This window comes from Amphiura filiformis, chromosome 4 (genome assembly GCF_039555335.1).
Source record: "Amphiura filiformis chromosome 4, Afil_fr2py, whole genome shotgun sequence".
Lineage (NCBI taxonomy): Eukaryota > Metazoa > Echinodermata > Ophiuroidea > Amphilepidida > Amphiuridae > Amphiura > Amphiura filiformis.
In genome coordinates, this window is record NC_092631.1 from 26,882,732 (window position 1) to 27,026,910 (window position 144,179).

Genomic DNA, 144,179 nt, shown 5'->3' on the forward strand with positions numbered 1-144,179 from the left:
AGAGCCAAAAAGGATAATAAGCGCTAGCAAACTAATTAAAGCCATAATGTGTGATTTGCTCCACAGCAATGCCCTAATGTTCTTTTAAATTTCTACTTTTTGCACCATTGTAACTAATGGCCAGTGTACATAAATGCCCTGTGAAAGACTAAGCCTGGCTGAAGTGCTTTAATTACAGTAAAATTTAACATTTATAATAAACCTGTATGTGTATATTGAATCATTGAATAAACTGTATGCATCGCTATTCGGAATTTGTAGTACGTCTTGTTTGTACATCCCATCAGCTGTGTGTAGCTCCGCCAATAATCATGATAAATAATATGATTGGCGAGATTATACACGTATTGTAGTTGCTGTACGTCGACTTGACGCATAAACTGATATCGCTACGTCGTCTTATACGTCTTGTTTGTACATTTAAATAGGAATCTATTTTTTGTGCAAATCACACATTATTGCTTTAAAGAACATTTTTCAAACATTTTTGAGAATTGTCCGCCCTTTTTCCTTCAATAACTGATTTTTTTTTTAATAACTGTCTTTGTCGTCCCTTCTTCTTCTGCCACTCCTTCCTTTTTGCCACCTCGCTTTTACCCCCCGGGCTGGCGCCCCAAAGCCCACCCCAAATATGTGCATGTATATGTACACATTATCACTTCCTTCATGTATGCCGGGTGCTTAGTGGTAGGGCCTACTACAGGGTGTATCAAAATGATTGGTACCCATCAGTTTCCAGTTATTCTGGGCAAGACCACCACAACAAAATGCAACCCGGGAATGCAACATAGGAGCTACCTTACTTATAGATCTATTAATGTTATGAAAGGGCATAAAACTACCCAAGGCATTTCAAGAGGCTCAACTGTTGCATATTAAAGAAGCAGGTTTGTCAACAAACACCAAAAAACGATGGGTAGGCCCACCAATTTCCTGTAGTACTGAGTGATAGTAGGCCTAATGAATTTTTTTTTATGTATAAATGTATGTACTTTGCTACAGCACTGAAGGCAACCATGGGAAATTCCTCGGTTACTGAATTCAATCAAATATAAACATCCCCTTTTGATTGAAAATAAATCAAGGCGCAGACAGTATGGATAGATCTACCGGTCATGCCGGTATTCACTCAGTGAGTAACTGTCTTGATTATACTAAAATGCAGAAAACCTTAGACGAGCGCGTATTGTAAGGATACATCGCGTATATACTGCGTTGCACACACTTGTCTCTGATTGGCTGCTAAGGCGATATATTGTTGCTGAGTGGAAATTTATGAATGAACTGTGCGCCGTACGCGTTGTTAGCGCCGAATTTGCAACATCACGGTAGTCGCGCTCGTAAAAGGTTTGCTGCATTTTAGTATAAGCTTACCGCAGCTCTCAGGCTGTGGTGTTACCCATGAAATAAACATATAAAAGTGCACTAACCTTTCCTTAATCTTTATAAAATTGAAAACACAAATATAAATCTTGCTATTTTGTTTTTAAAATGATACACAAAATGCTATGCGGCTGCCTAGTCTGCCGTACACCATGGCATCGGTGACAAAGTACACGGTCTATTTTGTAAACAAAGTTAAAGACCCCGCGAAACTCTGTGTTGGATATGACGTCATTTGTTCTGGTGCTGCCACTTCCGGGTTTAATTCTTTAACGCAGGAAGAACATGCCTTTTGCGCGCCATCTGCGATTGCGAAAAGAAACAAAGTTCAGATCACACACCAGTTCATGAGTTTGCATTTCAATTCAGCTTGATTTTGTCGAATTTCTGGATTTTTCAGCATCAAAATGGACCAACCAAAGCCACGAGTCAACGGTTCAATGTTGCCAAAATATCAAGGACAGTGTGTGTGCTTGTTAGGCACAGTGAAAAATGTAAGTAAGCTTAAAGTTAAACATCCGGCATCCATGATGCAGTACGATCATAAGGCTATACTAAAATGCAGCAAACCTTTTACGAGCGCGACTACCGTGATGTTGCAAATTCGGCGCTAACAACGCGTACGGCGCACAGTTCATTCATAAATTTCCACTCAGCAACAATATATCGCCTTAGCAGCCAATCAGAGACAAGTGCGTGTAACGCAGTATATACGAGATGCAGGCTTCCCGTTAGTGTGCGTCATTGCGTCCAGACGCGTATTTTACAAATTTGGACGCAAATTCACATGGCTAATCATATTTTGCGTCCATGTGGACGCAGACAAAACTTCAAATTTAATCATTAATTGATGATAAAAATAAGAAATTTTTTATTTTTACGATAATAAAAGCCCCAAAATATAATGTTGACCAACCTGCTAAGTCTAAGAATTGAAGTAAATTCTGCAATATTTGTAAATGCAACGTCAGGAAATCGTGCACTTTTTGCATGCTTTCCGTCGCGATCGCTGTTTGATGGGGAAAGTCCCCATTGATGCAATTTTTTGTATACAAAGCATGCTGAACTGACGACGTGCAGTTAATGTTTATTTAGTTATTTATCACAACCTGACAATATTCAGTTTTTAATATTTTAAGTTTATTTTTTCATAAATAATCTACGCTTCCTTTATTAGTATTATTGTTACGATGAATAAAAGCAATTTTAAAGACAAAATCCAAATGATAACCTTTTTTTGTATTATTTGTGGCAGCGCGTGTTTTAGCTTTTATAGCATCATCAACAACACGTGGATCAAGTAAAAGTAAAACCCGGAAGTAAAAGTACGAAAATTTGCTAAAGATTGGCAGACTTTGCGCAGCTGTTTCTGACCATGTTTCGGACAATGATGCAGAAATGAGAAAAATTATCATTGCGACTGGAGGTGGAATATCACGGCGAAAAGTTTATTTTAACAATCAACATTTGATGAGGTAGACCCGGGGTACGTGTGTTAGCAACGACTTGAACGAGGGGTTGCCGTTGCGTTTCCCGGTATGATTGATCGTGAATTTCAGATGGACGCACACAAATCTGTCTGGACGCAAGTTTTTTCAATCTTGTCAGCAAACTTGCGTCACACATGACGCATATTTTAAAACCCTTACAATACGCGCTCGTCTAAGGTTTTCTGCATTTTAGTATAGCTGCTCAACACATGAACAAAGTAGCATAATTTGCTGAAAACTGAATCAATTCCCATCGGGTTTTCTTTCAGTGGGCGCCATGATGCTTATTAATATTCTGACGTAAAAAGGTCATAGGATGTGTATTTGCATAATTCGGAAAACTCCGGAAACTCTGCTGCTAAATTTCGGAAGTCGGAAGCTTTTTCCGACCGATTATGGTGGTGACGTCATCTAAAAATGAGCCATCTGCGCTTGCGCCGAGTGAAAATAACAGCGGTCATTGACACACTGCGAATGCATACTTCGATATGTCCTCTCATGGTAGTTTTCACGTTACAACGGGACTTCCTTCAATCACCGGACTCGGGGCCGGATTTACCTTTTTGGGGGCCCTGGGCCAGGCCAAAATTTGGATTAGAGGCCCCACCTAGGGTTTCATTATCATTGAGGTATAGGACTTTTTATTTTTTCGGAGAAGAGCAGGTAGGGCAACTACTTGATTATATGTCTACATGTTCATACTACATACTCTGAAAATTTTAGAAAATTCGCACAAGTCCCGTTTTTTTTAAATCACATTTTTGTTCCTAAATGGGGTTATAAGCGCCTCAACGGGCACTCTCTCCATAGGGCTACATGTAAAGACCAGTTATAGACAAATGGCCCTAAAATAACACGGACTCGTGCGAATTTCCTCAAATTTTGCATATGATGTAGATTTAACATCTGGAATGTAATGCAAGTGATGTCGTTGCTGCTCTCCTAAATTCATTTTTAAAATATCCGCCCCAGACCAAGGTGCGCCCCCAAACGCACCGTCAGGAAGGCATAATACATTAGGCCGTGTAAAATTAATATTTTGGTTCTCGCCCCTCCTCCTCAATTTCTGGGATTTGTCAGATTTTTTTTTTTTTTTAGATTTTTAGATTTTTTTAGACTTTGGAATGATTTATGAAATCTTCATATAAATAAGTTTATTAGAGAACAAGCATCACTTCCAAGTCTTTTTGTGGTACTCTAGGGGGTTTATCCCTCAGAATCTCACATTTGAAAAAAAAAAAAGGGCCTCATCGCTTCCTCGAGCACTGTTGGAGAAGACCGAAAACTACTGACAATGCTAATTTTACATTGAAAAAAAAAAAAAAAAAAAACACCTCCTCCCTCATCAATTCATGAAAATCCTCTGGACGAGAACCAAAACATTAATTTTATACGGCCTTATTATTATTATTACTGAAGTGGCCAAGTTTTTATATTATTTCTAGGACATTTGCGCGCTTAAACAATCAAAAGTTGACAACCATGAGAGTTACCAAATCTTTGAAAGGCCCCCTTTGCAATGATTTTTCATCAAATTTACCCCCCTTTTTCATGCAAAATCGAGGACAAAATTTGGCCAAAACAACCCCTTTTCCATGCAATTTGGCATGTTGGTAACTCACATCATGGTTGTCAACTTTTGTGTTGAGTCGGGGGGCAGGGCTTAAGGCAGCTTATAATTATATTTATAATCTGCAGCAGGTCCATATGCATGATATTACATTGTATTGTGCTACTGGAAGTGTAACTTGCGTGTAACTGAGCATCCTACTCATGTACTGCACATGTATACACAATTTCCTATACACACGGTAACCGGGTACCATACCCGAAATTGCAAAAAAAATGCATTGAATTTGAATGCATTTTGATATCATTAATTAATAGAGTATGACATTAAAAACACAAAACATCGCACCCGGGCAGAGTATTTTTTTGCCCGGGTAATGTAATCTCGGGCGGGTACCCGCGAGCCCACCCGAAAATCCCTGGCTTAATGGGTATAGCACCCGCAGTTGCTCAAATGACACATGGGTGAATTGTTTAGCATGGTTGATTTTTGATCTCTTACAAATTTGCAAACTTTGCTCTGAAGATAAAGATAAGTCATCAAAATAAATTTTGGTACCGTAACATTAAACTTCACAAAGAATTGTTTTAATACGTTTGAAAATTTGCGACAATTGCAGACCTGAAACTGTTCCTCTTTTCAGCGGATTTCCTCTTTTTTATTCTTGAAAATTCTGTGTTTTCTTTTATTTTCAGCCCAATTTGAGCCAATTTACTCCAATTTTACGCTGTTTTTCAGAGTTTTTTGACAGCTAAAAAAAACTCTGCCTTTTTTTACCAACATTTCAAAATTTGGATTGGTCATGATTAGTAATGTTAACCGGTACTGCAAGTGTACCACAGATGGGAGAGATTGAATAATTTTAATGATTTTAAGCAGCCTTTTCTTTGACAGAAATACTGACATGATTTTGCATGTAAAATAGGCAATTTGAGGGCCAGTCAACCATCATAGCTGTCCGTTAAAACTGAGTCGCTCCTGTGAAGAAAAAATGATGTTTGCTTGGGGCAAATTTAGCACATGATATCAGTATGGGACTCTGATTTGGTGGTGTGAGATCTAAACACTGCCGTCCACTTTCTTTCATTTTGAGCTCTAAGATACTAAGTTTTTATTAAGATTGTGACCAACAAATAGTCATTGTAGAGTATGTAGACTCATAGCCATGACCCGGGGGGGGGGGTCACTCCCATTGTGGCATGTACACCATCCGCGATAATCAACTTTTGAAAAGCACCCTAAACAAGGATTTAACCCTAAACAGGTAACACGCGCCTGTTTTCACACCCTAAACAGGGATTTTATTCCTTGCATACCTTAAATTTCATTTCCGCGTATTAGCAATTGCAATCTCGTAGCCATGGCTATCTGTTGTAGCCATTCAACCCTGAAGTTATGAAATTTGCAAACCTATAAAAAAGTATATTTATTTGTTTTTTCAGATTGATGGCAATGGTCAGTCTTTTGTCATGACTCTCAGCGATGGCGTAGATGTAGACGTATTTGTTCAGGACCCAGTAAGTTAACTAGTTAACAACATTAACTCAACTAAAAAAAGCATTCAACCTACCTATGCATCATTATTATTATGTTTTGATGAATCCAAGTGTGAATGGATCCAAAACATTGATCAAAGCGGATGCTTGACGCCCAATATTTATTGGTAGCTAGAAAATATTGGACTAAAATACAATGTATGTCTTGTCCAATATCTAAAACTTCTATAGCTCGACCAGTAAATATTGTATGCGGCTCAAAATAAGCTAAGGTGTCATAAAAGTGTAACACACAATTATTTTTCCAGCTCTTTTCTTTTGGTCTCCAACCAGGTTTAAATTATAGTATGCACATATATTGTTCATAATACACTAAAAGAAAGATAAGTTATAGACCATTTACTTCACAAATTTAATTTTCTAGCCCTTGCGTACGTTATATTTGACAGACACAATTTTGATGATTTTCTGCAATCAAATAAAAATTTATAAAGTATTACATAAGGTATTTTGTGGTTATTTAGGTGTAGGACCTACAGCAACTGATTGTGGAAAAAAATGTGTCCAAATATTACAATAAGGAGGATAAATTGTTATAAATAAAATATGTGTGTCTGTCAAGCCATAACATACACAAGATGTCTGTCAAATGTAACATACAGAATAATAATTTGGCAAAAACAGTAGTTCAAGATGGGAAATTGAATAAAGATCACATGCAGTTTATAAATCACATGTTTTAAAACACTTTTATAAACTCTAAACTATCATCATAATGTGAACATCAAGTGATTTTTAATTTTTTAAACGTATTATGATATGTTACTTTTGACAGACACATACAAATCTTGCGTATGATACTGGCGTATAAATGTTTGACAGACAACACTTAACAATGGATTGTGTCATCAAAAAAGCTTCTCCTCACAAAGTGATAGTGCCACAAAGCTAGGTGGAGCTAAATGCTATGTCATGTAGCATAATTAGCTGTATCATCCTAGTTTTATAGCAGGAATTACAGCACCGTCTTGCGTATGTTACTATTTGACAGACATTTCAAGAAAATTGTTATATGTTCAAAAAAGATGGCAGCCACTTACAAATTGAATATAATATGGAGAAATGAAGTTATTTACAATAGATTTACCCTTTAGTTTATGCTTCAAGTCTTTGTTTATAAAAAACTGAGGGACTTCAAAATCAATCAAAAGTTTGACAGACAATAGTAACATACGCAAGGCAAACTTTTAAATCCTTTTTTTGATCTGTTAACTTATAATTCATAATGCCTCTTTCTGTTTTTTTGATTGGTTTACTGCACCATTTTGGGAAACAGGTCACATGAATTTCTATAAGGATCCATAAAAAAATTAAAAGCTGTTGAAAAAAGGCGTCTCTTGGCATGTTACAAATAAAAGTGTAAAAATAGGCATTTTTACAGCTATTTTTTTTTTTTTTATTATTTAGAGTGAAAGGATTTTACTTAAATTGTGTATGCTATGTCTTTACTACCTAAACTTGCCACTAACCTAGCAAATATTCCATTTCTATAATTATTATTTTTTTAAAAAGATGTCAAAATATATGGCTATAATATGACACCTTAGCATATTTTGAGCTATATTGAGTTGTACATCATTATAAAATGAGGTACGGTATTTAAAATGAGGGTTTATACCAATTATTATATTGCTGTCTTTGGTGCATACTTAGAGAATAAAGGTATTGTTTTTAGCCGCTGGAGTGCATCTATCGTCTCATATAACACGGGCGACATCATTATTTTAACTTTTAAGTAAAACAACGAGGCGGAGCCGAGTTGTTTTACGCTAAAAATAATGATGTCGCCTCGTGTTATATGAGACGATAGATGCACGACAGCTGCTAAAAACAATACCTTTATTCTCATTCTTAAAACTTCCATTCAAAATAATAAAAAGTATTACATATTTTAATCAAATTAAAGGCTTAAAATCGATCAGTCCCGTTGTTGCAGTGCGCCTCGCATTGGTTCAAAAAGCGAGTACGCGTATCGCGTCGATGCACACACGTGTCATATCACACGGGTAAGAACCAATAAGATTGCAGGAACATTCTCAAGTGTTTAAGAATGCATGTTACACATGTACATTGTGGAATCTGAACCCTCCCCCTTTGAATCTAGATGGTATTGCCAAGTTGACTATCCCCTCCCGGTTGGTATACCACTGATGTGCTCAAGAGATAAGACTTTCTTGGATTGGTTCATAATCATCAATACTATGCTATTTTTATTGTTGCAGCTACAAGATATGATTGAAGGTTTAACAGAGGTAGTTGGTGAAGTGGGTGCTGATGCAAGACAAATTCAATGTCAGCATTATATTAACCATGGAACAGTAGACTTTGGTAGGTACACTAGTACTCAGGGACAGGGTTCGGTTTTTGCCAGAAAAAAAAACCTGTTTTTGCCTGGTTACTTATAATTACAAAATCTGGCCTTGTTACACTCAGGAAATGATTTTTGTAACTTAATAATTTCTTTTGAGATGAATAAACTGAACTATAAATCACTTTTTTAGTTTTTGCCATTTTTGCCGGCAAAAACTGGCAAAAATTGTTTTTGCCAAGCGGTTAAAACCGCGGTTTTTTCCACCTGCGGCAAAAACCTGCGAACCCTACTCAGGGACCATGTATGAAAGGACAGGACATGGCTTCCACTCATTGTTGCTGGTTTACAAATTATCGACAGCAGCTTTGGAATTAAGAATTTTTTATGCATCTAGCAAAATAATCTGCTGTCAAAATATCTCTTGGTATATTTCACACATTTCAGTGTGTTAATCTATGACATAATAATGCTATTCATTTCCAAGATTGTGTAGCAAATTTATAAAATTGCAATTCCAATGCTAAATTCAACAGTTGAACAAGCACTTATAAAACTTTGATTAATAGACCCTGGTACCAATCCCAGCACAGTTACAACACATCATGTGACTTGTCTTGTACAATGGGAAAGGAGTCTACATGTTTACCTCTTATAAAATACTCTAGAAATGCCAACATAAATCATCAAAGAACAATATTATATCAGTATCAAAATCAGTAGGAACAGAAAGCATATGGTGTACACATTCCAGGAAAATGTTTATTAATTTGCTTGTTTATACTTGACCGATTTAGGTAAAAGGAAGGATTATGCAAATTCATCAGGAACTAGTATCCAGCAAATTCCTTCAGAGGTGCCTATCTGTTCTTTTTGATTATCGCGTAAAAAGAATTAAGTTACCATTGAATGGGGTGCCGATGTGATGATGCCAATCAGAACCCCACGCCATAAACAGCACCAAATCGATAGACTGCTGAAGAACCTTACTGGAAACTATAGGAACTTAATCCTCGCAAAGATATTAGTAAATTTGGGAATTTTTTTTATTCTTGTGAAGATGGTGAATATTCTACTTTAATTAGTGGGATATCAACAAAATTGCTGCAACTTCCAAAATTTGTTTTGCTTGATTAAAATGAGCAAGGAACGCATAAATATTTTACTGAAGACAATTTCTTCTTTTCATTTCAGACTTGAATTTATATGATGAAGCTTGCAAGATGACACAGGAGTTTCCAGATTTCTACAAAGTAGGGGTGACTGCACCTCCAGCACAATAAGGAAAACAATATTCTTTTGTATCTTGAAAAGAACAAAAACAAGAACTCTTTTGAGTACTAACTTACTGTCCGCATTGAAAGATAAAGCCAAAAGGTGCTTCACTTAAAATAAGGACTGTATTTGTCAGAGATTTAATCCTTTGGAAATTTCAGGAATTCCGGAAATGGGGCCATAAAAAATATTCTGGAAATGTTAAAACAAATCACCCCTTTAATCCCTGCCATATACACTAGTCGAGCCCCTATACATGTTTAATGCTGACAAGCAAACCCTCAGTCACCTGGCTAAGGGCCAGATTAGGAAATCTGTTGCCCATAATTTACATCCCTGAGATAACTTTAGGTCTCTGACAATAATTATACACTTATATTTGCAAAAGTCTTCACTTCACCAGATGAGGGGTGATTGCGATCGCTCCAGGAAGTGCAAGTATACTTGCTATCTTTTGTATTAAAGTGCAGTCAGTACTTGCTCTTTATATGCATACTGCACTTTGTTACTTATATCAATGACAAAAACAGCTGTGAACAAAGAAACACAAGGACTTGTAGTGTGACTTATGTCTACATGTAGTTGATATGAACTTACAGACAGCACAATTGTAGTGCCGGCTAATTTTAGTAGCTGAGAGTGTATAAGGAGAGAGATTAAGAGATGAATTTGTCTGTGAAGAAAGATTAAGAGATGGATTTGCCCGTGGTGTAGCTGTTCTCCCTCCTTACACACAGCTACACCACGGACAAATTCATATTAATCTTCCCCACACTGACTAATTCATCTTTTGCTGTTCTCTCATGTAAAAAACACAACATCTTGGTTGTAACTTGTGTATTTTCTGTGATTCAAAGGGTTTTTTGTGCTGGTCGGTGACCAATATATTTCAGGTTAGTGCCGGTCGGAAAGACTTGAACATTTTCAGTGTTCAGTATTTGCTCATTTGACAATTTTTGCTTTCTATGTTGTACACAGCTATTACAGATATGCCTTGCACTAACTGCTCGATATGCAAATATACAAACAGTCGGGCCAGGGATACTCCTCACCTACATTTTGTCCCATCTGGAGTTGAAGGTGAAGCTAGGTGTGCTGACAAACCGCTATTGTACAGAAGTACAATAATTATTGAATACCTGAGTGGAAGAAGGGCCCAACTCCAATTTTTTACAAAAATGAGTTAAGACTCAGCATTTTATTGCCAGCAAATTGTTCTTCCTTGTGTGTGAAAGATGAGCCAAAATCCACTCTCTAAATAGTCTTCCATGTACACTTAATCATGGTTTTCATGGAAGAAAGGCCCAACTCCATGGAGTTGGGCCCTTCTTCCACAAATATTGGGTTAAAGAGGAATTTTGTTCATCCATGAAATCTGCTTTTCACTGCAATAAACTTTCGTGCTAACATATTACATGCTTCTACTTGTGCAATTAATGGATACTTACCAACTTTCTGTAGCTATTTATAACACATCTGCTTACAGAACTGGCACTTGCATTATATTAGTGGAAGAAGGGCCCAACTCCAACCTGTACCGTTGCCATGGAAACATATAATTTCGAATGTATGTAATATTGTATGTTCATGTATTAACCCTAACATGGTATCGGAAGTCAGAGAAGATCCGAATTTTTCAAGAAGAAGAAGAATTTTTGACTTGGCACCCCCCGGGATTCGAACCTTTGACCCCTCGCATGCCAAGCGAACTATCGCGGACCGGTAGCTGCTCGGGTTATTTCTGCCCGGCCAGCAATTCTGTGAGCATATCACACTTCGGGTGATTGCGTCATCGCAGACCCTGGGATGCATGCATCTTATGAATTTTTCATCGTGGTATTTTGTGGTTTTTACTGGTGTTAGGGGTAAAGGTCCCCTGAAGATGAAAACTTTCTGCCTATAAAACTTGTCCAAATATTAAGTTTTTTCTTAATATCTCAAAAACAGTTTTGATGGAGTTGGGCCCTTGTTCCACTCAGGTATTCAATTATCCTATCTTCGCTACAGTGGGCGGTGGTGGACGGCAGAGCCCACCATTTGGCTTTGGAGCCCACCACTCAGCTGCAATTTTTGCATTGGAGCCCACCACTCAATAGTCCAAAATTGCACAATGAATTAGTCAAGAATTTGATTTTTTGATAACAAAGTGCCAAATATGCAAGATTTTCATCAAATGCCACCCAGCACTAAAAATGTCCTGGCTACAACCCTGTATTCAATTAAAGCCAGGGTGCATGCTTTCGATACTACAACTAGAGAAATATGCACATCAACTTTAACTCCCAGTGGGTTACCTTGAAATTCCATCTACAAGCATATTTACCTTTAAACAAAGGATTTTTTATGAAAGACGAATGGCAGACACCCACAAAAATATTACAATAGATTGGTCTTATAATAATACATGTTTGTACAGCCGCCTGTATCGGTAATGTTTTTATGCAGGCTGTCTGCCTTTCATCTCTTGCATTAAAAAAAAAAAAACTATTTTAGAGGGATATTATGCATGTAGACGGAATTCCATGGTATGTGATGTATTTAGAATTTATAGAAACTTGTGCACTGGAAAACGATTTGATTAAATACAGAGCATAGTTGACAATCACCTTGCCTTGTCCGTTTCTAAAAGTTAGAAATGTAACTACAAAATAACGGGAGTAAGTCATATATATCTTTCACATGTTATATTTTATTAGATACATTATTATGATATGTATAAGAAGTATTAAATCTGTGTAACGGCACAAAATACAGAGTGCATTGATAGTCTTATTAAAGTAGTTGCTGGGTGAAAGCACCTGTACAAAACTCGGATTGATTCATGATACAGGATTAAATACAAAAATTTGCACTATAGTTTCATCAGCTCATAATCGGCGGGCCTTATAACATTGCGGATTAATATATCAATATATTTTATTTTGAGAATTGTCTTGTGAAAGAAGATCACAAATTATTTTTTAACAGACAGAATATAGACCGGACAAGTTGCCTTTATTACTCCGAACATGGGTCTACTTTTAGGCGTAATGATAACAGGCTAACAATTCCCGCCAATTACGAGCTGATCAAACTACAATGTATAGTAAATAAATGATTTACCCTCACGTAGGGAACAAACTAAAAGAATTATTGAAGTCGGGAACCTTGGAAATGAAAGTAGTTTAGGGGGGTTAAAAATTTTGATTCTGTTTCTCCAGTCATTTTTGGGCAGGAAAAACCCACATGTCATTGGCCCCTGAACATGTTTAAAGCAAAACCTAAGTAACCTGTTGGCAGTTTCGTTTTAAACATGTTCAGGGGCCACAAGCACAGAATTTTCCTGCCCAACGATGTTAAAGGCATGTTATTTTGACCCACTTCTGGTTTCATTTCATATGGGAAGGGTCAGAGGTCAGCTGTGGAATGAAACAAGTTATATTTATAGGGCTTCCTCTGGTTTGTTCCCTTTTTATAAATTGTTTCATTGTTTTGGATACACGATTAGAAATTAAAACAGACACATACTGCGCACAAAAAGTGACTGTACACTAAAAAAATTAAACATAAATTATCAAATAAAGTAATTAATAAGTAGAGAATTTTGATGTACCTCGTTCGGCAAAATGTGATTTTATTTCCCCAACTTGTACCAATTTGAATGAAAAAGAGCATTTCATAAGTGACAAATTTTACTTTCAAAACATGCCAATTTTGAGTACAGCGAGTGACTGTTGATTTATCATGGTGTAATGAACCTGTTACATCAGTCCGGTGGGAATCGTTCTGAAGGAGGAAATGTCTAAATGTGTCACTTTTGAAAAGCTCCTTTTTTCATTCAAATTGGTATAATTTTGAGGAATAAAATCACAAACTGCCGAATTAGGTATCAAAATATGCAGAACAAAATTTGCCATCCATTGATTACTTTATTTGGCAAGTTAGGTCTAGTGTCTGCTCTGGTTTTAAGTGTACACATACTCTTTGTGCACAGTATTATGTAGAATACGATTTGAGAACTTAGTGATTGTAAGGGAAGAAACCCAAAGGTACGATTTGAGAACTTAGTGATTGTAAGGGAAGAAACCCAAAGGTCAATAAAGCTGTGAATAAAACTTGTTTCACTCATGTTTCATAAATTATTTCCACTAAAAACAAAATAAAAATGTTATTCTGACCAATTTGTTACAGTTCAGCTTTGTAAAAAAACCTTGTTTATAGGGGTTCATCAATCTTTTGGTTTATTCCCTAAGTTGAGGGAAATCTACACCACACAGGGTGGTGTAGATTTCAAATGGAGTCGCTCTTTCAGATAAACCATTTGAAATTCACACTCCCTGTGTGGAAGATAGGTTGTGTCCTTAATATAGGGGGTGTATGAATATCAACTGGGAAAGCCCAATGGTTACTTTTGCAGCCAAATATGTCCTAGCTGTACTGTTACAAAATATCTGGGAAATAGGCAGAATATTGACATGAATTACGCACAAAAGATATGTATCAAAGCTGCCGCCCACATATGTCTTGGAGAAATTGGCCAATTAAATTTTTTGTTTCCCATTTTTCAAAGAAAAAACAGGTTGGTAAAAATATATATTTTAAATGCATTTGTTGGAAGAATTTCATTATGTGTTGAAGATGTAAGTTTTGAAAGTTCCGAGCATCTGCATTTTTCTCAAGCTTATTTTGACCGAGTTTGAGCATAGATTATCAATAACACTTAGATAATCCATGGTTTGAGACGGAGGGGGGAAAAACCCATTTCGTAATAAATTTAAAAAATCTTTGCAAGCTTTGAAACATACATTCTTTTGGCCTTAGGCCAAAAAAATTGTTTCATTGGCGTAACCCGACCAACCCTAAATATAGGCCTCACCCTAGACTTTTTTTCTTATTTATTTGCAGAAAAAATTCAAAAATTCCAAGGCCTTTATCATACGCAATTTACAGCTTAAAATGTGTGTGAAAAAAATTGGTGACCGACCTACCATATTTTTTTTTTTAATGTTACGCCAATCAAACAATTTTTTTAGGCTTTATATGATGGATAATAAGCATCCCTTGAAAATGAGGGCAATAACTTCAAGCTACATTTGTAAGCATTAGTAAGCAATGCCATGGCAGTGCCTCATACATCTCCTATAAATAAACATTGAATATTACATGAAAATTTTACATTTCAGTTTAGAAAAATAATGCTGCTTTAATGTTTTCTACAGCAACTTATATCAATTCTATTTGCCGTCATAGTGTACGTTAGAATATGGCCGTTGCTAGGTCAACTGGATCACACTTTCTTTGTTACGAACCACAGATCGAAATGATCACAACACAAAGCCTAGATGGCATATCAAAATTCGGAACAGTTGTACGAGCCCAGGCTTGGAGCAGTTACTAACGTGCACTACGACAGCGAATTTCACACCTGTGACTTATAATCAATAAATTGATTCTTCCCAGCTACTTTCTTGAAAGGTCCGTCAATTATTTTTTCTTGAAAAAGCATGCATGCTTATTTTTTTTTCTTAAAATTTTGTAAAGCAAAATTATAATCTGATTGAAAAACCTGATATGATTTGTGAGGATTTGTTACATATAAAAATAATGATTCTAAATTCTCATAAACCGAGAATAATATTTTTTTTTCAATCTTTTTCAGTATTATGCCCTCATCAGGCTAAAGAGCCAGTGAGAATTACTGCTGGTCTGATAATCTGCAAGAGGGCAGCAAAGTCAGCCAGATAGACTCAATGGGCTATTCCATTTGAAATCCACATTACCCCTGTGGAATATTTTGGAAATATCTTCCACAGTGGGAGGATGTTTTTCAAATGTAACTGGTCAGGGTTAATCATTTTGAAACCCACACTCCCTCTGTATTATGGCTTTACCTATAGCTTCCATAACTGGAGTGAGTATTTCAAATGGAAGTTACCCCACTCTCTATTCTATTTGAAACTTATACTCCCTCTGTGGAAGACTTTAGCTAAATCTTCCACAGGGGTAGTGTGGATTTTAAATGGAATAGCCCAATGCTGACTTTAACATAAACCCTTCCCTCCTAGATGAATTTGACTTTCATTAACAATGAAGTCTCAAAAACATTTCAAATGTATGTATTATGTCTCAATGTAACAATTGAACTTAGGACCCTGAAAATTCATTAGGGCCCGCAGGTTTTAATTTCCAAAACTGATATCATCATTCTGAAATTGTGCACTAAATCTTTTTAACCTGTTCATGCACAGCACTAGCTCATTATCAACATAAAAAGTCAGATGGGGAATGTGATGCCACTTCAACAAATCGGTCATTGATAAGATGACAGACAATGAGACAATATTTGCCACATCAATCAAACATCCATATTTACATACTTGTGCTATATATCGTGACTCGTTATTGGATGAGAAAAATCTCTTATGTACTTGTGGCCCTTGAACATGTTTAAAACAAAACTGCCATGAGGTTTTTCTTTAAACATGTTCAGGGGCCAATGACACATTGGGAGGTTTTTCCTGCCTAACGACGATATAAACCAACCCATGCAACAGAACATGAAAAAAGCCATCAGACCACAACTCACATCATATAAAATGGATGAAGAATATTAAAATGCATAAATTTCAATTCAAACCATTTAAAGGGATAGTCTGTGTGTTGTTTTTTTCAATATTTCCAACTTTGGCCTGAGTGGATCAGATCAGGTCACATATTCTTATTACCAATTACATAAACCTGTAATCTGGGGCCTGTAATACAATGTATTGTACGTTCCTCAACTGTTAGGAGTAACCTTTATTTTTTGTGCAGGTATTTTTACTCGCAGGCAAGCATACACTTTGAATCAAAGTTTACCAACTCAGGCGCATGGCAATAATAATCCGAGTATAAACTATTTTGCCCTCCACGAGCCACACACAAACATGGCCGAGATTGTTCTCTTTGGATCTATCATCTCTTTGGTGGTGACCATCTTCCCCTATGGGCTTAATTAATAGCAAATAATTTCATACTGTTTCAGTTTTTGGTAGACCTTGGAGAGTTCATTGCCAAAAATAGCATTTCACCACTCTCATCACTGTACTTGGGGAGGTACCAGCCTTTTTATTTAAACATTTCCATTAAATTTTTCTCCAAATTATGACTTGGCTTGATGACTCAAAATATAAACTAGCCTTGTATCAAAATTTCAGTTTCTTTAATCAACTCAACGAGAAAATGAGGTTTGCCTGTCAATTGCTAAATTTGAACTATAATGGGTTCAAACACATAATGCTATGGCCTTCATTTTTACAAAACTGATCTACTGCCGAGTTTGATCATTATGTAAAAGCATTAATATTGTTCATCCCAGAAGTAAACTAAACTGCCTGTCCAAAAAGACAGATGCATGGGTAGCTAAAGTTTGTTTGGCTTATATAATGCGGAAAAAATTAGACTCATAACATGGTGTATTGATATAGAATGGCGTGCATGCAGTTGTCGCAGTACTTACGCTAGTTGTGCATTGTGTAATTAATGCGTGACTGGTATACGCTTATGTGAATTTACGCGAGTTTAGACTTTATTAACACGTGCAGTAACAAAAGCCGAATAATTTCCGCCTTATATAAGCCAAACAAACTTTAGCTAATAACTGCATGGCCACTACTGCCTTTCTTTCAATGCCTTGGATTGGTCAATTATATGATTTAATCATATGAGTAACCAATCAAAATAAAGCTTCTAGATCTCTCAACAATTTCAAACTTAATCCCCTTCAGTCCTACTGACCATTCTTACCATATCTCTGAATGGTTCCATACATGATATAGCCCTCTTCAAGTTGTAACCAATCAAAATAGGTCTTAGAGGTCGATAATTTGGCTATGGGTTTTATAATACCCCGTTTACATTGGGCAAAAGTCGTAATCGACTTCAGCTGTATTTTGAATTACGACAGCAGATTTTATCGTTTGGTGGGTGTTTACACTGCATCAGCTGAATTTGATTTGAAATTCGCATTCACGAATATCAAATTCGTTTGCTACCAGTGGTTATGGCAGGTAAACATGAATTCAACAACGTGTTCTTTTACATTAGCGAAAAGTCGTAATTAATGACGACTTATTCAAATTCACTTGAAATGAATGATGATACAAGTCTTCATTGGAATTATGACTTTTGAATTACGATTAATTACGACTGTACCTGTTTACACTTATGATACGAATTAAGTTGATTACGACTTTAGTGAATTCGATTACGACTTTTACCCAATATAAACAGGGTATATGACACCTTTCAGCCTCGCAGTAAATAATTCATAGTATTCATGATCTATACTTGTATTTCATTTCAATTTGCAACCTTGTGTTTCCCATGTGTCATGATGCTTGGGATGTTGGAATGCTTTCAGCTGACAACACAGTTCCGACAGAGTCCATCTGCATACAGTGACATACACAACCCGTTACCGCACATTCTCGATGATCCCTGTAAATAAAACACAACATGGATTAAAAAGTTATAAATAAACTTTTCATATAGTCACAGCCAGGGACAAGCGATTTGCGCGAAACTTTTTTCCGCGCAATCGCCGCGCAATTGGCTATTTTTTTTCCTATGGGCAGGGATACATGATTTGCACTGAAAAAAAAGTTCAGCGCAATTCCGCTTTTTTTTTTTTGCGCAAATCGCCTGTCACTGGTCACAGCTTATTATAATAATTACATATACATAATGGAATTTAGTATTATCTTTTGTTTTCGTTGAAAAATATACAAAAACAAAAGATAATGAATCACGTACTATTATAACCTGTGAAGTGTCTATACGACCATAAATGGGCTGTAATGTCAGCAATGTCATTTTCTGAGATATTCAAAATAAGCCTTACATTGGTATATTGCATGTCCCTGTTGCTTTTTTGCAAGGTAGTACAAGAGTTAGGAACTAATCCTTTGTTTTCTGTTGTCTTTTGATAAGCTCTGCCGACATTACAGCCCCATGTGTTATGGATGGTCACATATTATATTTACATATAATATGGACAGGACACAGAAATAGTGAAGAAGAATACGGCCTCTCTATATATAGATGAATCCGACGAGCCACATTCCTACACCTCACTGGTGGCCATAGCTGGGGGCCATCCATCCATTTTACGCGATGCCATGCAGTATCATAAGCGAACATTATGGCTTTAATAAAAGAAAATACAGTATACACTGTTTATACCACTCCCATGATGCAGCGCAAATGCTACGCGCTCCGATGCGCTCGCGATAGTGGGCATCTTGGATCGCGATCCAAACGAACTAAGCTATAGTTTGGCGCGGATAACCCCCAGCTATGGCCGACTTAATTCTGACCATCACCTGGCTCGGCGGATTCGTCTATACTGCACACAAGTATCCGCAAATAAGTTCATCAGGATTCTCAATAAAACAGATAATTGAAAGATTCTTGTGAACAAATCCAATATTTTGGGTTGATGTTACGTACCTCAAGAAGGTATGTAACATCAACCCAAAATATTGGATTTGTTCACAAGAATCTTTCAATTATCTGCACACAAGTACCCGAACACTTAAAAACAAAAGCATTATCTTTAAAGACACTCAACCAAGAGTGCCAAATAAAGTAATCATTACATGGATACTTTTGTTTTTGTGTATTTTGATACTTAATTATTTGGCACAACACAGCTTTATTTCCCCAAGTTACACCGAATTGAATGGAAAAGAGAGCTTTTCAAAAGTGATAAATTTGGGCTATTTCCTCCTCCAGGGTGATTCCTACTGGTTATTCTAACAGACTCATTATAGCGTGACAGATCAGCACGTACTCATAATTAGCGTGTTTCAAGAGAAAAGTCTATGTAAATTCTGTCGCTTTTGAAATGCTCTCTTTTTTCATTCAATTCGGTATAACTTCATATTTTCATATTGTGCCGAATGAGATCAAAATACGCTGAACAAAATTCTCCATCAGACTACTTCAGATAGATACATGGCTGACAAAACAATATTTAATTCTCTAAACTATGATTTGGTTCACCTCAAGTTCGGTAGTGACGTCAATGCTATTTTGCGGTTGCCCCGCAAGCATGGCGACAAACCCCTCCTGTACGCATGCGTGTACACTCGGGGCATTTAACTTAATGTGCACGATTCGATACTGCGGTGAGCAAAATATGCACGTACATCACTACCGAACTTAAAATATACTGAGATAAACCAAATTATATACTGTAAAAGTAGAAATTTTCGCAAGGTTTTTATTTTCGCGAATTTCGCGAGTGGACATAAAATCGCGAAAATAAAAACTCGCGAAAATAACCTTTTGCATTAGGTTTCTATTGTATCAATATCAAAACCGTGAAATTTAATTGACAAAATCTTCAAAATCGCGAAAATATCTTCTTGCGAAAATATTGACTTTTACAGTACCTGAACCATTCTGTAAGGTGATTAGCATGACCACCATGCCTACAAGACTGGCACCACGTGAACCATTTAGAAAAGTCTGTCTGTTTGTCGGAACTGGAAGGATCTGAAATGAAAAAAACAGGGAAGATTATGTGAGTGTTTGGTTACAATAATAATGGTACTACAAATTTGGATTTGTATAAAAGAATTTTGTATTCTCTCTAATTAACATCCCGGGGGCGTTGCATTTTTCCAAAATTGGGGCCATCGCTCTGGATGGAGACACTCTTAGGTCCTGATGGGACCAGGCTTAATTAAAAAGGTCTTTTTCACAATGATAATTCCCATTAAAAACATCACTAGTACGCTAGTAGTACGGTACCTTTATACTGTCTGGCAGTCAATTACAGTGCTCACAAACAACAGTAATTATGCAGTTTGTAAATTAGGTGGCATAACAAAGGTTTGTAAATATAAAGAATATGCAAATAAGCTCATTAATATTTATTAATATGCAAATAACCTAACACAAACCTATACAGCACAAGAGGTGATCATAATCTATCATCCTACCAAGTTTGATATAAAGTTGAACAGATTGAGCATACTACACAAATTTATCTGTTGAGCTAGAGTTTACAAAGTGCCAATATTTGAAAACTCAAGCCTGACTCAGGCATGAGAATTTTCAGTTTTAAAACTGAATTCAGTTTTTTTTAGTCAAAATTTCCACAACTTTATTTAATTTCAGCCTGTTTTGGGTACTTTTTGCCAAATTTCACATGCAAATTAATATTCAGGTGTTTTTTTAGGAAAGTGCAGGCTCATGCCTGGCTGATAAAATGATGTATCATGAGAAAAATCCATTCAATTTATCATTATTATGTTTTCAGAATAAATATGCAAATGTGGCTTCTGTCCATGTAGTGAAATAATTGGGCATATACATGTAGAAAGGTATAGGATGCAAGATTATAATATAATGAATATATAACAATGAAGTTACATATAATTAAAAGAAACAAAGGATTGAGCACTCCTTCACAGGATTGAGCACTTTTTTTCATGAAAGAAGTAATGCAACTTTATGTATAACAATGAAGGTAAGTGGTTATTGTGTGTAGGCTGCAGGGGTAATGATATTGCTTCTTCCCAGCAAAACCAACGAACCAACCGGACATTCAACCATCTACACCATAATATAAGCAACACATGTTGTTGTTGTGGAGCCAAAAAGGAATTTCTACAAATAATGTAAATATGGTCAATAATAATGGAGGTACACATATGCATACAGTGAAATCAGAGATTGCATGCTCAAAAATACTGGCACTGTATGGTAATTTCCAGCATTTATGAAACAGTTTGATTGAAAAAAAAATGGCATGGAGCATTTATTAGAGGGGAGCTTTAAAGCTGTAATGTACGGTCTTATAATATGAAATTGGTTAATTTTTTTCAAACTTGATATCCCAATTTACACCTAAATGGAATTAGCCAAATTTATTGTGTTTGTTGGTCAACAGAGCAATTTTGACATAAAGTCATGTCCCCTATAGAAGTGCAATGGCCAAAATAACCAGTGGGACTTCTTTCACTTTACCTTATTATTTCAGCTTAAAATGGACAGAAATCCTTTCCGGCAGTTATAACTAATATATTTCAGCATATTGGGTAAAGAATTACAATATTAAAATTTGAAGGAAATCGAACATTATGGCTTTAATAAAAGAAAATCAGTATGCACTGTTTATACCAAACTTTCAATTTTGATAGCGAAAAGTGTGATCGCATATACATATAAGGCTCTCAAACATGATTAATGGCTCATTATCTATTAATCCAAACTAACCTGGTTGGTGAATTTTAAATTAATTGGTTTAACGTTATAAATCAAGTATATTGGAAGGTAGCCGATATTTGACAGTTTTAATCAGTGTAACGAGACAGAATTACAAGTAGAATAACAATGGCACTGACACTTGTGGGATTTAGGAGGCATCGGTGAAGAAATCGGAGATGATATAATAAACACACATTGTGTTGATGTTGTGCCATGTCCGGTGAATTTGGTCCTGAAATCTTCTTCAAAATTAAATTGAGTTGACAAGCATATAATGTGAGCAGCGAGAGTCGCTTAAAATTGTTACCTTTATTTTAGTTAAGTGTAAGCTTCTTGAAGTTTTGCATGATGACCATAAAAGGGTGTAACTTTGACAAGTTCCACTCTATATAAATCGATCAGAAATTTATTTTCTTTCAAGCAAAATTCTTTCTTTCCAAAGTTGAAAATGTAAGGAAAAGCAATAAATAAAAATAAATAAGTGAAATTCTTTGTTACCCCATCTTTTATCAAATCCAGAAAAGTCTAAGTGAATAACATAGTGTCTGCTGTGGATGTTAACTTCAGTTTGTTTTAGTTTGTAATTAATTCAAGGGTTATATATGTGACTCTTCGTGAGCCTTATAATGATTCAAAGCTGATCGGTAGGCACAGTTTTGTCTATACCACATAGACTACGGCCGTCTTCAATACTTGAATTATAAATTATCGTTTCAAGATTGTCTCCTCTCCTTTAAACATGACCATGATGACCATAACCATAATAAAAGAAGAAAAAGGATTTTGTTGCCTGCTTTCACAATCACCATGTCAGCATGTTGACTGCAAATGACCTTTGACTTCACTATGTGACTTTGCACACCACCATTACATGAAAGTTCCTGCAGTGCAGCTATGACTCAAGTTGGTTGCAATGAGTTTGAATTGTTCATGTTAAACAATTATTTTTCAATTTCAGCCAACTTTAAAGTTGACCTCAAATGACATTTGACCTCAGTATGTGACCTTGAACACCACCAACAACAAGCAGATCTCGCCTATCTGCTAATTAAAGGTTTGGTGGCTATGTAGACAAGGGGCAGTCTTCAGTGAACGGCTCTTTTCAGAGCCACCAAACTTTTAAATGAGCAGATACTAGGTGAAATCTGCTTGTTCTCTGTTGACAAGGCGCAGTCTTCAGTGCCATCAGTAGGCAAGGGGCGGCCTACATGTCTAATTATTAAGTACTTTGTCCTGCAGAAGTCAGAGCTACTCCTGACGAAAGCTTGATCAGTTATAAACTTGTCGGACTGCGAACCCGATAAAAACCCACTAATTAATATTGATACATGTATTATTTTTAAGTTGCTTGATGTGAGAGAAATTAAGAAATTTTAAATTGCATAATTTTGACTAAATTTCATTAACAATACCAATTTCATCATGCTCTAAAATGAAATGTATTTGAGATACACAGTATGTGCGTCCCAGAAAAAATTACTGGATGTTTTAATTTTGACATTATGGCATTGATTAAAGGCACTGGAATCAAAAAACTTTAAAGAGCAGTGCATACTTCATTTCATTTTGCAAAATACACAAATTTTATTTGATTCGGTTGACTGGGTGCTAAGAAACAAGGGTTTACATAATATGTGTGTCAATGCAGTTAATTCCAAGTTTGATCAACAGACCTTTATTTCCATACTTGCTTACCCCAGCCGTAAATTTGTGTATTAAATTTATTACTCTTTATCTATTTTATAATCCAACAGTGTTCTGTTAGTCATGCTTTCACTGAACAGTTCTTCTGGGGTGAACCAAATCTGCCTGGTTATTAAATTAATCAGTGACAAGGTTATCTCTGAATTTGTGCTAATTGATGCAATAATATTAAAACATCAATCAGCACCTGTCAAATTCAGAGATAACCTTGTCACTGATTAATTTGATAACCAGGCAGGTTTGGTTCACCACAGAAGAACTGCTCTAGCAGGGCTTCCTCTTTAACATGGTTTCCTGAAATTTTATAGCTGTAATATAATCATAATGTGTGCTCAATTTACACCGACTGAAGTAAACAAATAACAAACAGACTTCAAAATCCTTGATTTATAGCTGTATATAAACATGTACTCAATTACACCGATTGGAGCATATTAAGGTTAAATACAATTGATTTTCAAGGCTTGATTCCAGAGGGGCGTAAGTTAATAATGGAAACATCCATGCAGAAAAGAATGAACTCACGCGTACAATAGTGTGTCAATCTGAACTAGGGCCACGGACAAACCGCGGCTCGTGAGTCATCCTATATGTTGCAGGGATAGGGAAGGGGCGACCATGATAGGACCATATGGGCTGATGGGGGGTGATTGTGGGCAGCCGCTTTCGCAATTTTCCTTTGGATTTTCTAAATTTTCAATTTTTAAAATTATCCTGGATGATATCTGTCGTGAAATAAATCAATGCTTCTATAGGCTATAATAGGTCTAGTATGCCTATTTATACCCTGATTATGCTATTTATAGGCCTACAACAATAACTACAACAACAGTAAAACCAACAACCAATATTTTGTTAATCTAATTTGTAAAAATATATTCATAGGCCGCGCCTATTAGACTAGTATAGTCTAAAAATTCCTGAATTATATAATGAAAAAAAAACGGACAAAAACAATCAATAGCTGCAGTCAGAAAGAAACGAACAAGAAAAAAGAAAAAAGTGAGAGAAAAATAAAATAAAAAGCTATAAAATAGATGGAATGGACCACATAGGGACTCGAACACGTACCAAAGTTTTCCAGCTCAAAACTATAGTATTATATATAGTCGAACGTGAGTCCGACGCTCTAACCGATTGAGCTACTGAGTGACCTGTGAAATCGAATGATCTCAAACTGACTATTTATATATGGAATAGTGCATACCAGGCTCTTATGATAAACAATCTCACCACCGCTGTAAATGTCGGAGGTATCGATGGCGAAAACCCTCGATTTTTGCAAAAGTAGCTTAAATTTGGAGTGAAATTCAAATGGTAAAGGGATCGACATACTTTTGAGAAATAATGTAGGCAGTTAGAAATCAAAATAAACGTTCCACAATCCAGATATCGATAATGTAACATAACAGTGTTTTGTGGTACAAGATTCTCGAAAATTGTTCCCAAAAACGGGCTAATAAAATTTAATCGGTACTGTATTTGCTTCTTCCCCATGGCAACATTATTTCTTTGGTCGATTTGTAGTACAATACAAAAAAGGAGAAAACAATCACTCTGCGTGGTTTTATACGGAGCGAATTTTTGAAAAAAACTGCATGGAACGTGTTTTTGATCTTGTGAACATGGTGCGTAAAAATGATTTAAACGAAGGATTTTCAAACGGATTCTAAAAATTTGTATAAAAACACAAAAATAATGTTAAGATACATCTATGCACCAACATTTGACTCACTGCGATATTTGATTGCTGAGAAAACGCGGTTTTAGAGAACAACTTTATACGTCTTTTATTACTTTTTTTATACGTTTCTTCGTGTAACCTTAAATATCAGAAGGCTACAAACTCCTTGATTGATAGCCAGAGTGGTTACCCTCAGAGGATCTGATTTAAATGTAAACAGGTGTTCTGACTGTAACACATGAAAATTTGGACTTTTTAGCCAGCTCAAATTCTTTATGTGATCAGTATGTTAACATTTTCTAAAGGAAGAAAGATATTTACAACTACTTATCATCATCTATCATTTTTTCACATTATTTTCACATTTGAACATAACCTAATTAAATGTTTTGCAATAAACAGATATTGCAAAAAAATACAAATTCTCTTTTGAAACATAAAAATGCAGTTTAAAACTTATTCATTTAAGGAGCAAGTTACTATATTGGTAATCTTTATTGGTAAAATCTCGGAGAGTGTGAAAAATGTTGGTTCCATACCATTCAAAAATTGACTGATCTCTGCATATCCCTTTAAGTGATAAATTGTATGTTTAGTAATAGTCCCTTTTTGAGTTGGACATTTTATTCTTCAAATTTTAGTTACTCTTAAGGGATGGGGTATGAACGTTTAGACAGTATTTATTGTGGGACATTAGAGCATATCAGACATATCGAATTGCATTCTGAATACGAAGAATGTCCTGATATAAATTTTGATTTTTTTTTAAATTCGCAATGTAATACACATTTTATGGCAAATCATTAAAAATTGATATTTTTGATATTTAACAGTACTCGAAGTAACTTTATAAATCTGATGATTTATACTTGAAGTGCATATAGGTGGGATGAAAAGTTAGCGATCAATTGAAAATTTTGACCTTTAGATAAAGATATGGATTTTTCCCCAAAACACAAAAAAAATTAGGTCTTTTGGGAAAAAAATCCATATCTTCAATATGAAAGGTCAAAATTTTCAATTGATCGTCGGCTTTTCCTCCCAGCTACATACACTTTAAGAATATATCATTAGATTTATAAAATTTACTTCAAGGACTGTTATATATCAAAAATGTGAAAAATATCAAATTTTAATAATTTGTCATAAAATAAGTATTATATCGTGAATTTCAAAAAATGAAAATTATTTGATATCAGAAAGACATGTCTGATGTGCTCTCATGTCCCACAAAAAATACTGTCAAAACGCTCATTCCAGATCCCTTAACTCCTACACAATCATGATGATGTACTTGTGCATTTACACTGACTGGAAGTACTAAATAACAAGGCGCTTCAAAATCCTTGATTAATAGCCAGATATTATTACCTTTAGAGAAACAATTTATGAAGCTAAAATTTCAGTTTGATAATTGCGAATACCCTGGGAACTCCCCTGGAAAAGCAGGATGTTTTGATTGACATAATCCTTAGTTTTCACACAACAGATATTTGTAACAGTGCCAACTTCATACATCATATTTCCCTCACACACAATATGAAATGCACACCTAATACATGGTGTATTCATTTAGATGGCAAAATGGACACTTAAATGCACACAATGTCAGAATTTCAGGCTAATTTTGACATACTCAGGTGGAACTCTGACCCCTGCTTGTCTTCAATGGTGAATGCTGAGATGGTAGATAATTCACTTGCAGAAAGAACAAGGGAAATCTGATAACTTTACTGAAAGTTGTTTGCTCAATGAAATAAAAATGAACAATAATGGTTAACAAAATAACAAAAAACAGATTTGTGCCAATAATATTGCATTATCACTTAATTTCACAATGTTTATTAAAGAGTCACAAGGCATAATTGACTAGAATTACACAAATCAAAGAGTCACTTTTTAACAGTTATGCTCAGGCAGACCATGATTAAATGGTTGTCCCGCCCACACAAGTTCTGCCAACCATTAATAAGCCCAGGCTGATCACGTACACTGGTGATCACTATCCAATTACAGGCGTTGTAGCCAAACCAATCAGGTAATTGGTTGGATGTACTGAAATATTAAACCTCTATAATATATGTGAAATTAAAGCAATCAGGACAAACTGATCATTTTGTGATATGTAACCGAGCTGTAACACACCATGGCTAAGCATGTCTGTCTCTGTCCTTGTGAACTCACAAGCTATAAAGGGATACCACTGGTGTTATACTTGCTTTTATTTGCATTTAGTGAAAGTCTGACTGTTAGCGTACAAGAGAGTGATGTGATAATTAACTGTGAAAGCGGGGGCATGTGTCAAGTTAATTGTCCATCTAACTGTACCTGCACCTTAGATAATGTCACCATAATCAGTAATTGCACTGATGAAAATGTGTCTAGAACTCAATTTTTATATCCATTTGATGAGGTGAATAGTACTCTAGACTGGCGTGGTAGTACTTTGCATAGCATAAAACCTATGGCATTTGAAATGTTTGGCAGCTCCATACGAGAACTGAATCTGAGTGGTACTGCATTGTGTGAGATACAGCCTGGTGTGTTTGAAGGACTGGCAAGTCTGGAGAGGTTATACCTGCATAGCAATGCATTGCATGAGATACAGCCTGGTGTATTTGAAGGACTGACAAGTCTGGAGACGTTATCCCTGCATAACAATACATTGCATGAGATACAGCTGGGTGTGTTTGAAGGACTGGCAAGTCTGGAGATATTAGACCTGCAACGAAATGCATTGCAAGAGATACAGCTTGGTGTGTTTGAAGAACTGACAAGTCTGGAGATGTTATATCTGGATGACAATGAATTGCAAGAGATACAGCCTGGTGTGTTTGAAGGATTGACAAATCTAACACTATTAACCCTGCATAACAATGCATTGCACATGATACATCCTGATGTGTTTGCAGGACTGGATAGTCTGGTGGCATTGGACCTGGAAAACATTTCATTCCATGAGCTAGTCATCAACACTCTTGGATCACTGAGAAACCTACAAATTCTGTGGTTAAACATTAATAAGCTAAGCTTTCTACATCCTGGCACATTTCAAAATCAAACCGGTCTCATAGATCTGAGACTTCAGCATAACCATCTTCATTATCTTCCCAAGTACATTTTTGACAGTCTCATTCACTTACAGATTCTAAACTTATCTCATAATTATTTGGATCAAATTCCAATACTGTCAAAGTGTACTTCTTTGAAAAGAGTAAACATCAGAGTTAACCCGCTGATGTGGATACACAGTGAAGTATTTTCAGGGTTGAATAATGAAACGACCTTGTTAGTCACCACAACTGCAATATGTTGTTATGCATCATCTGTCCAGTGTGTAAATGATGAGCCACCCTCTCCATTCCTAACATGTGATCGCATGTTGACGTTTAACTTCCTTCGAATTGTCATGTGGTCTATGAGTATTTGTGGCATCTTTGGAAATATGTATGCACTTTACACCAGATTTAGGCATAGGCAGGAAAGTAAAAAGGTCCAGTTTCTTCTCATCACAAACCTCTCAATATCTGATCTCACTATGTGCATATACCTTATCATTTTGCTTTCAGTAGATGCATATTATGCAGACTTTTTTCCATCTAATTCTGAAACCTGGCGTAGAAGTGTACTGTGCAGATTTGCTGGGGCCTTATCTGTATTATCTAGTGAGGCTTCAGCTTTCTTCATAACACTTATAAGCATAGATAGGTTTCTGGGCATTAAGTACCCATTCGGTGGTCGACGCTTGGGTACAGCACTAGCTCGTTTGCTAGTTGGCATGATCTGGTCACTTGCCCTCGGTTTCAGCATAGCTTCCTTTGTACTATCAGGCATAGATTCTGATTTTTACAGAAATTCAGAGGTTTGTGTTGGTCTTCCCATTTCAAAACTCAAACTTTATAATGAAAGTTTTATTGTCATTGAGGATGATTTTGAAATCAGTTCTGTTAACATTCCTAGCTCAGACCGTAAAACAAGAAATACACTAGAAAATACCAAAGTGTCCATGTACCTATCCACTGCCATGTTCACTGGACTCAACCTTGTCTGTTTTGTGGTAGTGGGCTTGTGTTACATGAACATTTTCATAACTGCTAGAAAAACTAGCAGAGATTGCGGACGTACTCGCCAATCAAAGGAAGAAATGCGCATGGCTATGAAAATGTCTCTTCTTGTCCTCACAGACCTTTGTTGCTGGGTACCAATTGGGATTGTATCCATCCTTGTCCAGGCTGGCACAGTAGAAGTAAGCCCTACTGCTTATGCCTGGATAGCAACATTTGTGCTGCCAATCAATTCTACCCTCAATCCATTTCTGTATACATTTGCAGGGCTTTTATTTAACAAAGAAAAATGTCCATGTCGTAAAAACAGAGGTCAAGAAGAGAACATCCCAATGAGGGAAATTGCTGGCTAAGAAAATTTTAAAAAGACTAGATGTGAAAATGTATAGTTTTAGGAAAATTATAGAATAGTTGTCACATGATATTTAGTGATTTCATATTGCTTGTAAACAAAATGTATAAAAAAAACTTCAATAAAAATTATCATCATTATTTATTTGCTTAAAAATGTTATTTTGTCTGCATTTCTTTAGTCTTGACTCAAGCCCGTATCCACCCAAAACCATATACTGTATTACTGCATAATGCTGCTGAAGTTATCGGTGACATATTCTCTAGATATAGACCTTTTCAAACTGAGTCATTCCGATAAAACCGAAGCATGAAATAATTTCCCCTATCGCGCACGCATAACAGTACCTCTTTAGCATCATGTACAGTGCAAAGTTCCAATGTGTAACAGGCATCATAAACTATGATGGACTTTCACCGGTCAATAATGGATGAGAGAGGTACTTCTGCCACGGATACTCTTTGTGCAATCAAGCGTGTGGTGGTATGTCTTGTGTAAGAGACTGACTTGGTTATGCATAAAAAAATGTTATGTAAAAAATATTTAACTGACGAATTATGGCGAACATTTGATCATTTCTTTTCATTAGTATCTTATTGTGAAAAACCAAGTAGCTGAGGTGTTAGCTCAATATGCTAGGAAAATATTTCTCGCGATAACCCCATGTTCACATTGGCTTAAAGAGCTGTATTTCGCGCAAAAGGGTGCTGTAATTCATCACATTTCTTGTCTGCCAGTTTGGGTACAATTTGACCCCCTACTTTACTGAATAAATGGTGCAGTTTTCCAAACTCTTCTGATCTCGATATGAAATGGTCTATTGGCGTACGTTAAAGATAACTAAACATTCACTGTTTAAAGAGGCCACTTTCTGACCACATAGGATCCCATGCATCATTTCTGGACACACCGTTCGGTGTGATTGTTTATCTGTGAAGAATTAGGACACTTTCTTTATTCTGCTCATAAAAATGAAATATACCAGCACCACACAAGACATAAACTTGTGTTTTTGCTTAGCTTATACATACCTGGTGGAGACATTGTACGATCTTTACTAATAGGAGGCAGCACATGTTTGAGACCTGACATCGTACCCATATTCATAAGGCACAGGGAACATCTCGGAAGAGCTTTACGGCATTTGAAACAGGTAGCTGGCTGAAAAGAGAAACAAAACAAGCATCCATATTACAAAAGGTAAAACTAGTCCGCAATGTAAGTACAACTTAGCACTGGCTCGGTGCCATCCGACACCCTCTGAGACAGCCCAATAGATCGACAAGAGGATGTGTTACAAGGTCACCATTCAAGGGTGTGTGGTCCAGGCAAGCTTGAGCCAGCTCTAGTGTAAATTATGACTCAATTGATTTTAAGTAAATTGAGGTCAACTTTGTGAATCTTCAATTTTGGGAATCCAGTTAACAACTAGAAGACTAATGAAGTATCCCCCAAGCTCTTAAGAATAAAATTCAAAAATTATTATTATTATTAAAATAGACCCCTTATTGGCAAAAATATTGATGATAATGATCTTTTTTTAACTTTTTTTTATTAATACAAATAATTGCATTTTAAATATTACAGTGATGCCTCCACCTTGCAGGCATTACGAGTTTCTTTTACTAAATTTTTGCACTTGGTTACTCCATCTACTATACAGTCGTTGATTGCAGTCTCATCAATATTATGTTAATTGTTTAAACATCGTAAGTACAGAAAAACTGGAGGCAATTTTTTTTTAAATTTTGTAATAAACCTTTGTATAGCAAATTACATGCATACAAATGCACCTACACTTCACATGTGATATAAAATAAAAAATTGTGTTACTCCATTACGATTTCTTTAATGTGTTATATCACTGATTCAATCAATCATGCAATTAAGATTAGTAACTTGCACGTATCTTAAAACCACACCCTTATAAATAATTTGACTGCAGCATTACACCCAAAGAGATTAGACCCAATGAGTGCCTCTGGATATTTCAGCATGCACCAGGTACACTTAGATTTCATGTGTGTGCTTGTTTGCATTGGGCTAATCCATTTAAAATCCACACTACCCCTGTGGAAGATTTGGAAATATCTTCACAGGGAAATCAAATGGAATCAACATATAAGACCGCTCCATTTGAAACTCACCTCTGTGGAAGATTCAGGTTGAATGTTTCTCAGAGGGTTGTATGAAATTAAAGTTGATGTTGGGCTTTTGCAAATAAATGCACGCAGTACTATTTTGGTCACCATGTATGACAAACCACTACGTCAGATTTACCATGGGGCCATTCTGAGTAACTTCCCTTTGGGTATAATCTCTTTTGGGTCTGATCTCTTAATTGGGATATTCAATTTGAAACCCATATACTCCCTGTGGAAGACATGACCTTAATCTCCCACACAGGGGGTGTAGATTTCAAACGGAGTCTCAATTTCAGGTAACCCCATTTGAAATTCACACTCCCTGTGTGGAAGATTAAGGTCATGTCTTCTATAGGCGGAGTATGGATTTCAACTGGAATAGCCATCAACTGCAGCTACTCCACAAGATTAGGATTAAGTTGCAAGGTTATAATTATGATTAGGTATTGAGATTAGGGTTAGGATTATGATTAGGTGCTGACCAATATTCCAAAGTGGCTCCACACATTGTTTCCTTGAGTTATAATTATTGTTACAATTTCATTAAAACTTTACAAAATGCCAGTTCAGAATGGAAAGAGATGCATCATCCATTTGTGATGATTACAGTCCATATGGCTTTCTCGAGACAATAGTGTCCGTGTGTGACACACGCACGATCGAAGGTCATGCATCTGTAGCGTGCGATGCTGCGCAAAGTGACTGCACCCAGACCCTACAGATACACAGTCTTTGATTGTGCGTGTATCTCACATGAACCCTACGGTCTCGAGAAAGCCAAATGGACTATAGTCATATTACATGCCTGTTATTTGGTAGTAGTCGAGCATATCTTTTAGTGCTAAGTGGTCATAAAATCAAAATCAAAATCAAATCAACAAAATTGAACTCAATTCAACTTAAATTCAAACTCAAAATCAAAAGCAGAGAATAAAGTGCATTGTGCCCCACTCAGAAAACATAGACAAGTGAAGGGATACTTGATTTCTGGGATTTATGTGAGGCTTTCTTGAAATTAAATCATATTCTGTGTTGATATTTGACTATTTGGATTTAGACAAATCAATTGGTTTTTCCCCTTCTCCCAATTATATCAATGAATTAACACTATCTCTTTCATCACCATCATCACAAGAAGAACTTTTAAAACATAAATGTGTATGTAGTTTTTAGGATAAGTAAAAACATATGACTACAGTGAAGGCAGCGTAACTCAATTGAAGATGATATTGTTTTCTTTTCCAAAGGGAAGCTAAAGTACCTTTGTAAGGCACCACATCTAATTTGGTCCTATACCACTACCGGAGGTGCCCGGTTAAGTACCGATGACTCTTTCTATCATACCCTGGTGATGTAATAAGTTGTATCAAGCATAATAATTAACATTTGCGTAAGTGGTATCGTTTATTATTTAAGGTGGAATCCCCCCGGTTGTGGTCAAAAAAATTAACTTTACAAATTGGAATTAAGGAAAAAAATACCTTTCTTTTGCTTTTTGTTTGACAACAATCGGAGCCTCCATTCAAAAGTTATATTCAAAAATGTAACTTCGTGAGGCAAATTTTTAAAAATTAATTCTTTTGTATTTTATTGTTTTCTCAAGCTGCGATATTTAACGTTTTTCCATTTAAAAATTCATATCTCTAAAAATAATCAAGATTTTGACCTCTAATCTTCACTATCATTTTTGATAATTCAATTGTGTCTTTTCTAAATCAAAATAAAAGTAAAACAGTGTTTCTAAAATATAAAAAATCCTAAAAACAGTGTTTCTAGACTAAAATTCACTAAATTGCTGATATCTCGAAAACTTTTTTTTTTTTTTTTTTTTCCGCACGGAACACAATATCTCAAAAAGTATTTGAGGTATGGACTTCAAATTTGAACTGAGTGTTGCTGATATGCAGGGCTATAAATTAGACTAGAAGTTTTTAATTCCAAGCTTGGGAACTATGTTGTTGCTATGGCAGCATCAAAATAGCATACAGCAATAATTATTAAATTTTGAATTTGACCTTTGACCTCCCGGTAGACCCTCAAGACATCACATGATTATCATAATTCTAGTTCAGATTCGAGTCCTGCCTATGAAGAACACATTTTCAAAATTCCATTTCTATTGATAAATTACTTTTTGAGATATCATGTTCCAAACGTCTCTACCTTTGAAATTCACCAAATCCAATATGGCGGCCATTACCATGGCAACGGGTGATATGACCAACAATCAGAGTATTGGATTTGAATAAAAATTGTTTAAGGTATACATGCCACCTAGTTTTGGGAAGTTTCATTCACTAAGTTTACCCATACAAGCTTTAGATTCCAGATCACCCAAACCGGGGGGATTCCAACTTAAATAAAAAACAAAAGCACCATGCCATTGTTCAAAGTACTGAAGAAAGAGCCGTTGGTACCTATCAGGATACCAATAGCACTATAGGACCAAATTAGATGTTGTGCCTACCCTTAGTACTAGCACAAAATGTGCTTACTCCCATTTTTGTTCAACATAATTATACCATGCCTAAACTAAACCAAACGCTCTTAAATTTTAAATATAGAAAATAAGAGATGGGATGATGCCATACAGATCAACAGGAATTCTCTAAATATCTGTGGAATTTTGATTTTTTTTTTTAATGGGGTACTACACCCCTGGCGAATTTTGTGCATATTTTTGCATTTTTCTCAAGGACTACAACTACTGCACTGAAAATTCAGCAACTTAAGGCAAGCGGTTATTGACTTATTGATCAAATATTGGTTTTTCCTCATTTTTGACTGTAACTCCACAACTGTTGTCTGTGCTGAAATAAAATTTCCAGTGCAGTAGTTGTAGTCCTTGCCCCTATAATATACATATCTTACTTGTCATCAATGCTCTATAATTAATTTTTGAAAAAATGCAAAAATAGGTACAAAATTGGGCAGGGGTATAGTACCCCCTTAAACTCATGAATATTTAAAATTATCAGAATGAATAATGAAAATTTTAACTAAAGAGCTCAAGTGCTTATTTGTGTGAGCTTCTGACACACAACTTGGTTTGTCAAATTGACATGTTTCTACTTACAATGTGGCAAAACCAAAGAGATTAGCCCCAAAGAGAACCAACTCTGCCATGTATTTGTCCATCATGGAGGGCAAAATAGTGTTCTTCTGGATAATTTTGCCATGTACACGGTACACTTTTAAAGTATTGTGTTTGTTTGTTTTCGGCATCCAATGCATTGTGCCATTAATGCCCGCTAAATAAATACATTTGTAAAGCTCAAGCTTAAAGATGCAAATAGTTCTTTGATTTTGAGTTTTGCCGATAATAGCCAAAGATCATTATTTTTTGGGCCTCCAAGCATGACAACAAACCAATATGGGGTATTTATAATTGACCTTGTCGGTAAATCCCAGAAGCCTTTGCGATTTCACCTCAGATGTCGTCATTTGACGTCAGTACGCGTCACGCTGATGTGCACATCGTTTAGCGAACATAGTAACTGCACATTGCATGTCGGCGTAATGTCAAATGACGCCATCTCAGGTGTACTCGCAAAGGCTTATGGGATTTACCGAAAAGGTCAATAGCGTTACGCATGGGATAATTTTGAGTTGGTACTCTTTGGGTCTAATCTCTTCAGTCAAAACATTAAATGACCAAAATGCATATAATTACAGATACCCATGCCATCCCACTGAGAGCACTTTTTATGGATACATTGTATGCATAGTGGTGTGCAACTGAGTAAAACCCTACTCACAGCAGGTTTGATTTCATCGTGCTGTGTCAAAAAATAACGGTATAGGCAGTTCCACTCGGCTGAATAACAAGTTAGTCACCCATGTCCCAACATTGTAAATGTGCTCAGTAGAAACATGCTATTAATGGGCTATTCCATTTACAATCCACACTACCACTGTGGAAGATTTTGGAAATACCTTCCACAGGGGGAGTATGAATTTCAAATGGAATGAACACATTAGCAGCTCCATTTGAAACTCACTCTCCCTATGTGGAAGATTCAGGTTGAATCTTTCTCAGAGGGTGTATGAAATTTAAATGGAGCTGTCTAATATGATCATTCTATTTGAAATTCATGTTCCTCCTGAGATATTTCCAAATTCTTCCACAGGGGGTAGTGTGGATTTTAAATGGAACAGCACAATAGTCTTGACAAAAGGCAATTTTTCAATCTGATAATCCATGTGGCATCACTATAAATAAAAAAATTAATAAATAAAATAATAATTAAGGGAAGAAAGAAAACTAGTACTTATGTGTTGGGTTATCGAAGCATGCTCTGCTATCAAAATAAAAGAGCACGCTTGCTACCTTGTTTACTTTTTGTCGAGACGGCCCCCTGAATTGAGCCAGATGTCTCGAGTGTGTGTTGGCTAGTACGCAAGGCGAGATTGGTGTCTGACAGAAGTTACAGTTGACAAAGATTTGCTGCGGCGTAGGGACCTTGGCTGTTCCTTGGTGGTAGAGGACATCAAACCGAGCTCTGTTAAAAAGAAGAGCAGAGACGCCATTTTATCAAAGTTGTTAATGTGAGTTTTGTACTTTGGAACAGAGTGCATTGTGGGCAAAATCTGATGGGATATCGCAATGAGATTCGCACAGTATTTCAACGAGTCTTACTGTCCCCACCAGAACTTTCTTATAATAAAGGTCATTTGAACACACCTAAGAAATGCCAGTGTAGTAAATGAAAAATAATTCCACAGGAATTTCTGATCATTCTCACGGCCATCTATGGGAGGATTGTTTCATTGTATCCTGTGTTGTCTGATATATTTTACCCACAATGCACTCTGTTCCAAATTATCAAATCAGAGCTTACTAAAGACAGATTTTGTCTACTAGACAGAATGCACATTTGTAACTGGTTGACAAGATAATTTGGTATTTTAAACTTCTGATCTCAACACAAAGCTTGCTTGGTAACAACCTTAAACATCATCACCAACAATACTTGTCACGCAATATGGAGGTCCTGAGTTCAAACATCTCTCAATTCTACTTACTGATTGATCTTTCAAACCTTTACTTCCATCACAGTTTACGTAACTCATGGGTTAACCCCCCGAGCACTACCTGCCGATCTAACATGAGTTTTGTACTTTGATTGGTCAATTACATGACATCTTCACTTTAATCACCAATCAGAATGGAGCTTTGCAAATAATTCACCCCAATTTTTTTATGTGGTGAAATTATTCTAACAATGTTGCTGATTGGTCCAATTGACAGTGAAAACTTCTTTTTGGCCAATCGACAGGTAGTTCTCATGGGGTTAAGTACTTCTTACTTCCCTGCTGCAGCAATATCAAAGTGTTGTGATGTGGATATGGCACACATCATGACCTCTTTGTGATTATGTGTACTCAAGTCCACACAAGATTTAATGCTGCTGGTGCAAAAAAAATTGACTTCCTTCTGTACCTCAAAGCAAGAACACTACAGTAAAATTAAGCATTTCTTGGCCAAACTGGAACATGCGCGTTGCATCCATGTAGCATACTAAGCGTGTACGCAATGTAAGGCACGTGTATGCTTTCTTCTGTACCGTGCTATATTTGTGTATGTTCTCGCGGAGCCACTAGCATTTATAGTATTCCAGTTTGGCCAAGAAATTCTTAATTTTACTGTAGCTTGCTGTGGAAATGGGTTATTCCATTTAAAATCCACACTTCCCCTGTGGAAGATTTTGGAAATATCTTCCACAGGGGGAGTATGAATTTCAAATGTAATTAGCACATTAGGCAGCTCCATTTTAAACTCACCCTCCCACAGGATGAATCTTTCTCATCAGAGGGTGTATGAAATTCAAATGGAGCTGCCTGATGTGATAATTCCATTTGAAATTCACACTCCCCCTGTGGAATATATTTCCAAAATCTTCCACAGAGGGAGTGTGTATTTTAAATGGAATAGCCCAATCTTCATCAGCTATTATTATTGAGACACAATTTCATGCGATTTTACAATGCTGTGCAACCATGTTTAGGCAAAAAAAAATAATGGTTTGTCTCAAAGCTCACGAGTGGTTTGAAAACAAATGCGAAATGCAATTTTTTTTTATTCCCGACTTTTTCATGGTATTTGGAGAAAATGTCCGACTTTCACGCGAATTTTTGTAATAAAAAAAATTACGCATTTCTTTTTTTTTCAAATCTCACGATTTTACAAATGCGCGTGCGAGCTTTGAGACAAACCCTTTTTTTTTTGGCCTTACCTTTGATGCCATAATGTCCATGTGTCTAATAGACTCCTGTAGCTTTCTATCCAGTGTGTAACTCTTTGGTCTTTACATAATTCCGATGGAAGACACTGTACTGCAACAAGACTGGCTGTCTGCACATCTGCTGTCTAATAAAGCAACACAAAATTGAACATCAATAAATATTGAATGTCACTCTAGTTGCACACAATCATATGCAATGACATATGTGACCATCCAGCACAACTGAGCCCTGAAGTCGCCAATCATCATTTTTGAGATATTCAACCAAAATATTCTACTTGAAATTAGCTTTACAATGATGTATATCATGTACTTGACATTTAAGTAGTGAAAAATCAATAAAACAGTCAATAAATCCTTTGTCCCCTATTGTTTAAGGTTAAGTTCAATGGAGCATATCTCAATAGTGGCACTGGCGACATCCGGGCTCAGTTGTGGTGGATGGTCACATATCGTAGTCTGCGTCACATACTGTCGTATTTCAAAACCGTATGCCAGTTTTATTAACATTGTTGTATTTCATATTATTGTTTTATATTTCAGCATGCTTCTTTTTTTATGAATGGAAATGATATTGTAATTGTGAAAATACATCAAAATGAATTCATCAAGTTAACTTTACGGTGTATCTCATCAAAAGTAGATGACGGTATAATTCGGGTATACCCTGCGCATTCTGTGTTTTAGGGATAGGGTTAGGTTAGGGTTATAATTAGGGTTAGGGTTATAATTAAGGTGGGTTAGGATTAGGGTTATAATTGGGTTGGGTAAGTATTAGGGTTAGATTTATACTTGTGCGCAGGGTATTATTCCACAATAACAATCACACAAGGCAGCCTTTTGAGATATGTGTATGACAGTAATCATGTGAAGCAAAAGACAATATGAATTGTACAAATCAAGTTACCGCATTGTCTCATAAATGCCCCGGGGTTGTGCAACTTTTCGAGAGGGGCATTAATTTTTCAGAGGCAAATTTTCAGTGAAAAAAGCTTTACAAATCGAGGCGAAAATCGAAAGTATGATCCACTTCCCGTTCGGCAAACAACTGGATGGTATTTCGAGTTAGAATAGGTTTTGTCCATGCAACTTAGTGATTGTGATAGCCAGTACTGATGCCTTACTGAATACTCATGACTAAGCTTACTGAATACTCATGATACGGTATGGAAATTTTTGTAAAATCTGTCACTTTCTTATTAAAAAATCACAAGGTTAGCATTTATTAGAGGGGAGCATTTATTGGGCTATTCCATTTAAAACCCACACTACCCCTGTGGAAGATTTAGCTAAAGACTCCCAGAGAGGGAGTATGAGTTTTGAACGCAATAGACAATTCGGTAACTTCCATTTGAATTACGCACTCCAGATGTGGAAGATAAGTAAAGACATAAATACAGAGAGAGTGGAAGATATTTCCAAAATCTTCCACAGGGGTAGTGTGGATTTCAACTGGAATAGCCCATTATGATGAGACCATATATATTGAGTTGCTTTTTAAAAATATTAAAAAATTAAAAAAATTTCTGATAATCTCACCATATCAACATAAGCTTGTAGAAGCGTGACACCATCCTTAGTGAGTCCTGATAGTAGAATGCCTTGTAAGTCACCCTCAGTAATAGCCTGATCCATTAGTTCCTCCACATAGGCATAGATCTGCATGTCGCTTAGAAACAAACAGGCGAATGCTATTCTGTCTTCTACACTTAAACCAGGTTCACGCTGTAAAATGAAGCAAAACATGCCCGTAAAATGTACATTGTTGGACAATGAGACACTGAAAATTCATAACATAGCTTACTATTTGAATATTCCTTCTTTGTGAGATATTTATAACTCTTCAGTCGGTTCCGATCAGTGTAATAAGCCTGATTGTTGGCTACACTTGCTTGTCCTATAAAAAATGCCCAACCAGCTATCTATGGCAGCCCACTCCAACAGGTCACTTCTGCCATGGACAAAATTTTCATCAGCGTTATCACCTACATTTCAGCTGTTAATGCCTAAATGTCATACGCGCACTAACTTAATATTTTTGTGATCCTCACGACCAGATAGGTAATTTAATATGCTTTCAAGTGAAATCTGAGCATGTTTAATTTTGGATGCCTGTATTATAATTATAATAACCCTATGGGTCATTTTAGGGGTCAATTTTAGGGTCATGGATACAAAGTAAAGCTTGGTAAGGCAACAGACCAAACAAGCAAATGACTCTAAAATCACCAAAATCTGTCAATAATTTTTCCTTTGGTTCTCTTGCATTTTATTCAGTCAAAATAATCTACTTTTTGCCCCAAACACCTGATTTTACATGCATACAGCAATTTCCATCAAACTGAATCAACTTTTGACCAAAAAACTGCTGATTTTATATAAACATCTGCCAAAAAGTAATTATCCCGCCCCCCCTTTATCATGAGATAATAACTCAAAATCTATGCATCAAAATTCAAAACTGAAATAGCAAATGGAAACCCAGGTTTGTTTAACAAATTTTGATGTCTCATTTATTTTAATAGAACAAAAGTTGGTGCAATATAGCGTGTTTCTATTGAGTCCCCTGCATTTTACCGGTAAAACTGTTTGCGGTCAAATAGCGGCGAAAGACGGATAACGGCCAGTTTCCATTGCACATTGTTTACCGGTAAACACTTGACGAACAGCATCGATTGACACGTCTCGAAAGTTTGCCGGTGAAAGGTTGTGCACTGGGGTCAATTCCAGGGTCAATCGCCAAGCATTGTGGATTTTAGTATTGTAGTATTTTCTTAATTGTTTGGCTAAAAATGAGGTACCAAACTCAAGAAAAGAAGACTGAATAATATGTTTTTTTTTTTTAGCGTTGTCATTCGTTCTCGTACTCCTGGCATTGGGGAATCCCCCCTCAGTTCTTTGATATCGACCGTGAGTATTCAGTATTGTTGCGCGCAAAAAAATAGGTCTTAGAATTTAATCTTTGACATTTTAATTTCAGATAATATTCTTTTTAAAATGAATAGTAATTTAACATTTACAATATAATATTAAAATCATGAAATCTTTCTAATCTTCTGAAGCACACCGCCGCGGATCCGAGTTGATTACAATCGTAAATTTCCAATTTGCGAGTGTTCTGTTTTTGGTCAGTTCTTCTTCTTTCTTTCTTCTGTCAAACTTATAACGAGCCATCGTAGCCATATGCTTTAGGCCAATGTGACCATATTTGGTCACAAGGACCATTGGGTGGGGGCACAAATGTTACATGACAACTCGGGGTCAAAGGTCATCAAAAGGTCGCTATGGCCAAAATGTGATTTTCACTAAAAATGCTTCTTCTTCCACAAATTACATAACACAATGTCATCATGTACCTGCATCGCCTCTAGCCAGTGTCTAAAAGTTGTACAAAGAATTGGGGTTAAAGGTCATTAAGGGGGTAAAATCTTACAATTGCATTATCTCAACATTCATAAGGGGTATGGGCTCAAACTCGGTGACAACAAATCTCATGACCAGGGGAACATTTTACAGGGGTCAGGTCAAAGGTCATGTAGAGGTCAAATTTAAGAAATGCATTTTCTGTACATCTGTAAGGGTACAGGACTCAAACTGTGACAACAAACTTGATGACTTATAATTTCCTTTTCTGGACATCTGTAAGGGGTATGGGGCTCAAACTCAGTGATAACAAATCTCATGACCACGGGAACATTTTGCAGGGGTCATGGGTCATTCAGAGGTCAAATTTTAGAAATGCATTTTTTGGACATCTGTAAAGGGTATGAGGCTCAAACTCAGTGACAACAAACTTGATGACCAGGGGGAATATGTTGGAACACTTTGCAGGGGTCAGGTCAAAGGTTATCTGGGTCAAATCTTATACCTCAATTTCATTTTCTGTAAGGGGTATGGGGGGATCAATTTCAGTGACAACAAACCTCGTGACCTGGAAAACATTAGGGTCAAAGGTCAGGTCAAACGGTCATTAAAGGGTTACATGCCTTGCGATTGTCTGCGCTCTGTGAGCGCAAATTATCTCTAGTTTCTATTTATTTCGCATGCACAGCTGGATTCATCCGCTGTTGTTGTTGTTTTATTTCCGGGTTTATTTTATGGCTTTTACTATAAGGTCATAAATCATAACTCATGTTAAATATTTACCATCAATTATGTATAATGCATTATGAATATTTTTCTGCCATTTTCTTTAGGCTATTAGCAAGTGAGTCAAATATTGTATGATTAGGCCTATGATTTTTTGCGAACGGGATGGTATTATAAAAACGCTAGCTCATTGATGATGCAGACAGAGGTCAATTTCGCGACTCAACTTCCGTTTTCTTCCCTGTATGCGCATTCAATCGGAACGGAGTGCGTTTCTATTAGCGTTTGCTGGTAAGCGTCCCGCTATTTTCCTTCCTCAAGAAAAAAAAAGCGTTACGGTAAAAACTTCGCCCTGTTTACGGTATATAGCGGGAAGGTCAGTTTCTATTGAGCAGAAATAATCCCTTTACCATCTTTTTACCGGTAAACGGTCCCAATAGAAACACGCTAATAGTGACCTTATTTAAAAGCTGCACCTAACATGCTAAACCCATTGAAAATGTTACCTTTGTTGCTAGAGTGCCTGGTTATCACTGGTCACCACAGGTCATCCTTGACCAGTCGAATGTAGAGAATATGTAATAGTACACTGACTTGAATACATTGTAGCTTTTTAGTGCAACTTTTGAAAATGCATCTTTTTCATTCAAGGAGTCACCATGGCTACAAATTATGATCTATCCAAAAAATGAGGTATCAAAATTTGCAGAATTAAGCTGGGTTTGTTTTTGCTAGTTCAGTTTTTTAATTCGATGCATAGATTTTGAGTTTCGTCTCGTAATAAAAGGGGGGGTGCAATTAAGGTGTTTATGTACAGCAAATTAAACAATTAAAAAAATCCAACAACAAAAAATCTGGGTTGGTCGTTTTTTGGTCGCCTAACGAACATTATTAGATTCAGCAGGTCCAAATAAGTTACCAAAAATACCCCAACCATTTCCATGACTGCACAATATAATATTTTTGTTCAGAATTTCAACATTACTCATGCATATAGTATTCCATACTATCAGTATTATACAAAATTTCACGCTACACCAAGCCCATTCAAGACCAGTGTCAAGGCTGTTCAGTATCCCAGGGGGACCATTAGACATTGACAAAGGGGTATCATCCTGAACACATAATCATTGCTCTAAAATATTGAAAGTATCATCTTTATATTACAATTAAAGTAAGAAAATTTACCTGATTTCATACAACTTTTTTCTCAAAGGACTTTTAATATTTATTGAGCAAAGAATATCCTTTTTCTCAAATATGCTGGTTTAGATATGCTTTTCACATTATGTACTGCAGTGGTTTGATCTTGAAAAAAATGACGTTTTTTAGGTGAATCTTTTTTGAAATTTTCACAGATAATACCCACTGGTGGCCCCTTGGGCTCAGCATAAAAGAACTTACAAGCTACAATATACATGTATATAACAATACTTGTTAGCTTGCCCTATTTGCGGAACTAGAATTGCAACGAGCACACAATTGGCAGCTGATGCATAACCCTGGTGCATAACATCTGAATTATCACTGTAAAATTGTACTGTTTTTATTTATTGCTGAAGCAAACTGGAAGGTGAACAGGCTACTTGAGTATCACGCTATTGGACTGTAGCACTTTGATCCAAACAGCTTGTCTTCTTGGACCTTTACTGGGGATTGTGATGTGAGATACCAAACAACCTGTAACTTGTCCAGTGAAAGGTAATTCATTTCATTCGATTTCATTCGACTGCGGATCAGGCCACTACAAAGTTTCTCCACGCACCATTATCCATAGCTAGTGAGGCATAAGACTGTCCCACACTCTCGGTTCCGTATTTGGGTAATTAAGCAATTCATACTACAAAACCTGAAGTATTGTGATCCCTGCCACAGAGTTCTAATAGTAAACTACAGGAGAACTACTGTACATGTTCATGTAACCTCCTTCAACTCATTTACATAATTTTGGATACCAGGACTATATTCCAATTTGTTTAACCTTCTAATTAGCATACTTTTGGATACCTCCATATTTGGTTTTACTTAAGGTGGTATTAGAGGCATTTTCTAGAAATTAGGAAATGCTTTGAGCATGTTTTAAACTGAATACTTGAGTAGGGTAAAGTACAGATCAATAATGCCTTTTGTTTGGAGCAAATCGAACATATGGTTTCCATAATATATCAAATTATATTTTCTTTGTATCATATTGTTTTTATCAATAAGCAATATAGTTAATGAGCTAAAAGGACTTTAAAGGCTCATTAACCCTTACTAAAAATATGACTTGATGACGCAATCAGCCTAAGTCATATATGCCCAGGGAATCGTTGGCAGGGCCAACGTCACCTGTGTGGCTACATGCTGGGGATCTTCTGCGTGTATTTGAATGGGGCTTCAATTTAATCAGTACTGCTGTTTTCTTCGCTTTTTGTTAAATTTGTCATTTTGAAAATACCAAATGACAATTTGAATGACTTATCCTTCACTTGTAAGCAATTTATAAACAATTTTATTTTTTTCACACTTGCGCTGGGATCACTGAATTGGTCTTTAAGTATAGGATAATGGCCAAGGATTAGAACGTGAGTGGGTAAGAATGACTGAGCCGCGGAGCGGCGAAGCCATTCTTACCCACTCACGCTCTAATCATGCCATTAACCGACTTAATACACACCTATGACGTCGCTATTGTTTTACCGCTCCATTATTTTTCACGAATGGAGTGTTATTGAAATAGGTTGCTCTTTACAAATTGATCAATTACTCATTGATGCCGGACAATACACTAATATAATGATCGTACTAAAGTGCAAAAATAGTCCGACTCAGCTTTATGTAAAATTTCTATAGAAATACCCATCATATCACGATCCAGGTGTTTAGTTCAAATCATCCGTAACCACCTTCTTGAATTATAAAGATTTAAAATGTTTGTTACACAAATTGAATAAACGTAGATTCGTAAAATCATTAAAGTGATTAGACCATTAATAGTTCTTTATGCCCACTTCTAATGTATTAACTGTTGAAGTAGTTGCGTCATGTTGCGTTTAGGTCTCTATTTTGCATAATAAGGAGAATTGGCAAAAAGGTCATATAGCATGTATAGGCTCATATGAAATGGTCATTACAGTTGTCAACCTCAAGAAAACTACACCTATCGCTATACCTGAGCAATGATACTCTTCTCTGTGAATCGAGTTTACGATTTTGGAACAACCATGCAATTATGGACACTATTGTTTATCTTGGATAATTTTGTGATGGAATCATTCCGAGGATATATATCGTTGATTCGCAGCAGAAGGACCAAAATCAGGTACGAAAAGGTAAGAACATTTTAAATGTACTACAACACATTTTACCTAGGCCTATTATTGTCCTTGAACTTTGTCGGCAAAAAACAAAACAAACTTACCGCCTTGACGCTTGAAATAAAAGCCACCTCAACTTCCAGTCCCCTTCCGAAATCAAATGGAGCGTCCCTAACATTGTAATATTTAATTACCGTAAAATGGGGGTAACTTCGGCAAGCGGGGTAACTTTGGTCGTTCAAATATATTTTTTTAAATGGTCATATTTCCGTACAGCAATATTGTTTTTAGTCATATTTGGTCTCAATTTGTTAAGAAATATATTTGGAAGAATTCGCTCATGTCCAATTTCTTTGAAACGTACGAAAATATTGGCATTTTTGACCAAAAATTAGCATTTTTTTACATTTTTTTCAGACAAAATAAAAATCGATATTTGTGAGCAAGGATGCGTGCTTGCTTAATTTTGCATGGGGATAAATGTCACAAAAAACAAAACCTTGCCCATATACAGCGAAGATCAATTTTTTTCATTTTCTTTTCTTCATGGAATGTAATACTCTGACCAAAGTTGCCCCAAATGCGGGGTAACTTTGGTCAGGCTATTTTCAACCCCTAGGGCACCCTTTCAAAATTATTCAAAAATCTTTTTCAACTTCAAGGTGTAGAAGGAACCCTAACGTCATAAAAAGAGATAATTAGAAATATATTTGGTTTTGTTTGGAAGCAGTGGTTTAAAAACTCTGAAAAGTGCCCAAAGTTACCCGTTTTACGGTATCGGATAGGCCTACTGATCGATGTAAGTAAATATTCAAGCATGCCAAAATACCATCAGATGAAACATCAAATATACTAATGACAAATAAAAATTATACAGAAAATAGACCTACTGTGGCTTTTATCATTATTAAACATGCCCGAAGAGAACGATTTGAAAATAAACAGATTCATAGGCCTAAATACATTGATACAGAATGTGTATTATGTATATGTAGCAATGTTGCCCAAAATATGACAAATTATATGTAGGGCCTAAGCCACTGAAAACGTATAAAAATATAAAGAAGGAAAAAAAATGTTATAAAAAACAGTAAGCGTAGAAAGAAAGGTCCAAATAAATAAAAGTAAAGGCCTACTAAGTAAAGCCTAAGTGAGGGTAAAACACATCTTGCATAATAAGTACAACGTGCTTAGCCAACAATTTAACCTGCCCGTTTTGATCTTGACTTGCTTTTCACAGATTGCATTGTAAGGGCTCGGATAGCGGCGCTTTTACGTATTTTTTGTTTGTGGCACCTAAGAGCAAATCAGACACATCCTTCTGATATCAAATAATTTAGATTTTTTTAAATTCGTAATACAATACACATTTTAAGGCAAATTATTAAAAATTGATATTTTTGAAATTTAACAGTCCTCAAAGTAAATTGTATAAATCTAACGATATGCAGTAAATAGTAGGAAGTTGGGTTGAACAGCCGTCAATCATATGAAAATTGTGACCTTCATTATTAAAGATATATAGATTTTTCCTCAAAACACTAAAAATGTAGGTCTTGTTGGAAACAAATGATTAAGTTCTATATGAAAGGTCAAATTTTCAATTGAGTCGGCTTTTCATCCCAGCTACATAGGCCTATAGTTTAATTACATATCATTAGATTTATAAAGTTTACTTGAGGACTGTTACATTTGGAAAAATATAAAAAATATGAAATTTTAATAATTTGTATTATATCGCGAACTTCACAAAATCAAATTTATTATTATTATTAGATATAGGGACAATCCTCGTATTCAGCATGCAATTCGATATGTCTGATGTGCTCTCAGGTCCCATGACAATACTGTGCAAATGTTGCTATCCGCTTCCTCAATTTATTGTATTAATGAAAATCATTTTCTTCTTGTTTTTCGTATCATTGTTTTGCATGAATGAAGTGATGATAACAATACCGCACTTTTTGCAAATACTTGCTCTTCAAAAGTGCAATTGATATTAACACTACATTCGTAAATGCCAGTACTTCCTGAAAAGTATTTGCTTTTCAGAGAAAAGAGAAAGGCATTTACTGAATGGCGTGTTATTAGTGATCATCGCTCCATTAGTGGAAAATAATGGAGCGATAAAACAATAAGCGCTGACGTCATAGGTGTGTATTAACTGTAATGATTATTGATAAAAACAATACAATACAAAGAAATTTAAAATGTGTGTATTATGAAAATCGTACGTCCGATTAGCTTCAAACAAAAGACATATTGATCAGTGTTCTCTGCCCTACTCAATTAAGGGTACACGATGTATTGTTGGTCGAAGCAGCCTAAAAATCGAAAGTCATTATCAAAATCAATATATTAATAAAAAATAACACTTTGATGTTTGCTTTTGCAAAAGTCTATTCTACAAATCATATACTTTGAAAACTTGCTTGATTTATAGTTGTTGATGAGTTATGTACATTTTACAAACGCGTTGTTGTTTCAGCCCTCTTTACAACATAACTCAAGAACCACAGGGCCTACAAAAGTATGTATGTGATATTTGAATTCTTCTACACACTCGCTATGAAATGATCAATGCAAATTTTGCCAAAGATCACTACCATTCGTAAGATGCTGTGAACTATATGTACCAAATCGCAACAGTTTAAAATAGTTGCTAACCTTTTCAAATCTGTTTAAAACATGAATAGAGCACTTCCAAAATGCCTTCAATACCACCTTAATTAATTATTACCGTATTGGTCCGAGTATAGTCCCACCCGTTTTTTAGGTGAAAATTTTTCACAATTGGGGGGTGGGATTATACTCGAATTTAAAAATAAAATAAAAATTTTAAGTTTTTTAATTTTTTTTTTTTTTTTTTTAGCGTCCCTGGACCTAGACCTACAATTCCGGAAAAAATGTGTTCGAACACCCACTGTAATTCCCATGTTCATCTTAGTATAGTGCGCGCGCTTTATGAGTCACTGGAAACTAAGATTTATAATAGAGTTCTCTCAATGTTCATCTTAAGCATATCCCCGCCCCTTTCCCCACCAATCAATGTTGGGAGAAGATATGTGAAGATAAGCATATTGGGTATGCCAACATTGTACGGGGTAGAAGGGGGACTATTTCCAATAAGGCCTTTAAAGTGTTCGAACAATATTTTCTGAGATTGTCTGAGGAATTCTAAAATCAGTGTTTGCTTTTTCACATTTGGGATCATAACTTCAGATCCAGTAGAGCGATTTAAATGAAACTTGGACATGTTAGTTTATATATAATAAGGAACACATGCAATAAATAATATTACATTACATCCACAAATATTTCAGGGATCGGTCACTTTAAACATATATTTTCATCAAATTTTGAATAATTTAAGTCGAATAAGGCGTAAAATACCTGATACATATCCCCAAACAGTTTAAAACATAGCAATTTGAATAGCTAAAAAGTTGACAATGTTTTTGGACAATCATGGACCATCTTTTATATTTGCTATAACACTAAGGGCACCGTCAATCAAACATCACATGGATGTGGGGTGCAAATTTGTCAATGCTATCTGCAGTAGATAGCAAAATAATGCAACGACATCTACCACCCTATGTCCAATGCATTGCCAAACTTCTCCTTCCAAACCAGTAATTCCTGACCCCACGAAAGTAAACTTCAAAGATTTCAAGCAAGTAAAAAGAAAATGAAGTCATTAAAGAAAAAAAAAAAAAAAAAAAAATTCAAGATGTTTTGTATTTTTAATATGAAAATTGATATTTTGTATTCATGTCATACTCTATTAATGTATCAAGATGCATTCAAATTCAATGCATTTTGATATCATTAATTAATTTCTGGAATTTTTCAAAAATGGGGGTGGGACTATACTCGGCGTGGGACTGTACTCAGGCGAATACGGTAATACCCATACATTGTTTACATAGTGACATCATTAGAGCTGGTCACTTTAATATGACTAACATCTGCACTTTTCTTTCCATTACTGTTATATTGTGAAATGCCATATAGCTGACGTGTCAGTGCAATATGTTAGGAAAATATTTCTGCCAATGATCTCATGTTGACATTGACTAAATAAGCTGTATTCTTTGCTTGAAAGGTGCCACTTCTTTGTCCGCCATTTTTTGTTTTCTCAGACAACTTGACCTTTTGAGTTCACACATGTATTGAAAAGTGAACTTCAAAATACATGGTGCGACTCAGACAACTTGACCTTTTGAGGTCATTTAGTAGACTTGCTTACCAGTCGTTTCTATTATCCTAACTACAAAAGTGAATTTCAACATACGTGGTGCGAAACTTCTTGCTGTACATTTTTTGGTTCATTAATATTCATGTTTCAGCTGGGGGATTATGTCATCAACCACACATCAGTATGCATATCACCACTTCTAGCTGTCTAGTATAATTCTATGCCCCCTTCTCAGTTCTCTCCAAAATCTGCTTCTAAATACTCAGAGCTAAAAATCACGTTACTCTTCATCACTCTACAAATAATACCCACATATCTGCACTGTACAGACCCAATCATTTTATTGATAAATAAATAATAAAATAATAGTAAATTTTTGGATTTATAAAGCATCTTTTTCCAGATCTTAGATTCAAAGCGCTGTAATTTCGCTGCCATGGTGAATTATCACAATCAGATCAGATCAACTAGGCTGGTTGCTGCCGAACCTGGCACAAACCTATCCACACTTTTTAATAAATTGTAACATCCACCAATTATCTGTGCAGCTCCCCAAATTCCATTGGGTAAAGAAAGTTTTTGATAACCAAACAACTAATTTTGTGATACAGGAGGAAACAGGAGATCCCAGTGAAAACCTGTGAGAGCGAGCATGGAATTGAGATAAACCAAGTGCACTTGAGTCCTTGGACCACGCCGGGACTTGAACCCGGGACCTCAGTGGTGCAAGGCGAGGGAACAACCACTGAGCCAACTCGCTCTCCCATTGATCGTGAAAATTTACCTGTGCCCGTGTCTGACATTCAAGGGGTCGGAGGGGGGGGTCAAAACCGTACACGCGAAAAAAAGTTTTTTCTTTTTCTTCCTTCCAAAAAGCAACTGGGGCATTGGGGTTAAGAACATCTTAATTTTCCTCCTATATGTGTATACCGTACCAAGCATCAAAAAACCTCAATTCACAAAGCATATACACGGGCAGATATCCCATGTGATGCGATTGCGTCATATGGCCATGGAAAGCTTGGCTGGCAAAGCTACACCCCCGTGGCAAGGGAGGCCTGTGCACATGTCTGGCACTCTAAGTGTTGGGGGTTAAACCGTACCCGAAAAAAATTCTCTTCTTTCTTCCTTCCTTATTTCCGTCACCTCGCCAAAAAGCAACTGATAAGGGTTAAAACTTACATCAGTGCTGATGGTCACAATAGCTAAATTGCATGGACAAAACCTATTCTAACTTAAACTTCCATCCAGCTCATTGCCAAGTTAAAGGCCTATTCAGTGATTTGCTTATCTGGAGGATCATAAAAATCATCAAAATTTGGATTTTGTCACCTTTGTTAGTGTCATAGATGTGCTAACATAGCCTGCTAGTGGTTGAACTGAAAGCTGTGCATTAAAGACAAAATGAGACATCTCCATATTAATACAATATGTCTGTGGGTTCATCTGTCTGTCTGTCGGTGAGTCTGTGTGTCGGCCCATATTATCTGAACTGACAGGTCGCATAGATGTCAAACTTGGTGGGTAGGTGTGACTTGGTCTGAGCCAGAGCAAGTTTGCATTTGTTAGTAGATGACTACCCTGGGGACCAAATCCTGGGGCCCTCTCATTTACTCCCCATAGGTTGCTATGACCAGTCTCTCTTATTAACACCAAGTAACTAACGTATATATGCTAAAAGGACAGTGGTGTTGGTGGGTGAACTAAAAGAAATGAGACAAAAAATGTCAAGGCCATTTTGGGGTAAGATGCTCCGCAAGATAGGGATGAAGTTATAAATGTAACGAAATACTTTTCCTTATCAATGAACTGGTTCGTATTGAATGACACCGCCCGAGGATGATACCAAATTTGTCCTGATTCAAACACTCATAATAATTATATTTTCTGTTTTGTGTTCAGGACATACAGCTCTCAGGATGATGGCAATCCAATCATATCAGTGCCTTGTTTTGTTTACGCTCGGGATGATCTTTGCAAAAGTTGCAACATCTGAGGTAACTCATGATACTATCAGATGTCAACAGCAAGATTTCATTCTCCGGCAGAATGACACAATTACAATTCAAACGTATGATAACGAAACTTGTAACTTTACTGTATCCTCATCCGATTACCAAGGAATAATGGTGAATGTTCTTCATTTGTCCTTGTGGTCTATTTACAACTACTTCACTCTACAGGAATCTGGAGAAAAATGCTTCAATCAATCTTTTGGCTGGATTGGATCTTCTGAAGAGCCATGCGCGATAGTTCTTAATTGCAGCGCCATGTATATCAACATGAGAGTTTCGTCTATAGTAGAAATACATAATGGCATTTCACTATCAAATGAAAATGTATTGCTTGATCCAGCTGGTCTCCACAAATCCCGAAATAGCAAGTTCCATCAGTGTAAAAATGTCCAGATCTTTGATAATATTTTCCAAATCCCATATTATTACCCATTTCCATATTTTTCACTAGAAGAGTACTACCCATCTCTCAAGATAACTTTTACAGGTGATTCAAACTTCAATCCAGATGAACTACAAGGATTTGATCTTGGCCTTCCAGATGACATACTTTTGGTTGAATTTCCGCAATGTCCGGTTGGCTGTTTTTGTTCCCTAAACTTTCAGCTCTTTCTCTCAGACTGTCCTGATATACCTGCTGCTAACAAAAACACTCTGCTAGTGTATCAACATCCTGATATGATTCTCTCAAACTCAACGGCAATAGACCTCTCCAATAGACGAGTTACTCAAGTGGAACCGAACACCTTCTTCAACCTGAAGGATGTCATCATTTTGTTGCTGAGTCAAAATAACATTAGCACCATTGGTACAGGTATTTTTCAAGGTTTACGAAACATTCATACACTGGATTTGTCATTTAACCAAATCTCAAGTATAGAATCCGGCTCATTCTTACATTTGTATACACTAAAACGGTTACTTTTAAATGTAAATAAGTTAACATATATCTCGCATAGCTGGTTAGATGCTTTAGTCCATGTACAAGTACTGTATTTAGGAAGTAATACTATCAACAAAGTAGAAGAACCAGACATATTTTCTTACATGGAAAGCTTACAAGTCTTGTCAATAACTGATTCCCATTTATCCCAAATTGAAAACCTTCAAAGTGAACTTCTTTTGTTGGACCTTTCCTCAAACAATTTCTCAAAGTTTCCTATGAATCTCCCACAGAATGTGACTCACGTGTCATTTGATAACAATAAACTTTCTCTCCTGAATCAAACAATATCTGAGAATACATCCACATTGATATCACTAATCCTATCATACAATGACATAGTGTCCATTCCAAATGACCTGTTCAGTCATCTTCATAGTTTAAAACGCCTATACTTGTATTCTAATATACTAGAGAACGTACATACTGATCTTTTCAGGAATTTGACAAAATTAGAAATGTTAGACATGGGTTACAACAGCATTGAATCATTTCCATCAGGTGTATTCAGCGACCTCTATTTATTGCAAGGTCTCTTGGTGGACGGCAACAAACTGAAGATGATTCAAATTGACCTTTTCTATGGGTTGACAAAATTACAGAAATTACATCTGGGTAACAATAGCATTGAAACATTACCATCAGGTGTATTCAGAGATCTGCGATCATTGCAACAGCTTGGTCTGAATAACAACAAACTTAAGATGATTCAAACTGGTCTTTTTTATGGGTTGACAAAGTTGGAGGTATTAGTTCTGAGCAACAACAGCATTGCATCATTGCCATCTAGTGTATTCAGAGACCTGCAATTATTGCAACTGCTTTGGCTGAACAACAACACATTGAAGATGATTCAAACTGATCTTTTCAATGGGTTGACACAGTTACAGGTATTATATCTGACCAACAATAGCATTGAATCATTACCGTCAGGTGTATTCAGAGATCTGCAATTATTGCAAGAGCTTGATCTGAATAACAACACACTGAAGATGATTCAAAGTGATTTATTCTATAACTTGACAAAGTTACAGATATTAGGTCTGAGCAACAACAGCATAGCATCATTACCATCAGGTGTATTCAGAGATCTGCAGTCATTGCAAGAGCTAGGTCTGAAAAACAACAAACTGAAGAAGATTAAAATTGACCTTTTCAATGAGTTGACAAAGTTACATATATTATCCCTTGCTTACAATAACATTGAATCATTACCATCAGGTGTATTCAGATATCTGCAATTATTGCAAGAGCTTGATCTGGGTAACAACAAACTGAAGATGATCCAAAGTGACCTATTCGATAACTTGACAAAGTTACAGATATTACGTCTGAGCAACAACAGCATTGAATCATTACCATCAGGTGTATTCAGAGATCTGCAATTATTGCAAGAGCTAGGTCTGAAAAACAACAGATTGAAGATAAATCAAACTGAAATTTTCAATGGGTTGACAAAGTTAGAAGTATTACCTTTGGCTTACAATAACATTGAATCATTACCATCAGGTGTATTCAAAGATCTGCAGTTATTGACACTACTTGGTCTGAATAACAATAAACTGAAGAGGATTCAAATTGTCCTTTTCTATGGGTTGACACAGTTACAGACATTAGATCTGAGCAACAATATCATTGAATCATTACCATCAGGTGTATTCAGAGATCTGCAATTATTGCAAGAGCTTGGTCTGAAAAACAATAAACTGAAGATGATTCAAACTGGCCTTTTCAATGGGCTAACATGGTTAGAGGTAATCGATCTGAGTAACAATAGCATTGAAGCATTACCTCCTGCCATATTTAAAGACCTCACACACTTAGAAACTCTCTCTCTTAGTTCAAACAGCTTGACTGAAATACCAGAAGATATTTTCCACTATTCTAATGGAATACCATTAGAGCTATTAACACTGAATGCAAACAACATTAGCAAACTTTATCCATATCAATTTGCAAATTTGACAGATTTAATAGTACTGGACCTTCGTGATAATAAATTGAATACAATCCACAGTAGATCCCTGTATGGTCTGACCAAACTGAAACATTTAGCCCTCGAGAAAAATGACATAGTAAGGGTTACTAAATCCTCTTTCACTGGAATGACTCTGCAGAACAACAGCTACCTTAGTTTGGACAAACCTGCCACATGTTGCTTTCTCGAATTATCAAATCAGTCTCAATGTGTTCCAAGAAATGAAAAATCTCCTTACTTGACATGTAAGCAGCTTCTTCCCTCCACTGGAGTTAAGTGGTGTACATGGATTTTTGGCTTTTCTACTTTGTTTGCAAACACATTAATTTTTATTTGGGGTTGCCAAATGATAATGCCTAAACCAACAGATGAAAAAGAAGTGAAGCAAATTGTTTTTATCACAAATTTAGCTCTAGCAGACTTACTAATGGGTCTGTATTTGTTAGCAATTGCATCAGTTGATGAATACTATAAAGAGAACTTTCCTTCGCATGCTAAACTTTGGAGAAATAGTGTGTTTTGCAAAGTAGCAGGATTTCTATCAGTCTTATCAAGTGAAGCATCCCTTCTTTTTTTAACCCTTATAGCTGTGGATAGACTTTGGGCATTTAGAAGAATCTTTATAACAAGTAAGCTTTTTGGTAAAAGGACACAAGTATTGCTGGCAACATTTGCCTGGGTTATTGCTCTTGCATTAAGCGTAATACCTGCAATCTTCCATGATAATAAATTATATCAATTTTCTGACGTATGCATTGGGTTACCATTAATAAGAAGTAAAATATACAGAAGCAATTATGAAAACATTACAATATCCTACAATTTTGATAGGCCAGATGATCTTCTCCAATTACAAATATTTACGAAAATTGGCTCACAAAGAGGAAATTATTTCTCAATTGGTCTGTTTCTTGGACTTAATTTTCTGTTATGTATGATGATTGCAATATGTTACACACTCCTTTTCATGAATATCTGGAAATCAGGATTTGCGCTGCTTAAAACTGATTTCAAAATGGCTATCAAGATGGGTGCCATCGCGTTAACTGACCTCATGTGTTGGCTTCCTATCGTCGTTTTGGGTATTCTAGCACAGACTGGAGTAAAAGAACTCCCCCCTGAATGGCTCCCATGGATAACAGCATTTGCTTTACCAGTCAATTCTGTACTAAATCCATTTCTGTATGCTACTATAGATCGTGTGTCAAAACATTATGTAGATCGGACACACCCACATTGTTACAATGACATGGAAACAATTCTGTAGTCATGTTCATTTCATTTTATGATTTTATCAATACAACTTTCCTCAAACATTGCTGTACTACATTTGATCTACATTGTGCAACTTAGTAATATTTAGTCAAGTAGAAAAGGCCCCTTTACGTAAAGTCACATATGACTAGGGGTTTCTTGGTTTAAATGATAGTCCTACGCATGTAGAAATAATATATAGGCCTAATGAAGCCCTATTGGTACCCTTGAGTGATCCCAGAATGCCAAGGTCAAAGTTTATACAGGGGTAAAAACTTAACATTGCTCAAATTTCTTAAAACCTATTCCGAAATATTCATCTTGTCACAAAGATTCAGAAAATACCTATCTATGACTTATCAGTCTAAAGTTGTAATTAAGGAAGAAGATCAACAGTCAAGATTAGGGCTATACACGGATCAAAAACAGAAAATTTCTCTTCAACATGAACATCTCTTTTCAGAGCCACCAATTCTTCAGTAGGAAAGGGGCACCTACTAAAAGGATTCTTTTCAGAACCACCAACCTTTTAAGGGGCAGTCCGCTTGAACGGCTCTTTTCAGAGCCACCAAATCTTCAGTAAGGAGCACATAGTATAACGATTCTTCAACGTGCGCCACCCTTAGGGGGTGTCAATTGACCAATTGATTCAGCATCGATTCTGCGCCCCTCCAAGCGATGAAAGTCCCTCCAAGCGATGAAAGTCAAAAGAGTGCATTTCAGCACAAAATCAATTGAAAGAACATTTTAAGACCGATATTCAACTTCTAGTAACCAAAATTAATTAATGGTAGGCCTTATTTTTCCAAAATTTTGCGCGCAATTGTTTCATGAATTGGGGTGGGGTGGGGCACCATTATGTATTTTTAGCCCTGTGTGACACAACCCCTAGCTACACCACTGCCCGCGTCTAAGATATTCTCGGGTGGGGGTAGGGCGCCAATTTTGTTTCTTGCCCCGGGCGCTACCAACCCTAGTTAAGCCACTGGTCCAACTAGACTGTCGTGACCTTTAAAATGACCTTGCTTGGGTCACTCGCCGCACAGATCAAACTTGACTGGATGGACGATGTGTATATGAATTGGGAACAAACTTCAAACTACATATTTATTGAGACTTAAATCATGATTTTTAACCATTGCAATGCATTAAGGAAATAATACACTATGTCATGGGCAACTTTAAATCTACCTAAGTTTTTGCATTAATTTGTAGTTTGGACATTGCAAAAACAGTATGCCTCGTGGTGGAGGCATAACAGGCATAAATATTGAAAATTGCAACTTAAATCCTGGTTCGTCATATATATTCACATATTTGAATGTTCCATACTAGTAAGTAGTTATATGCCTTTGTAGAGCACTATAATGCAAAGGTGTCCCACAAATGTTTGCCATAAATTTGTCTTCCCCCTTCCACCCACAAGAAACAATGCTTGCTTCTACCCCTCTCCCTTCCCTACCCAAAATGTCCCCCACCCCCTTAGTGGCATAGGAAAAATCTGTCAGATGTCACCACATCCATAGAGAATCCAGAGGTGTTTTTTAAATAGTTCATAGTATATTTTTAGATTTTGTTCCTAGGTTGAAGTTTAAACTTTCAATTTTATTAACTTTAAAATTGAGTTTTAGGTGTTTTTATTATAAAATTAAACTTGTTAAATCTATTCAACTGGACTCACGGTTTTGAGAGGCAACGGTTTCACACCTTATCCTAGGTGCATCTTCAGGCCGTCTGTTGGTCTGTCGGCAATTGGTCACTGACCAGTGGCGAGATGGTGTTGACAACTTGGCGGGGGCCTACAATTCCGTTATCAAGAACATTCCAAAGAAGTTTGGCTCTAAATCTACGACCTCTGGCAACACCATCTCGCCACTGGTCAGTGACCAATTGCCGACAGACCAACAGACGGCCTGAAGATGCACCTAGGATAAGGTGTGAAACCGTTGCCTCTCAAAACCGTGAGTCCAGTTGAATAGATTTAACAAGTTTAATTTTATATTTGATTACCTGGATGAATGACAACCTTCACAAAGGTGTTTTTATTATTTACTTTCTGAAATTCTGGAGAATCACTTACAGCCATCTGGCAGGCTGATGATGTTACCCTTTGAACTGAGAAATATTTGGCAACATTAAGTTTAAAAGATATTGACAAGACTTATTATGCAATCCATGTCTAAAATTGTGTATTTTTTCTACTCTAATTTAACTCATACAATTGAATACCTGAGTGGAAGAAGGGCCCAACTCCATCAAAACTGTTTTGAGAAAGAGGAGGGGCATTACCATGAACAGAGACGACGGGCAGTATCAACTCTCACACATTTTTGATGAGTTTCTAGAACTGGGTTCAAGAAAATCCCCAGATGGAAAATCAACTGGCAACACCAAGACCTACGCTGGAGATACACCTAGCGTCGGTTGCCAGTAGGAATCACTCATCATCAAGTGTTGACAAAGGCAACAGTGTTGCTGAAACGTACACAAAGTAAGTGCAATTTCTGGATCAGATATCAAGAACTTTGGTTAATGAGTTTACTCTACCGATCCTGATGAATTTGTTCAACCATGTTTTTGAGATATTAAAAAAAAACTTAATATTTGGACAAGTTTTATAGACAGTAGGTTTTCATCTTCAGAGGACCTTTAATACATGAACATACAATATTACATACATTTGAAATTAAATATGATGTTTCCATGGCAATGGTACAGGTCTTAATATGAGCTGGAGTTGGGCCCTACTTCCACTAATATACTGCAAGTGCCAGTTCCATAATCAGATGTGTTATAAATAGCTACAGAAATTTGATAATTATCCATTAATTGCACAGTAGAAGCATGTAATATGTTAGCTAGAAAGTTTATTGTAGTGAAATGCAGATTTCATGGATGAACACATTTCCTCTTTAACCCAATATTTGTGGAAGAAGGGCCCAACTCCATGGAGTTGGGCCTTCCATGAAAACCATGATTAAGTGTATATGGAAGACTATTTAGAGAGTGGATTTTCACTCATCTTTCACACACAAGGAAGAACAGTCTGCTGGCAATAAAATGCTGGGTCTAACTCATTTTTGTAAAAAATTGGAGTTGGGCCCTTCTTCCACTCAGGTATTCAATTCAGCGTGATTATCTCTTTATATGTGGTCTAGGAAAACCTGCCAGAAGATGCCACATCCATATAAAATACAGGCAAACAGTATTGTTATTGTTGATGAAAGAACACTTCACACTGGAGAAATTTGTTTTTTGGAGAAGTTTGCATATATTGATATCGACTAAAGTAATATTGTAATATTTTCATAAGAAATAGATTACTATTTCTTTTCCATAAATGTTAGTTTTCACTGTCAGATATGTCTCCTTTCAATTCCTCCTACAATTAATGCACTGTTGCTTGTGATTATAAAATGTCTTACTTTAGGTCAAGAAAAGAAGGTTTTCCTCAGAAGAAAATAGTTATTTTTTTATAAAATCAGTAAATGCTCCATTCATTAAAAATAAATTAATTGCATATTTCACCCACTTTTTTCTGAGGGCTTGTGGGACCTGAGAGCACATCAGACATATCGAATTGCATTTTGAAAGAGAGGAATGTCCTTCTGATATCAAATAATTTCGATTTTTTTTTTTTTAAAAATACGCGATATACCGTATTTCCACGAATAAATGCCCCGGGCGCGCTTGCATTTTCCAAACGGGGGGGCATTTATTAGAGGTCATTTTAGTACGACAATTCCGTTAAAATCATAAGGTAAGCTTAAAAGTCACGCTAAAATGACTAACTCTGAACTAGAAACACTGACTTTTGGTTCACTTCCGGGTTTCCGATGCAGATTTTCGCCAATTATTGCTGCTATTATCAACCATGTAACTTAATAAGCTTACTACACAAGATAGCATGGAAATATCAGCATTTTGGTTGAAAAAAAGTGGTGGGGCGTTTATTTGATGGGGGCGACTATTCGAGGAAATACGGTAATACAAATTTTATGGCAAATTATTAAAATTTGATATTTTTTATTTTTGATATTTAACCATCCTCAAAGCAAACTTTATCATTCTAATGATATGTATTTAAAGAGTATGTAGCTGACATGTAGACCTTTCATATTGAAGATATACATTTTTTCCCAAAAAGACCTAAAATTTGTTGATGTTTTTGGGAAAAAATCTATATCTTCAATACGAAAGGTCAAAATATCAATTTTTAATCATTTGCCATAAAATGTGTATTATATCGCGGATTTCAAAAAATCAAATTTATCAGAAGGACATTCCTCATTTTCAAAATGCAATTCGATATGTCTGATGTACTCTCAGGTCCCACAATAAATATGTGAAAACGTCGCTATCCGAGCCCTTAATAAAACAAAAACATGACAAAAAACTAATATCTTACAATTCAAATGTTAAAAGCTACATGCACAATCTTCTGAGGCAACCCTCTTTTTACATGATATAAAGATGGAAAGGGATGGAGTACTGTGCCTGAAATATGTAATAAAATAAAGCTATCAGATAATGTATAATTCCTGATTTTTACATGTAGTCCTACTTTAAATTGTCCAAAGAAATTGTGTGTGTTTGTCGTTATAATGATAATAATATTAAATAATAATAATAATAATAATAATATTTATTTGAATTACTTGCATAATACAAAAATAACAACAAATAACAGTACATATCCCTGTTTGATATCTATTTTTGTGTTGTAAATTTTTTATTGACAAATGTAAATTTCAAAAAATTTCCCCCTTGTTTAGTAGTCTTAAATCCTTTATGTAAGATTGAGTATCAAATTGCTCAAAAAAAAATGGTAAATTATCCCAGCATTTAAAAAAAAATGATGTTTTGATTTTGGAATATTTTTGGCTAATTTGGTCCTTAGCCCTGTTTGATAATCACCTTTTTGAATTCTTTTATGCATGCAATCTGAACATGCCCTCACTTTTGTGGTAGCATACTGGTATATATATAAAGTATCTTTTGCATCAATTTGTATATTTTGCTCTTGTGCATATACGTGTATTTAATCAGATGATGTTTGGTAGCATTACATAAAAAAAGAGTTACATAAAAATGACCTTGTGTGGTATTTGTGTGGCCTCTCCGTGTGATAGTTTTTATCATCATAGTGCTGCGCCGTAGCACGCCTGCGCCAAGCCGTGCGCTGACTCTTAGACTCGCCAATTTAGTTATGGGGTAGACACCAAAATGTTAAGTATGTCACGGCAAAACATGGGTGTTATGTTGATGAAAAAATGTATTCCCTATCTTAAATAGTATTTTTGAGCAACAGAATTTATGTATGAGTGATATAAAACAAATATTAACTGTCTTAAATTCATGTAATGGTCAAAATATAATCACTCGGTGAAAGATGTATTGCACTCGTCATTCCGGCTTGTGGAATGGAACAATCCATCTTTCACCTCGTGATTATATTTCGACCATCACACTCATAGACAGTTAATATTTGTATACTATTCAACAGCTCAAATCTATGCCGTTATTATATAATGGTGGATATTTACTAAGGCTGTCGGATTTAAACATTTACACATGTAAACGGCCAGCAAGCCGTTTAAACGTTTAGCGAATTCGCTAAACGTGTTAACGTATTTTTAGCCAAAAAAAAATCAAAGTCAAAAATGGTTGATAACAAAGTCTGGAACTATATTTTTACCTGGAAAATATCACTGAATTTGAAGACCAAAGTCACCAAACACAGATCCGACTCCAGCGTAGCAAACCCAAATATTAGAATCAGTGAATTTTGTAGAACACCCTACACACTCTGCACTTTAGTCAAAACAAGCTATATGAATGAAGCCCAAGACTCCTTTTTGTACTCCATGATTTTGGCCCACTATAATTTCCCATTAAAATACATATATAATGAGAATTCTATAGACTTATCCTTCATTTTTAATCTACTCCTCCAAGTTTTACATATTTTACACTTTCATCAGGATCATGAGAAGTGCTTTTAAGAAAGATGTATTCAGAACGAAAAAAACGAAAAAAAAAAAAACGCAGTAATTTATAGTGCGTTACGGACAGGCACAACGCCTAGCCGTTGATCCACAAGCCTCAGCACACTTTACAGGTTGTCGCTGACCACTACGGCCCACATCATTCCATAAACCATTTAACAACAAATCAGGGACTTTGCTGCTTCAAGAGCGCACACCCTAGACATTCCACAAATAACCATCGCAACCAGGATCAGCTCCCGAGTTTCGACGGGTTACAACGAGACAACTAGCAGTAAGTTCCTTGTCCAGGGAATTTCAAGCTAACTCAATTTTTCCACGAGAGCGCACTATATAGGCACCGCCAGAAGTTCGAACCCGCAACCTCTCGCACCATAGTCGAACGCCTTATCGATTGAGCTAACTTGACTGCAACTAGGAATGACGATTGGAATTCGAAACCCACCTTAAAAGTGTCATATGGTAAAACGAAAGTTTGGAGGCCAAATTGCACTGCCATATGGCTAATTCAATTCAATTCAATTCAATTCAATTTATTTCCATCAAAAATACAAAGAATACTTAATTAACACCAAAATGATTAAAAAACACAAGATGGAGGAGATGCAACAAAAGGCAAATGCCTGCGAAAGTGTTGCACCACCTTACAAAAAAATTAAACACACACACACATAACAACTAAACAAGACAAGTGCGGAGGCCTAACAAATAAGGATAAACAAAAATAAATAAGTCAGTGTTGTTAATTTACCGGCAAATTAAAAATGACGGTTAATCAACCGGTAAATAAGCATTAATTTACGTTCATACATACACGCTATATAACAGCGCCAGCGTGATTGGTCGTCCCGGATGTGAGATCGCCGGGTAAGGAAAATCATGTTTTTTAATAATGTATTTGTAATTTTTTTTTATATTGTTTTGATGATGTAAGAATCATAAAATATTCAGGTATGTATGAACGGGGTTCCTTCATACATCTACACGACTAATTGCAAAGTCTATAACCAAAGTATTTTGCATGTAAATTCACAACAGGCTTTTTGGTGCAGTATCCCCAACTCTAATTCTCATCAGCTTCATTCTAAAATTCCCAAGCTTGTGTTGTGACCACATGACTAATAATATTATCAATACCACTGTACAATAATGCCCCATATACTTGCCTGTCACAGCAAGTCCCCAAGGTCGCATCAGTTTTGGACCCATTTTTATACCAGAAGCCCACATTTTTGGCCAAATTAAACACAATTTTGCTAACTATTTAGAAAATTTCAAATTTGTTTTTGAAATTTTGGCTCATATTAGGTGAAATTGTGGTGTTTGTTCTTTATAACTAAACTGACCTAAAAAAGGGCGGCATTGTTTCACCCAAGGTCCTGAAAATGAGAATGTTTGCAGCATGTCCCTGTATATGGTCATTTGTACTGAGTGCTCCCCATGAGTAAGTTGTATCATGTATACTTACTAGTACTGCATCATAGCTGTTGTCACAGGTGGTAAGGAAACCAAACATCGCCCTCAGGTATGGGTTGGTGAGATTTTTACACAATGAGCTGCACATTTCACACCACAGCGCATTCTTCTCTTTGGTGAAACCTGATAATGCCATGGCGATAGCATTAAGGCTAACATTGCCATCTGCAAAAATATGAAAATAGACATTGGTAGTGCTGTTGTCGAAATGATTTTTTATGTCGACAAGTCAGAATAATTAAACTCCTGATGTCGACATATGTCAACATAAATTTGGGATCGGCAATGCGGGAGTCGTTCAAATTGGTTCACATTAATCACAATATGAAGGAAATAATTTGGTTGAATATATTTTGTATATTAACAGCTATGGCTGTCAGTTGGCAACATACCTATATCCAAATTGTTAGAGCGATCGTTAGCGATAAAATTTCTAAAAATATGATGCAGTATGCAGTCATCCTTTTTTTTTTTTGCACTTCCTATAACCCAAATTGTTTCTTTTTTTGTAGACATCTCCAAATGTCAAAATATTCATTACGTTGACATAATGTCAGCATAACGCATGTCGAGAACAGCACTAGAAATCAGAAACTTTTAGTCTACCTCTTGTTTAAGAATTAGACTGCAGAAGCCAAGACTCCAAATAGGCCAAAAATAACATACCGTATTGTCTGTAATAAACGCTCCCCCTCTAATAATCCCCCCTCCCATTTTTCAGAGACAAAAATGCAAACATTTCCATGCCATATCGTTTGAGTAAGCTTAAAACTTGAGTCATGTCATGTCAGTGACGCCTCATGGGCCTCATGGAAGAACAGAGGATACCTTAAAACATCCACTGAATGAGTAATCCAGGCAAAAGAAGAAATAAAACAAACAAACAAACAAACAAACAATCGCTAAATTGCATGGACAAAACCTACTATGACTCAACTTCCATCCATTTCATTGCCTAATTATTCACTAATTTCATCAGATTCTTGCTTGATGATGCACTTACAGGTGTAATTTTGTTGTATTTACCACGATTTTCCACGCTCGTAAATCCCTCCTTTCTACAGGAGCACCATCGGGAAATTTAACTCAATTTTAAAGTTTTTTTCACTGAAAACTCATATGTCCCCCTTTTGGAAAAATGCAACACCCCCGGGGCGTTTATTACAGACAATACGGTATTTTACTTTTTGAACACTTCCATCTATAATTAATCTATTTTCATTTTTTTTTTCATGTACTGGACAATCATCCCACATGGTCAAATAAAATATCACTTATTCTGTATAGTGAGTTGGTACCTGTTTTTTGAACCTGAGCTCCTTTATGTAGTACTTCTATTGCTTGTCTTATCTTCACCCTGAACACGGCTATGGCAGCTGCTCTCTCAAAATCACCTTCATCTTCTAACCTGAATATCAAAATTAAATGTTTAATTAGCCAGATAACTACAATGGAAATTGATGACGTTTATATGATATGTAATATGTGAACAAATATGAACAATATTTAACAACTAATGTGGGAATTAGTATTATTATTATTAATGTGGGAATTGTTTTTGCTTAGATTATTATCCTTTTCTTGTGTAATGAAGAATGGTAAGCTTAAGGTCCTGTTATCAAATTTTATAGTAGATCTTTCATCAATGGTGCTGCATGAACAAGTGGCACAGTTTGGGTGATAAATTAAAAGCAAGAACAAATATGTACATCCATATCATTAAGGATGCACTTGTCGGCAGCTGCTACATATGTCTCTTTTTACATAATTAGCTAGGAACAAATACCAGACTCAAGTGAAGTTGACTTCAAATCATCCCCAAGTTACATGCTTTGAGAATACAGCTAGAACAACTTAGCCATGTGACTTGGGATGATTTGAAGTGACCTACACTTGAGATGAGTCTGGTATTTATTCCTAGCTATTATGTAAAAAGAGATGCATGTAGCAGCCGACAAGTGCATCCTTTTGATATGGATGTACTCAAATTACATTTTATTGAGCTAAAGCAGCTAAAATTTATTTTAATATTGTAAAATCATGTAAAATTAGCGGTGTTTTGGCCAAAATGTATTGATTTTGAGAATTTTTTTGAACAAAATTCAGAACATTTTTTAAATAGTTTGCAAAATATCATTAATTTTTTGGCAGATTTTTCAAGCATTTGGTGATATTTTTGGGTCACTTTACCCGCCAGAAAATAAATCCAGACCGACCGACTGAACCTACTTGAAAAGTCTGTCCACTCTTGTCCACACGTAAAATGATGTTTTGGTTTTTACCATATTGCCTGAACATATCTTAACAAGTCATGGTTCTATGGTTGGTTTTCATTCAGGATTCAACCAAGCATAATTTTATTATTTCCTACCTAGTACCTACCTCTGTATAAATTCATTGAATTCATTCTCATCTTGAGAGATTTCCCAGCCCCAGCCACACAACTGCAAAGCAAAGTACCTGAAAAAAAGTGGTGTATATCACAATTTTAGTTATTCACTTTAAGCTTTAACATGTCATAGACAATTATATTTATCTCTCAGTTCTAACTTCATATGGAAAGGAACAGATACAAGTCTTACATTTCTACAATTACACTTTTTTGCAAGAATTTTAGTCTCCAGGAAAAAAAATCCTGGCAGACCGACCCTACTTCAAAAGTCTGTACGCCCATAAAACAGTGTGTGTTTTGGTCGTCTAAACCACATTAGACAGACTGAACAAAATCTAGGATACCTGCTACTTATTAAGTATAGGATAATGGCATGATTAGAGCGTGAGTGGGTAAGAATGGCTGAGCAGCGGAGCGCGGCCATTCTTACCACTCACGCTCTAATCCGCGCCATTAACCGACTTAATACACACCTATGACGTCGCGCTATTGTTTTACCGCTCCATTATTTTTCACGAATGGAGTGTTATTGAAATAGGTTGCTCTTTACAAATTGATCAATTACTCATTGATGCGGACAATACACTAATATAATGATCGTACTAAATTTTAGGTGCGAGTGCAAAAATAGTCCGACTCAGCTTTATGTAAAATTTCTATAGAAATACCCATCATATCACGATCCAGGTGTTTAGTTCAAATCATCCGTAACCACCTTCTTGAATTATAAAGATTTAAAATGTTTGTTACACAAATTGAATAAACGTGAGATTCGTAAAATCATTAAAGTGATTAGACCATCAATAGTTCTTTATGCCCACTTCTAATGTATTAACTGTTGAAGTAGTTGCGTTTAGGTCTCTATTTTGCATAATAAGGAAAATTGGCAAAAAGGTCATATAGCATGTATAGGCTCATATGAAATGGTCATTACAGTTGTCAACCTCAAGAAAACTACACCTATCGCTATACCTGAGCAATGATACTCTTCTCTGTGAATCGAGTTTACGATTTTGGAACAACCATGCAATTATGGACACTATTGTTTATCTTGGATAATTTTGTGATGGAATCATTCCGAGGATATATATCGTTGATTCGCAGCAGAAGGACCAAAATCAGGTACGAAAAGGTACGAAAATTTTAAATGTACTACAACACATTTTACCTAGGCCTATTATTGTCCTTGAACTTTGTCGGCAAAAAAAAAACAAACTTCGCCGCCTTGACGCGAAATAAAAGCCACCTCAACTTCCAGTCTCCTTCCGAAATCAAATGGAGCGTCCCTAACATTGTAATATTTAATTACCGTAAAATGGGGGTAACTTCGATGCGGGTAACTTTGGTCGTTCAAATATATTTTTAATGGTCATATTTCCGTACAGCAATATTGTTTTTAGTCATATTTGGTCTCAATTTGTTAAGAAATATATTTGGAAGAAGTCGCTCATGTCCAATTTCTTTGAAAGTTACGAAAATATTGGCATTTTTGACCAAAAATGAGCATTTTTTACATTTTTTCAGACAAAATAAAAATCGATATTTGTGAGCAAGGATGCGTGCTTGCTTAATTTTGCATGGGGACAAATGTAACAAAAAACAAAACCTTGCCCATATACAGCGAAGATCAATTTTTTTCATTTTCTTTTTTTCATGGAATGTAATACTCTGACCAAAGTTGCCCCAAATGCGGGGTAACTTTGGTCAGGCTATTTTCAACCCCTAGGGCACCCTTTCAAAATTATTCAAAAATCTTTTTCAACTTCAACGTGTAGAAGGGAACCCTAACGTCATAAAAAAGAGATAATTAGAAATATATTTGGTTTTGTTTGGAAGCAGTGGTTTAAAAAACTCTGAAAAGTGCCCAAAGTTACCCGTTTTACGGTATCGGATAGGCCTACTGATCGATGTAAGTAAATATTCAAGCATGCCAAAATACCATCAGATGAAACATCAGATATACTAATGACAAATAAAAATTATACAGAAAATAGACCTACTGTGGCTTTTATCATTATTAAACATGCCCGAAGAGAGCGATTTGAAAATAAACAGATTCATAGGCCTAAATACATTGATACAGAATGTGTATTATCAGAGAAGATGTAATGTAGCAATGTTGCCCAAAATATGACAAATTATATGTAGGGCCTAAGCCACTGAAAACGTATAAAAATATAAAGAAGGAAAAAAAATGTTATAAAAAACAGTAAGCGTAGAAAGAAAGGTCCAAATAAATAAAAGTAAAGGCCTCACGGTAAAGCCTAAGTGAGGGTAAAACACATCTTGCATAATAAGTACAACGTGCTTAGCCAACCAACAATTTAACCTGCCCGTTTTGATCTTGACTTACTTTTCACAGATTGCATTGTAAGGGCTCGGATAGCGACGTTTTTACGTATTTTGTTTGTGGCACCTAAGAGCAAATCAGACACATCCTTCTGATATCAAATAATTTAGATTTTTATTAAATTCGCGCTACAATACACATTTTAAGGCAAATTATTAAAATTGATATTTTTGAAATTTAACAGTCCTCAAAGTAAATTGTATAAATCTAACGATATGCAGTAAATAGTAGGAAGTTGGGTTGAACAGCCGTCAATCATATGAAAATTGTGACCTTCATTATTAAAGATATAGATTTTTTCCTCAAAACACTAAAAAATGTAGGTCTTTTTGGAAACAAATAATTTAAGTTCTATATGAAAGGTCAAATTTTCAATTGAGTCGGCTTTTCATCCCAGCTACATAGGCCTATAGTTTAATTACATATCATTAGATTTATAAAGTTTACTTCGAGGACTGTTAAATTTGGAAAAAATATAAAAAATATGAAATTTTAATAATTTGTATTATATCGCGAATTTCACAAAATCAATATTATTATTATTATTAGATATAGGGACAATCCTCGTATTCAGCATGCAATTCGATATGTCTGATGTGCTCTCAGGTCCCATGACAATACTGTGCAAATGTTGCTATCCGCTTCCTCAATTTATTGTATTAATGAAAATCATTTTCTTCTTGTTTTTTTTTTTCATTGTTTTGCATGAATGAAGTGATGATAACAATACCGCACTTTTCGCAAATACTTGCTTTTCAAAAGTGCAATTGATATTAACACTACATTTGTAAATGCCAGTACTTTTTCCCTGAAAAGTATTTGCTTTTCAGAGAAAAGAGAAAGGCATTTACGAATGGCGTGTTATTGTGATCATCGCTCCATTCGTGGAAAATAATGGAGCGGTAAAACAATAGCGCGACGTCATAGGTGTGTATTAAGGGCAAGTGAATGATGAAGTATCACAGGGTTGACACTGTACATAATGGCCCTACCAATAAAGACTACCATCACAAGTTCTGATAAGGAAACAATGTTGCTTTGATCATAGAATGTGCAGCTCAACCTTCAGAGAACACAAAAATTTCTTACCGTTCTGAACTACGAAAGACCCTAGATTCTGTGACCTCATTGATTCCCTTCTACTCCACAGTATCAATGTCACTTTTGGAGCCTTCTCCTCCGCTAGCCTCCCTGTGATTAGGGCTTTGACGCCATAGTACTTGAAACCCAGTTTACCTACCGTTCTGAACTACGAAAGACCCTAGATTCTGTGACCTCATTGATTCCTTTCCATTCCACCGTATCAATGTCACTTTTGGAGCCTTCTCCTCCGCTAGCCTCCCTGTGATTAGGGCTTTGACGCCATAGTACTTGAAACCCGGTTTACTTACCTTTCTGAACTACGAAAGACCCTAGATTCTGTGACCTCATTGATTCCTTTCCATTCCACAGTATCAATGTCACTTTTGGAGCCTTCTCCTCCGCTAGCTTCCCCTGTGATCAGCGCCTTGACCCCATAGTACTTGAAACCCGGTTTGGTCTTTTTCATCATCTTCTCTTTGTCCCTCAAAGATTTGATTCTTGGAGATGTGAGTCAAGGAAATGCATGAAATATCAACAATACTCAGGCCTGCTGGTGAGAGGGGAGAGAGTGGAGGAGGGAGGGAAGGGAAAGCTGTAATTGGAAGGAAGGGTGTAATGGAACAGGACCACACCTTCCCCTGGAGGGTGTTAGACCATTTCAATTAATTTGCCTTGCAGAGATCCACTTTGAGGTAAAAGTATTATATGGACGGAGCAATTTGGTGGGGCCACAGTGATCGGCATTAAAGGAGTGATTTGGAACCACAGTGGACAGCGTTTTTGGAGCTATTTGGGGCCACAGTGTGGTGAGGCTTTGCCACTTCATCATAACAAAAGGGGTATTCCACCATTAGTAACATGTAAACACGGCGGAATCGACTTCTTCAATTGACTGATTCAGAGCAAATCCTGTAAATACTTTACTTTCCAACATGTTTTATTACTTACTTTAAAAGGCCCATTCTAAGAAACACTTTAAGTTAATTTTCGAAATCAACCATTGGAGAGGAGAGCAGGAGCATCTGCATCAAGAGCAAAGCTCATTATCTGCAAAATTTAAGGGCTCACAAATGAAGGTTTGTGACACATACAGATACAATTTACATACAGTCTCTAAACATCAGGAAAAAAGGTCTTCTATTTCAGAAGAGAGCTGCATATAATTATTTGGAGCACTAATTCAGCTCATATGTGTAAATGAAAAAGGATATTATCCAGCCATTGCCACAGCTTCTTTAAATGTTCATCTCCTGGACCCACATACTCACAATTCTTGGACAGCGGATCACTCTGCAAAATAATATTCAAAAAAGCAGTACACATTACAACAAATGTGTCAAAGACGAAATACTATGTTTACAATTTTTAAAGATGTTTTATCTTGCAAATGATATATGTGACCCATCATATCGAAACACGGCAAATAAAGAAAATAATAAGAAATTTGAACTCAATTTATCACATAAAATCACCATTTTACATGCGACATTAATGGAAGAGGTGTCATTTTAAAGCTTAAAAGCAGTCCTCTAGCTTGGTAAAGACACCTACAAGTTCATTTTTGACAACAACTGCCGTGTTTTGATGTGATGGGTCACATATGCTTTACTTTCTCCATTTATTGTTAATGATCATTCAATTTATTCTCACAATAAAATCAAAGTACTGGTGTTAATTTCAGAGTCGATTCACTTCTTCAATAAGCTTACAAATATGTGACATGATCAAGAGGAATGAGTCACATGTCGACCCTGGTCGAAAATGAGTTTACATAGGTTCCTAAACAGGACATTTAGAGCTTTCAGAAACTGGAAATCCCATGTTGATACGACTTTCCTTTGCGAATTAACGTCAATTTACCAATCGCTGAAAACAATGTAAAACAAAAGAATTTGAACACTTTCTTTGCCAGTATCTCAAAATCAATATTAGTTGACATGCGGCTCATTTCCCTTGATCGTGTAAACAGTACCAGGTTCCATTGGAACAGTGGTTTTAAACTAAGTGCACAATGTACGAACAGATCTGATAAGAGATTACATTAGACCCCATGAGAAAGGACTCCTGAAATTGCCTGGAGAATAATGCAATGGTAAATTCGCCATATTGGTTTGTCACAGATAGAAACCAAAACAGTGTACCTCTCGCATTTATCAACAAACACCTGATATCAAACAATGATTTGCTTCTATAATCCTGAGCATTACAAAGGTTTGCGCTTGTAGTAATTAGCAAGCGTTATTGGCACAATGCAGGTTATCGGCACAACACACTCTCGCACAATGTGGACAAGCACACATTAGATGACCTAGCTAAAATGTTCCAGGTGAACGTAAAATATTTTTAAAAGTTTAACTCTTTAATTATTAACCACACACTTAAATTCACAGTTTAACAGGCGCATGGCGAGTGAAATTGAGGTAATTTCTAGAATGGTATCACCACATATAATGTATTTATAGGTTTTACTTACACAGAGACCATATCCACTCATGGCCCTCTCTTTCATTCTGGTTGATATATCGTCAACTTGCTTCCCTACATCTGGCGTACAATGAAGCAGTTTTCTACCAGATGCTAGAACACAGGTGGATAATGAGGATAATGTCTGAAAAACAGAAATAGAGAAAGTGGTAAAACACTCAAAAAGTTGTGACGCATTGTCCCGCTTTACTTGATCAGTCAAATATTAGCCTACCTCATTGAGTTAAGGCTTTCTGGTTCTCAACCCTCGAGTCATTTTTTTCTTATTCACTTGTCTTAGAATATTCACTGTAGAATACATTATCAATAAACCATTGTTTTCCTGTGGCTATATATGTGACACAATCTGGTCCATCATGGGGGCCAAAGGAGGCATTTGAGAAGGCACGAGAAGATAAGATTCACAAATGGGGACTAGTATAATATGCTCCATTTGGTGAACCTAATTTCATGCGAGAATAAACACTGTTCAGAACTGGGCTGACCAAATGAATATCCCTTTGAGGCCAAACATGACAGAGTGTCCTTTTAACACCAAATGGTAAGTGAGGACGTAAGTAAGATTTCGTCTTGTAGGCTGGACCTCGGGATTCAGCAAAAAGCTGAATCATGTTTATGTATTTTGAATGGGGAAATTTGATAACTACTTCAGAGATGCCAGTGACAGTGTTGTCAAAAAAATCCTGAAATGACAAAAACATTCCTGAAAAATTTCCCTACATTTGTACAGAATCATTGAGTAAAATTTCCTGAAATCAGGAAATTTCCTGAAGACTGGCAACACTGCTTCTTTGATTGACTTACACACGTTTAGCAACTCACCAGTGAGATGGGGTCATGGATTATGACTTCTTTGAGAGTACCTGTCGGAGTAACTGTTAACATCTGATTCTCTACTGATGGATGCCATGCAAATGTCGAAACTTGATGTGATCGGTAAGCTGAGAAAAAAAAATACTTTAATGAATCAATGCTCCTGACAAGTCAGCAATGTCAAAATTACAAGGTGAAAAATGCTGGCATCATATGTAAAGGCAACATATTGCAACATTACTTAAAAGGGGTGGTGAGGTTTTGTTCCTATTGCATTTTGTACCAGACATTGAGACCTGTACCAAAATAATCTGATTCCTAAGTTTTAGAGTTAAATTGAACTACCCATTTTAATATTAGAAGCAAAATTGTGTTTCACTACAGCCCATACATAGACCAGTATGAGTGGCAACCACCATGGGGGACCATGCTAAAACGCTTATGTAACACCCACAATGGGGGATGAGGCTATTACGTTTTTATTTAGAATTATTTTAGGCTTAACATTTACTTGAGTTTTAATTATGAGAAAAATATGAGCTTTCTTCTGATGACTAAAATTTCCATTTTGATAGCATAAAGTGGGGGATGAGGCTGTTGCTGTTGGTCACACCCCTTTAATAAACATACAATTTTCTTTCTTTAATTAATTGTAGCAGTTGCAAGACAAATAGTAGTCCTTGTTTGTCAGCAGTGTTCCTGATCAGCGCTTCGTAGAATTAACAAGGCTCCAAAAATACAATTTTTTTACCAGGGACCTATGGCAGGCCACTGGACTCTCTGGGCCAAAAATTTCATTCACAGCTGAAATTGGCCCCACAAAATAAATCGAGGGGAAAAATGTCTCCCAGCATTCTTTTCTGCCAATACTAATAAATCCAGAACTATGCAGATTCTTTACTGTCAAGGTTGATATACTTACGATGTATAAGCCTTTCTGTATATTCTACTTCACCAGCTGTGAAAAACAAGAAATAATGAAAACGTTTTAGAAAAAACCAATTGTGTTTCTTCATTCATTCTTTACATTAGTGGAGATCATTCTTTACATTAGTGGAGACTCTTTACTTTAATGGAGAGCATTCTTTACAATAGTGGAGATCATTCTTTACTTTAGTGCAGATCATTCTTTACTTTAGTGGAGATAATTCTTTACTTTAGTGCAGATCATTCTTTATTTTAGTGGAGATCATTCTTTACTTTAGTGGAGATCATTCTTTACTTTAGTGGAGATCATTCTTTACTTAAGTGGAGATCACTCTTTACATTAGTGGAGATCATTCTTTACATTAGTGGAGATCATTCTTTACTTTAGTGGAGATCATTCTTTACTTTAGTGCAGATCATTCTTTACTTTAGTGGAGATCATTCTTTACTTTAGTGCAGATCATTCTTTATTTTAGTGGAGATCATTCTTTACTTTAGTGGAGATCATTCTTTACTTTAGTGGAGATCATTCTTTACTTAAGTGGAGATCACTCTTTACATTAGTGGAGATCATTCTTTACATTAGTGGAGATCATTCTTTACTTTAGTGGAGATCATTCTTTACTTTAGTGGAGATCATTCTTTACTTTAGTGGAGATCATTCTTTACATTAGTAGAGATCATTCTTTACTTTAGTGGGGATCATTCTTTACTTTAGTGGAGATCATTCTTTACTTTAGTGGAGATCATTCTTTACTTTAGTGGAGATCATTCTTTACTTTAGTGGAGATCATTCTTTACTTTAGTGGAGATCATTCTTTACTTTAGTGGAGATCATTCTTTACTTTAGTGGAGATCATTCTTTACTTTAGTGGAGATCATTCTTTACTTTAGTGGAGATCATTCTTTACTTTAGTGGAGATCACTCTTTACTTTAGTGGAGATCACTCTTTACTTTAGTGGAGATCATTCTTTACATTAGTGGAGATCATTCTTTAATTACTTTAGTGGAGATCACTCTTTATTTTAGTGGAGATCATTCTTTACTTTAGTGGAGATCACTCTACTTTAGTGGAGATCATTCTTTACATTAGTGGAGATCACTCTTTACATTAGTGGAGATCATTCTTTACATTAGTAGAGATCATTCTTTACATTAGTAGAGATCATTCTTTACATTAGTGGAGATCATTCTTTACTTTAGTGGAAATCATTCTTTACTTTAGTGGAGATCATTCTTTACTTTAGTGGAGAGCATTCTTTACTTTAGTGGAGATCATTCTTCACTTTAGTGGAGATCATTCTTTACATTAGTGGAGATCACTCTACTTTAGTGGAGATCACTCTACTTTAGTGGAGATCACTCTACTTTAGTGGAGAGCATTCTTTACATTAGTGGAGATCACTCTACTTTAGTGGAGATCATTCTTTACTTTAGTGGAGAGCATTCTTTACATTAGTGGAGATCATTCTTTACATTAGTGGAGATCACTCTTTACTTTAGTGGAGATCATTCTTTACTTTAGTGGAGATCATTCTTTACATTAGTGGAGATCATTCTTTACATTAGTGGAGATCATTCTGTACATTAGTGGAGATCACTCTTTACTTTAGTGGAGATCATTCTTTACTTTAGTGGAGATCATTCTTTACATTAGTGGAGATCATTCTTTACTTTAGTGGAGATCATTCTTTACATTAGTGGAGATCATTCTTTAATTACTTTAGTGGCAATCATTCTTTACTTTAGTGGAGATCATTCTTTACTTTAGTGGAGATCATTCTTTAATTACTTTAGTGGCAATCATTCTTTACATTAGTGGAGATCATTCTTTACTTAAGGGGAGATCATTCTTTAATTACTTTAATGGCAATCATTCTTTACATTAGTGGAGATCAATACATTAGTGGTGTGGAGATCACAGATTCTTTACTCTCTTTGACAGTTTTTGTAATCAGTACTTCCTAGTTTCTGTTCAGTAACCATGGCTACTTACAAACATGTTGTACATTGTAGAGTTTAACCACAGAGCTATCTTTACAAAATGCACCTAGCACACCAATCTGTGTGGACTCCATGCCAGTTTTATGGCTACTTACAAACATGTTGTACATTGTAGAGCTTAACCACAGAGCTATCTTTACAAAGGGCGCCTAGCACACCATATCTATGTGGACTCCATGCCAGTTTTACTACGGATCTAGCCTCGGTGATGGTTAACACGTATGTATATGAATTAAGGAAAAAAGTTCATTAATCTCTCTAGTTTTGATTGATATATCACCATCATCTGATATACTGAAGTGATACTTAATCTGTCCATGTTGACATTGGCTAAACTAAACCATCATAATAGAATTCCAGCAGTTTTACTGATTTGTTGAAGGTGATTTTAATCAAATATAAGTTGTGTTTTCAGAGCCACCACACCTTTTTACATTAACAGATAGGCGAGGTCTGCTTATGCTCTGTTGACATAGGGCAATCTTCAGTGAACAGCTCTTTTCAGAGCTACCACTTATTTACTTTTCTGTTGACAAAGGGTGGTCTTCAGTGAACAACTAACAGATAGGCGAGGCGAGGTCTACTTGTTCACTGCTCAAAAGGGGCAGTCTTCAGTGAACGGCTCTTTTCAGAGCCATCAGTACGCAAGGGGTGGCCTACATCTCTTATACTTAGGTATTTTGTCCTGAAGAAGACAGAGCTACTCCTGTTGAAAGCTAGATATTTCTAAACTTGTCCGACGGTGAACCCGCTAAAAACTTACTAATAGTATAAGTTGTGTAGCAACAAAATACTGCAAAAGTATCAGATATCATCAAGTTCTTGTCACAGCCTAGTTTCAAACACTGAATGATTTTTCTTTTAAATAATTATGCATATGCATGCACACATTTTTGTCATCATTTCTCATTAATGAAATCAGTTAAGTTTCAAAAACAGTCATTATTTTATCATCTGGATAGTATCTTGTTCAGTTGAAGATTTGGGTATAATCCCACCCCAAATTCTCACTTTTTAAAAGGTGGAACTAAACCTAAATTGCCCAGGTATACTTCGACACACAAGAAACAGCGCACATACATGTGTGTAACAGCACTGCCATTACTGTCTCAAGGACGACAAAAGCCCAACCTGCTCTATTATAGAGGAACATAGCTGTGTAATTTTTTGAAACCAACTAAAAAAGGATATAGGTTTGTCAAAATTCCTGCTGTCCCAAATAGTCACCACTCCTTCAAAGAATGACGCCAACCTATTCTCTCCAAGAGGGTCTATTGTGATGCCAAATACTGCTTTGGTAGTGGTTGCCTTCTTATAGCTTGCTAAATCTGTTGTTCAAAAACAGGAAAAACATTCTATTAAGAGAAACTGCAAAAGTAATAGATAGTAATAACTAGAATGTTGGTAGGTTTTTATTACTGCATAATTTTCACAAGATGCCCTCAAAATATGGTGTTGACACATTTGTAATGTATTTAAAAATGAACTAAAATACACTGCAAAAAAAAGCCTAAATATGCTGTATTTGTGTTAAAATATGAAATTTTGTAATCAGATTCTTTGATACACGATAAATGCGCTGGAATGAAATCATGGTTTCTTTCACTCTAAATAAAAAGACGCACATTATGTTACAGTGAAAACTAAAAAAACATCCGGGCAAATAAACAATTTTTCCAGAAATCTTACAATATTTCCATACAACAGTTTTTACGTTCATAACTTGATTACACTGATGCCTATAAATGAGCCGTTTGGTTCATAGAAATCATTTGTTAAAATAAAATGCTTTGTCAAAATGCACCTAAAAAAACAAAACAAAAAAACCATTGTTCTTTTGAAGAAAATACATCAGCCACTTTTCCTTGTTGTCATGGCTCTCCAAGCAATGTCTTTGTTTCTCCTCATCCCCGGTGCATAACTCTATTTCCTGCTTTTATAATGAATCAAGTTATTTATCTTCAAAATAGAATGGGCTATTCCATTTAAAATCTACACTACCCCTGTGGAAAATTTGGGAAATATCTTCCATAGGGAGAGTATGAATTTCAAATGGAATGAACACATTAGGCAGCTCTATTTGAATTTCATACACTCCCTGAGAAAGATTTAACCTGAATCTTCCACTGAGGGAGAGTGAGTTTCAAATAGAGCTGCCTAATGTGTTAATTCCATTTTAAATTCATACTCCCCCTCAGGAAGATATTTCCCACATCTTCCAGAGGGTGGTGTGGATTTTAAATGGAATAGCCCGATTATGATGTGACTTACCTCGTATGTCATATATTCTAATAGTCTTATTGCTTACGCCAGCAAACAAACAATGTGGACTGTGTGGGAGCCATGCTACAGAATTTAACATCTCTCCTTGAACTGGTTATAGAAAGGAAAAAAAGGTAAAGATAAAATATGTTGCAGTCAATCAAATTTGATGCCCAGATTGTTTTTGTGATTCAATTATGAATTTTGACCCAATATCATGTGAAAATGGTATAGTGAAAGGGGGGCGTTTAAATAAATGAAAGTTAGAAAAGTTCTCAGGGGTGCTACTTTGGGAGGAGTTATAAGTATGTTGAAAATGGTAGGCAATTAATAATGCACCAGCCAGTCATCCGAAGTACAAACTTTAAAAGATAATTATAAACTTAACATAAAGTCTCTGAACTTGCTTTTAACAGCCTCGTCATATCAGGCAAAAATTCCAGATCATCATCCTCAAATTTTGGCCAGATTTGACGATGTCGATCAGGAAACTTTGCCTGATATTATGAGGCTATTAAAAGCAAGTGTTGAGCTACTTACTTAACATTGCATTTACAACTACCTTAAGATTACAACTAAAACATCAACCTGATGCTACAAAACTACATCTTAAGGGGGTACTACACCCCTGTCCAATTTTGTGCCTATTTTTGCATTTTTCTCAAAAATTATAGCGCGTTGGTGACAAGTGAGATATGTATATTATAGGGGCAAGGATTACAACTACTGTACTGAAAATTCAGCAACTCAAAGCAAGTACTTAGTTATTGATTTATTGATCAAATATTGGTTTTCCCTCATTTTTGACTGTAACTCCCAAAACTGTTGTCTGTGCTGAAATAAAATTTCCAGTGCAGTAGTTGTAGTCCTTGTCCCTATAATATACATATCTTACTTGTCCCCAATACGCTATCATTTTTGAGAAAAATGCAAAAATGGGCACAAAATTGGGCAGGGGTGTAGTACCCCCTTAAAGTGCTTGACCAAATTGAAACCCTCATTCCCCACTTTACAGTGTACTCCATCAAAATGATACACATCTATGCTTCTACAATTTAAGAGCAATTGAACTCAAAATCTGGAATAAGAATGTTTGGATGGTGGGCCTCGATGTGACGTAGAAAACACAATGTGTTACAATGGGACCACAATCTAGTCATGCATCTTTAATACTAACAAATTGGGCTATTCCATTTAAAATCCACACTACCCCTGTGGAAGATTTTGAAAACATCTTCCACAGGGGGAATATGAATTTCAAATGGAATGAACACATTAGGCAGCTCCATATGAATTTCATACCCCTCTGAAAAGATTCAACCTGAATTTTCCATTGATGAAGGGCAAGTTTCAAATGGAGCTGCTAATGTGTTCATTCCATTTGAAATTCATACCCCTCCCCCCTGTGGAAGATATTTCCAAAATCTTCCACAAGGGTAGTGTGGATCTTAAATGGAATAGCTCATTGAGGGTTGAGTACCAGAAAGCCTTAACTCACAATGACTTGCTCTCACAAAATGAGCATAAATTCAATCATTTCTCCGTTACCAACCAGTACTGGTGTTTTTAAATCAAGATTCTATCCAAAATAGTAGGTTTATTAATTTCTCTTGCCACCAAACATTGGTTTAAAATCTAGGCTCTTTTGTTGAGTATTTTTAAATAATAGGCATTGCAATGATTGTTACAGGATCAACTTTTGCCAAATTTCTTTTGTTTAAATTTTTTGCTGTTTGATTATTGTGTTCTATCCTACATTTTGTAGCCACTAAGTTTTTATCCATTTCCTTTGATTATTTGAATGTAGTTTGTTGTATTTTGAAATCCTGATTTTAAATTATTATGCTGGCATGTAATGTTTTATCATTTTAAAATTTAAATTCTCATAGTGCAATAAGAAATAATAATAATATTAATTTTGTCAATGTATTTGAAAATGTAGTCTAATGCAATATAGTGTGTGCTATGTATTATTTTTTACCTATCTTTTAATATTATTGTTGTACCCAATTAATTTTGGTAATTCATGTAATTTAAGTTAATATAGTAAATTATTCTTAAGTGTTTTGTAATTATTTATTTGTATTTTTAGTATGTAATAACTGGGCCATATGGAAGAACAGGGGAATACTTAAATTTTCCCCTGAATATGGACCCAGTATAAAGAAGAAATAAACAAACAAACAAACAAAATAACTTTCCGAGATATTCCAGATTTGAAATCCTTATTCAATACGGTACCCTTTAAAATCATACCAAACATGTATTGTTAGGATGACTCCTTGCATTGATCTTCAAATATCAATACTCAATAATTTCTTTTGTTTTCTATTGAATTTTGTCATGTTTAATAAACTGTATCTTTTATAGTGCCCTGGTGACTTTATGCTCATTGTGTGGGAGCACATCATTGTGAGTTCGTTCTCGACCCTCGAAATATTCAAACCAACAAATAGGAGTGAAGAAATTGTGATGGAAAGAGATCAAAAGATTTGAATTAGAAATAAATTTGAGGAAATTATTTGATTCCTGCAATTCAACTTCTGTGTACTACAAAAGTTTGCGCGAATCAACCTTGATTCATGCAATTCTGTTTACTAGAATCTTTGCAAGAATTGATTCTTAGATTCTAGCTGAAATTCTGACCCTGATACTAGTATGAATAGGAAGAGAGTACACCACACCAGGAAGCCAAGACTAAAAAGCTTTTTATTCACCCATTTCTGCCATAGGTCTGCTTCCAGGTGCTGAGCCGCCATGGCCAAGGGAGTAATTATAATACCGTTGATGTGTGGAGGCTACTTCAGTAACTGCAACATGATCAACACAAAATAGTATTTACATCAAATTATGAATGTATAATATCACTGTTGATCAATATTTGGACCATTGGAGATAGAGAAGAGAGCATGGTGGCCTAGCAGAATGGGCTCCAACCCATAATCGGAAGGTTGCGGGTTTGAGCCCCGGTGACGCCACCGTGTTGTGCCCTTGAGTAAGGAACTTTATCTCGATCACTCCTCTCCACCCACGTTTATAAATGGGTACAGGCATTCTTAAATGCTAGAAAGGTAACAGATTTGCTGTGGAGGAGACCTGGCGATCCCCCCACAGCAACATTTCATGGTCAAGTCTGACCTAATCGCAAACAAAACTGTAAAACTCCTTTAGTGTGATATAGTGTGATAATTGTTTAGTGATTACATGTATAGAGTACACAATCATCAATTTTTCCAAGTTTAAAATCAAATTCAACTACTACACTGATGAAAATATATATCACATATGTATGTCCAGTTATAATTCCATCCCATATTTTCAGAAAAAATCATCCCAAATTGCTGTAAATCCATTTTTGAAGAGCCCACCCCCAACTTTTGTCACCGTCTTTCAAAAAGATGAGATCTGGATAGTCAAATCAGTATTGGCTATTGGTGGTTTTGCTGATTGGTTAAAGGGGATCCATTCTGATCGAACATGAAGTAACAAAACATTACAATTGCAAATAGTATCAGCATTACCCATATATCACATCACTCTTACTTCTGCCACCGTCTGATCAAACGAAATAATTACATTGTAAACTTACCATTTTTGGCTGTAATATCAAATATGGCCAGACAGTGATCTGTACGATATCTATCATATCCAACTGCAATCTAAAAAAAATGAAGAAAAAAAATATGAGATAACACTGTACCTAAATATCACCATAGCAACACAACAATACAAAAAGACTTCTGTCAAATTTCTCGTCCAGTTGAGTCTCTCTTACAACATGTCAGAGCGGTGCCTGAGCTAGCGGTGTTTGGGCTCAAATACTGAAAAACATAAAACCACACACACAGGGAAACGTACATGTTCAATATGTGAGATCTCAAAGGGTCATTGTAACGGGTGTTATTTTTCCCCATGTTCATGATTTGAGGGTGGAAATAGCAAAAACTTTTGTTTTGACCTAAAATTTGTTATAACTCAATAACTGCAATATAAATCTGACCAGTGGCTTCCTCAACACATTTACTATCGATCAATGTATTACTCTGCATAAATAAACTGTATTATTTCAGCAAAATAAAAATAACTGGAAAAATATGACCTGAAGGTTCCAAATGGCATCTACATGAAAAAATTCACCGAATGAGTCTTTGATAACCTCACCAAACACTTACGTATGTATATGAAGAGCTTATTTCCAAACCGTGTTAAGTCCACCCACCTTCAAAATTGAGATTTTGATGAAAATGGGTAGTGCGTAACTAGGGCTATCCAGCAATGTGTTTGTTTTTTCCCAAAATTAGTCAAGTTCAAATATTGACACACAAAGTATCGAATTTTTTCCAAAACGTGTTAAGTCCAATCCAGTTTTGTAGCAAACTGTGTTAAGTCCACGAACACTGCCCTTGTGGGCAGCTTGTAGGCACGTAGCACGGCATAGGGCTTCCAATAGTTAATCGCCAACGCTCTTGTTTGGTCCTGAGACTATACATGAATTTGTTCTGCATAAAAAGTTGTTGTTGTTGTTGTTGTTTTATATTAGTAGGCTTAGTTTGTATGGGATTTCTGAAATATTTGATAGATACCTCCGGAAAGTCATGAATAGGGTGGGAAGAGGGAGAGGCTGTGATGGTAGAATTAATGTTAGAGGATGGTGGTAGAGTTAGTTTTTGATATTATTATTTTGTATGATTATCAAAATGTGCTACTAAATTCAAGGTATAATTTTAAAGTTAAAGGTATAAAAAATAATAAAACTTAGGACTTAAAACTTACGACTGTCAATATGAGATTAGGGTAGCAGCATGGGGAGGGGAAATATTTGTGATAATGTGTTAAAACAAGTGGATATTTCAGGTCATCACTTATTGTCAGTGAAATGATGTTTATTTAATTCTGAGAAATGCAATTCAACTAAGTTTTGAATTTTGAACTATTTTAAACGTTGAATTTTGGTAAAAAATGGGCAGCAGGAGGGGGTTCGAGATGCAAGGTGTTTTGTGGCAAAATTGTGTTTTATAGTAGCGAGAATCAGATTTTGTATGTTTCTAATAAATTTGTTATCTTTTAAGACTAGTTTGAGAAAAATATGGTTAGTTCTGTGTTACAGATACTATGTTTTGTGTCAAAATGTGTTAAGTCCATGCCAGAAATTGCGCTTTGTGTCAAAACGTGTTAAGTCCATGCTATTTTTAAAACAAATTAATTCATTAAAAAAAATCAAAAGTCTCTAGATTTTAACTTAACATGTTTTTATGGTCTTATATATAAACTTTTATTCATTGCCATAAAGAAAATTCCTGATTTTCTTCAAAGTGAATCTTGTGGACTTAACACGGTTTGGAAAAGCTCTTCATATACTGAATTTTGTAAAACACTAGAACTACTTTACCGTGTTTTTGGAAGACATTCTGCTCCCACATACATGTAACCACTTTGATCAGGTCTGAAGGCCATCACACAACAGAGCAATCTTAGCCTCTGGATTCCATGCTAAACTGGAGCACATTTGCTAATTGCTATCTATATTTTGGAAGAAATTCTGCTCCAATAAATTCACTTTGATCCAGGCTAGGATCAGTGTTGAGGGCTGACAGAACCACTTTGCCACTTACCAATCTATTATCAGCTGGGTTCCATGCTAAACTGGAGCACATCTTGCTATGTTTTGGAAGAAATTCTGCTCCAACAAAACCACTTTGATCCAGGCTAGGATCGGTATTGAAGGCTGACAGAACCACTTTGTTATTGGATAATCCCAGAGCCAGCAAATTCTCTGGGATTGGTTTGGGATAGCAGGCAAAACACTGTTGAAGAAAAAAAATTGCACAGAAATTAAAGTTTAATTAAAATTTTGTTTCATTCAAAAACAAATCTTGTAATACCAGTATGACTTTGAAAGATGGAAAGTATTATAAGTGGTGTTACTACCAATGTCAAATTCTGCAGATGTAATCATATTAATAGGGCATGATCTTAAAATCTTTAAAAAAAATTGAGCTACTTGCGAGTCATTCACCGCAACCTGCCGAGCCAATTCGCTGCGCCATGGCACTGACAAAAGTATTGGCAACACTGAATTTCCTTAGTTTAATTTACCTTGATTAGACTAAGATCTGACTTAGTCTGAATGTACAGATCCAACTTAGAAGCCTGCAACTTGACCGCTCTTTCCTTAGATATATGTTGACCTTGTGACTTGGCATCGGAGTCCTCAGCAACCGCCTCCACTGTGTACAGGTTCAGATCAGTGCGGTCAGCCCCATAGGTCAGGAACACATCTGACTGAGTAGGTGACCACTGGATGTCCCACTTCATGTTGGTTGTCATGACTACTTACATGTATAATGATAAGTCACCTGTTATAAAAAGGATAACCGAATAGGGTGCAACTTGTTAGACTTGATGAGTCCAGTCCTCATTTATGGAGTTAAGGGTTAGGGTTTAGGGTTGGGGTAGGGCAATCTTGTAATAAGACTAGTAAAGTTGCACCCTCCCGGCTCCAACCAGGCACTTTCCAAGAAGGGCTGCGTATGTGTCAGTGTCACAGTGCATGCGCAGTTTAGTGTACATTCACATGCATTCTTAGCCGTCGGAATGAAGAAATCTTTGCTCTTGTGATGTGCCCTGAGTAATACGTTTAATGTGCATTCACATACACACTTAGCCGTCGGTACAAAGAAATCGTTGCTCCAAAAATGTTTGCAAATTACACATTTGTAATCATTTTAACCACAAAATATGATATGAAAACACACATGAGCAATGTATGATGATAGAGGTCAAACTGGTTGTTAATTAAATTATTTTCAAATTTAATATTTTGCGACATTTAATAATGAAAACAATTTTAAACACTGAAGACACACTATAGATGGAACCTGCTACAACTTGAGAACAAGTCCTCAAACGTTCGAAATTGTAGTTACTACAACTGGTTAACATTGCTCGAGATACTCTAGCTAAAATACAGGTTTACCGGTACTATATTTACTATCTTACATTATCTTGCTGTATTTCAGCTCGAGCGCCATAGGTAGACAACCTGGGGTTTTACTGAGAACAATACAAACACGTAATCTAGTGACGCGGCCTCGAATGGCTCAATCATGGCCATCATTTTTATTCACCGTCCATGTCCATTGAAGTGAGAAAGAATTGAATTGATGCGTGTTCGTCACAACAGAAATGAACACAATAGAAATTAGCATGTCATGAATGCGCAACCAATCTATAGAAATAAGAAAACCCACTTTTAGACGGGATGGGCTCGTGTCTGGCCCAACATCAGACGTGGTCTAATTCTACATAAAACTGGGCCACGCATTCAAATTGCATTGTATTGCATCGTAATTTCATTTGTGTCCATGCTAATTATGTTTACATTGTACACAACATGAACTCACATGTTTTCAAGCAAATTCGCCGATAATAGGATAATAGGTGATCAAAAGCGATCGGAATGTTACAAAAGTACAGATCGCATTCAGCTTACTTCATATGAGATGATCTTTGGAAAAATACGGCATAATTTGTCATGGTGCTTGCGGAATGCCATGCAGTAAAATACTAAAACGCTATGGCAATTCATGATTGACAACTAAAATTGGCGTGTCGCTCAGATCCTCCGCTATCAATTTCTTATCCACTCACTATTCCTCACAAAAGCTTTGTGTTGATTACGTAATGTGTGGAGGCAAATTGCAATAAGTACAATGAAATAATGAGTAGGGCGGGCTCCGGGGCGGGTTTCTTCTTCGTCTTTAATACGTAACAGTATTGTTCTCCAAAAAAAACCCGAAGCGCAACATATGGCTCTCTAGCTGAAATACAGCAAGATAATGTAAGATAGTATATGTAAACCTGTATTTTAAAGTATTTCGAGCTACCCAACATGCCAGCGAATATGATGAATGTTATTGGTGGAAAGGTTGCTGAATTCTGCGCTTTTCCGGGTTTGTAAAATTCTACAGTCGCAGTGAAGATTTAATACGCGACTCAAATTTTCATTGAAATAAGCAATATTAACTTTAAATCCCTTTTATCACCTTGGGCTGTTCAGATTTCTTATAAAATGTTTGTATAAGTTAAAAATCTCACTTACATTTGAAAGACGAAATGTCATCAATCCTGCCGAATTTTACTACTTTCAAAGTGGTGGCGCTCTTCAAAAAAAAAAAAAAAAAGTATGGGGTGTCCGGAGGGGCAGCGGGCGCGGCGCGGATTACAAAAAACTGAAGTAATAGGTTGAATGTTTAGTGGAAAGTTCAACTTGTTATTAAGAAATTTAAAAAACTTGTTAAAAAAAACAAATATTTTTTCTAGTTTTCTTGAATAAACCTAATCAAACCTGACTGCTTTTGTACACCCTGTATCTTGCATCAAACCCCGGGCATGGGCATACAAACATGACAAACTTCCCGATCACGCAATGGCAGTGTCACGCAATGCACTAGCATCCTGCCCTATCACGCAGTTAAGCACCGTCATCCAGATGTAAGGCAAGAACTGCCCTTTACGGTAAGCATACTATTAAATAATAAATATTTATATTCTTGATAATAAAATAGCTACGGTTTGTTATGATGCTGTTCAGTTTTTGCTGATGATAGAAATCTAGAAGCTGTTTATATCTTGAGCTAGGCCGAGGCCCCACACCAGTGATCCGTGAGCAATATAGGCCTAGGCCTATTGTCAAAAACAATAAAAGAATCTAAGCTAATCTAACCCAATGCTGGTATTTCATTTAATGAAGTCATTGTTTGTTTGTTTGTTTATTGGTTGGTTTGTTTGTAGGCCTGTTTACCCTGAGGACGGGCGTGAGGGACACATGCTACTAAGTTGGCTTAGGAAGATTTTAAACATTTGGGGGGCTCAAAATGTAGGTCACCCTCTTCACCGGCACCTAGATCATTATTTGGGGCTGAGGTACCCGGGGGGCCGGGGCACATCGAAAAATTTTGGTGGGTATGCTCCCCCGGAATTTTGAGGTGGTGGATCTTTGGGAGCTGACGGCGTACAGATAAAAGGGGGTCTTTTGGTGCTGCGAACAAGTAAAATGGGGACTTTTGGAGCTGCGAACAGTCTAAATCAAGGGTCTTTCTTGGCTTTCTGGGTGAAAATCGCCTCAAGTGAAAAAACCTTTCAGAGCTGAAATTATCCAAATCAAGGGTCTTTCGTAGCTCTATTTTGGTCAAATGTAGGGGGTCTTTCGGACCTGCAAAATCCCAAAAGGGGGGTCTTTCCGGGGAGCATACACGTATGGTCATTTGTGTTGAGTGCCCCCCGGAAAGGTATTCCATCCCGCACTGCAAAATTATTGAGGGTGCCGAGCCCCCCCCCAGCTCAGTGGTGGCACCAGGATTTTTTTCGGTGGGCATTGGGGACAAAGTGAATTTCACGGGGGGAAAATCAACAAATTTTGCTCAAAATTGCTGCAAAAAGTGGACATTTACATAATTTTAGGGGTTTTGTTCCAAGCTCATACAAAGCCTGGATAGCTAATAAGATGCATGCTGGCCAAGAAAAAAATGGAAGAAAATAGCAAGGAAAAGGAGAGAAGGCCACCCCCAAACACAATCTTAGCCCTTAGGCCTACTTCGTGAGAAAGGAACCTGTAATTCCAATCTCAATCCCCGATGCAATCATCTACATTGTATCCTTTCTCCCACCCTTTCTGCATAGACAGTCAACACAAACTGCAGAGGTCCTGGGTTCAACTGATTGCTAAATCATCAATTTAGGCTATGTCTCCCAGGGGAGTCATGCAGTGGCGGCACCAGGATTTGTTTTGGGGGCATTGGAGGAAGTGAAGTCAGGGGCGGGAAAATCAACAAATTTGCCCAAAATTGCCGCAAAATTGAAAATGTGTGTAATTTGGGGTTTTTGCCTTGAAAGTAGGGGGGCAAGAGAAATATCCCCCCCCCCCAGTGTGCTAGTGCCTCTACTGGAATCACGCCATCGATGTCAAAGAATCACTCCGTCGGTGCCTCAGTGCCGGCAGCCCTCAGTGCCGGCAGCCCCAGTCTGCTTCCCAGACACCCGATGTTGGTGAATCAATGAAAAAGCTAGTTTCTGCTGGAGTGTCGGACCCCTGGGGCTTTTCCTTTTGGGTTCGGCCCTAACACACACTTCCAAATCTGAAAATCGGTTTCACTTTGCAAGGTTTTGCAGAGTTACCAGCTGAACATTGTATACATACTGAGAATGAGATAGTGCAAACTGTTCTTTATTTAAATTGTTATATAATAAAAGCAAACATTTTGACCTCTTTGATGTTTTTGACCACATGGTGCCAAAACTGTGACCTATGACCTTTTTTGTCATTAAAATAAAGAATGGTACACCTATACATAGTTCAAACTATACATTTTCTGAATCATAATCTTGGAGTCATGAATAAGATTTTTAAGATCATTTAATGGTGTACTACACCCCTGTGGTAAATTTGTGACTATTTTTGCATTTTTCTCAAAAATAATAACACAATGGTAACAAAATTTATGTATATTATTGGGGCAAGGAATCCAATTACTACACTGAAATTTCAGTGACCCAAGACAAGCGGTTCAGTATATATGATAGGAAATGAGGTACATCCTAGCGGTACCCTATTTCTTATCATAAATAACGAACCGCTTGTCTTGGGTGACTGGAATTCCAGTGTAGTAATTGGATTCCTTGCCCCAATAATATACATAACTTTTGATACCACTGTGTTATTAGTTTTTAAGAAAAATGCAAAAATAGACACAAATTTATCGAGGGGTGTAGTACCCCCTTAAACAAGTTTGATAATTTGACTCTGTACAAAATTCAACAACAAATTGATGATGGGGTGGGGGTTGGCAGAGGGAGCTCAAAAGGAAAATCTCCCCTTTCAATTAAAAAATTTTCAAAATGGGTAATTTTGCATCAAAAAAAATAGTATGAAGTGGATGATGGTGGGTCATGGGCAGGGACAGGCGATTTGCACAGAAAAAAATAGCAAATTGCGCGGAGTTGCGCGGAACTTTTTTTCAGTGCAAATCATGTATCCCTGCCCATAGGAAAAAAAATAGCCAATTGCGCGGAAAAAAAGTTCTGCGCAAATCGCCTGTCCCTGGTCATGGGCAAAAAACAATATTGCAAGGAGTCATTAGGTGGAAAGGGTGGGTCCTTGTTTATGATATTTGTCAAGAAATTCTTGTGTTGTTCAATATGCATTATTTGCAGTCTATTTGCCCATTGGTTCTGTCATCATCATCCGTTGACTAATTGTCCTGGTAGCATAGTGGAGGGGCAGGCCTGCTTTAGTGTATGACAGTCTTTCACCCCTCTTGCCCTACCTATCCCTCCCGTGGGATGCTGATCGCTGTGATTTTGGAGATTTTTAGGCATTTTTTTGCCCATTTTTTGTCTAATCTTGCCCCTGAAAGTCTCCTTCTCCCTGGAAAATCCTGGCTGCACCAACTCCTCCTCGACTCTATATCATTTGTTTGTTAAGGTATGATCTAAACTGCTTTTGTCATTTTTCACATAGAAAAGTTCTTTGCTGTATCATTTTACTGGCTGGCACAAAACCGATTTGACATAATGGATGTAAAGAGAGGTCACTGCTGGCGCTGTGAGGAAATATTACCAGGAGATTCCAGTGAAGTATGTAGCCACTGCAAGATAGCTATTTACTGCAGTGACAGGTGTCGTGAAGATGATCAGTACAGACACAAGCCAGAATGTGAGATATGGGGTCCTAAAAAATGCAACAATCCAAGCTGCTCTATAACAGAAGGACTGAAGGAGGTTAGTAAAGCCATGTGTGTCAACTTCAATGCATCTTCTACTCTTCCCTAGAAAAATCATTATAATACCAAATCTACACACCATGGAATTCACCATATCACGTCCAAGTTCACATTGGGCGCCACATTCCTTTTTTAAAGGAATTTTTATTTATTCTGGAAGGACAGAGGATGTGCCCTCCTCCACCTTCACTTTTTGGCACAATGACCCATTGTTTTGTTCTTTTCAGCCAATTTTGTCAATTCAGTTTGTGTGCCCCCCCCACACACACACATGCACACACACTCTTCAAGATGGCACCACTATATCTTAGGGTTAAGACTCACTAGTGCAGCACTTTAGGGTTAGGCTTAAGGTAGCAGGTATGGTAGCAGTACAATTTTTTTTTTTTTTTTTTTGGGGGGTTACAAGGCAACTTTTAATGGGTGGCAAAAATGGTCCAAAATGGGCTAAAAATACAAAAAGCCTTAAATATCAGGGCGGCCAGCATCCCACAGGGAGGAAAGAGGGATGGGGAGGGGGGAGACTTCTCACAGGGGGAAGCTACCCCCATTAGCATGCACATATATTGGGGGGCTTTTGGGGTGTGAGCCCCTTGAAGTAAAAGCAGGGGGTGAGCCAAAAAGAAAAGAAGGGGCAGCAAAAATTATTGTTAAAAGGAAACAAGCTTTTAAAAAATTATGAAAAATGTATTAAAAAAATTGTGAAATGCTTTCCAGATCCATTTCAGATCAAAATGATTCATTCCATATCAAATTTGAGTAGAATTACCAGATCTGTAATCAGGATAAGCCTTATTTGATTCTGATTCAGATCAAATTTGATCTGGGCTTTCTAAGAGTGTAGAGTTAGGGTTAACATGCTCATTAAAAGCCAGCACTTGGTTGGGGTCTGGGCTGTTCAGCCAAATGATAAAATCCATTTCTCTTTGTTCCTCCATTGCAGTGTTCATGTTGTAATGATGCTTGGTATTGCAGCCAATCATGTCAGCTTAAAGACAGAAGTAATCACAGGGTACTTTGTCAAAAACGAGTGAAAGGTGTCAAAGAGGCTGCAGTGAAGAAGCGTGACTACTTCCAAAAGCGATCAGGAGGACCACTTAGCCGACCGTATTACGTGGGAAACAATCTAGCTGTTGATATGCTGAACCTTCAAGAAAATGAATGTGATGAGAAGCTGGATGCAAACGAAAGAGTCGCCAACTTGAAGAGCGATTTTAGCATTCTACAAGCTGGGTGCGGTAATCTGCGGAATACTATTCTAACCGTTGCATCTCTTCCAGTTGACTTTACGGGGAAAGTTTCGATGGTACTCAATGACTATGATCCATTTATCCAAGCAAGGAATGTTCTTTTCTTGTGCATGATGATAGTGTTTGCAACAAAACCTGGTATCGCCGAGCTCATAACGACAATCTGGTATTCGGTACATCTAACAAACAGCCAGTACACTTTTTTGCGGGAATGTCTGACAAAACTCACTGCTTTCACTGGAGCTGCTCTAGCGAGCGTTACCCATGGACTTGTGAACATTCCTGAAGAACACATGCGACAATTGCGAGAGGTCTGGCGTGGATGGCTTGAGCTTCAATGTGACAAAAGTCATGCAAAATACATTGATTTAAAAAAGCAAGATCGTGACCTACGTGCTATGGATACAGACCCCAATAACACTTTTCAAAAATGGGAATTTTTACTCAAAAAGCATGTCCCAAAAGAATGTGTGAAATCGGTGGAAAAATGGCTTAAAGATGGAGATTTCCAAACATCTACCGAGACACTCAAATATGACAACCCAACTTTGACCGGATATAATTTGATGAATTTCAGATTCTACACCCTCACAGAAGCACTTGAAATTCTGAAATCACCACGACACCACAAGTTCATATACTGCATAGCGGGAAACTTGTCTGTATTTGGAGAATGGGATCAGCTGCTTGTTCAAAGACACAATTTGAACAAGTCTTTGGTGTTCAGATACCATGTATACATCACAAGTCTTGTTGATAAAACTGTCGCTTTTCTCAAAGACAAACGGTTGTTGATTAAGGTGCGTGTATGTAATGGTTTGCAACTATCATCACAATTACCACCCGGTGTTCAGTTTGACCGCATTTTCACCTCCAACATAGCGGATTATGTTGGTACTAAAACTCTACTGAAGACATTTAAACCTCTTCTGAAAACCAGCAACAAGGAGGCCGTTCTTGTCACTCAATATCTTTATTGGTGTAAAAATACATTTCTTGAAGCTGAAGTTGAAAGCAATCATGAACTCGCTGTCGATGGAACATACAAAGCATTGTTATTGGCTGCAAGACAAGATACTGGGAGAGAAGATATCGATGAGATGTTGAAGTACGCCGGTATGGGCAAAGGAAATACAAATTTCTTCATGTTGGACAATGCTTCTGGAGTTGATCCACAGGCAATGATTAATGCCATGAGCAAAATGGGAGTTGACGAGTTCCTCACCCAAGAATACTTCAACAACATGGTGTATTTCATCAGTCTTCTAAGAGCTGATCTGATGGCATGTGATCAGAGCTTACCAATGAGTAAAGCTGTACCTTTCCAAAAGGTAACGTGCATGGAAGGATTCAAGATGCAAGATTTTAGGCGAGAACTGAACAGAGTGGTGCCATTTACATATCGGCGTAATGCTAGACCAGTCAACTTGCTGAAAGCAATGGAGCGGATGGTTGAATGGCGCTTATCTGCTGAGTAATGTCCAGGTGTGTAGAAGGGGGAACATTACCCCCTTGCAAAAACACTTTCAGTTGAGGAGAGACAAAATAAAAATCAGTTCAATCAGCTCCTTTTCCATTCCTTCTCCTAGTTACTTACCTGGTATTATCACAATGTACATGTAGATATATTTCACAATATTGGTTGTTTGTTTGTTAGTTTGTTGTTAAAGTACACAAGTTGTTTCTTTCATTATTTAAAGCACTTTATGCTGTGGTAAATTGGTAATTGCAATCAAAAGTTATGTAACTTATGCCTATATGTTAACTTATGTTAATATACAAGCATAGTGTAAAAACAACAAAATGTAATATTGTTATTGTTTACTGGGATATATAGTGACAAAGTGTATATAGTTAAATGTGGTCAGTGTTAGATGGCGATAAAATATAATATTCTTTGAACAAGTTTGTTAGGAATGTTGATTTTAACTGTAAATTTTGTTCATTTTGAACAATTCCTACAAAAAACAAAGTTTTTAACTCATGTTTTAGTGATGTTTCACCACTACACTAGTGGCTTCATCAGACTGACAACTCATCACATCTGACTGTTTCCTTTTATGGGTAACAGGAGGCACCATAGAGGGCGTGATGAGTTGGTCAAAGATGTTGTTGAGTTCATACAACCCAACTCATCACACCCTCTGCGGTGTAGTGGTGAAAACACAAGTTAAAAACTTCATTTTTTGTAGGAATTGTTCAAATTGAACAAAATTTACAGTTAAAATGTAATATTGTTATGTGAAGTAATATTGTTATAATGTTGTATAGATAGCAACAAAATGTAGTATATTTATAGTATAGGAAAAGAGTTACTATAGCTAAAATAATAGTTTCTCGATCATGAGAGTATGAATGCACTGCGTAATGTCGCAAGTTTAGTGGAATGACACGATAGCGCGATCGATTGTGCACGCACAGGAAATGCAGCGCTTACCCAAAGCGTCTTTGGTAAGCGTTGTACGCCGACGCAATTGTCATTGCGTGCCTATTGAGTATTGAGCTCTCATGATCGAGAAATTATTATTTTAGCTATAGGGGTAGATAGCAACAAAATGTAATATAGCTAAGTGCTATCAGGAGTAGATAGCAACACAATGTAATATAGTTAAGTGCAATCAGGAGTAGATAGCAATAAAATGTAATATAGTTAAGCGCTATCAGGAGTAGATAGCAACAAACTGTAATATAGTCAAGTGCTATCAGGAGTAGATAGCAACACAATGTAATATAGTTAACGCGGCTGTGTACTCTAGACATTGTTTCTTTCGCGAAATTGAGCTTTTTTGAAATGTATATACTTTGTTATGTTTTTTATCAATACAAGGAAAGAAAATCCAGATTTGTTAACTCTAACTGCTCTATTTTATGGATTTTATTTCACTATTTCACTCGTATCCGCAATTTAAAAGGAAAGAAAATCTTTGTTGTACCAGCAGAGTACACGCGCGCAACATCGCATCGCGTTGCGTATCGCGCAATTTGTTAACGCACAAATACGCGACGCATACGCGACTCTTATCTGCATGCGTGGCGCATCTTATGGAAACACCGCGGAAGCACTGAGCTCACAAAAAATGGCTCCGTTTTAGCTGATAAAATGTGGGTTTTTTCAAGTTCCCCGATTTAAATTTCAAGTTATGAATGGATTTCGCTCAAACTTCTCAAGGGGCTGTGGATTTACCCGATGTTCACGTAATATAAGGTACAAAACAAAACTGCCGCATTCTCCTGTGAGATTCGATGAAATTGCATAATGTGACCACTTTAAACTTCACCGCCATTATTTCAATGTTCATTTTCTCGGTAAAATGACGATTTAGGTACACGATAACTCAATAAATACAGCATCTATAGGTAAGCAAATATGATCATCGTAAAAAGCATGATCGACTCAAGAAACGGTTTTCTCATTTTTTTATATTTTGGTCTATTTCGATTTTAGGCATCATTTTGTGCAAATAGGCGTTTGTGAATTTTAAAAGTTCAATTTGATGCCTTATATGGTCAATATCTGAAAAAATAAGGCCAATATCAAAAAAATTTAAAAAAAACGTTTTTGGAATGGAGCCTCAAGATTGACCTAAAAACAAAATAAAATATTTTGGAAAGAGTGTTTTTTTTTTTTGTTGTACCTAACAAATATTGCCAAAAACTCCCTTTTTGTGATTTTCTTCATAATTGTTGTTTTTACCCCAAATCTGTATTTATATTAAGATTTATTGATGTCTTGCCTTCATAAAAATGTATACTTTTATATGTCTTGCGTGAATAATTACAAAGTTATGGCCCTTTTACTACATGCATGTCTGAGAGTACACAGCTGCCTTAAGCGCTATCAGGAGTAGATAGCAAACAATATAACAAAGGATACCCCTATGACCTTTTAAAAGAACTCAAAAATTTTCTTACAAAACTAATAATTTTAAATAATTATTTTGTTTTACACACCTGGTCCAATTTATGTCACATATTGTTGCATTCAGTCAAAATGTCATGTCATATAAAAAGTTTAACCTAAGTCTTATCATATCTCACAAAGAATGCAGAATGTAATCTACAGCAGGCCTACTGCATTGTTTGAAAGTTGAATGGACCAAAGTACAACTTTCAAAAGTACATCTTTTCTTACATAATGAGACATTGTGAATGTGACCAAATACAACAATGTGTGACAGTGTAAATTGGAACAGTGTAAATTGGAACATAATGTGCTATCAATTAGTTTTACATTTTAATTTTGTAAAAACACTTTTCAAAATACATTGTATTCTAAAAAGTCTTAGGTGAACTTAGAACTTGTAAACCGTTTAGTTAAGTGCTTTCAGAGGTAGATAGCAACCAAATATAATATAGTTGAGTCGCATCAGGGTGGATTGCAACAAGCCGTAATTCTGTCAAATTTTAATTTTCATATTCTATCACGAAGATGATAGCATAATTTTAGTCATCGCCGAACGTTTTCAATCCATTTTAAGCCGAAATTATGGGATTAAACAAAAGAAAACTTACTGACTTGACTGTTCAACCATGTGGCTCCATGGGGCACTTATTATCTGAATTCAGACCAGATAATAAATCTAAATTGCCAATTCTTACGAACACCACAAATGTGGCCGATTCTGATTAGGTCAAACTTGGAGGTTGGAACATGCATAAGCATTAATTGTGCAGACAATATCAGGTTGTAAAAACAATAAAATTGATTTTAAAAGGTCATACTAATTATGGTTTTACTAAGTGATATTTTGTCACCTGTACATTAACGAAATGTAATAAAAGACTGTTCAAACATAAATAAAAACCAACAAATTTAAGTATATTTTTTCTCTAAAAATTGATTTATTAAATTCTGCAACAAACGGTTTCAATATAAGTTAACATCTGGCCTATTTCTATACATGTTTGGATATAAACTTGAAAATATTTCAAGCTAAACATCAGTGGTGATGAAATCAAGTAAAAGTTGTTTTCTGTAAGTGGCAAGTACGTGATTGTCAGTCACTGTCAAACTTCTCATAATTATTGTCAATGCCATACATGTGACCTGTTCCCACAAAATGAGCGTGCGGCCAGTCTTGACATATCAAAAGAACTGACATGACTCATGTTCAAATGAGTGGCTTGCATTGGTGACATATGCGCTGGTATTAAAAAGTGATTTTCTTTGTATTGCCTCATCTGTTTGGGCCAAAACTAAGAGGACATATCTGGCAGTGAAAACTAACATTATATACCAAAACAATACAATTCTATTTTTATGGAAATGCTATAATATGGCTTTAAGCCGAAATAATGAGATGAAACAAAAGATCATTGGGCACTTATTATCTGAATTCAGATCAGCTAATAAATCCAAGTTGCCATGTTCTTAAGAACACTGTGAATTTGGCCAAATCTGATTAGGTGGAACTTGGATATAGGAACATGTGTAGGTTGGAACATGTGTAAGCATTAATAGTGAAAACAATTAATACAATTGAGGTCATACTAATTATGGCTTTACTAAGTGATAATCGATTTATCAAATTCTGCAACAAACATTTTCAATATAAGTTAACATCTGGCCTATTTCTATACATGTTTGGATATAAACTTGAAAATATTTCAAGCTAAACATCAGTGGTGATGAAATCAAGTGAAACTTGTTTTCTGTAAGTGGCAATTACGTGATTGTCAGTCACTGTCAAACTTCTCATAATTATTGTCAATGCCATACATGTGACCTGTTCGCACAAAATGAGCATGAAGTCGAAAGTTAGTGGTTTCGAGACCTTTCAATTGTTGTGTTGCTGTTCTGTGTTTGAAGACACCTGTATAGTCAGTGCAGTGGTATGTCCTTTGTGATCGGGTACATAATATGCTGTACTCTGTATTCAATTCCGTCTCCATTCACAAAGGACATACCAATGCCAATACAGGTGTCTAATTAATTTAAACAAAGAACATCACCTCAACAGTTGGAATGTCACAAAACTCGCCGAGGTGTCACCGTAGCTGGAATGTATTATAAATGTGATGCGTTATGATGAAAAGTACCTTATGAACTGTGATATAAACATCATTTCCAATACTGTCATCAACAAACACCAGACAATCAGAACAGATGGGATTCAAATACTTTTTAGCTGCCTTAAAACAATGTGTATGTCATAGGGGGAAAAGTACCTTTCGTTGTAAGCATGTCCAAATTTAAGATATCTTTACAGTCTACTGTATGTACATAACATATTGACATCGTAACAACTGTCTAAAAACACATCAGACCAAACAAAAACTATATTCTGTGAGAGTAAGGTTATCTCAAATTGCACTAGCATGTTCATATTAAAATACATTTAAATGCATTAAACTGCTTATGCATGTATGTTGCTAACAGGTGCTTTGTTCATTTGTGTACTTTCATTATATGATGTATACAGCAGAAGGTAGCTATAATTGGCAATATTAGTTTTGAGATAGTACACCTCATTTCACATCTTCACAACCAAACTGCAAATTTTTAAAACTGGTATCATTTTAAACCTTAATTTCAAAAAATACTTATCACATATCTTTCAGTGTACCACATCACATAATTAAAGGCCTATTCAGTGATCCCAGGGAAAGTGTATGAAAATTAAAATTATGTATAAATTATCTAAGTGAAATGAAATTTGTCATTAGGTACTTTTGAAATGAAACATTTGGCAAAAAACAACAACAAGGAAAACAACAGTATTGACCAAGTCGCAGCCTCATTGAAGTACATGTCGCTAATTTCTCTACATAAGTAGAGATAAAAATGTCTTATTTTTCTTTAATACACAGCTTTCAGATTAACCACTAGCGGGCTATGTACGCAGATCTCTGACACTAACAAAGGTGCCAAAATCTGAATTTTGATGATTTTTACGATCCTCCGGATGAGCAAATCACTGAATAGGCCTTAGCAATCCCACCCCAAGTTTAAGTCATGTACATTGGGTGACACATAAAAAGTACAAACAAAATAGTCATTTTTCAAGGTGATATTTGGTAAATTCCCATTAAATAGATTTAGGCACAAAATAAATTAAGAATTGTCCATCTACACAACACAAGCATATCCAACAGATCTATGGAATGTTCAGTTATTTACCAGAAAATCAGAGTGCCTCGTAAGTACTAGACCTGTGACTCTCTTCAGCAAGTAGTGCATTTTCAAGGTTATATGTAGCAAATCCCAATTTTAAAAATGGATTTAGGCACAAAATAAGTTCAGCGTACCGCTTACTATACACAAAATATCTAATTCTCGATCATGAGAGCCAACTTGGGTACGCACAGGGATTTGCGTCTAGCGTACTACACAAAGACCGGTGTTTATACTGCACAAACACAGCTTTTGAGAATTGGCCAATCACACGGTAGTTGCTAGGCAAGGTAAAGGTTCGTTCATGTAGTTTGTGTGATCGTGTTATTAAAAGTACGCTGACACAGAAGGTACATCCTCTTATGATCGTGAATTAGTTATTTTGCCTATAAGACCTGGGAATCTGTTCAACTGAGTTTTTTTACATCATTATTTTCACCATCACACCATAATAAAACACTCTCTGTCAAAAAAAAATCTGAACAGGTGCAAACCACACAATTGGGCTATGCCATTTAAAATCCATACACCACCTTATGGAAGACATGCCTTAATCTATACACGGGGGGTGGAGATTTCAAATGGAGCCACCCATTCAGGTAATCCCTTTTGAAACTCACACTCCCTGTGTGGAAGATTAAGGTCATGTCTTCATAGGAGTGTTAGGATTTCAACTAGAAAATCCCAATGCAGTATCACAGGCATGCAAATTTCAAGTACCCTGCCCAGTTGAAGCACAGGTGGAAAGTGACCTGAAAGCACTGTGTAAATAAATAGCACACACAAACACACACACAAACTATAACTAAGTGGTCCTCATAATATTGGTTCGGATCCATTCCAATCCACTACAGCATCATTCCATCTGCAAATAACAACATGATTAAGATGTGTATCAGCAAAAAAGAAGAAAAAAACAGGAAAAAGGGCATAGATAAGTTTGTCTTAGAAACTTTTAGCTTTCTTTTTACACAGGATTTCTTTTTTACTGCATTTTGTACCACTTTTTATAACACTTCACAACTAAAACTTTATGATGCACTAAAAATATTGATCTTTGGTGTGCAGAATAGTCTTGATGCAACATTTCTCCATGTCCTCCCTATATTTAGATCTTGAACATCAATCTCTATACTGTCTCATCTCAAGTTGAGAGTAACGCCATGTTGGATTTCGCAGTGGCTGATTGTGTCACCAACGAACAGACAAATTGCCCTTCTACATGTGTGTGTGCGCCCCGCAGGATTAGATTAGTATGCATGATTTGAATATGTCACTGCGAAATCCAACATGGCGTTACTCTCAACTAGAGATGAGACAGACTGACACTATATGATATACTTTTTTGCATTTCTCAATAATAATATGCAATCGGATCACCCCGATATTTTGAATAACTTACTTTGTTCTTATGCAGTGTTCTAGCGGAGGAACAAGATCATCCTCATCATGAGATGGACATGACTGGGTTGTGTCTGGTAATAAGACAAATAAAAACAATAATAAAAATGTCATCAATAAATTCAAATTTTTTTGTTAATCGGTATCCAGTTATGATGTACTGTGATTTGTGACAAATAATTCTAGCCTAGATTCAGCTCAAAATCACGTCACAAATCAGTAGTCTGGACTTATCTATCAAACATAATCCATCTACTGTAAAGAAGATGTGGTAAGAATTCTCTGTTAACCCTATTCTATTACCCCCTATCAATTTCGTGCCATATGGCACAAAATGGCTTAATATGCATGTAAAAAAATTATTTACACAAATAAGGTCTTATCTTTGGAATAGTTTTGATAATTTATCACTTCTCTATCAACAAAACACCTTTTTTCCTAATACAACTACCATTAGCACATCATAAAATGGTTTAAACTGTTGGAAACCTGCATATTTTGACCATTTTTAGGCCAAATTATGCCCTAAAAATAGCCCAAAAATGTCCATAAACTTTTTAAATATGGTCCAAAGTAACTCGGATTTCTTTTTATTATATGTAGAAACACGGCAGTGTATTCAAAACTGCATAAAAATGCCACATTGATGTACTCATACACTTCAAAATTGTAAATGAAAATAACTTTTTGATCATATTTGGCTATGAGCTCATTAATTATTCATGAGCTAATTTGCATAATATTTACATAATTAAATATTAAACTTGTTTTTCTAAAAGCTTAAAGTCCAAGCTTGCCAATGGTATGCCACTTATTGGTTTTTACCTAACCAATAACACTGCAACGCAGTAGTTAATATGATACCTCCACACCACTCAAATATACCACTTTTGTGGGGGTAATAGAACAGGGTTAATCTGTGGGTGCCTGAGGTGGGTGCACACTTTATCAGTGGCGTACCAGGCCACACATTTCCAAGGGGGTTGGCAAAATTGTACAGTCGTTCCTCTGACCTACTCCCAGAATTACTTTACTGGGACAAATGCCTGAGAAAGGGTTGTAAGACGATTAACAAAAGATCGCAGATTTACGCTCATAATCCCTCATTGTAATATATTCACCAAATTACCTGTTCTCTTACATGATGGATTAACTGAGAAAGGAACATAACAATTGAAATTTGAATATTAAAAAGATCCAAAATTAAGTTAATTTTGCTCTGACACATCGCAAATTACTTCATCCTGGTATTTTAAGCTTCATTGCCTTTCATATAAAGTTGAAGAGCATGTTATGTTTGAGCAATTTGAGAACATTTTAATGAAAACAGCTCATATTTTTCAGTTGATAATATGCGCTCACACTTTGTTACTCCAGAATAGTACAACAACAGCTTACCTATACTAAGTTTAATTTCCTCTTGTTGCCGTGCCAAGCCATCATAATAGTAGAGATCAAATCTTCTCTCGGCTCGCCAGTCGCTCAGTAACTCCTTTTTGAGACTGAAGAGAACACTGAAATGACTCTCACTGCACACTACCCAAATCGGCCACTTTGGTGTCTTGTAATTGATGCCAACCTGCATAACGAGTTGTTGGTTTAGTAAAAAATTTACATTTTGCTCTTTCCATAATAATAATCAACATTATGCCTGTGTCGTAAGTAATGAGCTTGATGTTTTTGGCGACATATATTGAGTCTACATCTGGTTGCTCTATTTGAAAAGTGACTAGCTAGCATATAAATTAGAAGTTGATAGTATGAACTCAAGTCAAATTGAAAGTGATGTAAATCACAACTGCTGGTAACAATTGAAGCCCAGATAGCTTTGGCACAATCAATACTAAAGTTTTTGTCAGAGCAGGATGGCACTTGTTTACATTTTGAGAGCGTGCAGAGCGTAAATAAGGAAGTGGGGTTCTGATTGGCTGAATCAATCGTATGACAATCATAGTAACAGACCAATAATCTGATTGACCGATTGTGTGTGAAATCGTTGGTCAGCGCCCTTAAAGTGAAAACAAAGCTCCGCTCATTGTTGCTCATTAACAGGGCGCTCGCGTCAATCTGAGCAAGGGAGTGCCGTCTTCTCTTAAACCCAGTGTAGGGTTTGATATCTAGCTTGTCTCTTGACCGAGTACTGCACCCGCTAGTATGATATGGGTATTCGCCAATCGCATGGCCATCTCAAAATGAGGTTATACCTGCAAAGTGTGTACTGTGTGTACGTACGCCTGATCAAACACGCGTTTTGATTACCGTGTACACTTTGCAAAAGCCTTCTGGTGCATTACTAGAAAAGTGTGAGAAACAAATATACACATTTTGATTTTGCGCATGCGTTTGCATGGGGAACCTTGGTAGCAAGATGGCAGATCCATGCAAAGGGCAAATAAGGCAGTAAATCATCATTTTGTAATGCAAGTTTACAGTATCCATTTTGATTTGAGTGAATTTTGGTCTTTTGGGGCAACTTTGCTCACAACTAGGATATAATGTATTTTTTTAAACACTGAAAATAATTATTACCCCCAAGACCTTTCTATATCTTCTATATATGTTTATTTTAAGTACTCCCTTTCTCTTTACTTTTTCACATAACATTGGGGCAAAATTCATAATTAAATCACAGAAAACAATCTGAGCATCAAGTTTCATTGGCTGCATCATTTAGTCTACAGTTCTTATTATTTTACATTGAATTGATACATTATTTTGCATCAAAAATGTCCACTTTGAATTTCACAACACAATGACTTTGTAAGTCTCGGGCCACTAATTAGGTCAAATACAGTACATGAAACCACATAATACTCACTTGACATGAGCCATAATGCTCAAACAATGACAGCAATCCAATTTCACTCCTTCCAGTTATTCCTTTCAGGATAGATTTCTCTCCTCCGCCGGAGTCTAGCTCCATAATATCATTGAATACATTAGACACTGCTTTACCTGTGAGAATAAGATTTACCATTTCCTGTATAGAAAAAATAAACATGATTTAGTGAATACCATTTAAATGAGTGTGATGGATGAAATCTTGTGATAAATCTCTTCTTGGTGATAATAGATTTCATGTCGCATGGCCTTTGCTATGGAAATTTTTCCTTGTCACATTCATGAAGCACCAACCACACCACTGACTGTTTCAGAAGTGATCTGAAACTCACTTGAACCCTGTACTTTCATTTCATGTTTGTTAGTTTTACATGTTTTGTTTGTGTTTTGACATTTGTTAGAACTGCAATCACCTTTGGAAATGGCACCACATGAATGTGTTTAATGTAATGTACTGGGTTAAGGGTTTCAATCCCGAGTCAAACGCTGAGTCCTGATTTTTTTCCCTTTCAAAATGTTCATATGCCAGTTCGCTCGAGTCCCAAAATCATCATTTAAATCATAATTTCTAGGACTTACATCATGTATATTTTACGATCCTCACATATATCAATTATCAATTGTGTCTTGCATTGTCTTACACCTTGCTAGGGTGAAGCATATAGGCCGCCTCCTTCATTATCAACCGTGCAAAATGTTCTGCGATATAAAGGCATAATTTGAGGTCTGGTGTAGATCATTTTCCTGAACATCTCAAGTCATATAATTATTCATTCTATTACAATCATCAATCAATCGATTGATAAACCAATCAAACATCAATCAATCAATCACATAAATGATCATCTCACCTGTGTACAGTAGCCATGTGCTCCCATTAGTTTATTTGTTGGTTCATCCATGTCTTCTATGACCCTATAAGAGCAATGTAAGAGATACATATTAAATGTACGTCTGTAATATCGTTATGAATTCGGCAGACAGCCGAATCCGGATTCGGCTTTTGGTAAATTCATTTTACGCATGCATTACTTTTGAATTAGAGAACAAGGGATCAATGCTGTACATAATAGAGGGCAGCATATCAATATTTTAACGGAGATCAGATGATAACAGCATAATAAGTAATCAAAAGAGGGCGACATAGAGGGATAGCTAACGGTGCATCGCAGTACGGTCAACGGCTATAACCGTTAAAAATCGATATGCTGCCCTCTATAGGTAAAGCATAGATCCCTTGTTCTCTAATTCAAAAATAATGCATTCGTAAAATGAATTTACCAAAAGCCAAATCCGGATTCGGCCGTTTGCCGAATTCATAACGATATGATTTTCATTCAAAAGAGATAGCTCCACAATCAACTCACACAGACAGAAAAATGAGGACCTCAATGAGGCCATAACTTTATCCTATCTAACCAACCAACTGTGACCCTACCTATACCCCTCACCCTGTGGACCTTTGGCATACATATATTACATTACTTGCGATATTTTATGTTACTTCAGATCTTCTGAATATAGTCATTTCACCAATTATGTTCTTGGTTATCGCATGTCCAATTTTTCTTGTATGTAAATGCTACTGCCTTCATGGCTCTATAGTGAAGAAGGAAGAAGTACAGCCATTTCGTCTTGGTTTGCGAGAATCAAAATCCGTCATAGTCACTGCATTTATTGTATGATACAATGTGAGAAAAGTTGATTCTCGCAACAGACTGTTACGAGAATGGATTCTGTGATTCTCATCGAAATCTAGGCCCTGCATGATGTTTCGGGCTAATACTTTGCCAACAGCAATTACCTTCTTTACAATTGTCTTTACAAGTTACATCTTTTTACCATGTGAGGGTCAATGAAAACAGCTGACCAAAGCTATGAAAAAAGGAAGCAACATAATTGGGAAGTACATATAAGATAACCCCTTTTTACCTCATTAGGCTGCACTGGGCTTACCTGTCTATTGTTCTTGACAAGATGGCACAATAGAGAAATAAGATACATCCACTCCTTGAGGCATCCACAAATACACCAATATTGGCTGTCACAAAGTCCTGTATATCTTCTTTGCTCTTAAAATGATTCAAGACCAACTGCAATGGTGAAAATATTCCATTGATCAGAAAATTTAACAAGAAGCATTTTGCAAAATTTTTCAACATCGTTTCTACCACTGAAAAATAAAAGCAAATAGGATAAGCGCACAAGTGTTTTGGTATACACAATTCCTTGCACTTTTTTATGTGCATTTCATTTCCAGTTGATACAAATGGATGAAAATCAATCAATAGTTTTTAGTTAAAAACCCTTAAATTTGTTGTTCACAACACATACCGGTATAGAGTGATTTTTCCAAATTTTACATTTCACATAGTGACGTATTAAGTTTAGAGCTAGCTATAAACTATTTAGTTATTCCTTTTTAACTATTAAAGATACAGTTTAATAGTTTGAACCTTAAACCTTTGAGCCTCCGTTACTCGTAACATATCCTTCAAACACATAGAGTTACATAAAGGCCCATCATGGTCTTCCGAACCCTTCTGCTTCAGAAAAGGGTTTTTTCAAGGTGACCCCCTCTCACCAATCATCTTTTTAACCATTTTCAAACCAATAATTCAACATCTTAAGAATTTCTCACAAATATATTGTGTCCTTCACATACGCCACTATGTGTTGCAACCAGCGAATGGTATAACATATTTGACCACACGATACTTACAGTTTCTGAAAGGCCATCCCTTTTGACTTTGCCACCAACAGTAAATTGCACTTTAGATGATGGTCTGTAAAATAATGAAAAACAAAATCAACTACTGCAAATCTGATTTTCAAAATTAGCTTTACCTAGACAAACACCTCTTGTGCCTATTTCTTGTCATTATTATGTATCGAAAACCCTTCTGTTATTTCCTTGTGGTACATGTCTACATACGGATCTGCTTGATGTCAGCATCCATGTCGATGACAGCACTACCTCCCTGTAACCAGCCTATTTAATACTGATTATAGTATTCTTGGTGATTTTTTGACAGACAAATCCAATGTTTTTCACTCACTTTTCTGAGCTTTCGATGACCAGGCTCGCTGCACTTCCCGCTGTGCGACTTGGTAGTCTCATTCCCACAGGTTAGTGATTGGCTAAACAGCGAGTCAAAGACGTGATTCAAAGAATACATCACTATGTCTACATCCCTATAGAAAACAACCATGAATTGAGACAAAAGGATGTATTCTCTGGATCACGTCTTTGACTCGCTGCTTAGCCAATCACCAACCTGTGGAATGCGACTACCAAGTCCCACGGCAGGGAGCCTGGACATCTGTGATCAAGATGACATAACCAATCATCGAAAGCTCAGAAAAGTGAGTAAAAAACATTGGATTTGTCTATCAAAAAATCCTACAAAAGAAACTCTTCAGTGTTCACAATGTGTGATTATTACAATCAGTATTGATTTGATTACATATTTCGCAGTTATACTTACAGGGCTACGATAGCTTCTTTGTTCTCCCCAGCCCTCCATAAGACATGACTTATAGCTTTAGCTAAACATTGTGTTCTCTGCTTGGGCAGCGGTTGTAAACTACCTATAGTAGGTACACGGCTGTCCATGAACAGCAACTGTTGCAGCATACAGGCTTGTATTGAAGCTAATACACCGCATGGACCACCCTGTATAATGGAGGAAAAACAAAGAAAGAAAGAATGAGTTTAGTAAGCCCATATCAGGGAAGCACTCCCCATTTGGTGTAGCTTGCTATATGACATCCTCTTTTGCAGGCTACGTACATGTACCCACACACATGTAATTGTTGTTTTGGGGGTAATATTTATATACTATATATGTGGTGTACTTGTGTTTTATCATACATACATGCATACACCCCTACATACATACATGAGAGCTTTTGTTACACGCCATTTCAAAAGATCACAGCGTGAAAAACCAAAACATATGCAAAAAATATACAAGAAACAATTGAAAACAAAAGAAAAATGAAGCAAACAAAATTATGTTTGCGGAAACAGGTGGGTTTTGAGGCCTTTTTTAAAGGCAGAGACTGTTTGAGCACTTCGCACAGATGACGGTAAATTGTTCCAGATCAGAGGTGCATTGTAGGTAAACGCCTTGTCGGCAGCGGATTTAAAAGTCCAACTGCGTATGATCGGCACATTCAAACGCGTGCGATCTGAGGCGGATCTAAGGCCCTTGCGGGGATTCTTAAGTTCCAGACATGATGACAGGTATTCTGGTCCAATGCCGGCAAGGCATTTAAAACATACAGCATGGCTTTGTATTGATGAGCACAATTTTTTCTCTTTCCCTGCACCAAAATCATCTCCTCAGTAAGAGTGGTCATTCACCATACCTAATCAAACCTGTGGGGGTTGTTAGTGAAAAGGTGGTTACAGTGATGTGTGGCAAATTTGAGGTGCATTTTCTGGCTTTTATGGTATAACTGTGAGTTGCAATTTTCAGAAAATTGGTTTAGAGATGGGGTATTATTTTTTCACAATTTTCTTCAAAAAAGTGCAGATTTTAAAATTCGGCATATTTTGGGGTATGTTTGCAATATTCCAGCTGCATATCCATACTTAATCCAAAATCAAGAACCCTTCAGTATCAAACATGACTCTGCTTTCAACACACTGTCCTCAGGGGAGAAAAATGGAATACATATCTGTGTATGGTACTTAAACATGTATACCCTATTACCCCCATCCCTACAGGGTACTTTCAAGGACATGTGTAAGATCCTTGGATGGTGGATTATAGATCCTCGAGGAAATATCATGATTTCAAGTTGTAGTCCTTTATAGTAAAACCAATGCCATACCTGCCAACCTACCAAAGTCAGAATGAGGGATATTGAGGCCAAAACCTTGTACATGTACACAAACCAGATACCCACAAATTCAAAGACTTGAGGTGTGGAATACTTTCAGAATTCAGAGAAGGTTTTGCAGGTCTGAATTTATCACAATAGACTAAAGGGAATGCTATAGCAAATTTTAAAGTTACATTTTCATCATTTTCTGCTATTCTTACATTTAAATTTGCCATCACTGAAATTTTCAGAAAACAGGACTGTCCCTCATTTTCACTTTGGTAAACCCCAAATGAGGGACAGTCCCTCAAAATGAGGGACAGTTGGCAGGTCTGCAATGCAGTTGTGCACAAATATGAACAAATGAACACACCCACACATCCTCATTACCTTTTGTTGAACAATGCCATATTCTAATTTAGATAAATCACAGAATGGTAATCCCTGCATGGTCCATTCTTCATTAAAACATCCTGAAGGACTTCCAAATAGAAGAGTCTTCAATTCCTAGAAAAGACAAACAAATTATAACATTCAATGTTAGTCTAACTCATGAATATCTTACACCAAGGATACACCGGAAACTTGAGAGATACCAAATGCATACTACCGTAAAGTAACGTTCGCCTAATGGCGCACATGGGCTCCTTTGCCTTGGGGTAAATTTCATGTACAAATTGAGAGCCCCTCCTCTGAAAATCCTAACAAGAATTAAGGGTATGTGCCCTTATTTGCTGCTGAAATTTTTACGGGAGGGCACTGTTAGATTGTGCCTAAAATTCCAGTTATGTCAAGGCAACCAATAGCGCCATTAGGCGAACGTTTACGGTATTATACGTCCCAGCTACGGTGACACCTCGAGATGTCACACTGGACACATTCATTGTCAGAGTAAGTTTGTGTGTGTGAATGCAATGGATCTGCAATCAATACAGCTTTGATTTACTAGGAATTGAACAGAGCACTTGTCTCGTCAAACCACTCTGATACCTCTTTGAAAGTGACAGGTGTCATCGAAGCTGAAACAGATAATAACACTAAACTACACAAGAAAATGACTTTGAAACCCAACCCATAATTATCTACTGTGGGAAGTATCGGTAGGTTCTGAAATTATCTTTTAAATTAAATATAGTGTATACAGGAAAGGTGTGTGGGTTGTTAAAAATGTTTTTAAATTATCATAGACTATTCCAGTTGAAACCCATACACCCCTTACATAAGATATAACTTTAATCTTCCACACAGGGAGTGTGTATTTCAAATGGGATTCATACCTGATTGAGTGATCCCTGTATGAGGGAGATTAAAGTCATGTCTTCCATAGGGTATATGGCTTTCAACTGGAATAGCCTAAGATTACTTACCATAGCTTGCTTCATGGTGATTGGTCTTGCATCAACAGCTTTGGTTGCCTTAGTAACTGTTGGTCCCAGATGTAAATCACCTAACTCTTCATCTAAATCATCTATATCACCGATCTCAATATCACCAAAAGTAGTAGCTGTTTTAGGCTCTTTTTTACTTCTTGAAGATTTTCTAGATGAGGATACAAAATATCAAGATACAAAAGTATATTGAAAAACTGTGCCAAAATTTACAGTAATCTGGTAAGTCTGCACTACAAAATCCAGCCAAAATATCCAAGGGGGAAACTTGCAAAATTGTCCCCAACTGCACAGGTCCTCAGGGGTATGATTCAGGGAGACGGGAAGTCCTTTATTTATTTACATTTTTGTGTCTGGTGTGCAAGATCATCAAAAGACGCTTTCATCAACTTATTCTTCTACGTAAGTCTGAATTATCACTCACAACATGGGGCACCCAACTGTGCACATTGTGAACAAATATCCAACCTTTGCCAATTGACTACAAAATTCTTGTGTCCATGACACACGTTTTCACTCATCCCTCCCTTGAATTATACCCCTGAGGACCTGTGCAATTTTGCCTCCCTTGGATATAATGCCGGTAAGCCACTGCTCACAACCCACTGTATCACAGTCATGTTCTATCTTATCCAGATTCTTTTTAAGTCTTGTTAACCCCATAATGAACTTGCGACACCAAATGGGGTTGCAACCTTCTAGTTGGGAAGTCCTGCTATAGGGTAGATTAAAGTATACTACCAGGTGGACAGTGGCATAGCTTGGAGGTGTGGCGCCCTTGGGAAAGGCACCCCCTTACTGAAACAATTACGCACAGAGTACTAATTTGGTTATATTCTGTCTCAAAATGGTCCTTTAAATGACTATTTATGTTGAAATGCATGCGAAGATTACAAAAATGTTGACTTTCACCCCTTGGAGGGGGTGTAGAATCAATCGCGGAGGTGCTGAATTGGTTGATTTGGTGCCCCCCTAAGATGGCCTCAGGGCATATGCCCTCCCTTCTCCCCCCTAGCTATGCCACTGGCTGGACATCTTACCCTGTTTCTGTACTTCTTCTTGACTTTGATCTTGAGTTAGGTCTCTCCACCATTTCATCATGCAATAAGTCCACCTCACCATCAAGAATCCTTGATTCACTTTTCACTTTGTTTTTAGGCAAAACGCCATTTTGCTGTGGTTCTTCTGCTTTGCTTCCATCTAAATTAAAACCGAAATCTTTGAGTTTGCTTGGTGATCGGTCCTTTGTTATATTAGATGGTTTGTCCAACATGGAATCAAGTTCTGCATCGATGGAATCTTTCAAATTTAACGGCTCCCGAGAACTTTTCTTATGTCTCCTTCTGGATGAGTCCTGCAGGAAACAAAAGCAGCCTGTGGGTAATGTTGTGATTTTGAATGGTAAGAAAAATCCAATCACTATAAAAGGTCATACAAAGAAAAGAAGCAGATTAGTAAATTATGTGCATAAAATGTGTCCCTGTTGAATTAAGGTTTGACACTATTTTAAAGTGTTGCGATTTGGTAGTTCACAGCATCTTGTGAATGGTAGTCAGCTTTGGCAAAAATCGCATTGCTCATTTCATAGCGAGTGTGTAAAAGAATTCAAATATCACAGATATACTTTTGTAGGTCCTGTGGTTCTTGAGTTATGTTGTAGGAGGGCTGAACACCTGCAACATTTACATAAACGTACATAACTCATTAGCAACAATAAATCAAGCAAGGTTTCAAAGTACCGTATATGGTTTGTAGAATGAACTTTTGCAAAACATCAAAGTGTTATTTTTCAATAATATATTGATTTACATAATGAAAATCGAAAACAAAACATGGGGAGAAACAAAACCCCCAATACCCCTTTAAACCTAACGACCAAAGGGCTTTTTGGAAGGGAAAGAAGGTAGAAATAAAGAGAGGAAACAAACAAAGAAAATATTTGCTATGGGTGGGATTCGAACTAGAGACCCCTCGCATTCCAAGCACTAGGGTGCCGGCACTTAGCCACGGGTCTTACACTGTCCAGGCCAGCAAATTTGTGTCCATATATCACTTAGGGTGATTGCATCATCACATCCCGTGGGGTGCAATCAAGCGCAGTGAAGTTGTTTGTAGTGTTTTGTAGTACTCAGGTTTGTTAGGGTTAATTTAAGCCTATATTGAATTTTGATAGTAGTTATCCAAACTTCATTTGACAGGGCCACAAATCTTAAGACAGGCAAAATTTCCTAGTTGTCCCACTTAGCACTGGTTATGTGCTCAAAGTACTGTACCATGACGACAATCCAACTCCTAAACTACATAAATATCAAACTTGATCTGCTGCCAGGTATAGTATGTGAAATTTATAATCATCCAATTGAAATAAACTGTAACTTCTAAACCTAGAACTAGATTTCTTTATAAGATGACCCATTGAAAGAATATAAAATTAATGTCTTTACTGTAAGCCATGCAGTCTCCATTAAGACCCAAGATCATAATATCATATGATTTCCATTTGATTTGGAATTTTGTGCCTAAAGTTGTTTTCTTTAAACTTCCGTGGTCCGGGTACGCGCTGGTGAATTGCGATCGCGTAGAAGTGACAAGGTCGCCTACTACGCGCCGCGCCGAAGACCAATGGGTCAGCCGGCTTGTTGTCAAGTGCATTGATCAGCCAATCAGCGTGATTGTTTATTGCTTTTGTGTTTACGCTCGTGTACGCGATACACACAGGCACGACCACGGAAGTTTAAAGAAAACAACTTTACATGGTACACATATTACTCAAACTTCCTTTAAAGTTCAGTGAATAACATCTGCTTTCTCCAGAGTGGACTTACATCAAGACTACTTGTAATTGGCCCAGCCATGCCTCTACTTCTACTTGCACTACTTGATGGTCTTTCTCCAGACCTCCTTGAAGACCCATGCTTTGTCTCATTCCTGGCATCACTCTTGGAAGTGTTCAAACCCTTGTATACAGCTGGTACTTCCCTGTCTCTGTCCAGTACAGGGGAATCGGTTTGTTGTACGTCAGGTCTCTGTTGCACAGTGAAGACCGCTGTTTTGGGTCTCGCAGTGCCCATATCAGCCTGTGGAAAACCACTGTCTAATTCTGTAAAATTAAAAAGATAAAAAAATGCTCTAGATTAGATCTGATGTAAAACTTTGATCAACAAGATAATAAACAAGGCTCAAATAAATTGTAAAAATACCAAGGAGGGTGTTCAACTAAGTAAGTAAGTGGCAATGTGCATATAAGTTGTGCAATAGGTTGCCAATCAACAAGGAAGATGCTACATGTATATCACAGGTAGCATTAGACATCATTCGACTGCGGAGCAGGCGACCATAAGTTTCTTCAGCTACATCAGTCTTGAGCCATTGCTGATAGTTGACCTTGACTCAGCATGCTGTCAATATCCCCCCAAAAGACACTGGATGTATTTCCAGAACAATGTTTGTTGCCGTCCGCGTTTCCTCTTGCCATGAGTTGAGACATACAATGGACGCATCCCCCGCTTACTATAACAACAGGCTGGGTGCTGTTACTATGTGGATGGGTCTACTGTATGAATAGATTTTCTCTAGTACCACTATGACAATGGGTTGATTATAGTAAGACAACTATAACACCTGTTACACCACTTGCCAAATTTTGTGACAAGATATCATGAGAATCAAAAACGATTCCAGCAATTTGCAACAAAATTGAAGGCCTGTAGTTCTCATGCAAAAGTATTCATGCTAGTGTGAACTGGAGTGTGAACCAGTTAGGTCTGTAAGGTTGAGTAAAGCCCCTTTTCAACCAGTTTTACACTCCACTGAAATACTATGGGTCCAATATGTAGACTTATTATTAGAATGGGTCATTTATTCAGCCAACTATATGAATGAGTCCATATTTTCTACAATTTGCATACTATAAATATGGGTCGGTCACTTTCTTACCTGTTGGAGACCTGTACAATACATCTACACCCCTTGCTAAAGGTAGTAGGTACCCCCTCTCCGATGAGGGATAATTTGAGAGAAATTGAGACATTGAGAGACAAGCCTAAGAGTGAGAGTGGGCAGGAAGGTGAGACCAAGACAAACAAACTGTGAGGTAGGAAAAGCTCAAAGACAGAGCAAGAGGGAGAGAGAGAGACACAGAGAGACAAATAAGAGACAGAGACCAAGACTGGGACAGCCAGTGAGATATATACATTGTAGAGAGAGACTTCTTAAGTGTATATTTGTGTATTACCAACATAGACGACAAATATACAGACCATTCACCGACAGGTAAAGTCCAGCATCATCTGTTATTGAGGGCCAAACGTTCGATGAAGCACGTGCACAATTACGCTATACCATTCTGAGCCTATAACCGCATATTTCTTAAAAGCAATCCTGCCTTTTTTTCACATGAACGTATATATAGGCAGCATAGAGCTGATATAGTATAATACAGCTCCATGGTAGCCACAAACGGCGTGTGTGGGATTTGTTACACAGGCGTTCAAACAATCGGCCCTCATGAATATGCAAGAATTCTCAGCATACGAAGCATGGGGATTTTGCCTGTTGGTAAATGGTCTGTTTATTTTTTATCTATGATTACCAAACTGGTCCTCCTCTACAACAGTTGATTTCCTGCTACTCTTTGAATGGCTGGATTTCTTCTTACTGCTTTTGTCACTGCTGCTGTTTGTTTTATTTCTTTCCTCCACTGATGGCTTTGTTTTTGATTTGGCTGCGGCTGTCAATGGTACTGTATCATCACTGAATTCTTCTATAAAGAACTTAGTCATGACTTCAATCATGGCACGAAGTGGTTCCGCTTGTTTCTGTAACAAAAAATATGAAAGATGCTAGTTTCTTTTGGATAATAATCATTAAAAAGGTATGGTATAATCTTATCATGTTCTATTTTCTATCTTACAATGAGGCCTACCATTAAAAAAATATTTTTCCAAATTTTGAGCAGTATCCCCAATGGACACACTTCTGGTGTTACTACCACAATTCACCATGTTTTTGTTCACCATCTAAATGAAATATATCGTTATGAATTCGGCAGACGGCCGAATTCAGATTCGGCTTTTGGTAAATTCATTTTACGCATGCATTATTTTTGAATTAGAGAACAAGGGATATATGTTTGACCTATAGAGGGCAGCATGTCGATTTATTAACGGCTATCGTCGTTGACCGCACTGCGATGCACCGTTAGCTAACCATTATTATGCTGTTATCATCTGATCTCCGTTAAAAAATTGATATGCTGCCCTCTATTATGTACAGCATTGATCCCTTGTTCTCAAATTTAAATGTAATGCATGCGTAAAATGAATTTACCAAAAGCCGAATCCGGATTCGGCCGTCTGCCGAATTCATAACGATATCTCAGGTGTTGAATTTGACTGAAAAATGTAAGCTTTGTTCTGATACCAAAATTTTAGTTTGATGAAGAAAAATTGGGCATAAGGCTGTTGATCGGGTAACACCTAATAGACTCTCAAAATGGAAAAACAAAACATTGTTTAACCGTAGGCATATTTCACTATATTTGTACTTCTATAAAAAGTACTCTCAAAATGACGTTACATTTTTACCATTTAATTTCAGATCTACCCTTGGGTGCTTGAATTTATTGGCACTCATAATGGAAGCTCAAAAAATTAAATATGTGTCATTTTTTCAAATTTATCATATTCAATGCACAAGACAAATCAAAATAAGCCCAGTTTTAGATGCAGGAGGAAACTGGATAACCTGCAGAAAACGTGGGAGAGCAAGTATGGATTGGAAACCAAATGCACACAAAGTATATAGAAGCCCTGCATGCTTTTTTCGATTGGCTCCAAACAAAGGATTTGAACCGGTGTCCTTCACCGTAATTATTGTGCAGTGCAGTATATTCACTCAAATGTTGTCATCAACCTATTTGATCGTAGTACAGTTGTTATGTGTGTGAGACAAACTGTCGCTGTAGATTGCAATCATGATTTTGTTGAATGCATTTGAGTAGTGCGCCATATTCGGGATATGATACGTCATATGCACAACCTCTATGGACAGAGCGCGAACCTGGGACCTCACCTCAGTGGTGCAAAGCTAGGACAGGACCCCTATGCTAACTGGCTACCTCTTCTACCTGTGTAATTTATAGATTAATCATTGTACATTACCTTGTTGAGTCTAGTCAACCCATGTATATGTATTTCTTTAGCCAGTTGTACTCTATTGCTGATACTATTTTCAGTTCTTGGCCATTCTTCATCCATGGTGAGCAGTGTGCTCTTCAAACCCTGCAGAGTATTAGGTTTATTATCAATAAGAGATCAACATTATTTGAACTTATTTGGTAGCCTAGGTCAGTAAACATGAGTAAGATTTAATCTTTCCCTAGAGAAGTCCTAAATGACTTCTCTAGGGAAAGATTAACATAGAATAAAGTCGAGTGTACACTGTAGAATTTAAATTGGGTTCAGTATTTTCACTTACGCTCTGGAATCCTACTTTTTGATTGTGTATTGCAATTGGAATTCAGGTTCCTCAGTCGGGTGGTCGCTGAAGAATAGAAATTGGGTTGAGCCTTTTCGCTCTTACTTTGGAATCCCCCCTTTTTGTCTGGTTTTATTGGGTTGTGCGCAAAATCTGTGCTTTTATGCTATGGCTGGAATCTTTAACTGCAGATTAGGCTAATGAAAGTTGATTCTTAGTTTCCCATCATCCGCCCGCATCACTTTTCAATTTGACCAAAACTTTCATTATTTTCATAAAAAAGTCAATTACCATATCTGAAAATTGAGATGGAAATAATCAAAATTGAAACTCACTGCTTTCATTGCTTTACACGGTGTCATGCTTCAGCGAATCCGACTAGATTTCGAATGCAACAATCACAAGTTCAAGTTCTCTAGCCTAGAATGTGAAGCTTAAAATTATCGGTGAGCAAATTTGTGGCTAGACTTCTCTAGCAAGCGGTTGCTCAAGAATTACTCGAGAACTCTAGCTTCAAATTTGCACATGATAGTTTCGCATTCGATACTAAAGTAAATGTATGTTGCTATCTCCTTGAATAAGTTCATCAGGATTGTAGATATCAATTATTGGTAAATTATGCTTTACAAATCCACTTGATTACTCACGTTTTTAGATCGTTTCATCTTCCCTACGGAAGACTTCATCAGTAATGTGATGAACCAGCAACACTCCTACTCTCATCTCCAGAGGGTGTAGTTCTTTGCAATAGCTGGTCATATACATGATTGAGTGAGTATGTCGCGATTGTAACGGAAGACGCGATTGTAACGGAAGAGGAGGATAAACAACAGGAGGAGGAACACATCAAGCATGCGCTAAATCAATGTGGATATCCTAACTGGACGATTGAAAAAGTAAAACAACAGATCAGTGATAAGACCAAAGCGAAGAAGAAAGCAAAGGACAAGAACACAGAAAGAAGTAAGGGCATGGTAGTGATACCCTATGTCCAAGGTGTGTCCGAAAGACTGCAACGTGTGTTTAAAAAGCATAACATCCAGACAGCGATGAGACCACACAATACGCTGAAACAAAACCTTGTACACCCCAAAGACAAAATAGAAGCCACCAAAACTTGCGATTGTGTTTATGAAATACCATGCAAAAGTTGCAAGAAGTCGTACATTGGGGAAACCGGCAGACCTTTTCGAGTAAGACTGAAAGAACATTTAAAAAGAATCTGAAAAGTTAACAGAGAGGAAATTCACACGCAGCTGTTCGAAAAGGAGTCGGTCGATGAAATTAACAAGTCCGCCATCACAGACCATGTTTCGCAACAAAAACATGTTATTGATTGGGACGGAGCAAAAGTAATCGACAAAGACTCATGTAAGCAAACCAGATGGATTAGAGAAGCAATGTGGATCAGGAAACGGGGGGCCAACGTTATCAACCACGATGAAGGGACATACTCACTCAATCATGTATATGACCAGCTATTGCAAAGAACTACACCCTCTGGAGATGAGAGTAGGAGTGTTGCTGGTTCATCACATTACTGATGAAGTCTTCCGTAGGAAGATGAAACGTCTAAAAACGTGAGTAATCAAGTGGATTTGTAAAGCATAATTTACCAATAAATAAAAAAAAAAAAGGATGTTGCTATCGTTTTTCCGTCAGTCAGCGTTGCAATTTTTTGCAAACGGAGTTCATTTATTCTGTTAATGTTGACATTTAGATAAAAGTTATTTTGATGAGTCAACTATATCTTTTGAGTAAAGATTGCCTATTTTGAACAGTCAAAAATTTTGTTGAAGTGCAATTTTAGCCAGGGCCGTAGCAAGGTTGTAAAATGTGGGGCGGCCATGACAAATGTGGGGCGGCCAAAATACAAATATATGACCAAATTGAAATAAAGATATAAAGAAAAAGCATAACAAATTTCTGAAAAAGTGGAGCGGCCATGGCATCCCCGGCTGCCCGCTTGCTACGGCCCTGATTTTAGCAACATTTTTGATGCGATCGCCTGTCATGAATTTATGATTGGCTGTGAGCCTGTGTATACTTCTGAACTTCCATTGCTTTACACAGCGTCATGCATGCATGCATGCTTCTGCGAATCCCGACTAGATTTCGAATGCAACCGTCTCTAGCCTCGAATGTGATGCTCATCGGTGAGCAAATTCGTGGCTAGACTTCTCGAGCAAGCAAGCGGTAACATGAAACATGAATCATGATGGAAAGCAGGCAATGCAACTAGTTCGCAACGCAAACTTAGAAAAACGGGCAAACAGACACATCATTTATCGGTATGACATTTTCGTTATTGGTGACGCCCTATCTAAGTTTGCACTGAAGTGCCATCTCAGTTTTGGTGCGCCGACTTGGATCATGTGCTAATGAATTTTTATTTATTCTGGATAAAATAATGGAGTATTTATTACAATTTCAAGCATAGAAGTTTAGGTAAGAAGTACAACAAGCTGTGTAATTAATATTATGACAAACATGCAACTATTTAAGCTACAGGAGCCTTGTATTTTTTAGTGCAAACTCTAATTGAAACCATGCAATTATGTTGCACTAGCTTTTTGTATACACTTAGTCCCATACCGTTGTGCAGAGCTACTACGGTATGGGTTCCTCGTACTAGCATGACTAGCAATGCAACATGTAGGTATGCTAGGTGAATTCAAATTTGCCATCAAACTGCATCATTTTACATATCAAATTAAAGCCCTTAGTAAAGAAAGCCAAAACTGAAAACATTTTTGTCATAGCACTTTCCGTAACAAAGAATTACATCTTGTCAAAGATTGACTTTCATCAAAAAGATTCTGCTAGCAAATTCCCCAAAACGGCATTTAGGGGTGTTTCTAGATCTTGGTCTCATGGCGATAGCAGCTTTTTTAATGGAACTGCTATCAAAATCCTCTAAAATTCCATGTGCGCGACTTGATTATCACCATAAAAAATCATATATTTGGGTCAAGTGAAGTATAGAAAACATATTTGTAGGTTTCCTTCACCGACCTATTCTCGAAAAAAATTCAAATTTCTATGTAAATATGCATTGTGTTTGGGCCCCGGTCTCGGCAAATTTCGCTGACTAGCAAATTTATGTGTTAAAGGGCATTTAAGTGATCCACAGCCTCATCCCCCACTTTTCTCAAAAAAAGTTGAGATTTTTATATCACTGGAAACCTCTGGCTATATAATGTTTGTGTACAAAATATTTCTTGCAGATGAATTCGTTTTGCAAAGATATCGTGAAATCGTCTATGGTGCAGTGATACACATAATCATGCATAACTCGCAATTTATGCACAATTGGAATCAACTGAAATTTTGGGAATAGGCTTTTTTCGTGGATATGTACTGAAAAATGTCATAAAAAGGAGGATGCTAGGATCACGAAACACTCCTTTAACTAAGGTTTGCCTGGGATACCTACAACATGAACATTCACATTGGCATTGCATGATTGACGTGATTGTCAGACGTGCACAATTGAACGATCGGCCCTAATGACATGCGAGAATTAATTCACAACATACAAAGTACGGGGGCTTAGGCTGTTTGCGAATAGTATATGCATCTCTTTAGTAGTTTCTGGGTATAGCGTTCTGTTGTCAAGCACGAAAACAACATTGAATTTGAATTGACTGAAAATTGACAGTCCACGGCTAACTTTGTATCCAACAAAATTACCTTTCTGCTCAAGTATTCTCGAACAAGAGATGCGGCTAAATTCTCTATGTACTCTTTTTCCATTTTCTTGCAGATTTGTCACACGAAGTTAAAACAAAATGGAGAAATTCAATGTTGTTCCTATAACAACAAACGTTCCTATATTTTCGCCCTGTAAGCTGTCATTTTGAAATTATCCCTTTTTAATAACGAGCACCGAGACATTGTACGGAAGCAAAAAAAGGACACGATGAGATGATCACGTGATATGAAATGACGAGAGATATATTTTTAATTTTTTCGTATACTGTTTTAGTGTCAATTTCGCTTTAACACGGAATAAAGCAACATTTACTTTCAAAACGATTTTCTGAATCGATTTTACAAAAATGATAAAAAATATCCTGAATACATTTTTTGTGAGTTTTGAAAATTAGGTGTAGATAGGCCTATGGCACGATTTAGGGGCAAAAAAAACCTCTCATACATCATAATTGTTCTTAAAAGACATTAAACAATGCCCTGTAGATAAAAAATAAAATAAACCACATTACATTACACTGACCGTCATAATAATTACCTTTAATTATACAATAAAATAAAAGAATTAGCTTTTGAAACCTCACAAAACAAAGTCAAACAAAAGATAAAGTTTGTTTGAGATATTTCAATGCCTAATAATTTCCCTCATAATGCATCAACAAATTTTCTTATGTTTAGACGTTGTTTTATTAGGCTTTTTATGATAATAGGCCTATCAGGGAAATCATAAAAAAATCCAGATGCTTTAATATTTCAAATCCTCATCATTTCCCTCATATTACAATATAAAAACAAAAGAAGTACATTTTGAAAGCCCGATAAAACACAAACAAAAGAATAAATTTGTTTGAGATGTTTATTTCAATTTAATAATCATAATTGCCCTCATAATACAATATCAAAAAAACTTTCTATTATTAAGTTTTCTATTATGCCTATAAGGGAAATTATAAGAATTCACTTTTTAAAGATGCTTATTTCAAATCCTCAAAATTTCCCTCATATTGCAATATAAAACAAAATAATTGGATTTTGAAACTCTCATAAAACAAAGCCAAACATAAGAATCCACTTATCGAGATGGTTGATATATTTTTTTTGCTATCGTACCGGCAATTACGGCATGTTTTCATTTTATAACACAGAAGATAATTCATACATTTAGCGTTTTGATCGGGCAATTATTATAGCCATGAAGCCTAATGAACATGCTGAAGCATCACCTCTTTTTATAAATCAGTCTCGTTTTGCATTTTTGTCTCTTTATTTTCCCCATCACGTTCCTGATAAGAAACTCCGTTGGTACATTTTTATGTTTAATGATTTTCCTATCTAGGCCTACTAAAGATAGCAAATAATACAAAACATATAGCATTTTGATCGGTCAATTATTATCCCCAAAGCGTACTGAATCATCACGAGATTTATTTGTTCATAACGTGCGCCCAGCGTTAGGCAATTTTTTTTTCACGTGTTTTGCAGTTTTGCTTTGCTATCTTCTGAAGATACTAGTAGTAGCATACGGTATTAGCCTTGATCGAGGCTAATTGCTCCTTCCTTATTCTCTATTCATGCCATGCATAGGACCTATGACTATGTATAATCAAAGTATTTAGTATTATCAGTGGTAGAAGTATCATAATTATACTGGACTCCCTCAGATATTTAGTCGGGTCAGATTTTTTTTTTTTTTTGCGCTGGCTTCTTATATGAGTAAAATTTTCACTCTGCAAAGAGTGAAATTTCAATCTTTTTAGAGTGAAATTTTCAATCTTTTCACAGAGTGTTCCCTCAGCACAATCTCTCTCTCGATTGAAGTGTGTTTAAATTTAATAAACATAATTTTATTAAATAAATTTCACTCTTTGCAGAGTGAAAATTTTACTCGCATGGAGAAAAATATGTCATTTTCACTCTTGGTAGATTGAAATGTCAATCTTTTCGATTGACCCGAAGAGTCACTCCGAGGAGGATTGACTTTTTCACTCTTTAGAATTTAGAGAGATATCTATTTTGAGTGCGATGACGTCATTTAGGGAGTTTCCCATCTATTTTGAGCGCGATGACATCATTTTGGAATATACGATGACCTCATGTTGGAATTCTCATCTATGTATAGAATTGACGTCGCGGGTATGACTCATTTGGGTTATTTTTAGTCAGTGATGATACAATAACTCGTCAACGCAAACATGGAAGAAAGAGATAATCTCATTCTTGCATGACGCAAGTAATGAATGGAGTTTCTCCCGTCTTACCCCCGCCCCGACTACCATTATTCACACCCGACCACCCAACCTATAGGCCTACACCTTTGATGTTCAACATAGTGAACATAATACTTATACATGTATAGGATGAATGTACTGATTGTTTAATTTATCATACTGGTATTTTAATGGTTCCATTCAACACTAGACGAATGAAACAACACAACATAAAAACAAAGTATATTTTTCGATGAAAAGTTTATTCTTTATTCTATTCAAAACATAATATAACCGTCTAGTATGTATAAAACTACTTATATAATACATATATTTTACAGGTTGTTTACAAATAACTCTATTATAAATAACTGTATTTATTATTAACAAGAAACAGCTAGGGAATTGTTTACAGGGCTTATGCATAAATAATTAATTGTGAAAAATGTGCGCTTGTGTAAGTGTTTTTAAACTTGTGTAAGTGTTTTTAAGTGTTTCTTAAAAGATCTACATAATGTATATATTAATCACTGTCTTCGTCAACCTCCATTTCTTTGTCTTCATCGTCTTGGTACTGAAACAGACCATCAAACTGAACTTGAAATTTGGCCATCAGTATTCAGAGCAGCTCAGAGCTTTCATTATGTCCATGCCTTTATCCGTTTTCTCTTCGAGGTCTCCCACTATTTCTTGGTGGGTCTCATCAGTCATCATCTCCCAGCTGTGCATAATCCGAAGGTTCTAAAATCCGAAGGTTCTTTAGTCCGAAGGTTCGCTAGTCCGAACACGTGTTCATAGCATTCGTTAGTCCGAATTTTAAAAGAGGTTCTCTAGTCCGAAAAAAATTGAAAAGAGGTTCTTTATTCCGACGGTTCTTTATTTCGAAGGTTCTATAGTCCGAATTTTAAAAACGGTTCTCTAGTCTGAATATGAAAATAGTCTCTATAGTCCGAATTTAAAAAAGGGTTCTATAGTCCGAATATGAAAATAGTCTCTATAGTACGAATTTTAAAAAGGGTTCTATAGTCCGAATATAGAAATAGGCTCTATAATCCGAATTCAAAAAAGGGTTCTCTAGTCCGAAATTGTAAAACGGTTCTATAGTCCGAAACGGATACCGTGTTCTTTAGTCCGAATCAGTAAAAAGGTTCTATAGTCCGAATTTTTAAAACATTAACATATAGGCCTACTGTGTCCTCTAGCTAGATAATACTAAAGCAGAGTCTATGGCAAACGGGATATGACGCTACTGCTATTAAAAGGGCGCACACCACCAAATCACGATGTAATGACGATGTAATGTAGATGGATTACGGTAAAAACAAAAATATTTTTAGAGATATTTTAGCCTTTCTGTGGAAAAAAGAGAGGCATGTTATAGCATAAATAAATATTTGAGACCTACACATGAAGTTGCATAACACATTTTTTTAATAAAGTAGGCCGTCGGATTGAAAAATGGCCAGAAACGGGTTTTCAGGGTTTACCCTGAACGGGTCGAAAATGAAAACGGATACAAATGAAGAAAATATCACCAGAATAAAGGTGAACGTTAATGTATGCTACGAAAAATATCCAGAGAAACCAACCATGTTGAACTTCAGCGGATTTGTATTTAACAAGTGATGATTTGGCACTGAAACAAATGATAAAAATAAAATTCGGACTATAGAACCCGTTTACCAATTCGGACTAAAGAACACGGTATCCGGTTCGGACTATAGAACCGTTTTGCAATTTCGGACTATAGAACCTTTTTTTCAAATTCGGACTATAGAGCCTATTTCCATATTCGGACTATAGAACCCTTTTTAAAATTCGGACTATAGAGCCTATTTTCATATTCGGACTAGAGAACCGCTTTTAAAATTCGGATTAAAGAACCTCTTTTAATATTCGGATTAGGGAACCTTTTTTGAAATTCGGACTATAGAACCTTCGAAATAAGGAACCGTCGGAATAAAGAACCTTCGTAATAAAGAACCGTCGGATTAAAGAACCTTCGGACTAAAGAACCGTCGGACTAAAGAACCTTCGGACTATAGAGCTTCCACCGCTGTGCATTACTCCACAAAAATGCTGTGTAATGGTAAAAAAAGATGCGTTTAACCGCCCATAAAGTCTTCATAAAGTCTTTTCTTTAACTTGTTTCTCATCCATTTGATGTACTTTTCGTACTTTTCCGTTCTCATTTCGTGAGTGTCTTCGATAGCTTGTTCGTACCAGTGTTGATAGGTCACGTTCAGTAGCGTACGCAGGAATTTTTCAAGGGGGGTGTGATGATAAAAAGAAATAATACATTTTTAAAATGGCCGCGTAGCGGACATCGCGTCGCGCTTGCGTGACGCCAGGGGGGTGTCTGAGGGGGGATGTGGCCCCCTCAGAAGTAGGAAATTTTGTAAAATGAATACCTAATTGAAGTGATTTGGTGGACCATTTTGGTACTATTAGTGTGTAAAATTTTAGTCTGAAAAAGCCGAAAAATTGTGAAATGATGGTAAGAAGCCTTTTGTGAACAAGTTTTCCCTAGTGTAGGCCTATGATTTATGTTAAACACAAATTGGTAAATGTCGAAAGCGAATGTGGCCACTTGTTTATCCACTACGCAGGGGGGTGTCTGAGGGGGATGCGCCCCCCTCAGAAGTAAGAAACTTTTGCAAAATGAAGACCTAATTGAAGCGATTTGGTGGACCATTTTGGCACTATTAGTGTGTAAAATATTAGTTTCAAAAAGCCGAAAACTCGTGAAATGACGTCTATGAAGCCTTTCGTGAACAAGTTTTCCCTCCTCAGAAATGTTGCAAAATGAAGGTCCAATTGAAACCATTTGGTGCATAATTTCAATGCAAAATACTGTCTAAATATGCTTTATTTTAACATATTCTTTTGAAAAGCGATTAGATTTAGATTACAAAGTAAAAATCATCTATAGCTTGCAAACGGTTTTCAGCTGATAACATGACGCAATGCGGTGTAAGAGATGCAAAAGCGTGATGATGGGGTTGACAATTAAAACTTTTAAGTACGTTTGCTAGCTGTTGGTGTAAACATATATGTGTCAATTAACAATTAAAACCTTAACGTACGTTGCCAGGGGTGTGATGATGGGGGTAGGGTTGACATGTATCAACAATTAACACATGTTACCGGTCAATACCGGTTATGGGGTGAGATAATTTGTGTGGGGGTTGTTAAGGCTATAGGCCTATGATATTATTGTGATAATATGTCCCCTATGCCTTGCTCATCTCCCACCTCTCCTCCCCCTATTTCCCTCCCTCCCTCTCTTTCTCTCTCTTTCCCCCCTCTCTCTCTCTCTCTCTTTCTTTGCCTTTTCTTTTCCCTCATTTTATTTTTTTGACAGATCCAAGGGGGGTGTTTCACACACGTAACACCCCCCCCCCCCTGCGTACGCCAATGGTCACGTTAGACCTACCACAGGGCCCTTTTTTCACACACTATATATCCTGAAAACTGCTAAAAACCAAGTGACAGCTCAAAACCCACTAACCGCTGCCCCGAGACAGTTAGTGGGTTAAGCAGTTCTCGGGGTAGAGCGTATCTCGCAGTATAGCGTGTAAGAAGAAGAAGAAAAAAGGCCCTGTGGTAGGGCTAGTGGGTCGCGTCATATTTTACTTATGAAATTTGGGTCACGGGGAAAAAAGTTTATGAAGCTCTGGCATAGCGTATTCAACCTACATTTTCATGAATGGGAGCAAGATGGTGTTGTATAGTCTATGGTGATCTTGCTGAGTTATTACGTTTTTAATTTGGTCAAATTTTACCATGTTGGTGTGTGATTGCTTTTAGCATCTGAAAACTGTTCTTATAATATTGTATTTTTATTCTATTGTACTATTTGGGTGAAATTTTATCATTATGTATTCAAAAGTTAATATCTACAAAGTTAACCTGTTTAGTAACATCAAAGTATGAAACATACTAAATAGTTTTCACGTTTTTGACCATGGAGCCAACAAGTTGAACATAATATATACCTGTTTGGTGTTTTAAACACAATTTGAGCAAGAAGTAAGATGGAAATGCACACTTAGTGGTATTTAAGTAAACAGTGATACTGTAATATTCTGTACAATATATACAAGTAGAAAAGGTGATAGAAAGAGCAATGCTATGGGATGTAGATTTGTATTTTCGCTTAAGGGTCAGTCCATGTCGAAACAGATTGAGTGTACACCCACCCTCTGGGATTTTGCTCTCCTTTGGCTCAGGGGTACCTTTCATGGATCCCTAGGTGAGGTCACAAGAAAAAAATTCCATTTCGTTTGCGAATGGCGGGCAATCAAAGTTTGGCGACCTCGACCAAAATTGTGAATTTAAGGGTCCAAATGACAAAGTGCTCTCTTTGAGGGCACTTTCTTCTTAATTTAATCAGTTGTGATCCTCTTTTTGAATGTGGTCACTCACTGGCTGTGTCTGAAATACCTAATGCCAAAAAAAGATAGATTTCGGAATTTCGTTGGGATTTCAGAGGGGGTCAAAATCAGCACTTCGTACTGTTCAATCAAATTATCTTGATTTTGAAGGACCCATGATAATGTCACAGTGCACTTATAGGTCCTAATTATGTTCAGAATGGATTAACCATATGCCAATGTCTATGAGCAATTCAAAAAAAAGAGAAATTTCTAGACCCTACAGAATTTTAGGCCACCCCTAAAGTGGTTCAGCCACAAATGGCACTTAAAGTCGGCAAATTTTGACCCCTAATAACTTTAGGTGTACACCAGATATGAATTTCTAGTCTTTTGCATCTGAAAGAATGTAGTTTAATGTTACTAGGTACATAAGATTTGTTTTGTATTTTTGTGTTTTAGTATTAAGTTGACGCTTTCAAAATAGTCATTTTTGCCTAACATACCATGCATACAGGATACGGTACAAAATGCCAATTATAGTATGATATTTTTTTATATTTTTGATCACTTTATAGCCATTTGTATTATTTATCCTGATATTTCAAGTTGCTCTTGAGTCAAGTAATAAGAAAAAACTACTTTCTAATCCTCTGTATGGATTTTTAAGGGGGACAAAAATGCACTTCCTTAAAAGGACTTGGACAAAAAAGGAGATATGAGAGGTTATTTTGAAAGAGGTCAGAATATTAGTAGAGATATACTTGGTTTAAGTTAGATTGCTGTATATAGATTATTGTGGCGTAATGGTAAATACATGGTTTAAGTGGTCAAGAAGCTCCTTTAAAAACTATTAATTGAGCCTTCAATAGTAATGTTTCAATAAATCACCCACACCCTATACATGTTTATACCTATAAGTAAATATAATTTGTAGCGAAGAACTTGTAGTTTTGTCTTTCTCTTTTCCTGTATGTATCATTCTTTATATTAATTGAAAAGAATATTGATAGCGTACCGTAAAATGGGGTAAGTTCGGTCAGCGGGGTAACTTTGGTCGGTCAAATATATTTTATTAAATGGTCATATTTTCGTACAGCAATATTGTTTTTAGTCATATTTTCAGAAAAAATAAAAATCGATATTTGTGAGCAAGGATGTGTGTTTGATTACCCCCAGATGAAATGAGGCACATTTTACTCAAAAGTTTTGCTGGCATATCTGTCAGGAGTATCTCCATTTATTTGTAAACCAGAATTGGATTTAACTTCAGCTTATCCAATAAAATACGGACCCAAAGGGTACCGTTATAATACATCAAACTTGGCTTAACTTTTCAAGAGAAAATTTCTCCAGAGAAGTTTACATACATTTATTGAGTCAATCCTTTAATATAAATTCCTTAGAAAAGTGCATATACATTAATCCTACTTTCCTGAAGCCGGAAACATTCAGGAAAGTAATCTGATATTTGACATATTTCGTTCAACTTCTCATGCACTATTTCTCAAATTTATTAGTTACGAATTATTACTATTTGTAAACACTTATACAATTACCTATGGTGATCCAATTATTTTCATATAATTGGATTCAAGATTAAATTTGTGGCCCTGTCCCTTTTTACCGCCACAATTTCTGACCTGGATAGTCTTTACTTTCCCCCTAAATACAGAGTCTGTCCCCATCTACACACAGTGTTTGCTCACCCGTAAGATACGGGGCCCTCCCGGGAATTTCCCGAGCCAATTCCTAAATTACTCACCCGTAAGATACGGGGCCCTCCCGGGAATTTCCCGAGCCAATTCCTAAATTCCTCGCCCGTAAGATACGGGGCCCTCCCGGTAATTTCCCGAGCTCATGCCTACACTACTTAACCGTAAGGTACGGAGCCTCTCCGGAACAAAGTGTGACCCAACTTCTCGCAAAGAAGTTAACCCAACTTAATTCCTTGTATAAGATATGGACCCTCCAGGAATTTTCCCAGGCACTTTTGCACACACACAAGTGTGGCCCAATCTTATCTTATCATAGAGAAGTTAACCAAAATTAATTCCTTGTAAGATGCATAAATGAAATGCAATGAAGAATGAATGAATGAATGAAAATGAATGAATTTAATACGGGGCCAACTTCTCAGAGAGAAGTTAACCCAAGTTAATTCCTTGTACGATACATTTTAAATGCATGAAAGAAATGAATGGATGAAAATGAATTAATGAATGGGGCCCTCCAGGGTATTACCCCGAGCCCTTTTGCGCACACGCAAGTGTGGCCCCACTTCTTGTCTCGCAAAGAAGTTAACCTAAATTCCTCGTAAGCTACGGGGCCCTCCAGGGAATTTCCTCGGCCCCTTTGCACACATGCAAGTGTGGCCCCACTTCTCTTATCGCATAAGTTAATCCAAAATAACCTCATAAGATACGGGGCCCTCCGGGGAATTTCCCTGGCCCACACACAAGTGTGGCCCAACTCCTCTCCTTGCAGAGAAGTTAACCCAAATTAATTTCATGTAAGATAGAGACGGGGCCCTCCAGGGTATTCTCAAGCCCTTTCCACACTCGCCAAGTGTGGTCCAACTTTTTAAAGAAGTTAACAGCAATGTATTAACCAGCAAGCTACAGAACCCTTTTTAAAGGGATTTCCTGAACACCTAGATCTGTATACCCAAATGTGGCCTAACCTCTCCAAGAGAAGTTAAAATGTGCACTTATTAAATCCTCTCCCTTGGTCAGCTTAACCGCCCTCTTCCTGGTAATTTGCCCATGCCCAGAAGCTACCATTAAAACGCAGACTGCAATACCCTTTAGGTCTATGTACCTCTAAACCCCGTACGATATGGATGCCTTCCCAGCCAACTAATGCTCCCAAGTGACTGTCCACAAAGGTATTGAATACTGGGATATGACCTAAATTTTTGGGTGTGGTGGGTGGGAAAATTTTCTTCACATTGGAGATCCAACCTTCTCCTTCCATGACAGATAAAAATGTGCCTAATTCTTGACCCACTGGCAGTGTCAGAGGGTTATTAACCACTTCCATTGGCTACTTCAAACAATAGACCTTAAACCTCATTGGTCCTTATACACCTGCTTATATAAAGCCATTACTAGGCAACAAATCAATAAATCAATCATATTGATTTGTCCAAGCACAAGCTATGGACCAGGGTTAGACTCTTTCACAGGAGGTAAATTTGTTTATTGTATAGATACAATAAACTTTATTACCCCCAGATGAAATGAGGCACATTTTACTCAAAAGTTTTGCTGGCATATCTGTCAGGAGTATCTCCATTTATTTGTAAACCAGAATTGGATTTAACTTCAGCTTATCCAATAAAATACGGACCCAAAGGGTACCGTTATAATACATCAAACTTGGCTTAACTTTTCAAGAAAAATTTCTCCAGAGAAGTTTACATACATTTATTGAGTCAATCCTTTAATATAAATTCCTTAGAAAAGTGCATATACATTAATCCTACTTTCCTGAAGCCGGAAACATTCAGGAAAGTAATCTGATATTTGACATATTTCGTTCAACTTCTCATGCACTATTTCTCAAATTTATTAGTTACGAATTATTACTATTTGTAAACACTTATACAATTACCTATGGTGATCCAATTATTTTCATATAATTGGATTCAAGATTAAATTTGTGGCCCTGTCCTTTTTACCGCCAAACAAATTTATGGCACAGAAATTTGCCCTACCCCCCTTTTTTTTTTTTTTCACTTGTGATTCTATAAGCCTCCTCATGAACCCTAGCTATCCTTTTTGACAGCTTAATTCCCTAGGCTTATTAACGCCGTTAAAAACCTTTACAGAATCACTTGAAAATGTGCGCCCTTGATGTCATTGACAAACACAAGGATATTTTAGATAATTTATCTCAACCTTACAAGACACCTTTTGTGTAAGGAAGAGGTACGAGCTGCACCCAGTATATATTCCCGAATAATAGCCAAACCTGTGCCTATTTTTGTTTTTTTGCACCAAATTCCTGAGTTTATCCTCCCCTATGTACAACATATACTATACTTGTACATTTTAGACTTACTTGTTAAGGCTTTGGGCCTAAGAAAAACAATCGTGGTAGCAGCGGGCTACGAAAACTCGAAAACTGCTCAGTTATATTTTTGGGAGACAAATTGAGCACGTAGGATTACTCCTGGCTTACTACCCCATGGCACCCTGGTGATTGAATTCCTCCTATTATGAAGCCTAATTTCCTGTGCCCTTGCACATCGGTACCTTTACCATGCTGGCAAGTTGAAGGCTTGCGCAACAGCTTATCCTAAGCTTAATCACTGACGCCCCGCCTGAGCCCGTGCGATCCACTCCTGATGACGTAACAAGCAAAATGCTGTTTTCGCCAATGCGCCGAAGGCACTCAATTGGATATATTTTTATTCACTAATTATAAATGTAGTTATGAAGTGAGCAGGCCGACTATTAATTAGCTGGGCAAATATTTCCAAATGTGCCCAGTACTACTGCCCAGGAAGTGAAGTAAAGTAAATTGACTCCATAACAGTGATCATTGTAAGGGCGTAGAGCACTCAATGTATAATAGTCATATAATAAAGGATAGAAATGGCAAGAACATACTAGCGAGTTAGGCTACCTGCGGTGCCTAACTCAATAATTACACACAATATGGCAACCTTGCTTTGGCTGCGAAGCCAACCCATTTTGCATACCAGTATCTACATATCTATCATTTGTTCCCAAAGAATGAGATTGTCGGACATTGTAACGATATAATTAATGGCATTCAATGGTCATATATATTGCTCAGACAACATCATATCATTGGCAAAAGCTAATGTTTTGAGGACAATGAAAATAAGACGTTTAAAATTGATATTCTGCAAAACCAACTTAAGCGATGAGTTCCTTCAAACAAGACAGATTTGACCTAGAAAAAAGTTGACATCGTGAAATGACTGTGCCTGCTTTGCCAAAAGGGACTATAAACATTCTCAATGCACATAACGTATACTGTTGTTGTTCACACAAATGTTTTTAAGATATGGATAAATCAGCCGCTTCTTTTTCTTATATATTAGTCCATTGTGATATTACAATTCATATGTATATCAATATCATAATAAATATTTGGGCTAAAGATAAAAAAAATATTAATTTCAGCACGATCAATCTGAGACTAGCATATAAACCGTGTTAAGTCCACAAACTCGTGTACCTGATTTCCCTGTGCAATATTGCAATGCTATATTTATTATAGTTTCAGTTGGATGAAATATTACAAAGCGAACACATAGTAACAATACTGTGTGAGGCTTGTTTCCGAAATGAGAACAAAATAGTCTGCATATTGTTATACAGCATTGTTATGGTAAATAATATATAGTACAACTCATTGTTGCAGCAACCATGTGGCTAATGTCAAACTTGTCAAAGTGATTGTGATTGTGTCACACAGGTATTAAATGAGAGTATGATATAGTGTCCGCTTCATTTACTTACATAGACGGCCGGCTACCTTGAAAATTAATTCCGCTTCAAACGGGGAACGAACCCGTACGAACTTCACCCACACAATTTCTCTTTTTTCCAGGAGAAATATGCATAAAAAGTTGCAACAAGTGTCAACTTGTAATATTTAATAATTATTCTCCTCGATAGAGATGAACTTGTTTTTGCAGTAGACCTGCCCTTTAATACATAATGTCCGCATTGTACACTGAAAGTGTTCCCGTCCCACTTTGTCTTGTCCTGCCATACGCTTGCTTCGGATATCATTAGATGTGGTCTAAATGGTCCAAATAATGTCCAGAAATGTATTACATGTATATCATTCTTTATATCTTCTCCGTCATGTAGCCTCCATTATTAACTGCGACCACCAATATGTTGATTCAACCTGAAATAAATCAGAAAAAGAAAACAGAAACTGGGAAGCAACTTGCCAGTCAACCTTACCACTATGCAAAATTCCTATTTCATTTCGCCGTTACTACACAAAATTCCTTATCCTAGGAATGAGAGGGACAGGAATTTCCTTACTGTTTAAGTTACCCGGGAAGTTACCCAGACATAGAACAGGAATTTGTTATTTCTATTTTGATTTATTATGGTACCTAAATAACCTGATGAAATGCAGTGTATGCTTCCAACTTCCCGAAACCGACTTAATTGATCTTGTGAGTTGCCTGGTGAATTGTTAACTTTCAATGGGATCATTCTCCAAGCCTCATGAATACCAACATTGAATGACCTCCCATTGATCTGCCAAATGACTACTTCACTTGATGTTACTCAAATCCTGCCGCTTTCCCCATTTCCCATGTCTTACATGTATGTACTAGACTCCAGATGACCTTGAGTAAAGCCAACATCTTGAACATTTTTAAACTCCTATGCTATGTACCTCTTTTTACCAAGCTCCGTAAACACCCGATACTATTATCTATTGCCTGAATCTGCTGGAACCCCTTTATCGAGTTGTGTGACCATCTGACCTTTATACAATGTCTTCAGGTGACCCTGATAAGCCTGACCTGACCCAAGAAACTGACTTTGACTGCTCCTCCATTTCCCCAAGTTCCATGAAAAAACTCCTTGAGCCTTCTTATTTTGCCCTCCAATTACCTCAAATTCCAATCCCATATTTTTCAACAATCCATACCTTCTGACCTACCTTATGACCTTGAACTTCTTAACTATAAACGCTCAGAAAAGAAAGGCTCATGCTTCCCTGACTGAACAAAATCCTTAAGCACCACAAACTTCAAAAGTCATAAAATGAAATGTCACATGCAATTGTTAACCAGTTCTGCAAAAATCCAACAGTCGGATAACGGAGGGACAACCTATGGCGATCTGACCACGAATAACCCCAAACTTACCCTAACCAAATTTAATGAACCTACTAAAAAAAATTTTTTTTCAGTTTCCGTGGTCACCCCCCAAATTTCATGAACCAACAACCCTCCATGGTGTTTGATTGACCCCTAATGATCTCCTGTTGACCTTGACCTCTGTTTGCCCTGTTGGGTGTTCGCTCTGCAAATTTATTTTGAATTCATTCAAAAAAAGGAAAAATTCTCCCCTTGAAAAAGGGTATTTATATGATATCTCATGCCCCTGTCGATCTTATGAATGCATCTAATTACCTATACATTCACTAATTTGGTAATGTGGCAGTGGCACCCCTTTTAAATTTTTCCTTGCCCAGTTCTCCAAAACCCTGGCTCCAAGGCACCCCTTTAATTGAAGGCACAAACTTCACCCTAGCCAAAATGTTTGATTACCAAACCAATATAAAATATTGTCTGGGTGCTTAGTCAAGTACTTCATTGTCTGATATATTCCTCTCTACCTGACAATATGAATTATTCATGCCACAAATACTTTGCCCAATATTTTATTGTTATCCGATTCATTTTTTTTTTCTCAAGCCAAACTGTCATGATCACATCCTGGGTTGATTGCCTGACAAATTCTCCCTACCTGACACACACTATGACTTATTCATGCCCCCAATAATTTGGCCAGTATATTTTATTTGAGATCTCATTCAAATTTTTGATCCAGTGGATCACATGATTGCAACTAATATTCCTGAATTCTGACAAAACAGTTATCACATCAGCAGTGGCACCTGCACAATTTGAAATTGATCAAGAGTAGGGCCTACTTATTCCAGCACTTCGCAAGTAGTGGAGTATCAGAACTTGATGGAGTCCATGTTTATAATTAATTTTAACTTTACTTAAAATTTGCTCACCCCGTTTCGACGTCCATGTCCAAGCAAGTATCCATAATATAAGTACATATAAATCACAGTTGTTTCACCGTTGTTTGCCCAGCTGGTCTTCCCAAATTGCAATACTTGATCCCAACACACAGATTTCACCATCATCAGACCATGATCGACAATCGATCCATCATTGCTGTGACTCGCTGCTAGCTGCTGCATTGATGCTTGAATGGAGTTTCATTTACACATCCATATAATTCCATTTCTGCTGAAAGATTCAGCATTCGGTAATTAACAGCCTTGACTGCAGCAGACTTTACTGGATGAGCGATGTCTTGCCTTCCCGATCGGTTCAAAATTCTGCACCTCTAAATTTCAAAAATCAGTGTTTCTAGACACTAGTTGCCAACATATTTTGCGATCATGATTCCTTCGTTCAGAATAATTTATAGCTGTTTCTAACTACCTTATATCATGTTATACAAGCAAATACTATTTCCTTGAAAAGAATAAGTTTTCCCTTCCATGGAAATAATTCTGTGTTAAAAATTTTCTTCACATTGGAGATCCAACCTTCTCCTTCCACGACAGATAAAAATGTGCCTAATTCTTGACCCACTGGCAGTGTCAGAGGGTTATTAACCACTTCCCATTGGCTACTTCAAACAATAGACCTTAAACCTCATTGGTCCTTATACACCTGCTTATATAAAGCCATTACTAGGCAACAAATCAATAAATCAATCATATTGATTTGTCCAAGCACAAGCTATGGACCAGGGTTAGACTCTTTCACAGGAGGTAAATTTGTTTATTGTATAGATACAATAAACTTTATTAATTTTGCAAGGTGTCAAATGTCACAAAAAACAACAACTTGCCCATATTCAGCAAAGATCAATTTTTTTGATTTTTTTTCCTTCATGGATGGAATGTAATACTGTGACCAAAGTTGCCCCAAAGGCGGGGTAACTTTGGTCAGGTCATTTTGAACCCCTAGGGCACCCTTACAAAATTATTAAAAAATCTTTTTCAACTTCAAGGTGTAGAAGAGAACCCTAATGTCACAAAAAAGAGTTAATTAGAAATATAATTGGTTTTGTTTGGAAGCAGTGGTTTAAAAACTCTGAAAAGTGCCCAAAGTTACCCCATTTTACGGTAGATTATATAATGCTATGCCCTTTGCAAGCTTTAAGTGTTATTTTTATCCTTCACTGCAGTCCAGTAAGCATGTACGCCTTGTAATCAGTGGCGGCGCTACGGGGGCCGGCTGTTTGATGTGTATAGAATTGGCTTCATTATTAACTAAATGCAAACTATAGATGGCGCTATTTATCCTTAATCATATTTCTTTATTTGCAAGGGTTAGGTGATTAATACCGCCATTAAAACAGCTGGAATATGGGAAACAAGCAACAAGGAAATTTTTTTTAAATATTTTATCAAACAATAAAAGGAATTATTTGTATTAAAAGCTTGAAAGGGTAATTTCCAGTAACTAAATAGCGCCACCAATTGTGGCATTAATAGATACATTTTATATGCGAAAAAGCTTTAAAAAATACTATAAAAGTGAATAATTTTGTAAAAGAGGGGAAATTAAAGTTGAGAACGACTCAAAAGCATCTGTATACATTAGCACGATATCAATTGTAGCTGTTTAAGCCTAAAATGTGGTTATACATGATGTTTTGTTTGAAAATCCAATAAATGGTCCCATCAAACAACGGGGAAGGGGGCAACGTATTTCTTTCCCCCAGTTTTCCCCCTACTTTTGAGGCAACAAAACCCAAAATAACGTAAATTTCCACTATTTGCGACAATTGCGCACAATTTGTCGATTTTGCCCACCCCCTGAAATTCACTTTGCCCCCCCCCATGCCCCTCCGAAAAAAAAAAATCCTGGTTCCGCCAGTGCTTGTAACATCTAGAGCAAACAGAATTATATACAGGAGTTGTCAAGAGACCGTTTGATTATTCGGACAGAGAGATGTTTTAAATTCTTCATACAATCCCTGGTTAGACTGTACTTAGACCATAATGTGGAATGTGCCAACTGTATTTAGCACCCTGCATTTCACAAGGACAGAGTGCTAGACGCGAAAATTCAAACGAGAGCCACAAAGATGGTCTCTGAACTTAGCGCGTTGCCATCATTGGAATTTAGGAGGGTAAGGGGTGGCCTGATAAAAGTGTACAAAATAATGCATGGCTTCAATGGTATTTAGAAAAAGGGTTTATTTGTTTTGACTAAACAGTATGACGATTCTGAAAAGGCATTCCAGGCTGAACTTAAAGGAAGTGCCCGGCAATCAAAACATTAAGTCTTATAATGTTAGAAAAATAATTATCAAGCACGAATGACATGATTTTATTTAAAACAAACTCATATTAACCATAAAGCGAATACAAACAGAAATCTCTCAACACGCGATATTCAAAATTCCCGCGCCGAAATGTTGTAGAGCAATGACGTCATGGTTATTTGTGCTCATTTGTCGTCAGGCTTCATTGAATTATTGGGACGTCATTGCTCTAGACAATTTCGGCGCGGGAATTTTGAATATCGCGTGTTGAGAGATGGCTGTTTTTATTCGTTTTTATGGTTAATAGGAATTTGTTTTAAATAAAATCATGTGATTCGTGCTTGATAATTATTTTTTAACATATAAGACATAATGTTGCCGGACACTTCATTTAAGGTTAAACTCCTTCACCTAAACTGTGTTAACTCTGTGGAACAAGATCCCGGATCATGTTGTGAAAGCCAAATCAGTCAACGAATTTAAAATTTAATTTGCATAAATCGCCCTGCCATCTGGAGCATTAATTTCAATATATCTTAAAGTTAGCATAGTTTCATGTTATATTTAATGACTAAAACAATGTACCGAATTATAGTTACAATATTTCATAGTTAATAAAACCATAGTAAATAAGGACATAAAAGGTGTCTCACGGTGAAACATGAACAATAGAGAGGGTTTTTTCTTAATTAGCTTGAATGCTTTAGATAATTATATTATTTTCATTAAAGTCTTAAATAGTGATGATCAAGACGATTTTATATAATACAGAATCAGACAATATTTCATAATTATTCCGATAATTAAGGACACAATAATTAGGTGTCTAGTGAAATATGAACAAAAGAGCGGGTTTTTTCTTAATTGAATCAAAACTTGTTTGTGAATCCAACCATCTGTCATAAACACAACACAACTGAAGGTCCTCACTTATGTAACCTGTTATATACATCTTAAACCTGCTCATGTTATAACAATTTGATTGACCCGGTCCGGGGAGCGTAATTTGTTTCTACAACCATAGCGGGACGCAAAATGTTATTACATCATAACCCTAACCATAATACTTACCCTAACTCTAACACTTACCCCAACCCTAACCCTTTCCTATGTGTTCCTATGGGTTATAAATTGTTTTGTGTCCCGCTATGGTTGCAGAAAGAGTTAGTTATTGGAACACCCTCTGTGGCAGCATCTCGTTAGCTCCAATTTGATACCGCCTTTGCTACCAAAAATATCATAATACTGGTTATCAATTTTTGTCAAAAAAAAAGTTTGAAATGGTTATTTTTTTGTTTAACTCTAACTCTTTTTGTATAGTCCGTATACCTTCTTCAAATCATTTTCTCAAAAATTGTTAATTAATTGTGCAGGAATTCTTCTGCTAGTTGGATTCCTTGCATGATTTCCTTTCTGAAAATGCATACTTTTATATACTTCTTATCATTACATTTAGAGATTTACAAACTTTCTTAGAGTGAATATTTTCAATTATTTTTCAACTGGAACGGATTTGTCCCTAATTCGGGACGGTATAAAACAAATTGAAAAACAATGAATTTGAATGAAAAACAATCCTTTCTACTGAAAATTCAATCGCAAAATGATTTGCCCCTAACTTTAACGCCTAAAAGATTGAGAATTACTCCTTTTGATTGAAAAAATGAGGTATGAAAATTCAAATCACCCGACTGAATAATAATACAGTCCAAAAAGATTTGTCCCTAATTCGGGCTGGCAAAAGATTGGAAATTAAATATTTTTGATTGAATATTCAATTAAATTCAATTTAATTAAGAAAGTACTGCCGACAATGGGCGGGGTAGTAAGGAAATTGATGCAAAATATTTAGTGACCGTATTCACTGGCACATCTAGAACTGCCAGCTCAGAGGAGGGTAGGTCATGTCTTTCACATATTGTTTTAACATAACAACTTTATTGAGGACTCATATCAAGGCTCAGAAAAAAGGTATATTCGACTTCAAAAAAGGGGCCTAGTGACAGCCACATATATGTACCCGTCACTGACTTCTAAAGTTGAGTTCCCCGGTTAAGAGTAATTACTGGAGAGTAATGTTGACGACGAAGCTGCTGGTACATGGTGCTCATGATGAAACTCGGTGATCGAGGAGTCGGAGGAATATCTTATTTAATTGTTTGTGATTACGTTTTAGGGATTGGTGTTAGCGGAGATCCTGGTACAGGAAAGACAACTATCATCGGGCAACTAACTATCACTGACATCTCGCGCATCTCGAAACGCTATAGTCGAGTCAAAACGACTGCATGCTAATCTCGGACTTTTCATCTACATGTACATCTGCGTTTGTTGACTGAGCTCTCGATCTTGACAATGGATCCACGTCAATCACAGCAAGCGGATAACCAGTAGCATCATTCCGTGTTGTTTCAATTACTTTCAATGTTTTTTTCTTAGAAATCCCAAAGAGTTTCCGAGCATACGCACGAAACTGTTCACTACGCAAGCTATACACAATGGGGTTGGCTGCACTATTTATAAATGGAAAATATTTGACGACATTTCGTACATCTTGTCCTATATCATATGAAGGGTTGTAAATTTCTGTAAGTATCACACCGCAAAGGGGTACCCAACCAAAGATACACAGACCTAATAAAATGACAAGTGTTTTAATGGTTCTACGTTCTCGCTTTAACCAGATATGTCGTGAAATACCATGATTGTAGCACCCCCGGGCCCCGTAGCGCCCCTCTCTGGCCTGTTGTTGAGGTATGATCCTCCTTTCCTGTCGTATCTTTTGAATCAGAACGCGAATAATTTGTCCATACATTATGCACATTAAACACAGCGGAAACAAAATATTGACAAAAGTAAGAAATTGTAGATAGAATGGATGAACTAATTCTTTTAATCTTGTACAGATTAAATCGTGCGTTTGATTTGCAATACTAAGTGGCAATCCATATGTCGTTAGTGCTGCATAAATATATATAGACATCACGATCATCATTGCTACTTTTTTAGACATTAAGTCATGATAACGCAGTGGCATTATAATTTTTAGATAACGATCCAAGCTGACAAATAACAAAGTCAAGCAACTTGTGACAGAAGGAAATATACTGGTGCACCGAATCAAAAGACATCCAATTGTTGATATTGGCAACTGAGGATTTAAAGCGATAATAGTGTGTAATATCAGGGAGATCCCGAGGATAAAATCGGCACTTGCCATTCCTATGATAAAATAATTTGTAGCAGTTCTTAGGCGACGGAATTTGATAAGAAGTGCGAGTACCAGTCCGTTTCCTCCAAGGATAGTCATAATCAAAGCCAAACTAAAGAGGATGACCGGTTTCGCACTTAGTGGGGTCACAGATATTATCTGTGGTGGAATAGGTTCGGTAATGGTAACCTCAGCTGGGCTTTCTCCAAAGAAGAGTGAGTCATTCATGGTAGAATTCTTGGCAAGTAGCTCCATAGATTGGAACGTCCCAATGTTCTGCTGAAATTACACAGAAATTAATAGCGATTGAAGTGTTACACAAGGCAGGAACTCGGAGGCAAGAGTGGTAATTCACATCTGTTGTTTGGCAGCAGTCGTGTATTTGTATGACTTTACGGTATTATGCATGCCATTTTTCAGCAACTTTTAATTTGATGAATTTATTCTAATTAAGTCACGTGACGTGACAAACACTGAAAATAGGCAGAAACCATGTTAATTACAGTTAGCAGAAACCATGTTAATTACAGTTGTATGGCTCGAATATAATTTTCTGTGTCATTGTTATGTAGATAATACACATATAATATTGCTAGCTGGATGAACATTAGGGGCCGGGGAACGAAATCGATCATAACTTCTCAACAGGCCGGATCCACTCAGTTTAGTCTTTCTCTTTTCCTTTATCATTCTTTATATTAAGGGGTGTGTAAATGTTTTTAAAAATTGTCCAGAAACGAGAGAAATTTGCCATGTTTGCTGTGAATTTTTGCCTAGCAATATTGATCACAGGTTCAAAATTGATGGTGCATTTCAATGACCAAACTCTCTAGTTTTATATTTCAGCATGATCACTTGTGTAAGGTCTTAGGAAAATATGTAAATAGGCTTGTATATTTGATGTTGCATTTCAGCTCACTCACTTTTTTTTATGAGATGCTATTTCATTAAGTTCCCGCGATGCGATTTCCTGATATCTATACATTTTGTGTGTTGAATACTCTAAAGAAAGAATTATAGTACGTATTTCCAACTTTTGAGCACAACATATGCCTTAATTTATTTTGTCAATGCTGACAATTTAATGCGATTTCACACGCTTGGAAAAGTCTATTTTCATTTGATATTTCGTCAATCTAAATTCACAAATTATCGCACTTTTTTAACAAAAAAGACTTTTACGAATATTCAGATAAGCATGTATACCAAATTCATGTGTGCATGTTACATGTTTCCTGTCAAAATACTTGCGCCAAGGACATGGATTGCTGCATTTAGCATCCATCCATGATGCAGTCATGTCTACAGTAGAATTCATCTCGACCTTTGCAGGACTTAAACCCCATTAAAAGCTATTAAACCAAGATAACACTCATTGAAGCAGCTCAACTGATTAAATCAGATCTTCTCTGGTTGTGCACGAGTGTCTGTTTTCAACGTGCGACATCAATAAAGCTAGTATTATAGCTTCAGTTGGGTAACCGATTATAAAGGAAACGAAAGGAAACAATGGTATGTGACTTTTGTTCACGAAATGAGACAAAGACCTGCTTTTTGTTAACCAGCATTCTTCAAAATGAGCAACATAATGATTGTTGACTTAACACGGTTTGGAAATAATTTCTTCATATTTTTGGTGTTATCTGTCGTTTACATATCCTTCCTAAAACACAAAAGTGCGACCCTCTCCAAACATCTAAATTAGCTAAAAATTTAGGACATGTTACAAAACTTTATTTTCTAGAACCTATTTAGAATAATTTAAATGTAGCTTTTACCGTTTTTTGTGGCATCCTTCAGAAGTGAGCGGTCCGATACCAATATTTTCGGTCAAATCTCCATTCAATTAACACGGGGAGTTGGCTAGCTATGCCTTGCCCTCACTCATATTTTACAAAAGTGCGAACATCTAACCTAGCTGTAATTTTAGGTCATGTTAGAGAAATATATTTGCTAGAAGTTTTGGAGAATAAATAAAATATTGGCTGGTTATTTTTCACACAGTGATGTTAACTAGGCAAGTGTCCATTCTCCCAACATACATCATTTGTAGAGGTCACGCATCAATGGTGAGAGTACTGTGTATTGTGTATAGGAAAACGGACAGTAACTGCAGTATGCAACCGAAATGTTTTTAGAGAGCTTTTTAGTATAAAGCAGTGGATTATGGGATTATACACTTGTCAATCAATTTGTATATATGAAATTTGGCACAAATGCTATCGGAATACTTGCTACATCTTTTTATATAGTTGTTACTTACGATTATTAAGTCCTCTTCGAATAATATGATATTTCCGTGAAAGATGTCTGCAAACGTGTATACATTTCCAGCGCCACGTACTGTAAGTCTACTGTATTTACAAACTAGAAGCCAACAGTTTTGCCAATATCAGATCAAATTTCTCTGACAACTAAATCTCAATGAACCACCCAATTCGTTAGCATTATTAGCGTGATTACTTTGCAAGCATGTTCCCCTTGTAACCAGTGGCGGCGTTACGGGGGGGGCAATATATTTCTTGCCCCCCAATTTCCCCCTACTTTTGAGGCAAAAACCCCAAAATAACGTAAATTTCCACTATTTGCGGCAATTTTGCGCAACATTTGTCGATTTTGCACCCCCCCCTGAAATTCCCTTTGCCACCACCCCCGCCCCTCCGAAAAACATTCCTGGTTCCGCCAATGCTTGTAACATCTAGAGCAAACAGAATTATATACATCAGTTGTCAAGATATCGTGAGAGTAGAGAGATGTTTCAGATTCTTCATATAAACCCTGGTTAGACTTAATAGACCATAATGTGGAATACCGTATGCCAACTGTATTTAGCACCCTGCATTTCACAAGGACAGAGTGCTAGACGAGAAAATACAAACATGACAAAAGAGAGCCACAAAGATGGTCCCAGAACTGAGCGCATTGCCATCATTGGAATTTAGGAGGGTAAGGGGTGGCCTGATCAAAGTGTACAAAATAATGCATGGCTTCAATGGTATCAGAAAGAGGCTTTATTTGTTTTGGCTAAACAGTATGAAGATTCTGAAAAGGCATTCCAGGCTGAACTTAAGGTTAAACTCCTTCACCCAAACTGTGTTAACTCCGAGGAACAAGCTCCCGGATCATGATGTGAAAGCCAAATCAGTCAACGAGTTTAAAGTTTAATTTACATAAATCGCCCTGCCATCTGGAGCATTAATTTCAATATATCTTAAAGTTAGCATAGTTACATGTTATATTTAATGACTAAAACAATGTACCGAATTATAGTTACAATATTTCATAGTTAATAAAATCATAGGTAAATAAGGACATACGGGGTGTCTCACCGTGAAACATTAACAATAGAGAGGTTTTTTTCTTCATTAGCTTGAAGGCTTTTATATACTTATTATCTTTATTAAAGTGTTAAATAGTGACGATCAAGACGATTTTATATAATACAGAATCAGACAATATTTCATAATTATTCCGATAATTAAGGACACAATAATTAGGTGTCTAGTGAAATATGAACAAAAGAGCGGGTTTTTTCTTAATTGAATCAAAACTTGTTTGTGAATCCAACCATCTGTCATAAACACAACACAAAAAGAAAGTCCTCACTTATGTAACCTGTTATATACATCTTAAATCTGCTCATGTTATAACAATTTGATTGACCCGGTCCGGGGAGCGTAATTTTATTCTGCAAACATAACGGGGCGCAAAATGTTATTAAATCATAACCCTAACCGTAACAATTACCCTAACCCTAACCCTTTCCTATGTGTTCCTATGGGTTATAAAAAATTTGCGTCCCGTTATGGTTGTAGAAAGAGATATTGGAACATTCTCTGTGGCAGCATCTTGATACCGCCTTTGCTACCAAAAATATCATAATACTGGTAATTATTTTTTGAAAAAAAAACAAAAAGTTTGAAATGTTTTTTTTTTTAACTCTAACTCTTTTTGTATAGTCCGTGTACCTTCCTCGAATCATTTTCTCAAAAGTTGTTAATTTGTGCAAGAATTGTTCTGCTAGTTGGATTCCTTGCATGATTTCCTTTCTGAAAAGGCATACTTTTATAATTATACTTCTTATCATTACATTTAGAGATACAATAAAAACAATATTTAAATTACTGACTCAAGAAAGGTATACAGACTATAGACTGATTTCACTACCCAATCATGTGTTACTCCTATTGTACTAGTACTGCCAAATGGCATATGTTTAGAATGAGATTTCAAACTTTCTTAGAGTGAATATTTTCAATTATTTTTCAACTGGAACGGATTTGTCCCTAATTGGGGACGGTAAAACAAATTGAAAAACAATGAAAATCAATCCTTTCTAATGAAAATTCAATCGAAAAATGATTTGCCCCCAACTTTAACCACTAAAAGATTGAGAATCACTCCTTATGATTGAAAAAAAAAAAAGGTTTGAAAATTCAAATCACCTGACTGAATAATACAGTCCTAAAAAGATTTGTCCCTAATTCGGGGCGGCAAAAGATTGAAAATTAAATATTTTTGATTGAATATTCAATTAAATTCAATTTAATTAAGAAAGTACTGCCGACAATGGGGCGGGCGTAGTAAGAAAATTGATGCAAAATATTTAGTAACCGTATTCACTGGCACATCTAGAACTGTCAGCTCAGAGGAGGGTAGGTCATGTCTTTCACATTTTGTTTTAAGATACAACTTTATTGAGGACTCATATCAAGGCTCAGAAAAAAGGTATACCGTAAAACCCCGTCTACAAGGATATACCTAAGAAACGCCCTCAATAAAATTGGTTGCTTGTTGTATTTGGAGTTTGAGCAAATATATACTGGCACTGGGTGGCTATGCATTCCATCTAAGTATGTTGTAACACCAATCAATTGTATTGACATAATAATGACTGTTTCGTATATCAGGATCGTATAGCTCAATTGATAGAGCGTCAGACTTTGGAACTGAAGACATGCTGAAGAGAGCATGGTCCGGGCACCGGTTCCGTTTTTTCATTCTCGTTTAATTTTATCTTTTTGTCATGATCTTTTTTTCTTTCTTCATATCTACCTTTCTACTTTTAATTTTAGGTGTGTTTTTTTTTTTGTTTGTTTTTTTTTATAGTTTTTTTATAGTTTTTTTTAGTAATTTTGTGGTTTTATAGAAACTAGTAAAAGCATTTATTCTAAATAATAGCGAAAACCACGGTTAGACAGATGTATTGTAACTACTTGTCTGTCCTCGTCTTTGCAATAAAAACCTATGTTGCACCTTTGTGCCATCCCAATTCTTGAGGAATGGTAGGTAGGGTGCGTTTTTGGCTTAAGCACGATTTTGTTTCTACTTGAAATGAAATCAAAATAAATATTGTTCTGTTGCCACAATTGCAGTTTTTCAATAAAAAAAAATAGATGAGGAATAATAATTATTCCATATTTGAATCTATTGTCCCATCAAGAATAGAGTGTCTTCAAAAACTTCAATCAATTCATCTGACAAAGGAAACTATTCTGGTCATTCAATTTTGTTTCGCTTGCACCTGTTATATCACAGGCGTTGGTAGAGAAGGCACACTTCTCTTGTCTTCACCGAAGTAGTGATGTAAACACTAACATGATTAATTACCATAGCTAGCAATGGACATTGGGGCCTACACTATTTTTTGTTCCACTTGAACCCATACTATAGGCTATTCGCTGTCGATGTGACGTAATTAATCGGATTAACTACCATAGCAATTGATGAATACAATTTCGAATATATAGCCCTGCACTTCATCGTTCACGTGGCACCTATGCATTAAACCATAGTTGTCAAAGAAATGCTAATCACTCGCCATGTAAGATTAGTATTTATGAAAAGAGTGGTATTCAATCTATGTTTGGTGACATACGCGGGTGATTAGTGCAATCTGCTTGATGGTAGTTATTGCGATTATTACGTCACTTCGACAGCGAATTGTAGTATAGAC

General features: G+C 36.5%; 4 protein-coding genes across 5 annotated transcripts; 2 read left to right on the forward strand and 2 right to left on the reverse strand.

The window, feature by feature from the left end:
• The first annotated feature begins 1,690 nt into the window (after window positions 1-1,690).
• On the forward strand, window positions 1,691-10,977 carry LOC140150753 (replication protein A 14 kDa subunit-like). The gene is made up of 4 exons (XM_072172855.1): window positions 1,691-1,877; window positions 5,886-5,960; window positions 8,222-8,327; window positions 9,502-10,977. The coding sequence occupies exons 1-4, from the start codon at window positions 1,791-1,793 to the stop codon at window positions 9,588-9,590; spliced, it is 357 nt and encodes a 118-aa protein (XP_072028956.1). The 5' UTR covers window positions 1,691-1,790; the 3' UTR covers window positions 9,591-10,977.
• Window positions 10,978-14,957: 3,980 nt separating this feature from the next.
• Window positions 14,958-83,918, reverse strand: LOC140150754 (GATOR2 complex protein MIOS-like). The gene is given in 22 exon segments (XM_072172856.1): window positions 14,958-18,039; window positions 19,998-20,100; window positions 30,655-30,784; window positions 36,107-36,269; window positions 38,004-38,137; window positions 39,552-39,737; window positions 63,268-63,440; window positions 64,574-64,683; window positions 65,658-65,735; window positions 69,258-69,400; window positions 69,402-69,598; window positions 70,312-70,390; window positions 71,574-71,708; window positions 72,407-72,525; window positions 73,320-73,355; window positions 75,425-75,548; window positions 76,521-76,657; window positions 77,601-77,702; window positions 80,309-80,401; window positions 81,181-81,250; window positions 83,204-83,395; window positions 83,688-83,918. Coding segments are annotated over 22 exon segments (2,844 nt in total). The 3' UTR covers window positions 14,958-17,930.
• Window positions 83,919-85,997: 2,079 nt separating this feature from the next.
• LOC140150755 (uncharacterized) lies at window positions 85,998-93,682 on the forward strand. Of its 2 annotated transcripts, none has more exons than XM_072172857.1 (3): window positions 85,998-86,108; window positions 89,110-89,369; window positions 90,315-93,682. In XM_072172857.1, the coding sequence occupies exons 2-3, from the start codon at window positions 89,163-89,165 to the stop codon at window positions 92,097-92,099; spliced, it is 1,992 nt and encodes a 663-aa protein (XP_072028958.1). In that variant the 5' UTR covers window positions 85,998-86,108; window positions 89,110-89,162; the 3' UTR covers window positions 92,100-93,682. The 2 variants fall into 2 exon arrangements, with proteins under 2 accessions (XP_072028958.1, XP_072028959.1); XM_072172858.1 differs by having other exon boundaries at window positions 89,115-89,369.
• Window positions 93,683-98,344: 4,662 nt separating this feature from the next.
• LOC140150756 (probable ubiquitin carboxyl-terminal hydrolase MINDY-4) lies at window positions 98,345-118,533 on the reverse strand. Its single transcript, XM_072172859.1, has 15 exons — window positions 118,369-118,533; window positions 114,360-114,479; window positions 112,790-113,015; window positions 111,024-111,298; window positions 109,239-109,552; window positions 108,178-108,349; window positions 107,201-107,317; window positions 105,466-105,653; window positions 104,700-104,763; window positions 103,934-104,070; window positions 102,829-102,892; window positions 101,955-102,116; window positions 100,535-100,715; window positions 99,138-99,210; window positions 98,345-98,600 (listed from the first exon to the last, which is right to left on the reverse strand). Exons 1-15 carry the CDS (start codon window positions 118,429-118,431, stop codon window positions 98,552-98,554), a joined length of 2,205 nt encoding a protein of 734 aa, XP_072028960.1. The 5' UTR covers window positions 118,432-118,533; the 3' UTR covers window positions 98,345-98,551.
• Window positions 118,534-144,179: the final 25,646 nt, after the last annotated feature.

Bases quoted from the DNA above. Each gene is read 5' to 3' on its own strand.
- LOC140150753 (XM_072172855.1), top strand. From the start codon at position 1,791: ATGGACCAACCAAAGCCACGAGTCAACGGTTCAATGTTGCCAAAATAT. The intron at 1,878-5,885 runs GTAAGTAAGCTT...TTGTTTTTTCAG, and splicing joins TGTTAGGCACAGTGAAAAAT to ATTGATGGCAATGGTCAGTC. The intron at 8,328-9,501 runs GTAGGTACACTA...TTTTCATTTCAG, and splicing joins CCATGGAACAGTAGACTTTG to ACTTGAATTTATATGATGAA.
- LOC140150755 (XM_072172857.1), top strand. From the start codon at position 89,163: ATGGATGTAAAGAGAGGTCACTGCTGGCGCTGTGAGGAAATATTACCA. The intron at 89,370-90,314 runs GTTAGTAAAGCC...CCTCCATTGCAG, and splicing joins TAACAGAAGGACTGAAGGAG to TGTTCATGTTGTAATGATGC.
- LOC140150756 (XM_072172859.1), bottom strand. From the start codon at position 118,431: ATGGAAAAAGAGTACATAGAGAATTTAGCCGCATCTCTTGTTCGAGAA. The intron at 107,318-108,177 runs GTAAGTAATCTT...TGTCTTTTCTAG, and splicing joins TCACCATGAAGCAAGCTATG to GAATTGAAGACTCTTCTATT. The intron at 102,893-103,933 runs GTAAGCCCAGTG...TTGCTCTTATAG, and splicing joins TTGTCAAGAACAATAGACAG to GGTCATAGAAGACATGGATG.